Source organism: Epinephelus fuscoguttatus, linkage group LG7, assembly GCF_011397635.1.
Source record: "Epinephelus fuscoguttatus linkage group LG7, E.fuscoguttatus.final_Chr_v1".
Classification (NCBI taxonomy): domain Eukaryota; kingdom Metazoa; phylum Chordata; class Actinopteri; order Perciformes; family Serranidae; genus Epinephelus; species Epinephelus fuscoguttatus.
The window spans coordinates 29,112,953-29,234,829 of NC_064758.1; the positions used below are offsets into that span (position 1 = coordinate 29,112,953).

The 121,877-nt window shown below is 41.0% G+C and overlaps 5 protein-coding genes across 13 annotated transcripts; 2 read left to right on the forward strand and 3 right to left on the reverse strand.

Moving 5' to 3' along the window:
* Positions 1–2,174: 2,174 nt before the first annotated feature.
* LOC125891679 (DDB1- and CUL4-associated factor 1-like) lies at positions 2,175–24,750 on the reverse strand. The gene is made up of 25 exons (XM_049581091.1): positions 24,544–24,750; positions 23,706–23,826; positions 23,524–23,600; positions 23,361–23,434; positions 23,151–23,264; positions 20,928–21,065; positions 20,139–20,735; positions 18,205–18,306; positions 17,952–18,110; positions 17,586–17,765; positions 17,221–17,430; positions 16,834–17,003; positions 14,470–14,594; positions 13,835–14,070; positions 10,891–11,966; positions 10,594–10,792; positions 10,161–10,243; positions 9,620–9,704; positions 9,275–9,508; positions 7,446–7,539; positions 6,888–6,992; positions 5,461–5,534; positions 5,269–5,364; positions 4,892–5,165; positions 2,175–3,620 (listed from the first exon to the last, which is right to left on the reverse strand). Exons 2-25 carry the CDS (start codon positions 23,816–23,818, stop codon positions 3,565–3,567), a joined length of 4,671 nt encoding a protein of 1,556 aa, XP_049437048.1. The 5' UTR covers positions 23,819–23,826; positions 24,544–24,750; the 3' UTR covers positions 2,175–3,564.
* Positions 24,751–24,793: 43 nt separating this feature from the next.
* ssuh2rs1 (ssu-2 homolog, related sequence 1) lies at positions 24,794–30,326 on the reverse strand. Of its 2 annotated transcripts, XM_049580623.1 has the most exons (14): positions 30,090–30,326; positions 29,970–29,998; positions 29,804–29,868; positions 29,153–29,257; positions 27,941–28,016; positions 27,635–27,764; positions 27,430–27,490; positions 27,198–27,319; positions 27,047–27,109; positions 26,863–26,945; positions 26,658–26,750; positions 26,391–26,496; positions 25,648–25,755; positions 24,794–25,518 (listed from the first exon to the last, which is right to left on the reverse strand). In XM_049580623.1, exons 2-14 carry the CDS (start codon positions 29,987–29,989, stop codon positions 25,378–25,380), a joined length of 1,173 nt encoding a protein of 390 aa, XP_049436580.1. In that variant the 5' UTR covers positions 29,990–29,998; positions 30,090–30,326; the 3' UTR covers positions 24,794–25,377. The 2 variants fall into 2 exon arrangements, with proteins under 2 accessions (XP_049436580.1, XP_049436582.1); XM_049580625.1 differs by lacking the exons at positions 29,804–29,868; positions 29,970–29,998; positions 30,090–30,326 and adding an exon at positions 29,494–29,760.
* Positions 30,327–30,475: 149 nt separating this feature from the next.
* On the forward strand, positions 30,476–36,999 carry rpl32 (ribosomal protein L32). The gene is made up of 4 exons (XM_049580626.1): positions 30,476–30,604; positions 31,265–31,365; positions 31,481–31,662; positions 36,836–36,999. The coding sequence occupies exons 2-4, from the start codon at positions 31,270–31,272 to the stop codon at positions 36,963–36,965; spliced, it is 408 nt and encodes a 135-aa protein (XP_049436583.1). The 5' UTR covers positions 30,476–30,604; positions 31,265–31,269; the 3' UTR covers positions 36,966–36,999.
* Positions 37,000–40,298: 3,299 nt separating this feature from the next.
* Positions 40,299–85,981, forward strand: LOC125891936 (glutamate receptor-interacting protein 2-like). Of its 7 annotated transcripts, none has more exons than XM_049581546.1 (24): positions 40,299–40,755; positions 49,514–49,594; positions 50,314–50,452; positions 53,091–53,236; positions 54,351–54,434; positions 54,526–54,601; positions 55,193–55,338; positions 58,564–58,711; positions 58,801–58,970; positions 62,505–62,633; positions 62,871–63,032; positions 65,100–65,286; positions 69,206–69,351; positions 69,449–69,529; positions 69,845–69,908; positions 70,327–70,472; positions 72,184–72,328; positions 72,632–72,771; positions 75,282–75,464; positions 75,569–75,728; positions 78,711–78,825; positions 79,177–79,401; positions 82,780–82,926; positions 84,876–85,981. In XM_049581546.1, the coding sequence occupies exons 1-24, from the start codon at positions 40,578–40,580 to the stop codon at positions 85,071–85,073; spliced, it is 3,396 nt and encodes a 1,131-aa protein (XP_049437503.1). In that variant the 5' UTR covers positions 40,299–40,577; the 3' UTR covers positions 85,074–85,981. The 7 variants fall into 7 exon arrangements, with proteins under 7 accessions (XP_049437503.1, XP_049437506.1, XP_049437505.1 ...); XM_049581549.1 differs by having other exon boundaries at positions 62,907–63,032; XM_049581548.1 differs by having other exon boundaries at positions 50,317–50,452.
* Positions 85,982–94,168: 8,187 nt separating this feature from the next.
* On the reverse strand, positions 94,169–118,034 carry LOC125891109 (sodium- and chloride-dependent taurine transporter-like). Of its 2 annotated transcripts, none has more exons than XM_049580092.1 (14): positions 117,879–118,034; positions 112,989–113,218; positions 112,758–112,892; positions 110,206–110,440; positions 108,525–108,657; positions 107,644–107,778; positions 104,768–104,871; positions 104,498–104,622; positions 102,848–102,960; positions 99,969–100,106; positions 99,447–99,549; positions 97,544–97,644; positions 97,230–97,400; positions 94,169–95,912 (listed from the first exon to the last, which is right to left on the reverse strand). In XM_049580092.1, the coding sequence occupies exons 2-14, from the start codon at positions 113,215–113,217 to the stop codon at positions 95,757–95,759; spliced, it is 1,878 nt and encodes a 625-aa protein (XP_049436049.1). In that variant the 5' UTR covers position 113,218; positions 117,879–118,034; the 3' UTR covers positions 94,169–95,756. The 2 variants fall into 2 exon arrangements, with proteins under 2 accessions (XP_049436049.1, XP_049436048.1); XM_049580091.1 differs by lacking the exon at positions 117,879–118,034 and adding an exon at positions 114,998–115,181.
* Positions 118,035–121,877: the final 3,843 nt, after the last annotated feature.

Genomic DNA, 121,877 nt, shown 5'->3' on the forward strand with positions numbered 1-121,877 from the left:
CAAGTACTGGAAGAACCAGTTCAGTATTTACTCGTGCAGAGGGAGCCAGTCCTGTGATCTGGTCTGATGAACAGTAGCTTTCAATTTGAGAGGAGATGTGATACACTGAGGCAGCTATCGTAGGATACATTTACAAACAATAGATATAGTGTGTAATTCTCTTTTTGTTGTGAGTGAGGTGGAATGAGCAGCATGAGAGTACAGGATATCTCCTTAGCCAAGCAACGACATAATGGTCGACCAAATGAGAAAAACACAAAGCCATTTTTAATCTTGGGGTTCTGTGCCAGCTGTTCCACATGAGGTTTAAAAACAAGGCTGCTATCTAACTGAATTCTCAAATACCTCAATATCGATACAACATTGAGGTTTTGCAGAGAATGCTGAAGGAATTTAGACATGGCTTGATTTGAAGAGGAGCTGTTTACATACAAGACTTTATCATCTGCATAAAAATAGATTTTACAAGTCTGTGTCAGAATGATAATAAATGTACATTGTAAATAACAATGGACCAAGCACAAGACCTAATGGTACCCCTTTGGTTATTAAGGGGGAGGCTGATATGAGACCATCAGTATAGATTTCCTGTTTTCTGTTAAACCTAAAGGCCCAAATGCACTGAAGGCATCTGATGCATACATTTTGAAGTGCACCTACAGTTTTAAAAATCCAGGAAGTAAACAAAACATGAAGAGTACACTTGCAAGATAAATTCTTGGTGACACTTTCTAATGTCACAATGGAGGGACAACTACGCAGGTTGATTTTAGCGCTGGTTATCGTGGACTATATTGCTGTCATTGTTCATTTTAGTCAAACCATACAGTTTGAAAACATTAAAGTGTTGTTTTCCAGTTTTGATGTATTGGATGTGCTGAATGTGCATATTAAGGCAGTACAGGAGGAGGTGCACATTAATAATCCTCCAGGACTGTAACATGCTCATGTTTAACCCAAACAATGGGTAATGTGACTGCAGTTGGTTCGATCAGAACACATTCCAGCCACAAACGGACCGCACAAGAGTTTGTTTGTAGCCTGACAGAGACCACCTCTTCAAGAAGATCTCGATCCGGTTGTTTTGGTGCACACCCAAGTGTGCTCCATAGACAATGACGCTAGGGCCACACCTCCCGCGGAAGCGCCGCGAATAGCCTCGAAGCGCCGAGAAGAGAAGGCAGTTTCCTTTCGGCGCCCATGTTAACCGACTGTGTCGTCCACACTGGCCGTGCCGCGCCGGGAAGCTCCGCGGCAGGCTCACGATTTGCAGCGATCAGTTCGGCATCTGGTCTATTTTCTGCGCGAGCCGCGAGCGAATCTGACAAGCCAGGCAGTGAAAAACAAGAGCTGGGAGCAGAATCGCTTTTCGACGGCGTGGAAAATTGGGAAAATTTTAACAAATGAAACTGAGAGCACTCAGGGAAATGTTCTAAGTACATGGGTACATTTCCTGTTTCAGAACTGAGAAGAACTAAGAACTACGACAGAATAAAGTTCATTTGGGTATAAAAAAGAAAACTCTGTGGGTTCCCAAATGGTCCAGCCTTGGGGTCCAGATCTCTCCTCAGTCATTAGTTCAAGGTCCACACAGTTTAATATATTCAGCGTCATTTTTGTGTTTGGCCATATTGTCGAGGTAGCTTGCTGTCTCTGTCCTGTAGCTGTCCATTAGTCACACACTCTTCAGCAGGAAATGGCACTTCAAAATAAAATCTCTGTGCTGGAGATCCACTGTGCTTAAAAATAAAGTGTTTTTTACAAACTTGACACAATTGAAAGTCATTGGCAGTGAATGAACCTACGACCCACCAGTTGGGAACCACTGGTCTTTGGAGCAGCTCCAGACTTCATGACATAACAATTTGGTTTCTGGCTTTGAGAGAAAGCAGCTCATTTATTGAGCTCTTCTAGGCAGTGGAAATAATATACTGGAATCCTTAATTTAAGTGGTTTCCCCTTCCTTCTGGAGTTCCTCGCTTGCAGGTGACTCGATACAACGATCAAGTTTGTGTGTTAATCAGACCTTGATATTGGCCCCGGTTTCGGCATGCACTGTTGCTTTCTCCCTTTTAAAAGAGCCACAAATGTTTAACACACCTCCACTCTAACAGCTTTTAAATGTCTACTGCCCGCGAGCATCATTCACAGTTCATTAAAGGAGCACACAAAGCTAATTTTGCAGCTTTATTTATAGTAAAAATACTTTAGATACATACAAGCTGTACATAAACCGTCTCAAGAAACTTAACATCAAAGTCTTCTTATGGAAAAGAAAACAGGTAAAATGAACAGATACAAGGCAAAGAACATGAGAAAAATCAATGTTTGCACTGCTTTCAAAAAGTGTGCAAGTGAAAGGCATTTGTTTTCACAATGTTGAGACTTTATAGCCTCCTGTCACTCCACCCAGAGGAAACTCAAGTCTGAAATGAAATATTATGAAATATCTTTGCTGAATTGAACCACCATCTGTTATTTCCAATGTTTCTAAGATTTAGCCAGATCGATTTTATTCCAAGGGATGAGGTTTACTATCACTCCCAAACTAAAGTGACTGTGGTAAATCCTCAGTTTTCCAACATAAGATTACATTTAATTTTCACTGTATTATTGGACTCATGCTGTTATCAACAGCACAAATCCCTGTAATCTTTTTAAGAAACATCCACCAAAGCCGAATCTTTGTGTGGCTCAATAAAGCCTCGTAAATAACAGAATGGCAGAGAGCTGTAGAAGCCTCTATATGTTTGTCATGTACTGACAGTGAGCAGGTGTGTCAATTGTTTTGTTACAGTGTCCACTAGTTATGATTTCCTCAGCAATACAAGAGCACCAAGTTGATTTAATATCTCTACTTACATAATGAAATCAGAAGGCTACTGTATGTTCACAAATGGCACTGCTGTGTGTGGCGTTTTGGTCATCGGTTGATGGTGAAAGTAAAAAGCGGAAGGCGGGTTTGATGCTTGATGAACCATCGGCAACATGTTTGTGCATTACATTAGCTGCCTAATTCAATGCTTTATTACTTTTTGGTGATAGTTCCAGGAGGCCTGGCGAAATACAAGTTTGAGAGAGAGAGTTGTATTTTTTGCCACACAAATGCAGACCCACAGCGCTGCGATGTAAGCCTTTCCCCCTACAAACACTAATCTGTGACCAAACAGAGGCTTACAAAGTGAGTGAATCAATATCAAATGAAGAGGCTCACTTAAAAAGCCGTAAATGGGACAAAATATAAAACTGGTCTTCACTGCATCTACACACTTGCGATTTTGCTCAACAACCTCACTTTTTTTTTATAAAACTATATAATATACAATCATTTTTTGCCCACAAGTAAGTCAATTTGTGCAGCCCCCACCCCTCCTCTCTATGAGATTGTTCTTGCTTGGTCTCGTCACTCAGAGTGTAGACACCTACTGTTTCAAACTGGCAGTGCTCCACGTTATCTCCCACCTCATCTGCTGATATTATCCTCCTTTTCTTGCCTCCTGTTCTGCAGCTCAAATGTCCATGAGGCAGAAGTCTTGACATGTTGTCCCAGACAACGCTGGCTCCTCACTCATTCAGGGATAAGATGATGTCATCCTCAAGGTCAGAGTTGTCGGAGCTGTCTGTTTGTGCGATAGACAAATACAGATTTTAGAAACACGGGGATACAGAGACTGAAAACAAAATATAAAAGAGCACTAGATCTGTTTTTTTTCTCACAAATTCATGCTTCTTCTGTCATTCTCTGGAATAAACCAAGACAGCAGTTTTTTAAACTCCACTGGGAAAGACAACATTTCCTCACAGTGACCAGACAAGCATGAAAACACAGAACTGGACAGAACATGAGGCTTGTTGCATGACTTAGCTGAGACTGAAGATCAGAACTTATCCGGGCTAACATGCTCTTATCAGTCTTAAGGATCCTGTTAATTCTCATCAATTCAATTCTTGGTTCTCAGCAGGCTTTAGTGAATGCAGATAGAGAATTGATTTGTTAATCTTCAATAACCGTGCACTCTTATTTTGAAATAAATGCAACATGAACAGAGAGTTGAAACCGAGATCAATATTCACATAACTGGCTGAGAGAGGTAGCAAGACGTAAGACTGCTTTAGTGTGAGCATGTGAGTTTAAATTTCACATCATGGAATTCATGAAAGATACTAATAATTATCATTGCTGCCCCTGTTAGCACATGGTGCCCTACGTACAGCCTGTGATGCGTGTGTATGTCATGTAGCTCAATGTTGCTCTATAATTCTTCTGAGGTTTATCAGTAAAGTGTATGAACTATGTACACCACAGACTGAAGTTTACAGTGACAAACAGAGTGACAACAGGTCCGATCAGGGTTGAATGTGCAACGGCAAGTCCTTTGTGTGTTGCATGAAATGTCTGTATCATCACTGGGCTGTATTTTTATACAATGATGGATGATAAACTTGTCACATCTCCTGTCTCACTCCATTATTTTGGTGCGTATATCCTCATTGTGAAATTAAATAGTGATAGTAACACCAACAATATGTAAGGGTTTCTCAAGAACCTACAGGTTTTCATTTAAAATCATCATCCCTTTAAGGGAAGGAGTCATTTTGTGTCTGAAAAAGACTGTCTGGGATTTAAGTCTGCACTTCTGCAGATTTGGGCTTAAGGACTTGTTGCTCTGACAACATCTGCAGATAAATCTTAAGCCAGCTTATAGAAGAGCTGAAAAATCCTGACTTGTGTCTACAGTGAAATCAAGCTAACTGGGTTATCCGCATACAAAGAACACGAGCCAGACAATTGGAAATTAAATTAAGTACACACTTCAGAAAAGTAGGTAAAAACACATATTTAGGACATTTAAAAGGCTTCAACTGAACAGCACTGCAAGACCTGACTCACCATTGTCACCATCCAGATCAACGTCGTCATTGTCAGAGTCATCCTCATCATTGTCATCCTCATCATCGTCGTCCCCGACGTCGGCATCATCTTCGAGGAGGCGTGCCACCTCCTCATCAGAGGGAGAGAATTCATCGTTCCCGTCATCCTCCTCTTCGTCGTCCTCATCCTCTCCGCCGTTCTCATTCTCTAGCTCCGCAATGAGGGGATCCGTATCAACATCGTCATCTGAATCTTCGTCATCGTCATCGTCTTCCTCCTGATCGTCATCCTCCTGGTGCACAGGTGACAAAAAAAAAGAAGGTGAATTACAACTCACTTTGTATCTCTGCCTGAAGGAATCAAACACTGCAGTATTAGAGGAATAAAGTTAGAACCTGATCCTCCTCATCCTCCTCCTCTTCCTCTGCAAGTCTCTGCCGGCCAACTTCATACAGCCTGCACACTGTGTCAGTGTTCACAGAGTCTTGGTTCTACGGGACAGGCAGGAGGTAAAGGAGATTAAATTCTTTCATATATTTAAAAATAATAAATTATCACAACCTTTAGCAAACACTTGTTACATTTACCTCAATCACAGCAAGGTAGCAGTCTTTGGTATCAGTGCAAAGGTCAAATATATTCCTCTTGACATCAATAGTGGCTGAAAGGAAAGCAAAGAGCATGTGTCATAGGTCAATTACTGAAAATATTACAATAAATAACCTAAGATTTTATAGTGTATTATAGTAACTGAACATTATTATCAAGCACTACAGTATAGGGCTGCATGATTATGGCCAAAATGACAATTATGATCATTTTAATCAATGTTAAGATCACAATTATGTATTGATTCTAGGGACAAAATATGAATTTTTCAGTTCTTGCACGTTCTCCCTGTGTCAGTGTGGGTTTTTTTCCTGGTACTCCTTCCTCCCACAGTCCCAAGACATGCAGGTTAATTGGTGACTCTAAATTGCCCATAGGTGTGAATGTGAGTGTGAACGGTTGTTTGTCTCTATGTGTCAGCCCTGTGATAGTCTGGTGACCTGTCCAGGGTGTACTCTGCCTCTCACTCAATGTCAGCTGGGACAGGCTCCAGCCCCCCTGTGACCCCTAACAGATTAAGTGCTTACGAAAAATAAATGAATGAATACATATTTTTTATAGCACTTATACATTTAAATAAACACAACACTACTTCCACTTTCATGTTGAGCTGAATTCCTGCTAATGTACAAATCTTTGCACCAGAATAAGACCAGTCCTTCTTCACAGTGCATCTCCTCGAAGCAAAATATAAATAATATGTACTCAAAATATAGGCTAACTAAAAATACATATGCCATCACTGAATGCAACCAAATGAAAACAGTGTTTGACACATATCTTTGGCCAAAAAGCGAGCTGGATGGATATACTGACACGCTGTACAGCATCACTATTATGGATGTCTGAATTGATGCGGATTCAGTAAGCCAACACTGAAGACATCTTGGCCTTTGTGCATTCATCGTACTCCAGACTGTGTGTTTTCAGGTGGTTTAACAAGTTAGTTGTGGTGCTTTGCAAGTCTCTTTGCAAGTCTCATGCACTCTTCACATGATTTGTTCTGTACTAAATCCAAACTACTTCCAAACAATGGATGATTATAACTGATGAATGAATGATTTTCTTTTTGCCCCTCTGAAGTCGTAACATTCAGGAGAGTTATTCGCAGGCTGTAGCTGCAGGGTGCGTGTGTCGTGGCATGGCAGCTCTTCAAAAGTGGAGGCTGGCTGCTAGTCAAGGAAATGCTTGATTTGATATGCAGCAAAGCTTTCTGTTAACAAAGCATGCAGTTGATAACGTTAATTTAATTGTGGGAGGCCAAAATCGAGATTGTGATTAATAATTGATAATTGTGCAGCCCTGCTACAGTCCATAAGAGTCTTTAAGTAAAAATCACTTGATCAATATGAATGACTTGGGGGAAAAAAATCAATTTAAGTGAGGTGAGGTCAGGACACCTTACCGATTGGTTTGTAGTCTGTGGCATTAAAGGTCCTGAACGATGACCCAAAGGGACTTTTCATCTGCATTTCCATCATGTCATCTTCATCGTCAGCCTGCAACATTGCTGCAAAACCAAAAGGCCACGGCATGAGCGAGAGAGTAAATAAATCTGTGCACAGTGAACTGTTTAGCTGTGGTTTGGCCTCCTGAGACGTCCAAGTGTTCGTTGTACGGGCTGAGCCATTACGGCACGCCCATAGCTCTTCCTGTGAGGTGGCGTGAACCAGCTGGTTCTCTCTGTTGCCAGTCCAACGCTGAGCCTTCTGCCCATATGGCTCTGAGTGACGGTGGTATCAAACACACACACACACACACACACACACACACACACACACACACACCTCTACAGGCTCTGTTCACACCTCTCTACAAATACACACATGCTCACTTTGCTTCATAATTACCAGCCTTTCACTCAGACACACCTTTCACACACTTGTACTACATGTGGAGCGAGTTGAAGGCTTAATGCCAGAGCCTCTACATTACCCATCATGCAGTGGGCTTCTGTATTTACCTCCATAGATGACGGTGCCGTTGTTGTTGAAGACTATTCTGCACTGGTCCAGAGCGGGAACTGTGTGGAGGAGGTGGAACGTCCGGAGATCCCACTGAAACTCCAACTAAGGACCATGACACCATTTTTCATTTGCTCCAACTAAATCTGCTACAAATTTAATTACAAAGCGATTAAAACTATCCCCAGGGTAATGAAATCAATTTTCAGTGCAATAAATATTTAATGTTTAGCAATGAAATAAAAGCCCAACAGTCATCCTATCATTGAAGCGGCTACAAATTTAAACACTGATGTAATCTTTTTTTTTTTTTTTTTTGTCTCGGTCAGATTTATGAAATGTTCCACTGTATACTCATTACTTAAGTCCAATGTTAAACAAGCACTCTTGAACCACAGTAATGAAATCACTTAATTTTAATTAAAGCAATTAATTAAGAAGACGATATGTGGGTCTCTTTAATACTGCAACATTTCTTTCCACCATATGGTGATGTACATTTACATTTTTGTTTTTAATAGACATATTTTAACCACCTGTTGTGTCTTTATACTCATTGTTCTGCCTCACACTTTGGAAAAGATCCATAAATTACATTTTTACTCATGCTATCAATATCTAAACAGCAGTAATGGCTGTCAGTCCACCACTTTGGTCCAGAGTGAAATATCTCAACAGCTACTGGATGGATTGCCATTAAATTTTGTTCAGATATTCAGTGGATGAACCCAACTGACTTTGGTGATCCCCTGACTGTTCCCTCAGCTTCACCATGTGGTTCACGTTTGTGTATTTTCATTTTGAAAACTGTATGAATGGCCATAAAAATTTGTTACAGACCTTAATGTTTGCTTTTGGATATTTTTTTTATAACTTCAGTTATCCCTTAATTTATATTCTAGCAACATAAAGTCAAAATTTAAATTTTATTAACGACCAAATACCTGCAAAGCTAAAGACATCTGCATAAGCCTCAGCTCTGCTTCATGTTTAATGGTAGTTAGCAAGTGTTAGCTTGCTGACACGCTAACATCAGCATGTTAGCATTGTTATTAGTTGGGTTTCCATCCAAATGTGGTGCAAATATACACCAAATTTTCAGAACAATTAGCAAAAAAAAATGCTAATTTATGCAGTTTTCCAACCACTACTGTTACACAAATATTGGGAGTTGGTTCACTGAGATAAGCAGTAACTTAAATGATGCTAATTCTCCAGTCAAGTGCCATTAAATCACTGCAGATGAGAGCGCAAAGAAGAAAAATAATGAATGTATGATCACACTGAGCATACTGGTCAAGGGAATTGAGAGATTTTAACAATCAAAATTACAGCTCTGTGCTCATGGAAGAGGTCCAGCAATAACCCTGTGTGCTTACACACCTGTCTGTTATTGATACACCAACTTTTCTACCTCCCCTAAGCGTGAAAGTTGGGTGAGAAAGGGCGGACGACATGCGGCAAAGGGCAACAGGTCAGAGTCTAACCTGGGCCGCTGCAAAGGACTCAGCTCACATGGGGCACACACTCTCCCAGGTGAGCTAGAAGTCTCCCCCACTCAGGTATTTTATGCCCAAATTAAAATTGTGCTTAAAAACAGGTGGCTGGAAACAGGGTTATTATAAGGATGTTAGCATGCTGACGTTAGCATTTAGCTCAAATTCCACCGTGCCCTCTTTTATGATGAGATTGAGGATGAGTTAACTATCACGTTCCTTTTACCAGTCAATAGACATCTTGCTATCAACAATAAACATTCACTCCAAAATCAGTTAGGCTATCTCCTACTATACTCTTATCAACCCAAGTATTGACGTCTCAAGGATACAATCTCCGTGTTTACGATGACCTCCAGGCCGTTGGGATGGAACACTCCGCTGATGTTCATGTTGAACTTGTCGAACTTGTGGATGGCCTGAGCTGTGCGCACATCCCATAGCACGCCGTCATTCAGCACCAGGTCATCTGTTGGGTTGAAAGTGGCACAGTTCCTCTTGTAGTTGTTAGCCAGGTCGGGGTTGTTTAGAGTCAGAGTTACCTGGCCTGTCTGGATGTCGTAAATCTGGAGAAGACACAAGCTAAATGTAAGCATTCACCATTGATGTGTGGTGTTTTTTCTGTATTGATCATTACATAAACTCATATCATCCTGTTAAAATGCTGACAGACATACCCGTGCTACATGTTCCTTGGTCCCAATGACACGATCTTGTGAAAGCTTACTGAACTCCACATAATGATCGCCCAGAAAAGAATGCCTGAAGACAACCAGAGCAACATTTCAACATTTAATCAAAGACACAGAGCCAGCCTGGGTTTAAAAGCTGAGTAGTTTAAAACTTATAATTGCTTAAAGACGCAGAAGAAATCCAAATCCATCGGCAGAGTCCCAGTGTTGCCTTGGTTAAACTGTACGGATGAATGATGCAAAGTGCTTGTGTTCCATGAACTGAAGACTGCAGCCCTCAGGCTGTTAGTGTACATAATTAAACAGCATGTCATCTCCTTTCGGCAGCTCGCTCTTTTGACAACATAAAGCTGCTGTAATACTGGGCAGGGAAGACCACATACTGTACACGGAGGCAGCAGGATCACACACAGTAGTCACGTCATATTCGTGTCACAATTCTGCACTGCAAATATTTGTTTATCTGAGATTTTCTTTGTAGCTGGTAAAAAATATGAGATTGGTTTCTTAGGCAAACATCACTTACTTCATGATGAAGACTGATTTCATGCCCCACAGTGCAGACAGAGGGTAACTCCAAGAGGCTGACGTCAAGAGCAGAGAGCCATCCTAAAAACACAAAATGTTATGGTTGAAAATCTCCTCTGAGAGACATATAAACTCTGCTTGAAATAATAATGTGTGTCTCATTTGGTTTTTCCACACAAAACATTCAATAACATGGTTAAAAATCCCTATTATCCCTATTTTTTTTTGGGAAAATCCTGCATAGTGTATCTCTAACTGCTTTATGTAAGATGTTACACGACTTCAACTCGGACCTTCAAGTAAGGCAACAATGTGCAAAACACATTTTCAGCTTTAAATATCTCACACATAAGGAGAGTGAAGCTGCATTCAGCAACGGCAGCAACACATAACATAAAACTGTTGGTATTCAAGTAGCTTTGTGTACGGACCCGTGAGGGCTCCAGGTGAGTGATGGCTGAACTGTGACAGCTGTAGCTGGCTTCCTCCTGGCCTGTAAACACATTGTAGAGTTTGAGCTGCCCTGTGCACGTCCCGAGCATCAGGAACCGCTCGCGAGCTGAGAAGGCACAACACATGAATCCACTCTCGTCTTCGTCTGCCTCCCTGAACACGGAGATGGGACGGAACCTGGAAAACACAAAGCAGAGAATGTAGAGAAAAGGTTGTGGAGGACGGTGAAGTAATCCAACATTGTGTTCATTGAAGGAAACATAAATCTAACAAACCTGCTGAAGATGAGATGTCTGTCAAAGCAGCCTCCATCCACTCCTCCATATTTAGGATATATAACCCGCCGTGTGTGTCGGGATGTAAAGTTGATGGGTGCTTGGCGTCTCTGTTTGGGCTCGGGGCATTGGTGGGGGGTGAAGAGAGAGAAAGGCGGGCATGTTGCCACAGGGTTTTTACAGCGTGCATGCTGCTCCCTCAGGTACTCTGTGATGATGCTGTCTAACGCAGGGGGGGAGGGCAGGTGCCTGTCAAACTGTTTCTTCATGGCTGGACTCTGGCTGAAGGCGCCGTGGTCAGATTTCTGCCTAAGCACCCGAGGTTTCTTGCAGCTCACCGTGCCACACCCGGTTTGCCGTTCACGAGAGAAAATGATTCGTCCAATCAGTGGAGAGCCATTGCTACAGGGTGGGACAGACGTTGAGGGGAAAGCAGTAGAAGGACAGACAGCAGGTTGTGATGTAGAAGGACGTGTTTGTGGATTAGTGGATCCAGGGGTGGATGGATGAGAGGGGTGGCTTCCGAGTCTTGACCCAACACCATTGGCGAGCCGTGGGGTGCGGGGTAGAGTAGCAACAGGGGAGGCAGGTGGGGGAGGGGCGACAGGAGCGAAAGCAGAAGTTGAATGTGCAGAATGAGACAGACATGCCATTGGGAGATCTGCCTCCTTGGTGAGTGTGGTGGCGGTGTCATGAAGGCCTTTGGCCACAAGGTGGTTCCTGATAAGCAGCAGCAGCTCTTTCTCAGGAAAGGAGATCCTGGATTGAGCGACCACACTGGCCCTCTGCAGCCATGCCAAAGAAACGTCCGTACCGATGAGCAGCGGTTTCCCAGAGATCCTTTCTATCAGCTCAGCAGCAAACTTACAGAACTTGACATGTTCGCTGCGTTTGTCCTGGAGCACAGGCTCCTTCATGAGCTGCTGGATGTGTCCGCTGCTGAACAAAGGCAGCTTGCTGATGATCTGTCTGACGGAGCTGGAGCGAGACAGACCCACCAGAGCCTTGCAGGCCAGAGCTCGGATCTGATCTGCATCTGTAATGGGCATCTTCACTGTCAGCAGGGACAGCAGCACCTACAGAACAGACGCAGGATGTAAGTTAAAAACAAAGGCTGACAGAACAGAAGGCTTATTTAAAAGCGTATTTTTTTTTTTTAGGAAAGTTCCCAGCTGAGTAAACTGACCCGGTCGTGTCTCAGAAAAATCCTCTAAATTCTAATGAAAGGCTCTTCAGTACTTTGCTATCTTATTTATCCCAGGAAACACAGAACTCTTTTTTAAAGAGTAAAGGAGAAACTGCTCTGCAATTGTTTGCTCAGGCAGCACAAAACTCAACAATTATCACATTTCTGACCAAGTGGTTTTAATCAGTCAAATCAACTTGTTTAGAGATTTAGCTTTGATGATTAAACATGTGCCTGAGCAAAAATCATTCACAGAGCAAACGTTTAAACAGATGTTCTGATCTGATGTTTGTCTCATGTTTTATCTTTACATCAGCTAATCCAAGTGTAGTTGGAGCCTCTTGGCACAATAGTTGTTTTCCAAATCCCAATTTTACAGCCTGACATGTAAATCCTAATCCAAGATGAAGACATCTGTGTGTTATGCAGGGTAAGTTGATGTCTATTAATGCCAAATCAACATTTTTTTTCTTGCTGCCTGTGAATTAGCATGTTATAAAGAATGGTCAGTTTTCTTTCTGCATAGTCCCATCAAAGTGTCCTTAATTGATATAATGAACTTTAAATCTGTGCCTTGCATGGCAGCTCCACTGCAATGAGTGTACGGATGTATGTGTGTGTGACTTAATAAAGTGTGCACTGTTCACAAGATAAGGGCACCATATAAATCCAGTCCATTTACCACTGCAGCTCTTAGCAGCACCTGTCTTGATGAACGAATATGTCTCAAAACTCTGACTGCTGCAACAACTTTAAACCCAGTCTTACAGAATGACTACAAAGACTTTAAGGTCACCCTTTGGTACAATCACAATACAGTCCTTGCCCCTACTACTTAGCCCTGACCCCTCCGTTTTGCACGTTCATGTCTAGGAGTAGGGTGTCCCGATTCTTGTTAGGATAGAGGGGTAATGTAAAGTGTTAGGGCTACATTGCCCTCCTAGCAGAGTTTTTCAGAGGCACACTTCAAACAATTATGAAAAATCATCGACAAGATAGCTGCACAAGCAACAAAAGAAACCCACAATTGGATTTTCATATAAAGATTTTAAAATTATGATAACCACTGTGTAATGGTAGTTTAATATCCTCTTAATATATTATGGTCCTTCTCTTTATAACAAGCATAACAAAAAATGAAACGCTTGTAGTATGCTGATGTCTCACTAGCTAACTACCTATCCAGTTAACGTAAATTGTTTTTGCTGATTTGTTCATGACAGTCCCACATTTTGACATATTTTTAAGTCACATCCCTTCCATTCAACTCAAGTCCAGCAGCGAAGTTGCTGCACTTGTTACTGCTCCTCTAATATCAGTGCAGGCTGGCACGGTAGGAGCACGGGTTTCCGCCTTGTAATGAAAAGGTGATTTTTTATTTGATGACTTGTTAAATCAATAACTTGAAACTTAAGTTGTGAGCAAACCATGAGCATTCTGACAACCACAAAAGGCTGCCTTCTGTCAACGCAAGAGAAATCCCCTCAGCAGAAGACAGCATATTCACAATACTCAGCAACGCTCGTCGCATCTGTTCACATAAACATCAGCATCAATGACTAACAATGACGAATCAGGGTCGCGAAGGGTTGTACTTTTTCATAAGGGGAGATTTTATCAACTACCCCTCGAAACGTTGTTGCAAAGGGCAAGGTGTAGGGGTAAAAATATGTGATTGGGCCATTGTTAGTGTGTTAAAAAATGTAAAATACAGCCTTAAAAACCACAGTCTTGACGACTGGTGTAACTTAACTCTACCTTGATGCCATTGTTGGACTGCACCACATTCCACATCTTGGTGAGCACACTCTCGCTGGCTTTGGTCTGCTGAGGCAGGCGGCGACGGGGGGTGCCTGCGATGAACTTGCCAATGCTGGACATGCGCTTGTCTGGAGCACATACGCAGTTGATGACGACCTGCAGAGCTGACTTCTGAATCTCGGCATCATTTACAAACACCTCTCCCTCTGCCACTGCCAGGACTATACTCATTCCTGAGGGGGAAGAAAAACAAATAATTAAATGAGAAACCTTGCACAAAAATAATACTTGGAGTCACGCCATCTCTCAGAGGAGCTGGGCACAGGTATTATGAAATAAACCAAAATGAAAATACAAAGCTGCTGCATGTTATTACATTCTGTGCGGAGTGATAATCCTTTTAATTTTATTGCACTACATTTCTAAAAAGCAAATGTCCATGCTCCATTATGATGGGACACTAGACCAGGGCAGTGTGGACAAATTTACAGTTACAGCTGCTACAACAACATACTTTATGCCATCCTGCTTGAATGTATTAGCAATTATTTGCTGTATACATTTATTTTAACATTGCTGATTCATATTCAATACAAAACACTTAAGCGGCATCGCACTCTGATAACACCTACCAACAGTGGAAACAGTAGATCCTCCCTCATCGAGCACAGCAACAGCCTCAGACAACAACAGCTGGGTCTTTGGAACAACTGTGAGGATGCTCAGGATGTCCAGGGCATAACGCACTGTATCACTCCTACAGGGAGAGAAAGATTCATCATTATATTACATTATCAAATCATTATATCACCACATAACGTCATCAAATAACTGTAAGTGACAAAGCTCTCTGGAAAAAATGTAAAAAGATGATAAAGCAAGAAGCAGGGAGGCAAACACATGTAATGGTCAGAAAACAAAGAGCTACAAGAATCAAGAAAAAGGCGACACCGCATTAATATGACCATGTGACGACATGCCTTGGGCCCTCTGCATAATTCTGCTGAACCTGACTCCTACCTGACCCATGTGCCATGTAAACCATTTGCCACTGCCACACAGTCACACTTGACAGCCCAACGCTCACTACGAACCTCCCTACTTTAACAATCTGCTCCATCTGTTAGTCAGAGAATAAGTAGACCTATACAGAACAGAAAGAGGTATTAATAAACAATATTTACTGCACAAAATATTTTCCCCAAGATTTCCCTTTATACATTTTCAAAAATTAACACTATTAATGGCTGAATACTTGATGGTTATGATTTACTGAGAGATTTCGCATCCATTTCGCAGAGTATGCCCAGCTCTTCTACAGTTTAAAATTAATATTTTATTAGAAGTCAATGTCAATCCATTGTTTTCCATCCTGTGTTCGTCCAGAGTTCTAACTTAACTTTGACTGAGAAACTAGATAATCATCTTGATTTAAAATGATGTGCTCCTATGAGAAGTGCCTTCACGCCCATATATTGCCTACACTGGTCCCCACAGAGGTTGCTGCTGCTGGAAAGCACAAGTTTCATTTCATGCACATGCATATAAATGCACGTTCATGCCTAGCTTGCAACAATAGAAGATTTTCACGGGACAATAACCATCTTACACAATATCATGGTCTCACGGTATCACACAATTACTATTATCATTACTACTATCAGTTACAGTGACACTTAAAGGAATGAAAACAGAAGGATTTCATTGGCTTAACAAAAGCCTTATATAACTGAAACCTGAAACCATTTTTTCAATGAGGTGCGTGTAAAAAGTCTGACAGGCAGTTGAGGAAGAAAGAAGATGTGCATGCGCAGGTGAGAGTCTTCATCCTGTTGCTTTTTTAATGCTGGGTATCACCACTGAATTCCTAAATCGAATCATTCGATTAGACTAGATTTACGATTCGATATCGATTCAATTGGGGATATTTCAGTAACATTACCAATTTTTGCTAGAATGTGAAAGAGATTCTCAGAGAACTAATACTCAGAACATGATTAAAACTGAATATTTTATAAATTAACGTTGTTCCTAAAGCAGCAACAGTAACATTAAAACAGCAAAGTCCCAATATAAACTCAATATCTCACTAAACAAATCTAAAACGTCAATAAAATAAATTATATTCCTGACATCACAATACTGAGTCAAGTTTAGAAAGAATAAAGAACACAGACATCAGTCAGTATCTGTCAGTCCTCCTGTCCTGCTCCTCCCTCTGCTGCTGAGGAGATTCACTTGCAGGTAACATTAACGTTGGTAAGTGTTAAGGTACATGGCAAACTAACAAACAGTTTGCATGAGAAGAATCGATTATTTTAACCCAGCCCTAGGTGTGACAGCCGTCAAATTTTCATTCCACAGTATAGGGTTTTAAAGTATACCAATTCATCCGCAATGCAGTTTTCTTTTCCAAGTTGCACTTTAGAAACATCGTTGTCCACTGGCTTTAATCAGATGTAATAAATAGATGTATTTCACTCTGTCAGGCACAAATTCACAGAACAGCCCTGGAAGTGTCTGACAGGCAAGCAAGACATACCAAAACATGCACTGCAACATTACTATTATTTGCTAACATCAGACTTGGAGAGGAGAAAACACAAGTTGACCTGATTACTGTTCCCGCAATTCACTCTCACTCTCTGGGTTTTTTTGCTCCTTTTTGTGACCTGAAGGATAATTACGCTCCATCCTCTCATCAAAGTTATGAACACTGACACCTGCTTTGGCATGAGAGGGAGGCGTGGCCGGTGTAACTTGCTATATTCTTAAATAAAGACGATATTCTATTTACTCATAGGGGCGTGACAGAAATAAGCTGTAGGAAACGTTAAGGAGATTCGTCCATCACACATATGCCCCTTCAAAAACCTTTTTGAATCTGGATCATCCACACAAGTCAACCAACTTGACGTTAAAAAAAAGCCTCATCACCTAAAAGTGAGTTGTTTGCATCCCTGAAGAGGAAATGAGAACTACTGTTTGATCCATACCTGCCATAGTAGGTCCTCCAGTCACAGGCAATGGAAATGAGCTGCAGAAGGAGCTGGACACATGACAGCTTGTGAAAGACCTCCGCTGGTTCCCAGTACAGTCTGAGTGGACCATACTCTATCAGAAACTCCATCATTTCCACCACCTGCTCACGACTGTAGCTGACCGCCTGGGGAAGGAGACGAGAACGCAAATGATCACGACAAGAACACAGACTTCTGCTATTTGTTTACAACAACTAAAACAATAAATAGAGTGACTAAACCACACATTTATTTATTTCTAAGGACTAAACGTACTTTCTGAGTAAAACATTTAAAAATGTTTACATAATAAATAAATTGTCCAGTAACGTCAATATCGCTTATCCTTTGTCCTCTGTGTACCTTGTAGTACGGCTGGGAGTGAATGGGGGCACCTCCCTCTGTGCGCTGTAAGGATTGCTTCACCTGCTCCACCTTTATCGCCAGATGGGCCTCAAAGTACCTGCGCAGGGCCATGCAGGTGTGCTTGGCCGTCTGCCTGCTGGAGAAAATCTCATCATCACTCAGTAGCGCTCCTTGGTCCTCAGGGTTCAGGATCTCCAATGTGCTAATCTGGAAACAGTCAGTTCATATCACCGTAAGCATCTGTTATGTTATGATACAGATTTGACTCAGTTCTCGAAACGTATCGTATTTTCTGTGAATGATACGGATGGTTACGTTTACATGGTTACAGCGAGGCAAACACGACTGTCGGTTTGTCCTACCAGATTGACGAGACGTCGGAGCCCGTCCTGCCTGTCGAAGAGCTCCAGGACGGCACGGAAGGAGAAGGAGATGGAGAAGAACATGGTGGCGTGGCAGCAGCCGGACGCATGTGAGCATTCCAGCAGCCACAGCGTGTAACCAACCACATCTGACAGGATGGAGTGGGGCAACATGCACACCTTGAGAGGAAAGGACACACTTATGAATACAAATGTGCACTGCTACTAGAGCTGCCAAAAAAATACCAAAGTTGCCCTTTAAACGGAACAAACGGGCAAGTTAATAATTGTATCACTAAATTGTAACACAGCCGGCAACACTCCAGATTTCATTGTGTATTTGCATGATGTGTGTCTGTTCTGTACCCTTTCCATGGCGTCCTGGTTATAGGCAAGGTAGTAGAGGCACAGAGACACTCCAGTAGCAGCCATGGACGGCCTGGGGATTTCCAGCAACTTCTGAACTCCTCCATGAGCCACAAACTCCGCAGCAAACTTCTTGTGCAGCAGCAGCGAGGCGAGGTACTGCGAGGAGAGAGAAAAGTAGAGAAATAAGTCAGAGCAGCTTGACCTTGCATTTTGGCAGAATGGAGGATCAACTGGAGGAGATGCTGTTTACCTTGAGAGCCTCAAAGGTGAGCTGCACGTCATTGGTCTGCTTTAGATCCATGTAATGCATGAGGAGCTCACGAGCTCCCATCTGCATGAACACAGCCAGTAGCTGCAGGAAGGAGGAGAAAGAACGGGCACTGAGAACACATAAATGACAACTTAAATGAAAACTTATAGATGACAAGTTACTGGAAACAATGTTAAATATTAAAAAAATGTCCCCACACATTTTTACCGAGAATTTTCAAAGCTTTTCCATAATATTTTTTTATGTTTTCAGTAGTTTAAATGGGTAGGCCTCTGTAGCAACACAGCCATATATTATAACAAATGCACTTCCCAGGCATTTGCAGGAAAGCAAACTGGTAACACTTTGTAACTTTACTCGCTCGTCAAGACATTTCCGCCACCAACTAGCTGCATAATTATAATTAACTGCTGCCAGACCGGACCTGCACATAGGGGTACTATGGAAAACATCAAGGGCACGCCCCTTATGGGAGGACAGAAAACAAAAGATCATATAGATATTAATGCAATTTGACGTGTTTGGATCATAATTCTGGCAAGTTTGAAAGCATTTGTTTCTTGCTGAACAAACGTTTGTTTCATGGATATCTAATAGCTGTTTTGCAACCTTGCTAAACCAGAACACAGGTGATACCTTAATAAATTAAAGTCCATTGCTGCCATGTCCCTTCGGTTTTGCTTTGTCCAGGTGGATCAATGACCCAGCCCAATGGCCTGATATTGCTTGTCCGAACATCTTTACATGTATAAGTGTCAGGATCAGGATACCAGGGGTCTCATTGCGTACGCACAAAACGAGGCCTGATAGATGTGTACACCATTTCCCACGCAAAAGATGTGTTCTAAAAAAACAGACTTGATGGGAGAAACTTTGACCCATGCTTATAAACATTTTGGAGACAGGAAATTGGTGACACACATGATGAGGTGGAAGCCTGATTGTAGAAGTTGTTGAATATTTTTTGGCGCATGACATTTTTGGCTTTTGTCTGTATGTACATTTTTAGTATCCTATGCACGGTTTTCTAAAAGAGACCCCTGGTGATTCAATTAAATATATATATAAGACTGACTCACCAGCTATTGTTAGTTTAAGTGTTGTCTGTTAGTGGCCAACTGTTTGAACTACAGGCTGAGATTTAGTTGGAGACGTCAGTCTGATGCTGCCATACTGTATCACTGTAACATTACTGTAGCACCCAAACACTCAAGCTAACGTTAGTCATCCATCAGCAGTAACTGTCACCAGCATCATTTAGTGGTTCACCACACTGACAGTCAATATTTACGTATCTTTCGTGGCTCAAATCTCTGACAGCCTGGTTAACAAGCTACACAACAGCTTTCTGGCATCTTCCCATTCCTCTCATGTTGTGACAGCGCATTCTATAACTCCAAAAGGGGGCGCAGCCTTGGCAATGACAATGTGCCATTGGATGTGATCTAGTGACACTGACAGTGACAATAGCGACGCAATGCAGCACTAGATTTTGAATTAGTAATAAGCAGACCATATTGTGCATAATGTTGGACACCTTTTGAGATTTTTATGAACATATTTTAAACAACAGCAAAAACAATGTCCAAAAACAATGTACTTTTCCAAACTATGTCCAGGCCTGAAAAACACCTTCTCTAATTTCATTACTATTTCATGACCATGGGAACCCTGATAAAAAAAAAGCCTGTTAGTGTTTAACAACTTCCTATAAACTTAAAATAGATGAGACGACCCTTTAAAGTCACTCTTTCATAGTATCAGAACTAAACACAGTAATTTCTTTAATCATAATTAACGAAGACTGACATCTGCTGGCAGGTCTGTGACAAGACAAGGGAAATGCATAACTTGAATACAGTGATAAATAAACTACTGCTATTGACTGTGTAGGCTGATGTAAATGGACAAACCTCCTGATACTCTCCCAGAGGCGTGAGATATTGCAGGATGAGTCTCTGCTCGATCTCCGGGGTCAGAGGGTACAGATGATAGTTGTTGCCAATCACCCAGGGGCTCATCTCAGACCAGCTGCTGTTGGAAAGCTCGCTGAAGGTCCTTTCTGGCTCTGGCAAAGAGAAATTTAGCTTCTGTTTTGTGATCCTGCCGCTCTCCCTCTCCACCCTTCTTTTCAGGTAACTGTTGCCATCAGACATGCCTTGATGTGCCAGTGAACCTGGGGCAGACATGGGCTTCATCATGGTTTTAACAGCCGAGTTGGTGCGGCTGCTCGTCTTATGAGGGGAGTTCAGTCGGAAGGAGAGCTCGTTTTCAGGCTCGATGGTTGAGAAGGGAATTTCGCCATCCTCCTCCGGCCCCGCCCCCTCCCTCTCAGCCCCGTTCCTCCCCGGTGTAAAGGGCTTCTCTTCAAAGCCTCCGTCAACAGTCTCCTCATCCAAAGGTAGCAAGGGCTCACTCAAAGTCTTCCTGGGACTGGGCCGTTTGATTTCCCTTTTATTCTCCGCATCCTTATCCTGAAGCTCACGCAACCGATGCAGCATCAAAGGCACCTGTCAGAGTGAGACATGAAAAACAAGTTGATGGAAAGTTGCTGTTTCACATTGCCTACTGATGATGAGCAAATTTCTCTGCGGGATAACACAGATCTATCAGTTGCTGTAATGCCTTGTCCATCACTATGTACTTTTACATTATTCATTAAAATAAAACCGACATTTGAGACGGCAGAACCCTCTACTGACCAAAACTGAGTTTTCCTCCCTGTAGTTGGCTGCAATGTCCTGGTTCTCCATAGCGCCGGCCAACAAGCCAGTGGCGTAGATCCTGAGGGGCTGCTCGGCCTCCTGAGCCCACTTAAACAGCCTTTCAACTATGCCCTCCTGAGAAGAAGAAACACAGAAGAAATTTGTCAAGAAACAAGAATATGAACAGACTTTTAATGAGAGTAGTGTGTTTTGCCCAACTTGTTCCCATATTGTCACAGGTGCTGTTCTAAATTAAAAGTATCTATTAGTATTAGTCTACATTATTATTTTCAAATTAACCTTTAACAGACTTTGTACATTTTAAAAAACAGTCAGGTGACAGTTTATCTATGTCTGTAAGTCAACTGTCATAGAAAGGTGGTTAAAGTGTAACTAATTTGCAAACTGGACTCTGACTCCACAAACAAAAACTGATGTTGTCTCTGGCTATCCACATTTGATGAAGTTTTTGTTCAGTACAATCGACTCTGTGGTAACTCTACCTCAGCATCCTGCCTTTACCTTCTACCTGTGTGTTTCTGCCAACTGCTTTAGTACCAAATAAACCAGAGTGCCTGAGCAATATGCAAAGATCTTCCTCTCAAATCAAAATGTGAGCTCCTCCTTGTATATGCAGTGTTCTCTCTGTTGTTGTGATGATGGTTAACTGTAGGGCTGAAACAGTTACCTGCTTTACAAAAAAACCACAATAAAATTCCATTCCCGACAGTCAGTTATTACCGTATCAAATCTGAAGTATCATTAAAACTGCGTTTGATTACAGGGCTTTGAAAACTCATGGTAAACACTGTCCAGCATCAACATTCCCTTGTTTACAGAGTGGGCTTGCAGCATGCAAAACTAGTGATACTACTAGTTGCTCTTCTTTATTTACAGTGCAAGCATGTAGTGCACATTTGATATGGTTTTTGTGTTTATATTAGGTATTGACTATGTTGTTATTTTTATTTATAGAAAAAATGTATTTCCTCACAGCTTTAGTTTTATCTCAATGTATTATTGTTCTTTCGATTCTCTGATTACGTTCCTGTAGACATTTGCTTTTTGCTGAGACACACTATCTTACACTGATTAACACATCCACATGTGCCACTGTTTGAACTACTAATTCAGGAAGACAGTCTTTGAGAAGCTTTCTTAAACTTCCATATGGAAAAAAATTAACCAGCAGCCCCCACTGCGGACAGAGATATTACAGTAGCAGAGGTGTTGAAGGGATTAGGGCAGAATGAATCAGACTGTTTAGTTAATTAGCCTGTCAAGGATTCCCTGAGTCACTCAGATCTCTTGATTAGCCAATGATTATATAAACAAGAGGCTTATAAATTTAGTTTAAGAACTGGTACGAATGCTACAGATAAGCTAGTACAAGGAATAGGATTCTGAACTCTTCAAGTAAAGGGCAGAGACGCTCTTAAGACAGAGTGGTGATACTAATGATCTAAGCAAGTATATTGTTACTGATGTATTTTAGACTGTAATCTCTGACGAGCTGTCTTTGTGTTGTGTTTTATACAGCATTGTGTTGCATTTGCATCTGGTCTTTGCAGTGTCATTAGAATTAAAAAATAAACAAATAAATAAAATAAATAGGATGTCTTGATTAGGCCAGCCCACTGTTTTAGGCCTGTCTTGAAGTAATCGTATGAAACTTTGTTCTGACTGTTGATCTTCAGAGAGAAATCTACACTCTTCTGAATCTGCCAAAGAATCTGACCTTAAAGAATTTTTTTTCTTTCACATGTCTAGGCAAACAAAAGGTGCACAGTGCTTCTAATTTTATCTGTGGGTTCAATATAAAACTTGGGAAAATTATTTCAGTGTGTGTTTCAATACTTTTTGGACTTTTTCAGCACATTTTTACAACACTGCAATAATGCTGATAACCATGATAATCTTGGTCACTATAACCGTGATACAAAATGTTAATACCATTTAATCTCTGGTCAGCTGCATTATTTATATCAGCATGCTCAACACTAATGTATAATTTCGTAAGTAGAAGGGATGTAAACATAAATAACTTTAAGTGCCTTCAGCCACAAAAACAGCGTGTTGGATATGCATCTGGAAAATCACAAGAGCATTACAGATTAACCTAAGAGCTGAAATTAATAGACACACACATTGTCTAAACAAGAGAAAAAAAGAGACAACTAACTGCTGTTATCTTAAAATTAACTCAGGTAATAAACCCACCTTTTCCTGAAAGACAACAGCCGTCTCCAATCCAGGCATGATGTTCTGAAGCAGGCGACAAGCTGCTGCATTGAGGGAAAATTCTCGGCTGGTCATTACGTAGCTATTCACCAGCTACAGAAGGGAAGAAAGAAAGAAATCACCTTTTGGCTCAGATGCTGAAAATAGCCCCTTATTCTGTATGAAAACCGCCTATAAAGCGATTCTTACTGTGTTCATAAAGTCATCATTCTTGAACAGGATCTTGAGCAGGTGCCCTAACACACACTCTGGATCAGCTCTCCCTAGTGGCCAAGAGAGAAATGTCAAAAACATACACCATACTCAAATCTCCAGTCATCCTCCCAGTATGTGATCTTTTACTTATTCATACCAGGGTGTCGATCATCAAAGGGGTCTGGATCCGCTTTGTGGTACTCTTCTGTCTCTTTCTCAACACGCTCTGAGATTCTGGAAATTACAGCACATCAACACATTTACCATCTTTGAGTCACACCAACCGAAACACAGCTTGTCGGACTACTTTATCATAAAGACTTCAACTAGACTACTTACTTAGTGAGGATGTTCACCAGCTCCTGTGTGCTGCCTTGTTGCTCCCTCTCCCACTGTTCCAGTAGAGCAGTCAGCTCTGCCTTGGAGTCCACACTGGCAGATGCCGACGCCATAGCGCAGCCTGTCAGGGTGGGATACACTTTATATGTGTTCATTTTTATTATTTATACAATCGTTTCTGCTACCCCAGGGGGGCGTGACAAAGTCTGCTGCTGGGTGTTGTGGTGTATAATGTTATAAAGTCAGCAAAAACACACATAGGAAAGCATGGTGGCATGTTAGTGTGATGATATATCCCGCTATAATCAGGAAAATATAGAGAGGAAGCAGATTTGCTCCATCGCTTTACTAACGTCTAACTACTGTGTGTGCAGGTGCAGCTGCCCTCCTGGGACTGCAACTGTCAAACAGCACTTCAAAATAACCACTGCTATTCAAGTTAGCATGTTCATTAATATATTTTAGCATTATTCCTGCTTTGAATGGGAAACACAATCTCAGCTCCCACACTTGGGAGTGTTTTCCTACATGCACTTAATATACCAAGCAGCAACAAACTCAGACTCTGCCTGTTGCGGTGTTTGGCTAGCTAAACTGTGGCTAAACAAGGAAGCTAATATACTTAGCTCGCTAGCGACACTCATAAAGTGGCCAGTTTTGAATTCCAGTCCTACAGTTGACATTAAGTCTGAGCTGTCCAGACATGCACAGCTTAGTGTGTCACATTCAAATCACAGTCGAGCCTACGAAACCTGCCTGTACATGTAGTGTAGCTCTGTGGCGTTAGCTAGCAGCATCACAGGTAAACCTGGCTACGTAGCTAGCATGCTAACTTTACCTCGTTGTTCGGCTCAGTTCTTCTTCGGTTTTCCCAAATTTACCAAGGCTCGTATCCACCGATATCAGCCCAAATTTGATTGCTCACGGGTGAATATCCACGTATCGATCACCGTTTCACAGCTACGTCTTAATTTGCTTTATTGTAGCTTTGTGTTCACGGTTTATTATCATTATGGCGAACACGTTCCTCACGTCATCACGCGAGCGACGGTCCACCTTTAATGACGACCAGATTCAACAACAAAACATTGCGAAACACCATTTATTCAAACTGATGAATTATAGCAAAGCAGGTATTGCAAGTTTTTGTCTGACAAGATCATACACATTTACCAAGTTACAGTCACATAAAAACAAATCTTATTTTTCCACGTAGCAAACAGATTATGTTCAAATACATGTTACTAATATAAAAAATAGCATTTAACAGCATTATATTATATAGAATTACAACAATTACATACAATAGTTCGTTGTACTGATCATTAGAAAAACCGCTGCTGTCACATTGGAGCAAAAAGGTTAGGATTCAGTGAATTTAGAGTGATTAAGGTTTAAGGATCAAGTTTTCTGTGGTGCATGCATACAAATGTTATGTACAGTATAAATCACTTCCCAAACATTAGTCATCTTGTAGTGGTGAGTCAAAGGTAACTTCCCTTTCTGTGTAGCCTTGTATTTCATTGACTCAAAGGCCTTCATTTGTTCTACTGATGTGTGTGGAGTTCAAAGGTTAAATGCGTCTTTAACTCTTTGTAATTCTGTGTAAAACTGACTAATTGAGGTACCCAATGATCTGGAAAGAGAGAACCTTCATTCAAAATCATTGTATTTACAGTATTGTACAGCAACAGGTGGCAGGATAGTTGTCAGCATTAACTTTGAACTCATTTCCATAAACAAAGTAAATGTGTGAGTTCCCTTTCCACGAGTAGGTCACCTTGGTGACGGGGATCAGCTCTATGGTTTGACGCTGCAGACAAAGAGAGCAAATGTGAGCATGTCACACTAATGCACACACTAATGTCCAGTCCATTAACACTGAGAAAATATTATTTCATATGAGTATAGTAGGCTTTAAATGAAGTAGGGGCACTGTTACCTGTTGTAGAATGCGTGACGTCTGGGAGAATTTGCCCTGATGTTCACTGACAAGGCGCTGTGCAGCATTCACCACTGAAGGGTCTGGGAAGCCCATCACAGGGTATACCTGCGCAGAGTTAATCAGAAAAAAAATATTAAGCAGTGCTGAATCACCATCACTGTTGATGATGTTCATTTCTGGGTTGACAAATTGAGCAGGATAACCAAACTTGTGCTGGGGCAATTATAACCTCTGAATTTAGGGTCAGAATGAGGCCAAACACCACCTCAACACAGTTCATGCACTGCATAGTGAAAGGAACGTGCAAGCAGCAACACCTTCAGTCCTCCATCAGTGTCACACAGGATGTATTTAGCCACAGCGCTTAAGTGTGGTCACCCACGTTTTGGCAGTTTAGAGAGCCTGAAACACAGTAACTGAATCTACACGCATATAAGTGAAGAAAACAGACTAAAAGGTCTCAGTTAACCTCATACAACCTTAGTGCAACACAAAGGTTATGTGAGCTATGTAGCCCACTGAAATGGTTTGAAATGTGGATGGCCTGTTTGTGTAGATATGGGTGAAAGTACAACAGCTGTACCACTGATAAGCATGCCTGGTTATCATTCTAATAAGTCAGGCAAAGCATTTCTACCCAAATATCTAAGCAATTTGCACCTTCTATGTATTAAAATAATATATAATCCTCTCATACCCACATCTTGTGTCCCCTGAGAAAGGGAAAAATGGTATTTTACCAGGTACTGAGAGTCCCTGAAAAGCTCCTTGCCAGACACCTTGCTGAGGTTGTCTATCTGCAGTCCACTCGACTGTTCCACAACATAGTCGTCAGAGTTGGTGGTCCTGAAAGCATGCGCAAAAAAAGGAACAATCTAGTTTAATTTTACAACTGCTATATGCTAATTAGCCATATAAAGTAACCATACATGTTGATGACCTTCAGATTGTTAAGAAAGACTATTCATTGCTTAAGTTAAGTCAGACAATCTTGAGGGAAACAGTACCATTTCACGGTGAGCTTGATGTAGACCAGAAGCTGCTGTTTTCCATGACATGTCTCACATTGCTTCGATCCTTGCCCATGACAGTGACTGCAACTGTAAACAGAATACTCTTTAGTAAATATATAAATACTCATCAGTAAATATTATTATTCAAATGCATTTTTACTTCATTAGAAATCGATGAAATGCAATGGGTACTGCTTACTTTTCTCTCCCTCTGCCATTGCAGTGGTGGCATCGGTCATCTCCATGGCGGTAACCAGATCCATTGCACACCCAACAAACTTTCTAACAGGAGCAAGAAAAGAAATCATAACATTACCATATGATGTTCATAACATCATAAAAGTAACCCTTTCAGTGGAAAAGGAAATGAGGAAATTACTTACATTACCAGCACCGGCGCAGTCTTTGCAAGGTTTTCGCCCCATTCCCACACACCCGTGGCAGGGCTGTGTATGAAATGTTTCTTGTCAGTGAAAATCTCTTAAAGCAATTACAGGACATTTTTCCTCTCCAAACACGTCTTACATAATTTACCTTTGTGGACGATGTGTAGGGAACCTTTATGATCTGTTTGTCATCCGCAAAAAAAGTGGGGGTTTTAGCAGGAATGTCCCAAGGACCTGGAGGTGGTTGGACATAGGCATCCACTGGCTGACCTGATTCAAATAATACAACATATCAGATTATCTGTGAGCAGTCGCCCTAAATAGCAGCAGAAAACTGAGAATTCAACCCCCACAACTAATATATGGTAATAGTACTGCACCTTTGTATGGCTCGTGACTCCACTCTGTAGATCTTGATTCAGTAAAGGTTTCCAGGCGGTACTAAGAAAAAGCAGCAGTGGAGAATATGAGAATTTTTTACTTTGGCATTAATGCGCTAGACATCCCAAGCTATGAGACAAACTATTACTTGTATTGATTTTCCAGCCTTTCTATCAGGTCTTCCAAACACAGACTCTGTCTTACCCTGTAGGTATTGAATGCATCCATGCCGGTGATCACACCATCCTTTGCTGGTGCTTTGCTGTAGCAGCACTTGCTGGAGGCATACAGGAGAAGCGCCTCCCGGGCAGTGTCTTCAGTTATAGATGGGATACTGTGAGCAGTGAGGGAATGAGATACAGTAAGTCATGCAGATAATCCTTTAAGAAGAAGTGATGTTTTTAATAGCGCCTGAAGTGCTTAGACTGCTTTAATCTTACAACACATCCTGGAAATCGTTTGGCAATATTACGAGCTATGCTAGAAAAAGAGGAAATAGTTTTAGCTTACTTCCAATTTGGTTGTTCAGGACTAGGTGCAGGCTGAGGAGCTGGGAAAGCAGGCATCGGAGGGGGCAGATATCCACCTACAGCACAAAATGAAAGTTTTCTCTTTTTTTACTGTGTTATTGCTTTACGTTAAGAGCAATCATTTCTAGTGCTTTTTCATATAAAGCATTCGCTTAGTGGACATTTTATTAGGTACTTTTGTAAAATCCAATACAACAGCTCAGCCATATATTCTAATTTTAAACAGATAATAATGTTCAGTTCCATATTTATTATGTAGGTTGTAGTTATACGTTGAGAGGTGTTTCTAATGTTTTGCACATTATTAGAAACACATTTAAATATAATAGCGTCCAGTTCAACATGACTAACGCCAACCTTAGTGATAAACATGATTTACATCATGTGATATTTATACAGAATTTAAACAAGAGCTTAAACTGGAAACGTATCTGTTGAATGAATACCAAAAGTACAGACAGGCTGTTTTGTAATTTTAGAGGGAACAACAACAGAATTCCCAAAGTCACTGGAAGATATGAAGGGCCAGATCTGCAACCTCTGTGTAACAATCGTATGGGAGATCAGTATCATATTTTGTTTAAATGTAAGAATGTTGGAGCGCACAGTAGCTCACCTGGTAGAGCAGGCAACCCATGCACTAAGGCTTTATCCTTGCTGCAGCAGCCGGGGTCAGACCCACAGCCCTTTGCCGCATGTCGTCCCCTCTCTCTCTGTCCCCCTCTCGATTAAAAGGCATACAGCCCCCAAAAATATCTTAACAAGAAAGAATGTAGCTAAATAAAGTACAGAGAAACATATTTGCCGGTCTATGTTGTTACACTCAGATAAACCAAAAGTTACTTGCAAACTATATGCCTTTTTAAAGAAATTCCTCTCTTTGTTTAACAGTTGGTTTACTTTAGCTACGCCTTGGGCCACTGTTTTGATATGATTGTATGTTATGTTTGTGCTCCATAACGTGTGATCACGTTAAATAAATGAGATGAAAATGAATTGACAAAAACTGTCAGAAGAACTGACAAGAACTGACAGAAAAATTAATATTATTTGGGAGAGCTGCCACACTGGATTGCAAAGGATAAGTAGACGTGTACCTGATAAAGTGGCCAGGAAGCGATCATGACAGAACTGTGAAAGAGGTCTAGTCATAATGTCTGTCAGCGGGGAGAATCAAGACTACAGACTTTACCTCCTCCTGCCACTGTTCCCTCATAGCCAGGCATGCTGTCAAACATGCTGGCCGGAGGAGCGCTGGGGCCCTGCTGGGAGTCTGCTGCGGGTGGGGCGATCATTGCTTAAACAAACCAGAGCCAGAAGAACCAGTTCAGTCACATGAGTGCACGAAGACTTTCACATCATAAATCTTATAAAAGTTTTCAAGCATCGCACAAACGACTCGCCCACAAAAACTATGTTATAGACTCTAAGAATCAAGATCAATGAATCTTTCCAGAAAAACAAACTCTTGAAGTTTCCAAGTTGTAAACATGTTTCTACATGACACCTCAAGTCTCTAAGAGAGCGACTTACCGTGCCCCTCCGTGTTATTATCCATTCTGAGATGTCTTACAGCAACAACAAACACTCACGGACAGGATTGGGACCACTATTAAACACTATAACTTAGGTATAAGTAGTAGCGCACGCACACACCACTCCCCCTGCTCGTACGTGCGGCGACTGCTACCCGAAATAACCCGCACGTAAAGTGACGTCACTGATGTGTGTGAGCCACAAAAGCGGACACTCACGACAATATTGTAATTGTCTTTACATCCACACTGTAACTAAAGCCTTCAAGTTCACTGCAAAAGCGTCATTATAAAGTCATGCTGCTTACCGCGTGGTCCCGTTGCTGCTGGTATATAACCCGGATTGGCTATACCGTATGATCTGTTGGGCTCGCTGTAAAGCAACAGAAACAGAAAGTTAGGCCACTGGTGTGTTAAAAAGACACGCACTTACATTTACTCTGGAGAAAATACGCAACATGAAGAGACGCTTACTTTATAGGCTGGTACTCCATTTCAAAGCGCTGAAACACAAATACAAGGCGTCATATGTGCTCTAATCACAGTCAGGCAGTCTGTCACCAATCATCATGTGACCAAAAGCTGATCATTTACCTTTTATCTCACTGAGGTTCCAAAATCTTGTCAGTAGCCTGACGCCTCTTCTTTGCGCTATTAAAACGCAATAAAACTTCTCTTTTTAGTGTTTTTTTGGTTTAACCTGAGAGCTCGCGCTGATATAAATGACGTTTTGATGATAACGCACTCACTCAGTTTGGAGAAGTACAGAGTTCCCCCACAAATATGCAAAACTCTCATCTGATCAGGAAGTGCGCAAATCCGTTTTATAGGCAGTATACAGATAGCCTATAAAAAGTGGGCGTGCAGATGTGCAACAAGCTTAAAATGTTAAAATATAACACTTACAAACACAGCAACAAGAACTACGCGATTTAAGATACTAAACTGAATAGTTTTTGGAGAAATAAATGTTATTTTCAGTTGATCACAAGCGCATTAAAGCACTGTGGCTGAAAAAATACAGTACCCATAATCCTTTGCAACACTCACGGAAGTCCTTTTCTTTCCTTCCGCCGTCGCTGAGGTCCCTTTTGGATTTACATCGGCGGGTGAGTCTATACAATCTATGTTCATCAGCCATATTTCGTAACTTTTTTGACCATCCTGCTATGGATTATCAATCATAGAAGCCCACTCTATATATGTTGAGTAAAATTGACCGTTTTATCATCTTATATCGGCTATAATGTCGCTGTAAAGTGAGGTGCTGCTCCTGAAGCGGCTGACCGGGTGCTAACGCTCTCCCTGTGAAATGGGGTTGTAGCAAAGGCCTGCAGTGCAGCGTGGTTTACATATTAGCAATGTGAAATACCAATTTGGTTTTGCCAACAATAGAAATGAGTGAAATGTTTCTGTGTTTCTGTTAAGGTCACACTGTTAAAGCGGCATGCACGAACTAGAATAGCATGGTAAGCTAGTTAGCTAAACATTGAACTCAGCGTAGAAGCTAGCTTACTTAGCTAACGTTACTCAACACGTTTACCTGGAGACTCACTCAACAGAAACGTTGGTGTATACTTGCTATTAGTCGCAGGCTCTGCGATCGTTTAGCCAGTGAGATCCAGTGTGGTCTGTATGTGTGACAGTAACCTCAACACTTGTTAACAATATCCCATGAGCATGTATCACGTTGCTTCATAATGCTACATCACTGATATAGTCATGCTAAATTTGTTGTACCTAACTTGTGTTTGTGTTTTTGCCCTCAGTCACCATGGCAGCCCTCAGGCCCCTCACAAAGCCCAAGATTGTCAAAAAGAGAACCAAGAAGTTCATTCGCCATCAGTCTGACCGATATGTCAAGATTGCGGTAAGAGTCTGGTAGATGCTGGAGAAGTCCAGCTGGGTTGAGCCACCTGCTTTTACATGCTGGGGTGGACCTGCATGTGATTAATCCTGCAATATCACTGTCATATCTTTAACAGAAAAACTGGCGTAAGCCCAGAGGTATTGACAACAGGGTCCGCAGGCGGTTCAAGGGCCAGATGCTGATGCCCAACATCGGTTATGGTAGCAACAAGAAGACCAAGTACATGCTGCCCACTGGCTTCAAGAAGTTCCTGGTGCACAATGTCAAGGAGCTCGAGGTCCTGATGATGAGTAACAAGTAAGTTGTGTGTGTACTGTGAAACAATGCAGATTACTTTTTTCTAGGTAACATATGTGTTTGGTAGTGTTTGCAAGCTTTATTCTATTTGTAGCGATAGAGATAACATCTGCTGTAACTCCAGTATACTAGAGGTTAGGGGAGTAGTTGGTGCAAGAAATAATTGATCTTAATATTGATCAAAATAATCGTGATTATCATTTTGGCCATAATTGTGCAGCCCTACCTTGAACACAATAAAAAGAAATTCCATTAATCTCCAGTATACATATGTAGCATCAGAAGTCTAAGTGTCAGAGATTTCAAAAACCTTAGCAAAAAGGCTAATTACATGTCTATTAGGGCCGTAATGGTACATATATTTGCGTCGAACCGTTCGGTACGTGACTTCCGGTTCGGCACGACCCTGTACCGAATTATTGGGCGCAGGATATTATTTTATTTTGTTTTATTTTAATTCCGTTTTTGCGAGCCGAACCATTTAAAATATCTAGTTCCCCGACAGACATAATTGAATGACGGACTGAGTCCAACCGTAAATCTCTGCTTTCACTTTGTGCAGCGCATTCTTGCATTTTGACAACATGGCAAGTGAGCCTGATGAACCTTTAGACCCACCCACAAACCTTAAGCCCTCCGTTTGGGAACACTTTGGTTTCAGTGTAAAATACGAAGATGGAATAAACAAGTTGACAAGACAAAAGCAGTGTGCCGACACTGCAGAACAGCGGTTGGGTATGCACTTGGCAACACGTCTAACATGCTAACGCATCTAAAGGCACGACTAGAAAGCGCAATCTGGTGCAAACTACGATATCGTCATCGTTTAAAAAAAGAGCGTTTCCCTGACCATCGCGCTAAAGAAATAATCAGCGCCATTGGAGTTGAGTAAAATTGTTTAAGCTGCACTTTAGATATAAGCATGTTTTGTTTACTGCACTTTAACAAAGTGGAAAAGCTAAGTAAGTTCCTAGTAAAACTGAATCTGAGCAGGCTTTAAAGCTGACCAGCTGCACTATACTTTCTATTTTAATTGAGTAAAACTGTTTAAGCAGAAATGTATATTTATATTTTTCATTCAAAAAATGTGTTTAAAAAAAAGCAGGATTTTATTTTTCACTTTATATTTCTATTTTCATTCAAACTGTGAAAAAGCAGGATTTTATATATTTTTCATTCAAAAATTATGTAAAAAGTTAACTGCTGTGGTGGTATATTTTAATAAGGTTACCAATAAGTAAAAGATATTTAATAGTTGTCTATTTTTTTCATTACTGTACCGAAAAAAAACGAACCGTGACTTGTGTACCGAGGTACGTACCGAACCGTGATTTTTGTGTACCGTTACACCCCTATTGTCTATACACCTCAAGGAAAAAGTGGGTGAACTGGACCTTAAATGGCAGCAAGACTTGAACTGGTATATTCTGTCAGGAGTTTTCTCTGCATAGAGAATTGCGAGGCAGCCGCCGCTGTCAAATTTTTGTCCCACCTCTAGGTCACAACAAAACTGTGATGGATGTCATAAGTATTCTGTCATTTGTAACTGTGGTTGCGGCACTTGCCACTAACATGGCAATGCCTGACTGCCAATTTGTACTGAGACTTCAATATATTATACCAGTGAAATGTAGGGAAATAGTGTTTTTTAAAAAAAAAAAAAAAAATCTGTTTTTGTCCCTATTTATCAGTACAAAAGTTCAGACATCTGTAAAATGTGATGTTCGCTTATTACAATGCATAAGAACATGACTGCCATATAGACTGATAAAAGCATAAAATCTAAATTAGAGAAGTGTCTTTTAAAGGTGTGTGAGGGAATTATTTAAAATACAATGATTTTTTTTAAATTATTTTATAAATGATTCAAAAGCAGGAGCTCTATATTTGTATCAAGAAAATCAGCACACATTAAAACATACTGGCCTTTACCCAGTATGCATGAAAAGAAAAAAACACCAGTAACACCCCAGAATGTGTTATTTTGATCCAGTTTTAAACCAAACCAGCCACCTGTGTACGGGTCTTCTGCATCAGAAAACAACCCAAAACTGACATGACCTGGTATTTTTTAGGGTGTTTATTAGTTTTGTGGTCATGTTCTGTATTTCATGTTTTTTTTTGTTTTTTTTTTTATAAATAAATAGGGCAATATTTCATATATCATGGGGATGATATTCACAATTGCAGAAGCTTGTTGAGCCTCATGAGGAAAACAATCTTATGAGAAGCAGGTCCATGTATGAGGAAGTTCAGTATAGTGTAAATTGCATCACAACAACTTGATGCTGAAAACCCTGAATAACCGTTTATCAACTCACCTTGTGTAACCAGAAGGTACAGCTCTGCCGGGAGGGAGAGGAACTTTAATACAAAGGTTAGGTCCTTGTTTTTGGCACAATGGGTTTATTTTTTCATGTAGTTTTACTTTGAAGTTGTGAAGCGATATAAGATCAATGTAATAATAATCTGCCTTTTGACTAAGGGATGATGCAATGACACAGATGCAGTCTGTTAAACATTTAGGAAATTTATGTCCAGGAAGATCCCTCTGACGGCTGCTCTTGTTTTCTTTCCTGTGCGCCATAAACTGCATAAAGCCATGGCTCTGGTGTTGATCACGACGTTCGTACGTTTCTAATGTGGTGGGAGCTTAGTGCGAGGATGTGTTTTCATCTTGTCAATTTATTTTAAACCTGAAAATTTGAATAACGCAGTGAAGTTGAGGTAGGGCGAGCAGATGGCAGTCACCACAACTTAATTTTGAAGCTTGAAGCCTGTCAAGTAGTCACAGCTGAAAGCATACACTTCTTTTCACTTCTTTAATTTCAGTGATGAAGGGGAGAGATTCTTCTGCTTCCTGGCATTAATTGATCACTGATACTACCTAACTGTCAGAGTTTAGTCTGGCTGAAATTAGACCCACAAAATAGTAACTTACCAGTGTTGCATCAATTTCAGAGTAGGGGTGTGCGATATGGACAAAAAATCTCTATTTTGGGGGATTTTGAAAATAACGATAATTAGACGATATTCTTTTAAATATGTGTTTTTAACAGCCTGAGTTATAGCTCATTAATTGTTTCTGATGGATGATATTAATGGAAAAATGTTCTTAACATTTCTTGCTGCTTTTTTACCTGCTCTCTCTGTTTCACTCTGGTGACGGCCTTTTGTAGCGTCAATTCCGGGTCCATTTGCAACTGTTCTGATAGGCGTTTGTCCCGTAGACTCACCACAAGCCTGTCCTCACCATCTCATCATGTAGAGCCCCGTCACCACAGTGCTCCGCCAGGCAGTGCAGCGCCGTAATGAAACTGTCGGCCGTCTCGCCCGTTTCTTGAAGCCGCTGATTAAACTTCACTTTCTCAAAGATCACATTCCTGCGATTCTCTTCTGCTTGCGTCTCCAATCCAGCAGCAATGCGGAATCTGTCGAAGTGTTTAATCCATTTAGGCCAGACTTCAGCCTTGAAGGTGAACTTTTCCGGCGGGGAGACTTGAAACTGTGCCATGTTGCCACTTCGTTTAGCTAACTGTGGCTAGGCTAGGTAGCTCCGTAGACGGTCTTTAGCCTGACAGGCTGGGACCTATCACTACAGTTGACCCACGTCTTCGGAAGCTGCTGGAGCATCCGTGGGTGGTGTTGCTATGTTGTCTCGCTAATGTTTGTTTAGCAGCAGGCTGACCTTCCGGGAAGGTGCCCGTGAGAGATCATGTGACCACCTAGGCGTACTGTGGCATGCTGCTGCATGCAAGTTACGTAACTCTTGTTGAGTGAATGTGTGGGGTTTTAACCTTTCAACGTGTGTTTTCGGTTGTTTTTGTGAAGTAATTTGCATACTCGATAACGTAAATTTGCACATTGTTAAAACAACAATGACGATATTATCGTTAACGATATATATCGCCCACCCCTATTTCAGAGAGGGTTGAATTGATCTGTTTAGAGATTGTGGCACTGTATTCTGAATGCAATAGATTAGGCCAGATAATGGATGCCAGATTAAGTGTGAGGGCAGGGATAGATCATTTGAATTAAAGGTGTTGAACTTTAAACGTGTGTGACGTGAGCTAGCTAGCTAACCAAGCTCAGGCAACACATCATGCTTAAAACCTTGCTCACGGCATTTACTCCACATGATCAAGTAGACTATGGATCGTCACCCATGTCAAACGGTGTTCCTATGTTATGGAAACAGTCTGTGTTTCAATGCATGTATTGCTTTTCTCATCCACTGTCCGTAGGAGCCAGCATCTAGCCAGCCAATACCAATTTGAGCAGTCAGTTTCTCTTATTGAGCACATACATGGAAATGGCTGTTTGGTTTTACATTTTTAGTTTTATATTATATAGAACTTCTTAATGAAGTGATCATGTGTCAGGAGAAAGGTATTTGTGCTTTGTCTACTGTGACTGAACAGCTGAAATGACAGTGACAAGCAAGGTCGAACATTTTTCAACTGTCGCTCAGAAAAAGAAACACCCAACGAGCTTTGCTGAGCGCAGAATTAACGCCAGGTTCCTCGTTGCACTGCCAGCATTTGTAGTGCAGTATAAATACACTGCACTCCCATTGCAAAGCATTACAAAAATACACTGGCCTCTGGGGAAAAAAAAGCTTTGGTTGATACCGCCCCTTTGTAGTTTCAGATATGTTCAACCAAAACATTGGTGCTGCTGGACACAATGTTTACTATTCTCTCGACACACACAAAAAAACCAACTCGAGATCAACTTAATGTGATTGTTGTCTGTTGCGAGTTCCGATAAAATCGGGTGCTCAAATAAGAGCCTTTGTGTAGTGTGTTGTCTTTTTGTGAGTCTGTCATAACTACCCTATGTTTGCACGTTTTAGAAAAACAAAATTTTAATGTGGCTGTGCTTACCCTATGCACAAAATTTGCAATTTCAGCATGATTGTTTATGTACTTAAAATTATAAAAATGTACAGCTTGATCTTTCTGTCTTTCTGTATCTTTATGCTTGTCAAATCATTCTGCCAGGAAGCACAATCATTAAACCTGGCTTTACTCGGGGTTCATATGTCCTCCACTGAACTGACTTTGGGTCGAACCCTCAGCACAATTTCAGCCCAAACTGTCACACTTTCCACACATTTCAGTGAAAACATCCTGTCATTAACCTAACACCCTTCCCTCTCTTTCTGTAGGACTCACTGTGCTGAGATCGCCCACAACGTCTCCTCCAAGAACAGGAAGTTGATCGTGGAGAGGGCAGCTCAGTTGGCCATCAAGATCACCAACCCCAACGCCAGGCTCAGGAGCGAGGAGAACGAATAAACTGGTTATTCACAATAAATGTTTAAAAATGGAAGCTGGCTTGTGGATCATTTTTTGCAGCTCAATGCTTGTAAGCTGTGTTTTTGCATATCCTACATGAGTGAAATCATTTTATGGAGGAGAAGCTCTTGTCAGTTTTAAATTTAGTGCATCATTTATTGTCTGAGAAAGTTGGAAGGACAAACTTAAATGTACTCTGACAGTTGTGAAATTGGTTTGAGCAGCAAAATTTGTTCTAATGCAGTGATTGGATTTGCCTTAGTCAATCAAAATGGCCTGTATGTGTGAAGTTAATGTCGAGGAGAAACGGGGCACTGTTTTTAATGTTGTACAGCATCAAAATTAATTTGCTTCTGACCCTCATTTAAACTAGTGTCAGTGGTGGAGAGCGTTCTAATATCAAAAAGGAAAATTTGTGTTAACCGGTGTTGCAGTGACCAGGGAGTTATAAATGGGTATCTCATTTGTGGCATGATACTTAAGAGATTGGAGCTATTTCAGTGCAGTGCACAGGCGTCAAAATAGTAAGAAAATGCTCACACATGCATGAGTTGGCGTCCACAGCAATGGCCGCGAAGCTGGTTGTATTCTCCCTTGGGTAAAGGGGGTTATTCCTCACTTCCTTCCAGATGACTGGACGCTGAAACAGAACAAAAGGGGCAAAGGCGCCTGAAGAAAAGCGTTGACCCATATTATAAATAGAGGAGGCCACAGTACTTGGTATAAACGCTGTTATCGTTCCAAGATGTGATCTGGGTTCACTTTTGAAAGAGTAACATGCTTTTACAGTTTGTAAGGCTTCTTGCTGTCAAAGAAAATTCTGGATGGGTTTTTTTAATGAAATTTTTACCAAAGTAACTCCAGGTTACTTGGAGTGATAATAGATGTAGATAAGAGAACTTGGAACTGTATTCATCCTGAGGGAAATTCTCGTGCAGCAGTGACTGTACAAAGTAAGAGAGTGCAAATAAAATCTAAGCAATGATAACGAGGTGAAAAAAAAATATGTACTCAGTGCCAGAAATGTGAACAGATTAACAATGTGGTGCAAATGATAAATAAAATATACACATGCTAAGAAGAAAACAGGTCCAGATCATGGATAAACAGGTTAATGATTTCAGGTGCAAATCCAAAATGGCAGAGCTGAAAAGGTTGCTGGAGTCACTTCACGTCTCTGCTGTACATCTTTGCGAAGTGTGATGTAAAGCTTGATCATAACAGGAAGAGGGGATTTCCTGTGGTACAGGTGGTGCATCATGGTCTGGTTGTGCTGAAGTTGCACATGTGCATGTAGATGGAATAATATTAAAGCAACTATAAGGACCTTTGTTAACTGCAGATTAAGATTTTTTAACTACAAAACATAAACTTGTGAAATACGATGCAGATAGGGTACTTACAATGGGTCCCAGTGCATGCTATTGTGCACATATCTCGTCACATGATCAGAGACTTGACACTGAATAACCATTGCACATCTATATAACAAATAATATTAAATAAAATACAAAATTAAGAAATCATTAATTTAACAATGTTAATAGTTGATTTATAGTAATAGAACAAGCATATAATCTTGCTGTAGATGCTACTGACTGTTCTACAAAAAAAGAAAAAACGTGACGGAGATGGGTTTGCCTTTGTCAGGGGCATAAAAAGTGAATGGCCCTGTTTTTAATTTCATAAGAATTCCCCTTTGGACACAGGCATATTTTCAAGATGGCCAATTCTCCACCCAACACATGATGGCGGGCCCACACTCTCTATGCGCCCCCCACCTTATGGGCCCCCGTGAGACCAAACTGCCTGCACCCTCCATATTTACACCCCTGTGTTAAATGTTCCAACAGCACACAAAGTATTAAAAAATAGCTCCACCTTGATGAGAATTTTTGACCCTACTGTCCTCCTTGTGGTGACCAGGCATAACGTTCCGAACCTCTCGATCCAGTCTGTAATCTTGGTGGGATTTTTGCCCAATGCAGAGCTCTGGCACTCACATTAGGACACTGATTTGATCATGTTTCTTTCACCTAAGAAACATTGCCAAACAAGAAATGAAATGGAGATCCTAATACATGCTTTGATTTCATCATGTTTGGACTACTGTATTTCTCTTTTTACCTGCTTTAATAAATCTTCCTACACCCTTTACAAAATGCTGCACGGCTCCTAACATGTTCCAACAGGCTGTCACATATTACACCTATGTTAACATGTCTGCACCGGCTTCCTGATCATTTTAGAATTCATTTTATATTTTGGTGCTCACATGTAGAGCCCTACGTGACGAAGCTCAACAGTATATCATCGACCTTTTGCACTCCAGGGCTTTCTAAGTGCACCTTGGACACGTTTTAAGACTCTGGGAGATGGTGTTTTCCAGTCAGCAGCCCCCACGCGAATAGTTTCCCAAAAAGCATGTTTTTTTGACTCTATGGACTCTTTAAAAAGCAGCTAAAAACCATAGACTGTATCTGTTCAGAACGGCATTTGGTTTTCAACTTGTCTCTTGTGTCTCTTCTCCTCGTATATTTCATCTGGTGTTTCAAATTTATTTCTTTGACTGTGAAGCACTTTGTGACTGGTGTCTGTGAAAGGCGCGATATAAATAAACTTTAATTGCTTGCTAGAATTAAACCACTGCCAGTGTGTCAAGGGATCAGTAATAATAACAATCCAATAGGTTTTTCATGACATAATACTCTGAAAGGGACAAATCTGCTCACTGAACACATATTTTTAATACTTAAGTTACAGATAATACTTTCGTACTTTTACCGAAGTAACACCTTGAATGTAGGATTGGTATTGCACTTTTACTTAAATAAAAAATAGAAGTACTTCTTCCTTCATCTGTGATTTGTGAAATGGACCCCAGGCTTTCTGTTAAACACGACTGGTAAACTGATCTCTGTGTAAAACTTGTTGACTGCTCCTTTAAATAACACACTTTACAAGGTTAGGTTAGAGCAAGCCAAGAGATTCACAGACTTGTACTAAAAAACTGAGCACAAAGCCAACACACAGTCCCCTTGCTGGTTTTAGACTAATAACAAAAAGGCAGGTTGGGATTATGTATCAACATGTTGAGACAAATCCACAGCTGACACTCTGGTGTAATATCAGTAGATTAAAAAGACTGTTATTACAAGTCTTGAAATGGCCAGCTCAGATTGTATATTGTTTTGCGATGTTGCAGAGCCGACTCCCTGCAGAGAAAGTTTCCATTGCATTCTGGCAGGCAAGCTGTGCCCCACAGCCCTGAGCCCTCTGCCATCTGTTCCTGCAAAACTGACATTGCCAGAGATGCAAAAACATAACATTTATTTAGCCAGTCAGCTTGTGGCTGTTTGGAACTGAAGGAAGTGAGTTACCAATGCTGGTTGAGGGGAAAAACAGACACAGTGTTGGATCTGAATCTTTCCTTTATTTAAAGAACCTGCACCTGTTTGTGGCGCGGGTTTTGCACCTGAGAGGACTGGAAGTTCTCCAAAGAAGGAGGAGAACACGAGAACAGCAGGACGGGCAGAGACTGCGATGTCTAAGAGATGGTGAGAGTGTCAGGAAGAGGACAGGATCCGTTTTTTCCTTGTCACTGGTCAGAAAATGAACATGTCAGCAAGGGTAGCGTTTGGAAAGGGGCGCCTCACTCCCAAGCAGCTCTCCTTCGCTTTCCCTCAGACAGACTCCCTGAGGAAAGGCAGCCGGTCTGCCGGAGGAAAGAGGAGGATGTTCTCGTTTTCTCTCAGATGTCGGCTGGGCATCATCAGAGGGAGAACCAAAGGTAAAAGCCAACGGGAGGGCTGCGTAATCTCTGGGGAAATGGTAATGTATGCAGTTGATGCCTTTGATATTTTAGAACAAGACATGTGAGACTTGAAAGTTCTGCCAATTCATGCAGGAAAAAGAGGAGTTTTGGTGCCTCCACTTCTTTAAGTTTATCTGTCATTCCCCCGACATACATCACCTGAATGAATTTAGAAACAGACGTGAGTTGTTTGTGTGCAGCAGGCCTGTTAACTGAGCATTCGCTTGACTGAGATCTGGGCTTTTGGCCGACCTTAAAGGTGAACCCTGCTGCAAACTGGAAGCATGAGTGTGTGTGACACATCCTTATCCTCCGGCTCTTTTTTTGTCACACACTGATCTGTGCTGGCTGACAAGTGAATTAGTCATTTTGCTTTTTAGACTTTCACTTGCAACTGGATCTCATCACCATAAGATGGCAGTGTGGTCAGTTTGATTGAGCAGCGGGTTAAGAGATTCAGGGCCTCCTGCCTAGAATACCCACTTTGTCTGTGTTTAATGGAATGTAGGCTGTTTGCAGAGGGGTAATTATTACAGTACTGTAGATGAAAGAGTGGAAACATTTACACAGCTGCTCTAAATAGTGAACAAAGTTGCAGGTGTTAAATATTCAGCACCTGTTTAGTGTTTTTAAATTCTGCTCTGCTTTGTTTCTTTTTAGCTTTAGTGTTCCCAACCTCTATTTATATGCCAATGTCACTGCAAAAAAATCTGCTCTCTTAATCAAATAATTGCATCATCACTCACTCTACATCAGCAATGTCTACAGGAGGTGCAAAAGAGTCAATTTTTTATTATAACCCGACGTTTGCCGCCCTGTTCCCTGGGGATTTTATCAGTCCAACACACTGCTCTGTCTCGCGATTCTCTTTATTGTGCTGGAAATTAATTAGTCTCGCTCTGAAAGACTGTGCTTGCTCACATTGTAAATGGGGTATTAAGGACAAAAGTCTCGGAGGAAATTATCTACACCGAAGAGTATTGTGTCCACTGGAACAGCTGACTAATTAGGCTCCGCGCAACAGCGGGTAGAAACATGGAAATGTTTGTTTGTAATCACTTTACGCATCTGTAAAATAAGCAGTTGTAGAAACAGAGGGTGTAATTTTACATCGTGCGTGTATTCTGGTGTTGTATGTTGTGTATTTGATTTACTTACCCGCCTACAAAGTCTCAACGATGACAACAATTTGTTCGCAGTGACCAGAACAAATGAGGCAGACGAGGCCCGGAGGAGCTGCCAGGGAGGTTGGAGGAGGGCGTTTGTTGTTGTGGTTGGTGATGGTGGCTGCAGTGGGGGTCAGGAAGTGGCAGGCGTCGAGGCTTGTGTGCATGGCAAATGGTCTGACAGGTGTGGCGACGGGTCAGTCAGCAGACCAGTTAGTCCCTCTGTGTTTGGGTGGAGGGACTTCAGTGGGGCCTGGATTAGTAGAGGGTCCTCTCAAAATCCTGAGGGGAAAACATGAGATGCATTTAACTCTCACACTAAAGCTGCAGCAAACAATGGATTGGTTATAATCCATATAAAATTACAACTAATTTGATAAACAATTAATCGCTTTAAGTGATTTTTTTAAGAGAAGGAAAGTCAGAATCCTTTCATTTCCACTTCTTCAATATGAATATTTGTGTTTTCTTTACTTCTCTATGACAGTAAACTGAACATCTTTGGGTTGTGGACAAAACAAGACATTTGCAGACATTGTTTTGGGCTTTGGGAAACACTTATTTACCTTTCCACCACTCTCTGACATTTTATAGACCAAAAAACAAATTGATTAATGGGGAATGTGAAGTACAAGGTGCAATCAGAGTGCTTAAAGGATAACAGGGAGTTTTCTAGGGAGAAAATGACCTACAGTTTAATTGACATGATAATAATCTTTAGTTGCAGCCCAATTTCACACAGTCACTCAGATTTGAAGTGTTCCTTCTTTGCTTCTGTTTTAACAACACTCATTTACTTTCACTTGACCACAGTATGACAGTTAGAATCTGTCATCACAGCTTTGTGCACGACAACTGCACTTTTATGAATAACATTTCAACAGCTAGACATCTCAAACACACAGCTGTTCTGCACAGGAATTATGCATATGCACATGCTAATATGGATGTGCGTATGTGTGTGAGTGTGTGAGGGAGAGATACTAGTGCTGTGCAAAAAATGGGTGCAGTCTTTATGTGAGAAAAAACATGACACAGTGCGGGGCTCAGTCTGACAATGAATGTGCAGGTGGTGTTAATTGTGCAGAGAGTTGAGTGTGTAGAGTGTCGTGTCTTATCTCAGTGTGTGTGAACGTGTGTGGGTGGGTTTGAGGATGTGCATATAAGGGGTGTTTGACTTGGTGGGAAATGTGGATAAAGTGTGTGTGTGTGTATGTGTGTGTGTGTCTGTGTGCGTGTGTGTGTGTGTGTGTGTGTGTGTGTGAGTGCTGGGGGAGGGAGTGACGATCGTGTGTGCCTGCCTCACTGAACCCCTCTGGCAGGGGGAGAGAGGGAGGGAGACAGAGAGCAAACACACTCTCTGCCGCTCTGTACGAGAGAGGAGGGTTATGTGTGAGCTCATGTGAGTGTATGAACAAGGGATGATAAACCCTCTGGAAAAGGACGGCTGATTAGTGAGGATAGCTCAAAAATGGAACCACGGCAAGATGGCAAGAAAAGGACATGAACCATTGCTTTGGATTTTATAGGAAAACAGAGCTTGGTAGGTTTTTGAGGACTGAGAAAAACATCTTTTTGTCACTAAGTTTAAATAGAGAGGAGAACTAGAGACCATCTGAGGATCAGATTCGCCCTCCAGAGCTTAATTCCTCGCTTGGTTTTAAAAACGGGGACAAAGGTTAAAGGAAATGTTGGCAGAGGAGTGAAGAAATGAAGATGGTGTTTTATCTGAGCGGCTGAGCCCCTTTTACCTCAGGTGGAACCTCAGCTCTCTGCCCACTACTACAGATCAGCAAGGTTACTTCCCGAGGGGTGGCTGCGCTGACTAAACTACAGCCATGCTGTGTGGTCTGAGGAGGGACACCAAAAACAGCATTGGTAAGAGAGCGCCACACTTTGATCTTTGCAGAGTGTTGTAGTGGAGGATTTGTGTCACCTGGATCACCTGTAAAGAGCGGCTTATGTCTTAAATGTGTAGTTCACCTGAGGGACAGCCACTGCAGCTGGAAAACATCCCCTCTAATTTGTAATCCATGCAGAATAATTTCATGTAGAGTCATTGCAATGCATGTATTAGTGGTTCTGATTGGAGATAAATGTCAGAGGACTTGACCACCAGCTCTGCATACCATCCTGCCATGTGTAATTGGGGCAGATATAGCAACGTAAACTGGGTCTGGCAGGGCCCCCGTTTATAAATAAAGTTTTACATCTGAAAATAGCGTTATGATTTCATTGTCAATGTGAGTGCCGCCCTCATATTTAACCTACATTCTGATTGGTAACAAGAGGGATGGCATACAGTGCCCTGAATTAAACCAGGAGTTAATTAACTCACATATTTACGCAGCAGCACAGAATTTTATTTTAGTCCGTGCAGTGCTCCGAGGTCCTTTAGGCACAGCTCTTCTGGCAAACCATCAGCCATTCACTAACCTCCTCTTCAAAGACAACAGATTTTTTTTTTAACAATAGTTGAGGCTGTTTATTAATCATCTCCATCCTGATTTTAATTCCTGCCGTTAGGGTTAGATGATGGTTATTTTAAGCTGGAGGAGAATGGCTGGGGGATGGCTTGATGGTACAGTGGCGTTCAGTCACGTGCAGAGCGTTGGGGTCTGCATTACCCAGAGCTAATGTTGCCTTTTGACTGCAATGACAGCTGCTGGACTGTCAGGGCCCTCAGGAGCCCGCGTGGTTACGAGGCTTTTGCCCGGCCTGATGTGTTTGTGATGTGTCACTCACTCTGTTTGTGCCTCACAGCTACTGGACAGAATATTTGTGCAAGGATGTGTGTAAATTAGTGTGAAATACCATAGTATGCATATGTATGTTCTATACATTGCCACAATATGCCAAGACCAGTTAAGACATTTCTGTTGTTAAGGTCCGACTGAAGAGAGCTGGATTTTCTTGCCCAGAGGTTTCTGGTCAGAGAAGGTTTGACAAAGGATCTATGCCTCTCAGCTGTCTAAAGGCCTCATCTTCAGCTGGGCAGATGTGGAAACTCGATGCAGACAGAGACAATGCAGTCTGTTTGATGCCCTCAGAGTACTTTTTTTCCCCCAGCTCAGTCTTTACAAATCAGCACACAAGACTTAACTGGGAGAATGGGGAATGGTATTGTTCATGTCAAACTGATATACTGTCAGGACTGGGATGTTACGTCTTAACTGGCAGGTCTAATTTCAGACCTCTAGAGCACATGGAAGTAGATCCTGCTTTAGCTGACTTTGATTGGGGACAGTGTGGACACACCTCAGACGAAATTGAGACAATGGGCCTCATGCAGCAACATTCTCTTAAAATACTCACTTTCTGTTAAGAGAAAATACAAGAGAAGTCAACTCCAGATGCACGAAACATTCTTACCATCCAAATCTGCTCTTTTGACAGATGACTCTCACCTATCAGCAAAGGTAACACCCCCTAAACACTATATAATGACAGGTGTTGTGATGTGTGCAAAGTTTCTGGCACATCCCCAAGAACTGGAGAGTTGCCACTGGAAAAAAAGGCTGTAAGAAGTTCTGTAAGTGGTGAAACTGACTTCCTGGTAAATAACCTTCGACAAAGTAAACGTGATTTTGGGAGGGAAAAATTGGCAAAACATTTGTAATGTTGTAAATACCATGTGAGCAGTAGTGGTGGAGGAAGTATTCAGATCCTTTACAAAAGAAGAAGTACTGATACCACTCTGTAAAAATACTTTGTTAGGTCCTGCATTGACTAGTTACTTAAGTAAAAGTAAGTAAGTACAATCAGGATCATGTATTTAAGTATTGAAGTAAAAATACTCAGTGCAGAAAATTCTAATCAATGAAATATAAAAAATAAACTAATTAAATGGAAAAACAGCTGTAACTATTAAATGTTTTGCATTAAAATGACTTAAATTATTATAAAAATAGCTGAAAATAAATTTTCTAATCAATCGACTAATCGCTTCAGATGCACTGGTATATTTTTATGTTGTTTGTGCCCAAAGATTTTTATTTGTAAAGTCACTAAAGTTATTAAATAATTGTAATGGAGTAAGAAGTTTCATATTTTCTCTGAAGTGGAGTGGAATAGTTGCAGGAGATTATGATAATCTGGTAAAGTAAAAGTACTTCAACTTTGCACTTCGATACTTGAGTAAATGTACTTAGCTACATTCTACCACTGTTTAGCAGACGGACTTACGGTAATTGAAATTACAGAAATTGGGATCAGTGGACCAATAACATATCTTTAGCCCACATATGTAATAATCCAATTATTATAACTCATCTAAAACATATAATTTTAATTTGATTATAATATATTCATCGATTTTTATGGTCCTCACATTTAAAACTCATGTATCCATGCTATCACAATTAATGTACAGACTGTGAAAATGAGATGTTTTTCTCTTATCTTAATAAGAATGCTCTTGATCACTTATAAAATTATCTCTTTCCTAACATTAGAGAGAATATAAGAAAACATTGGTGAATCCCAGAAATCAATGTGTACTAACAAAATTAAAACAAATTGTGGATATGAACAACAGTAAGAGAAAATTTGTTCATATATCACTTCTTGCATGAGGCCCAATATCCTATCCATACAGCAGCTTACAACATGGAAGTGAAAGCAGCGCTCTGTTTATTAAGATGTGAAACTGCAACAAAAAACAACCTTGTGCCTAAAATTAATGAAAAATCGTGATAAATAATCGCGATATCAAATATAAAAATTATCGTGCAGCCCAAACACGTTGTCTATTTATCTACATATGTCTATGTCAATTTGACTAAAATAGATTTTCTCACTCCAGTTATTATTCTTTGTCTTGTTCCTGTTTGATAGATAATCGCAGCCTAAATTTTAGGTGATGTAAACCAAGGAATCTGTAAAGACTCCTTGATGTAAACAAGGAAGTAAACAGGAAGTACAATGTGGATTGGTGAGTTAGCTGCGGGCTACAACTTGTGCTAATTAATTTAGCCTATATTTGTATTTACTTTTAGACAAATTGACGCCATTACAAGTATGCCGAATTATCTATTAGCAGTCCCTGTTTGCAGTGTACTCATGGATGTGCAGACAACTACCACTGGATTACTGTGACACTGAAGAAAACATAAAAATATGATGATTATCAAGGGAGTTCGGAGCTAGCTACAAGGAGTGGGCTAACGATGCTAATTCATGGGCGTTTATTTCGCGGTTCATCGGAGTCAATGACATCTTCGGACAGTGTAAGTCACATTTTGTCTAAAAATTAGTGTATCGTGTCACGTAAACTCATATTGGATATTGTAATTCTGAGAAGAAGTAGGCTAACATTAATATTTTTGACGCAAATTGCAGCAATGTTAGTCTGGTGTTGAAGATAACAAAGTACCAAGTTAACTTACCGCCATAAACAGCGTGCACCTGTCCGTTTCACCTCACCTAATATCTGTGTCTCTCCCGCCGAACAAATTTAAAACATCTGGTTTCTAAAAACAGTTTCTGAATATATGGGTTGTTAGAAAAAAAAAGTTTTTAAAATCTGTTTTTTGCACAATCAGAGAAGATACTGTTGGCTTGTGGTGACTTAAAGGGACAGTTCGGATGTTTGGAAGTTGGGTTGTATGGGGTATCTTTCCATAGTGTATTAAATCTTCAATTAGTAGCCCAGGCAGACAGCGCATCAGAGAAAGACAGAGTTACGGCACCCGGCATACACACATCACCACTTTATCCTGTTAAACAATCCTCACAACTATTTTTTTATGAAAAACCCTTTCGATTCTTTTGATCTGAGGACCCTTATGGACTAAAGGAATATGAATAACTTACAGGGTAATCAAGGAATGGACACATCATTTGAGGTAGCCATCAACCTGTGTTTATACATGCAAAGAACGTCTGTAAAGAAAAATGAACTGCTTGGCAACCAGACTAGGCATCTATTTGAGACAGGCGTTTATTTGTCAAAATGTGTAGCCACACTGGGCTAATAAAAGGAACTGGGCTTTTAATTGAAGTTTTACAGTACACTACAGTCACATGATTTAAAATCCATACCACAATGACGTTGTAAAGCTGTGGTCAGTGTGATGATGTTGTGCAGTCTCATTGAGCCACTTGTTAGCAACCCCCCTTTTATAAGACACATGAAGGCTTCACAATTCATCGTGGGGTATATACTGGCTTATGTGGTAGAACAAAACGCGAAAGTCTCTTAAACTTGTGTTAACCACGGACCACTTTATTTTGCCACAGACTTTCCAACCAGGAACTGAAGCTCTTATGTCACTCTCTTCAAAGCCATGCTCCATTGAGAAAAACAGTAATTTAGCATAGATGAACCCAGGAACTGCTGGTCTACTGCTGCCTCTATCACATGGTTTGTTTGTGTTATTGTGCGACTTTGGCATTAAAAAGGGTAAGCTCTGATTCACCAAAGTCCCACAATAACTCAGACAAACTATCTGATGGAGGCTGCAGCAGAGCAGCAACTCCCGTGTTCAGTGAGATAAAATTAATGTTTTTCCTCAATGGAGTCTGGTGGCTCTGATAGTTGCACAGATTGGGAACCGAAGCCGTTGATTAAATAAAGGGTCCACAGCAGTATATTGCTTAATTTTCGTGACGGTTCTCCCATATGATTCTCCAAACGTGGGGCATGCAGACTGCTGCCGTCTGTATGTAACACACTGACTCTGGATAAGAACCTCATACAACCCCACTTCAAGAAATCCAGACTATTCCATAAGTTTGATGCCTGTAGTGCGAGGCACCAACATGGCCCCTCCACTCTTAAAAAGAGGCCTTGGCACAGCTTATCTTTAAGTTAGTAATATGATGTTCAATCACTGTGCCGGACAGCTGAAAAGGTAATCCGCAGTGGACAGGATTAGAGAAGTGCCAAGTCCGTTTCCTCATCACTGTGACTGCTGACGTGCTTGTGTGGCTCCATTCAGGTTCAGATGGCCGAGCCGTGGCTCTGCTAATCTGAGGCCAGCCCTGTGCTCTGTCAGCAGTGGGTCCCACTGTGGGTAGAAAATAAAAAATCAGTTTCCCTGCAGAGCAGATTGAACATTTCCCAGCGTTCTGTAGCAGCTGCTGTAAATGACATGAAAATGATGATTTTCTCTCCATGCCCGAACAGTCCATTAACTGCGTGCTGTTCCTTCAGGAAAATTCCCATGCTTTAGTAGCTGCATACATCAAGCTCGCCGCAAATGTATTCTTGTGTTAAATTAATGGTTTTCGAGGGTCTCTGCTGCACACAGAGAGGAGCTATTTAAAGCCCTTGAACCTTTTGTAGGATTGTGGAAACAATTTGGAGTGACCTTCCAGGGTCCTGATTTCAGGCTGATCACTGTTTTAAAGTTGAGAGTCATGCCTGATGGATGAATGTTGGCTAAGTTCTGTCCTCCACAGCCCCCACATTACCCAGAGTGCAGTTCAAAGCATTAACATGTGTGCAGCTGTCATGATGTGCAATGGATGTTCACTTAGCTTTCTGCTGCAGAGTTTCCCTACATGTCACCACAGCTTCAGCTGCTTCATAACAGCACTTCCATACCTCCCTGCTGTCTCTTCAGATGAAGGACCATACTCAAAGGGGAGCAAGGAGTCCGGGGCAGCTGACCAATCCCATTCGTCCTGCAGGCGCAGCTTCTCAGGTACAATCCAGTCAAAAGTGACATTTTATTTTCTATCTGTTATCTGATTCATGCTCCCGCGTCCTCAAAAACAAGAAGAGTCATTTTTGTCCGTGTGCGTGCAGAGCCATGTGTCTGCTGTGTTTTGCTTGATGTTGCACTGTTTTGAATGCTTAGATAAGGTGAAAAAAATGCTTGTGTGGCATACCTGTCATTTGCACTAAACCACTCTTGGTAGACTTCACGTAGAACGATTTAACAGTGCAGCACAATGTGGACCACAAGACAGAATGAGTCCTCTGATGACACTATAACGCCGCTTATCCATCAAGAAACCCATTTTCAATCAATTAAGGATACACTTAGATTTGACTGTATGACCTGATGAGTTCACTGTAATTTTCAATGAGTGCCCCTTTTGTGATAATACACTGCATTTCTTTTCATTATCAGTATTTAGTGTGCTATTAATAAAATGGACTCTGTCCTCGTCCTCGTCCTCCTCCTCCTCCTGAGCCCGTCACAAAGATTCACTCAGACTGAGAGATTTGAAAGAACAAGGAAAGGACAGGAAAGTGAGAAAATAAAGTATGTGGTCGTGTGTCAGAGGGCATTTCTGTGAGAGATTCAGGAGAGAAAGATGAAGAAAAAAAGTCTTAAGTTGCCTCTCAGACAGGGCGATTCTGTCAAGCGGATACTAATGCTGACTGTGGATCTGTGCCTGTGTCTGTATCTGTCAGCAGAGGAGTACAGAGGAGTGACCACGGTGGACCTGATGAAAAGGGAAGGCAGCAGCCTTGGCCTCACCATCTCCGGAGGCTCCGATAAGGACGGCAAGCCCAGAGTGTCAAACCTACGGCCAGGTGGGCTAGCTGCCAGGTGAGATCACTGCTCTGTGATGCGGTTAAAAGCTGGCAACCACACCGAGCTGTCCGGACTTGTTATTCTGCTCCCAAAAAACGTGCACGTGTTGCAAAGTTACACCAGCTCGCTTTAACTGCAGGACTGTAGGCGTTGGGTTAGATCAAGTTGATGCTGTCACACTTAAGAGCCAAGAAACCATATAAGACGTGTTTATGAATTGATTTAGATCACTGCAAGGGGGTAATTATTCAACATAAGTCTTTTGTGAACCTTTTTTTTTTGCTTAATTAAGATTTGATTAAACAAATTTTCCCAGATGTCAACACCATTAAACTAATTTTCCCCAACATCAACCACATGAGGGGAAAATGTAGCAGAGGACTCACGTTTCATGATGATTAAGCAGCGTGTGACTGAAGTGTAACACACACACACACACACACACACAGTTTTGTAGGAATGACACAGCCCCTCTGAAAATGTCTTGGCCAAATATGCCATCGCTTGTCAAGTCCAAAGAGGTTTAAAGACAGACACTGTGCTAATTCTTCCAAGCAGCTTGTCTTCCCACAGCTGAGTGCATGCTTGTGTGGAAGTGCTAGTTAATTTACTGGGTGGAGAGACACGCAGACAGACAGACAGACAGACAGGAGAGAGACTGGCAGTGAGGCTGTGTGATGGGACCGGACCGGATGACAGGCCAGCGGTCGGCTCTGCTGGTCAAGTCGTCTTGCTCTGTCTGTTGTCACGGCTGATTGGCAGTAGCCCAAAGGTGAGATGGGGTGGGCAGGGCAGAACATCTATTTAATTAATTAGCCCTCCAACGAGCAGTGTGTTGACTCATAATGTCATATGTGAGACGGCATGTACAATCATTTGAGTTTGAGGAGGAGAGAATTCACTCAGTCATCTGCACAGCTCTGTGTGTTAATCTACATATTGCTAAGAGATTAATAGTAAAGTTATCATTGGATACAAATTAATACAAGCAACCACTTGTTCTATTTCTGCCTCTTACACACAGTTACAACAGCCAGAATATTAATTTTACATCAGACAGTTGTATCTCATTTTGATCATTACCGGATCAACTTGTTGGAGGATCCCGGTTCCAAAATGTGCTCATGGGCCCATGGGTGCATTATAAGACAATGGGCCTCTAGGCACAGACATGTCAACTCTCAGACACCTGCCACCTCTCCTACATAGGAGCAAGACACACAGACTTTACAGTTCTTTAGCCTCTTTGTTGTTGTTTGCATCTCTCTGTAGTCATCACACATCACGTTATTTCTGTGTCTGTTTGTGGTCATTTTGAGTCTCTTTATGGTTGCTTTGGGTTGTTTTGTGGTCTCTTTGTGTCTCTGTGGTTGTTCTGCCCCTTTTTATAGTCACTGTGAGTCTCTCTGTCTCTTTACAGCTGTTTTGCATCTTTTTATCTCTTTAAATCTCTTTGAAGTCACATCATGTTTCTTTGAGGTCGTTTTCAGTCTCTTCCTGGTCGGTACAACTCTTTCTGGGTTCTGTTCTGGTTCCTGCACCTAATTTTGAACCATTTGACATTTGACCAAAAATAAATTGGTTCAGAATCTGAAAAGTTGGCTCCCAGCTGTAACCAAAAATTAGCAGTTTTTTCTTAACCTGAAGTGCGAGCTGTGACGACATCACTAGGCTTGCCACACTATAGGTGGGAAAAAGAGGATGGAGAAGTTGACTACAGAGACGTTAAGAGAGTAATCATTGGTTAAAAAAATATCATGCAGTGATCTTATTTACCGTTTTTCCATACTTGCTTTTGGATTTAAACAGATATCTGTAGTAACAGAACAAAAGTTTGCAGGTAGGCTAATCAATGCGATCCGCCATCTTGCTATTGCTGGTAACTTATGTAGTGCACTGTATAATGCTCTGTGTTTATGGCGCATCCTTGATTACGATGATTCTGATCAAAACTGGTGGAAACGCGGGCTGGTTCGCTGGATGGCACCAAGGTTGCGGCAGTCCTGAAAGGACCCAGTTCAAGAACCAGACCTAATGTCGTCAAAAAGGTGTAATCCATCCATGGTTGGGCCTAACTGTAACAAACAGGTGGCTTACAGTGAGTTTAGAGAGATGAAAATGAAAGGTGTGCACTGTCAAACCAATAGATGAGCTAAACATGGCTAAAAAGCTCTTTAGAGTTGTTGAAAACACTCTGTGGGGTTTGATGCCATAAGCCACATCTCTCACATTATAGATGTTTTGAATTTAAGGCAAGGCAAGTTTATTTAGAAAGCAAATTTCAGCAACGGGGCAACTCAAAGCGCTTTACATACAGAGTGCCAGAAGAAACACATTACAAAAGGACATTTAAATACAATTAAAAACAGTCATTAAAGAGCTAAGAGAATACAAAATTAAAACAAGTTATAAATAGAATAAATCAGGTATAAAACACAAGGATAAAAGTTACAGTGCAGAACGGGAAATAGTCTTGAATTAAAAGAACAGCGACCTGCAGCAGATTTTATAAGTAAACCCCTCAAACTTGCAGTTCCAAAAACCAAGTGACATGCAGTGAATCTGCAGCTTTTTAGGGCCCCGGGACAGTTTCCAGTTATGCCTGACTTGTAATGCAACTTTAATCTTGATGATATGTCCATACTTTCCACAGAAGTGACCAGCTGAATGTAGGCGACTACATCAAGTCAGTGAATGGCATCAACCTGTCAAAGCTTCGCCACGATGAGATCATCAGCCTGCTGAAGAACATCGGGGAGCGAGTTGTGCTGGAGGTGGAGTACGAGCTGCCTCCATTCGGTAGGTGAAGTTCAGCTTGAATATTGAGCCTGTTAGTGCAACACATGGTCAGACGTTTAGAGAAAGTGCTCAAATGCACAAAGGTAGGAAATGGATTAATAAAAAGGCTGATTAGTGAAGGCTGTAGACCAAAAGAAAGGCCCGTCTTATGATTTCTAGGGCTAAAGTTTGGTGAAAAGGTAAAATCTTCCAAAACACTGTACTTTTGTAGCATTAACATATCAAGTTCAAGTTCAACTTTATTGTCTTGTGTATTAAAAATACAGTGAAATGCTTGTGCTCAGTGGGACTCTGCCGTACACAAAGGGCACACATCCCCAGACAACAAGAAAGGAACACTACACACAATATACAGTACATGCAATATACAGCAACAATGTGCAATGCGCTTGGATGCGTCAACTGTTCAGCAACCTGACTGCCTGAGGGAAGAAGCTGTTACTGAGACAGATGGTGTGTGATCTGATGCTCCGGTAATGTTTTTTAGATGGAAGGAGCAAGAAGAGAGCATGAGTGGAGCAGCAGGTGTCCTTAAAGGGAAAGTTCACCTCAAAATCAAAAATAAATATTTTTCCTCTTACCTACAGAGCTATTTTTGGGATGACCTGTCTCTTTAATGATGCTCTGGGCTGTCCTTTTTGCAGCAAATGTTACTAAGTTTTGGTCATTCTGTGCCAATTAGTTTTTTCCTGCTACCACGTATTTGTGGTGCAGATCAAAATAACCTAGACATCTATAAATGCTCAGCCAAAATTAGCCCCGATTTAACTTCAACATCTAGACATCTTTCGACCTGCAAATCACCAGATCAATACTTACTGGGTTTCTTCGATCGAGGCACTGGCCTCAGAAACACAGTTGGTCCCCGGGCGCTGCGCTGTGGCTGCTCACTGCTCTGAAATCATTAGCACGGGTCAAATACAGAGAATTAATTTCCCCACTGAGATTAATTAAACATATTTCCACAATGCTTTGTTCATTCTCAAGATTCAGCACTTACACACTCAGATGACATTATAATCAAACTTTGGTGAACGCCTTCCACATTGCTAACACTGCTCTAGTAAATCATAGCATTAATTTCCTGAGTCTGTCCTTTGCTGTCTGCTCTTAGTCCAGAACCCCACAGGAGTCTTAACCAAAACCATAGAGGTGTGTTTACACAAGGAGGGAAACAGCTTCGGGTTCGTCATGAGAGGTAGGTGGACTGGATGTTTTTGTGCTAATCCATCAGTAGAAATAATAAGCTGTTTGCACTGATTTATGCTGTGTGTTTTGTTTGTTTTTAGGAGGCTTCCACGAGGACTGGCGCAGGTCTCGTCCTCTGGTGGTTACATACGTCAGGCCTGGAGGTCCTGCTGACAGGTGAGGACGTGGCTAGATGAGTTAGTGTTTGTGTGTATACATGCGGAGCTATATATGAGTCTCGATCATGCATGAATGAGCCTATTCAAATGATTGTATGTGTGCGTGCATGCATATTTCTATATGTTTATATTTAGATGTATGGACTAATGGAAGTGTTTTACTAAAACAGCAATGAAACTATTTATGCGCAGCCATATGGGATTAGATGATTGAAAATTGTGCTTTAGATGCACTGCATCTCTATGCACATTATGTCTTTACGCTCAGGCCGGCACTTGAAATTGTGGCTGTGACACATATAAAACATCTTCAAAACAGAAAGGGCAGCGCTCATCCTGAGGCTAATGCAACATTTTACTTTTCCCTACGAAAACCAAGTGCACCAGAACACTGGAGCAAACATAATTCACCATCAAAGACTTTACAGCAGCTTATCTCTTTTATCCTTCATCTCACCTGGGAGGGAACACTCATGTGGAACTGTTTAATGATTTACTGTGACTGGTGCTTAAACGCTTGTATGAGCATCTCGAGCCGGTCGCCTGTGTTTTATTATTTTGCCTCCTTTCTCCTCCCGCGTTTCTCCAGAGAGGGCACTTTGAAGGCCGGAGACCGAGTATTGAGCGTCGACGGGATGCCTTTAAACAGAGAGAAGCACGCCGACGCTTTGACCATGCTGATGCAGAGCGGCCAGGAAGCTCTGTTCCTGATTGAGTATGACGTCTCTGTCATGGGTGAGCACACACACACAGGGAATATGTGGAGGCATGGTAGGGCAGCGTTGCTCTGAGGGTAAATAATGTGGCCGTTCGGCAGCGTGGATGTGAGTGAGTGTCGGTGCTGGAGACGCCACCAGGGGAGTCACACTGGCCCAAGAGCACACATTGAACAGGGAAAGGGTAGATGGGTAATAGTCAGTGTTTTATTATAGTGTGTGGATCTCTCTTCACTCCTGAATCATGGCAGGTTCAATCTTAATCTATTTAAAAAATGAATATTACTCATCTGTATCAGAGGAGCTTTTACTGCAGGTGAATTATTGATGAAATATAACACAGTGAATGGTCCAAACGGTGTTGTGAAAAGGAATAAGCACAGATCAGTCTGACTGTAAGTGTACAGAGCAAATCAAATCTTTTTTATGTAAAAAAAAAAATATATATATATATATATATATATATATATATATATATATATCCTCACCATTGGGTCAAAGAGTAGTAAAATATGCCACTGAAGACAGGAATTCACTACAGATTATAACCCCCGTTTGGTCATGGTGACTAATTCTCTCACAAGATCACAAACTGCTCTGTGCAAAATAGGGCAGGTCACCAAGGACATTTGACACACATTATCTTTCTGTATGTGGGAGTTTAGGATCCAAACCTCCTGCCTCCAGACTAAACCAGTCAGAGGGTTCACAAATTATAAGGAACGTTTTAGAAGATGGGAGAAATTAAAACACGATTTCAGAGCGCAAACTACACCACGGCCTTCAAGGTAGCTCACTTTATTTTCAGAAACATTCATAGCTGAGAGCATGTTGGCCTGCTTGCTCTCTGTCAACACATCTGATCTCTAATACTCAGTTAATGACCACATCAAACCTCCACACGGGCATATAGCGTGCATGCCGGTATCTTTATTAAAGTGAATTAGTGATGAATCACTCTCATGCATGAAGCATACATCAATAATAGCCTGATTTCACATATGACCCATGATAATGAGGATACAGAGGAATAAAGATGCACAGCAAAAGTAGCATGTTCTTAGTATGTTAGAGACCCTCCAAAATTTTACAAATCATGTCTTCAGGTGGCGGCAAGGTGGGGCAGTCAGCACTGTCGCTTCACAGCAGGAGGGTTCTGGGTTTGAACCTGCCGGCTTCTATGTGGAGTTTGCATGCAAGTGCATCATACTGGAGGTTTAAGTGGGACTGATTACAAAGGGCCCCATTGGGAGGGGAGTCCTTGAAAAGCCTCGAATGAATAGTTTGGTTTAATCTGCAAATTTTGTACTTATTAGTGCCTTAACTGAGTGAAAATTGGCTGTATAAATTGGTTAAAAGACTAAACTTTGTATGAAAATTATGGAAGCTCTCTGAGGCTCCTCTCACCCCTCAAAGACGCAGAATGGTTTAGTCCACCTCTGCACCAGGATTCATCTGTAAACTCAACCAGAGCAGAGTGAGTGACTGCTTATGCTGCTGGAGCACTAACGTACACTGTTTTGTCTTTCTCTGGGAAAGGGAAATCCAAATTCCCAAAAAAGAGAAGATTGAAAGAAAGAAAGGAAAACTGACCTTCAAAAAAAATTCAAAAGGTGAATATGAGAGACAGATCAAGAGAGGATGGGCGGGAGGGGCCCACAGAGAACACATATTCATTGGGTCCAAACTTTGGTGCTACACCCCAGTGTCAGCATGTTTTTTCTCTGGGTGCTCTAGCTTCCTCCTAAAGTCAAAAGGCATGCAAGTTAGGTTAGTCGTTGACTCCAAATTGCCCGTATGTGAGTTTGAATGGTTGTCTGTCTCTGTGTGTCAGACCTGTGATAGCCTGGCGACCTGTCCAGGGTGTACTATGCTTCTCTTCCAATGTCAGCTGTGACCCTGGACCCTGAATAGGATAAGCAGTTACAGATAAAGAATGGATGTTTTCATGGGTGTTCATGTCTTATTAAGAGGAGCCAAGCCCCCCTAGCTCACTTGTAGTTCGCACCCTGCATTCATTCTTCAGTTTAAGTCAGTTAAAGTTTTTCTCCATTGCTGTGAACACTGTTACTGCTCCTAAAATATTCACTGAAATCATTTTAGAAAATTGTACCTGTTAATGTATTATTATGTACTGCATTTTAACTAGACGATGTGCTTGCTCATTTGTGGTGTGTGACAGTTGTATTTGTCTGTTTGTGTTTATTGTTGCAACAATGTTTATGCTGCTGTGTTGGCCAGGAACCTCTTTTAATCTCATTAAGACTTTTATCTGGTTAAATAAAGTACAAGCTTAATTTGTCCCGCTAAAGACCTTCCCTGCTGCACTCAAAATGAAATGTCCGTTTGTCATTAAGTCAGGACAATTAAATGTTTAAGGAACTGTGCCAAAGGGCAATAAGTTGTATTTCTTTTTGTCATTTCTCATTGAGATTTGCATACAATAACCCAGTATCCTCTACAGCCAACTGAATAAACTCATGTTATACAAACACCAGTTACACCAGTGTGATGTTCACAGCTTTGCACCCCTCTGGTGTTCCCCCACTCACAGTGAGGATCATTTTTGTAAAAAATAATATTAAACAGAAATGATTAAAATAAAAACACAGTATAAGCAAATGTCCCAGTAGAATAAAAAATCCTATGAATTAGGGACCATTTTGTTAAATGTTATTTCTGGCATGTTGCAGCCCTCCCCAACATGTCTCTGCTGTGATGTCCTCAAAGGCAGCATGTCGTCTGTCTGCTCCTCTGTGTCCACCTCCTCCTCTGACAACACGTGTAGTATTTTTTACATCCCATTGTCCCTCTCTGGTGTGTGTTGAGACCATATTCAGTAACTGTGATACCTACATGAAAACATTTTGTCCACCTGTGGTGTTAATGAACTAAATCCAATCCTGTTATCAGTTTTTGTGGCGTTATGAAAAGATTAATGCCAAATTAATTGGAAAATGTGCAGTATTTTGCGTGTGAGAATTTACACAGTGAACAGAGTAATACAAACCTTTAGAAAAACAGTGTATTCCACTTTGGTCTTCAAGGCAAAGTCATTGCATCAGCAGGTCATTAAATCCGTGTAATGTAAATCTGATGACAGTGTGCTCATATTTTGGGGGGTATGTTCATCATCGGTTAAGACTGTAAAAGAGACACATATTAATATGTTGTGTTTGTGGCTGTAGCTGCATCCAGTAATCTTACAGGCCTCTCTCATATCTGTGTGTATGATCTGTTTCAGAGGCAGTGCAGCAAGCCTCGGGCCCTCTGCTGGTGGAGATAGTGAAAGGTCCCTCCACCAGCCTCGGGATCAGCCTCACCACAACAATATACAGGAGCAAACAAGTTATTATTATTGACAAGATAAAGCCAGCCAGCGTGGTGGAAAGGTGGGACTCACATCTTGCAGTATACTGCTTTACACACAATTTGTTGTAAAACGAAAGGTTTCCTGACACAGTTGTTCTCACTGTCTCAGGTGTGGAGCGCTGCACGCAGGTGACATCCTTCTGTCTATAGATGGGACCAGCGCGGAGCACTGCTCTCTGATGGAGGCCACGCAGCTACTTGCCAGCACTTCTGATGTTGTTAAACTGGAGATTCTCCCGGCCAGTCAGAGCAGACTCCCCGTCAGGCCGCAAGATGCAGGTATGTCCAGGAAGTGACACAGAAAACACAGCAAAGCTGTTGCAACAGAAAAAGGCATCCGAGAGATATGACAATCAGCAGTGAAAGAGGGAGTGATACGTGTGATTATTTTGTATTAATAAATATATTGTTTAGCCTGTCAAATGTCTGAAATGGTGGAAAATGCCCAATACAAGTCTCCAGAGCCCACAAACAAATGTACAAGGCAATGCAAAATATTCACTGAGGACAACGCTGACTAATGGACTAATCATTTCAGCACCACACCATTTAAATATTTTGTGTACATTGTGGAGAATATATAGGCTGGAGTCACCATACGTATTGTGACTTCTCTCGACTCCACCTACAGCTGTAAAGAGCCTGGCTGCCTCTCAGCTGCCTTCTCCCATGCACTGTGAATCAGCATGTGTGTGTGTGTGTTTGTGTACGCTGCCAGCCACAACCCCTCTGCCTTTAGGCACACACTCTTGTGCATACCAACAAGCCACTCATTCTCTCTCTCTCTCTCTCTCTCTCTCTCACACACACACACACACACACACATACTCTCAAACACTGTAAACACTTTCTCTGTCAGAGATCATGTTCGTGCCATGTTCTGCAGACTTATTTCTGGGTCAGCAGCTGCAGGGACTCCTTAACATGTGAGCATGGAAAGAATCATACACCATGACAAAGGAAATAAGATGTAGTTTAGTCTTCTCTGCAGGTCACTGGGTGCTTTCTTCTACAGTTTCTTCTTTTTCCCCTGATCCAGTCTTCACTTTTATTTATCAAACTTCTATCTGACTTTTATCCTTGTGTACTTATTTTGTTTTGATCAGTGTCTTATATTTACACAGGCTTAAAGAGACAGTCCACCCCAAAATCAAAATGCATATTTTTCCTCTTAACTGTAGTGCTGTTAATCAGTCTAGATTGTTTTGGTGTGAGTTGCTGTGTGTCAGAGATATCGGCCGCAGAGATGTCTGCCTTCCTTTGAATATAATAGAACTAGATGGCACTCAGCTTGTGGTGCTCATACCTCAAAATAGTGCATTTGAAAAATTCAACAGCAATGTCTCTTTACTGAAATCAAGATCTGGTTACTCTGATAATTCATGGGTCTTGTTGTGAGCAGTTTCATGGAAGAACTAGTGTTTTCAAATATGTTGATTTATCAGTACATGTCAGTTCTATTTTAAATGGTTTCAATACTCATTTTTGTTGGTATCAATTCTGTCAATAGTAGTTTCTCGCTCTCTATCCTCTCCCTAACAGTGGGTTGACACACACACCGCTGCAGTTCCCCCACAGCCCCGCCTCCTCTCTCGCACTCGTCATTCATCTCATTCACTTTGGTTGCATATAGGATTTTGCGGCACAGTTTTGTTTTGCTTTTTTCTAGCACTTATTGTCTTTTGAATGTGTGCACTACCACAAGACGAATATTGTTTTCAATAATGTAAAAACGTTTTAATTATTGTTATTGTTTACCAGTAGTGAGTACAGTCCTAACCAGTAAAGGAAAGGTTATCGTTATCATGTTTCATTTATCATTAAATATAAATCTTAGATCGTGTGCCTTAATGTCAAACATATGGTGTTGAGAATGGCATTGAATATTGATGTTTTTCAAGATATTGTATTGAGGTTAGATTCCAGTATTAGTAGTACAACACTAGAAGGAACTATTTTCTGTCTACTGTCCTACACCAACTGTATCTATTGACAGAAGGAAGCATGCATCTACTCATGGATGAGAGGTTTGTGCTCGTGAGATGTAACATTAGCTAGCTCATTAGTGCTAGATGAGCTAGCAGTAGACGCATGCTTCCTTCTACACGGTTATACAGGTGTAGTTTGGGAGAAAGAAAATAGTTCCTATATGAAACTGCTCACAACAAGGTCTGTGAATTATCTTGAGTAACCTGGTCATAATTTCTGGAAAGAGACATTGCCGTAGAGTCTTTCAAATATATTATTTGGTGCCCAATGTATTGGAGAGAAGGCAGACATCTCTACAACCGATATCTCCAACACTCAGCAATTCACACCAAAACAATCTAGACTGAGAATAATAGCACTACAGGTAAGAGAAAAAAATGTCTGTTTTTGATTTTTGGGGTGAACTCTCCCTTTAAATCCTCTGATGAGCGCTTACAAATGAATACTTGAACTTCATGGCTCCTGCTGACCACTGAACAGTCTCAATACAACATGCAGCACAGTCATCACTTCTCTATCAAATGACAGGCATGTATCTTCTGAAATTTCAATTCAATAATGATTCACTTCCTGAATAAGGCATCATGGCGTGATGGTAAAATGATATTTTCACAGCTTCTTTCCCCCCAGGATAAGCCATGATTATAAGATGCAATTTGTCTAATCTCCTCTGGGGATTTAATAAGACTGATATGGCCACTGAGAGATTAGAAGTTAATGTTTCTTTCCAGCAGCGTTGATCGAAAACACCATTTCTTGGAGAGCTTCCCCTAGGTGAGCTTAACATAAGCCGTCAGAGCCGAAGCTTCACAGGTTTGATTGAGTCCGATAGACACTGGTTCTCCGGAAAGGGCTGGGGGTTCTCCCGCTTGTATTCTGATTACATATGAGTTGGATTTAACCAGGTTCCCTGAACATGGCAAACGTCCCAGGCTCTACTGCAGTCATCCATGTTTCCAGCAAATCCTCCATCCGTGTGAGCAAGTTGTTAGAGATTAGACCCCTGCAAATGAAGCAGTGCGGATTACTGTCACATGTAACGCTCTGTGACAATTTTAGCTGCATGAATATGTAAAGGACAGTTAATTATTGAGGTGTGTGTCATACAGGAGGTCAGTTGTTTCCCTTTGAATGCTTCACAGATACGCTTTGACTGAGTGTACTGTTTATACAGGCTTAAAGTGCCTTTCAGAATTAACAACGATCCGTGCCCTCTTTTTCATTCAAAGTGGGGAAGTCAACAGAATTGCTAAATAAAAACCACATGAATACAAATCACACAGGATTAAATTGAACATGTTAAGATCAAGCTGTCTGCCAATGAGGTGCAGACTCCCTGCGTCATCAGCAATCAAGCTTTCAGCTGGGCCCAATCAAGTTCAAGCCACATGTCTGCTAACAGCCAGTATCACAACATCACCATGCCCAGCGGTCAACTGACTCAGAGTCTTTCTGCACCACGTTCTTTTGAAAATGAAATTATAAAAATGATCTCCAGTTTGCACTTAGCGTTTTGGAACCTTGCTAGTAAAAGTAAGATTTTTTTTTTTTAGCCCATTCAGCCAGTTCAGCTCTGTGTGTCTAACTGATTCTCAGATGCTCATCAAAATACATTAAACCACAGGGTTTAATCTAGTGTACCATGACGAAAACATCAAATATCAATTACCCTGCTCTGAATTATCCTCCAGGCACTGCGTCGCGTGGTGCAAATTTAGACATGGGAATGAAAGCGTGATTTCATGGGTAAAATTTAGAAACGTGCACAACAGAGGAGTGGATCTGGTTTACTTAATGGATCTGTTTGCCTCTGTGTTGCTGCAGTAAAAGTGCAGAAGAGCAACCATCATCACTGGGACCAAAGCAGCAACTACTGCCATCCCCCACATGCCAGCCACAGCAAGACATGGAGCAGCCCAAGCCACCCACACAACCAGCAGGACCACTGCAAATGTAAGTTATCACTTGTGACAGCACTGCTGCTGGCGAGACACCATAGCAGGAGCCTTTTCTTCACCGCGTTTGTTAAATCTTTTCCAAGAGGTTTACTCCAACACTGTTACCACAGTTCTTTCTTTTGTTGCATGTTCACATGAGCGTGTGCTGCTGCTGCTGTGGATGTGAATGAAATATGGTTTTAATCTGACTGTGCCATCCCTTTGATACGTTTAGTGCTATGTCTCCTTTCAGCTCTGGTGAGTGGTGGCTTCTCCCCTTCCTCCACAGCCACCTCAGGCTTCAGCAGCCAGGGGAGCAACACGCTGCCCTGCCCCATCCCACCGATCGCACCCACCAGCCCCCGCAGCTCCACGGGCAAGAGGAGGAACAGGAAGAAGGACCACAAAAGCTCATGTATGACCAACTGTCTACTCTTTCCTTTTCTTTAAACCACATTAAAGGGTCAGTTCAACTAAATTAAACATATTATTTTATCCACAGCATTTTTATCAATGAGGGTCGGCTAAATAACAGCACCACCTCTCTGTATTTACTGCAGGACTGTAGTGTCAGTATCTGCTTTACTTTTAGCTCAGTGCACCTAATAATAAACTGGCAAATGGGTGTATGTTGATAAGATTTTTGTCTCCAGCTTAATACAGTGGAGGTGAAAGGGATTTGTTTGTGATGTTCACAGAATTGAACATCTCCGCCATCGAAACACCTTTTTATTACTTTTTTGGCAGTTTGATATGAAGGGTTTGTTTGCAAAAGCAGATATCTACGTTTTCATTTATCACTGCAGGGAATATCATTCATCACTGCAGGGAATATCATTCAAACTTGGGTTGGTTTACTCATTTTAGGAATGGCCTTTATTTGATTTTGCAAACATACAGACTTGTGGGTGTATATATCTAATATCTATATATATATATATGGACAGAAGTGACCATTCCCGTCAGGATAGAAATGTTTCATCATAGCATAAAGGCGATCAGTCAGAACAACTTTGTATTGATTTGCAGCGAACCTTCCCTTTAAGGCAGGGGTCTGCAGCCTTTACTGTCAAACAAGCTAATTTTGGCCAAAAGAAAAATAAAAATAAAATTCCTGGAGCCCCCAAAAACATATTCAACATATTCAAGCTTCATAATAAAGGTAACACAGCCTATTAAGTCTAAATTAGCCAACAGATCTGAATGAGCATTCACTAATATGTTGAACTGGACTTTTTTATGATTATTTGGTTCTTTTATTTTGCAATTTTGGTTGTGAAAGCAGATGAACCTCTCCACCCACTATTGAATTCTCAATTCTTTTAACCTTTTTTTGGATTTAGAATTCATAGCTAGCTTAACTAGGGAGACTCAAGAACAACCATTGGTATTGAGGTTTGGCAAAATATAGAGGAAAGGGCACCAGGTCATCGACTGACGAAGCACATTTTAGTTGATGAAATGTTAAAATGTTTTTTATTCAGTGTATAGGCTACACACTTTTACAGTTGGAGAATTTAAGAAACACTTTCGGCCTACAACAATGATGAATAAAAATTAATACCTCCCATATAATTTCAAAGGTAGCCATAAAGAGCCACATATGGCTCCAGAGCTATGCCAGCAAAATGCCCCCTACAGCATAACAGAGCTGCAATAAATGTAGTGATTGTTAAATGAAGATAATCCACAGACTTCACCATCCCTGTCTTCACTGTCTGCAGTTTTTATAGAGAATATTTGTTCAGTACAAAGAAGTTTCTTTAAAAAATAACAATCATAACCACTCAACTCTAAATAACCTGCAAAACGAATCACATTCACGTCACATTAGACCTTTAAATCGGCACCGTTTGATGCTAAACTTCCAGTTTCTTTTACCAATAACCGGTGACTTCCTCTTTTCTTATTGAACTGTAGCTCAGAAGGATCTTTGTGTCTTTCTTCCCTTTCAAATGTCAGTCTGGTTGAACCATTGTAAAGCTTTGTTCATGTACAAAACAATCCCTTCATACAAAGTAACATTATTGGTACAAAGGACTTTCTACAACATGAAAGACCATTCAGAAGTATAGAGAAGCGCTCCCATACATCTGACTGCACCCAGTCAAGCTTTTGTAGCAGGCAGTTCCAAACTTTTGAATGGCAGTGTATGTTTGTTTTTTTGTGGTTGAGTTGTTGTTGTTTTTTTAGGTGAACTGACCCTTTAAACATGTTTCGCAGCGCTGTTAAAACACCTTTAGCTCCTGTTTCACCCCCACAGTGTGTGAACAGACTTGACTGATCACTGACGTAAACATGACTGACGTAATCTCTGACTCATTCCCTTTCCATCCCCATGTCATCTCTGTGGGTGCACGTCTCTTCCCTTTATCCTTCTCCATTTTTTTGTCTCCCACAATCCCTCTCTTGCTCCATTCATCTGCCACTTCTCCACTAATATCTCTCTCTGATGTGTCCCCTCCCTCCCCCCGTCCCTCAGTATCTCTGGCGTCCAGCTCTGTTGGCCCAGGGGGGCAGGTTTTTCATGTGGAAACAAGCGAGGTCGTCCTGAGGGGGGATCCGCTCACAGGTTTTGGGATCCAGCTGCAGGGGGGTGTCTTTGCCACAGAAACCCTGTCCGCTCCCCCAGTCATCCGCTTTATTGAGCCCGACAGCCCAGCTGAGAGGTAACTCACTGAGACACCTAACAAGTAAACAAGTATCATATAGGGGGTCACCTTGAAGCAGACGGCCACAGTGCTAATCATTCAGCCACATGTGAAAAAAGGATAATTTTAGCCTCGTGTCTCAATGAGTATTTCAGCTGAAGGCAGGCGCATTAGAGCTGCGTTTGTCTCACACTGTGGTTCCCAAATATGAGGTCAGGACCTACAGAGGGGGCCATAAGATAATTAAAGGGACAGTTCACCCCAAAATAAAAAATACATATTTTTCCTCTTACCTGTGCCTATTCATCAGTCTAGATTTTTTTGGTGTGAGTTGTTGAGTGTTGGAGATAACGGACGTAGAGATGTCTGCCTTCTCTCCAGTATAATGGAACTAGACGGCACGCGACTTGTGGTGCTTAAAGTGCTAAAAAATATATTTGAAAAAATGTCTCTTTCCAGAAATCATGACCCGGTTACTCAAGATAATCCACAGACTTTGTTGTGAGCAACTTCATGTAGGAACTATTTTTCTTTCTACCAAACTACACCCGCGTATCACTGTATCACTGCACAGAAGGAAGTGTGCACCTACTACTAGCTAGCACCACTAATGTTAGAGCTCAGCAGAGGAGAAGCCATTAATGTTTACATCTTGTGCTGTCACAAGAACGAGCCTCTCATCCATGAGTGGAGTTGCAGGAAAAAAGTCATCCTGTAGAGCATACATCCTATTTTGCATCTAAATGAGGCTCAGAAGTCAAAATATTCAAATAAAGCATGAAGAAAAACAGTCTGTGGTTGAACTGGTCACAACTGGTAAATATAAGTAGGCTATATAACTTATAACAGTGTGTCTTAAGTAGATATTGCTTTGTTTTAAGGAGATGTGAATTGATAAGATTTTATTGACATCAAAGCCATTATTGATTCTGCTCATCAGTTTAATTCTTTATTGATTCCTGAGGTAGGACTACACCCTGTGCAGAATGAATAGTGTTAATTGCGGCACCTAATTTACTTTTAAATTCAGTGATTTCTTCTCACCTATCAGCACCGTCCGTCACTACATTATCACTTAGTTTTTATATGTTCATCACAAATTATATACGTTTTGTCATAATTCTCATTTTACAAAAGCTACTTTTAATTTTAGATTAAGTCCTGTTTGGGTGATGAAAAGCAGGTTATCAACGAATATTTTTTATTTTCGCTGACAAAAATTGAGCATAGTGTTAGTTCAGGCAGGACGTGATGTTAAGCTTAGCTCACATCCAAGCTACATCAGCTGATGTCAAACAGCCCGATCAACTGATGGAGCAGCTGATTGATGGAAGGGAGTCAGTTGATAGATCACATGAATCCTTTCTATGCAACCAAATCTCATTCAAGGCCCTATTTAAACTGCTCTGGCCTTCCTACTGTTGCTGCTTCCTCTGCAAGCTGCTTTGCAACCCACCTCCACCCCAGCCCCTCCTTTTCATGTTGTGTTGACTTATCAGTGTCATTTCTGTTTGTCATTGATGGTGCTCTGTTCTGTTCCCAGGGGATCTTTGCTGCTGCTCTCCCTGCCTCAGGCTTTCCATGTAGGTGCATGGAAATGTGGAGAGGTGTGCTTTGGGGTTTTTGGGGCTTTCTGCGTAGGCCTAGGAAAGGTAGAGGCCCCAGAACAGAGCCATACCACCAAATATAACACTGCAAATGGAAATAAAAGTTTTCTTTGACTAAAGTGTTCCTTGCTGAATTAACACTGTGCAGCAAGCATGAAAGGGGGAGCTGATGGGCGAGTCAAGCTAGCTGTAGCAACAGTCTGTCATCATCTAAAATGGATTAAATGAAAAGATATTTGAACAGCATTCGTTTTCATTTATCTGCTGAGCCTGCCTGCTTATATTTTGATATTTAGGCCCAGTAACAGACGTGATGCTCAGTTGGAAAGCAGTAACTCGTGCATGGAGTGTCACATACATGGCATTCCTGGAATTTAAGCCTATGTTGTGTAGAGAGATGTTCCAGCATACTGCTGGTGGTTCCACCATTACTCAGAATGATCATTTAGCAGACATTACAAGCTGCACTGTTGTTATCCCTCTTTATGAAATGAAGCCACGCATTGGACCGTTTCTTTATCCCCGCCATGACTCCTTCTTGTCAGAAGTTTCCAGCAGCGTAAATGAATGAGTTTGACGTCATAGTTATGCAATATGAAAATGTTTGAAAAACATGCCGGCATCAAGAAAGAAATTTATAAGCTCAGAGGCGATGGATTGGACAATTTGGAACCAGTGTTTAACTGGAAAGTTCTCAGTTCCTGTCACGAGACGTAAGTGCTCGACAACACTTGGCATGATTACAGTTTATTTCTTTAGAGAGGGAGGTCACTGCCCAAAATGTAATGAGGTCAACAGATGTTCTCAGTTATTTATAACAACAGTTACTTTAAGTCTGACGAACTTCATGGAGCGGTCGTCTCCAGAAGTTAATTTATCACACATTAGACATGAGGCATTGATCCAGCCAGTGTGGTATGAAGTACTGAATTGATCAGCACTGCATGTTGCAGTGTCATTAACACACAGCTCTGATCAGGCCAGTATGTTGTATCTGTCCTTGTCTTGCAAGATTAATGATGGTGTCTGTGCAGGGCCGTGTCCCCTGGCTCTTGTAACACGATTAGTCCAGCAGCAGTTGGACAGGAGTGACTCAAGTACAGCATCCGACTGTGATGTTGGTGTCTCAGCCTCCACACAAGGTTAATGAGCAGCGGTGGTTAGTGAATTAATATCAGTTGACAGTGCTTCGGTGTTTGCCCTTGCAATTAGGGGTCTGATTAAATGTGTGATATATGGGATTTTTTTTTTTTTTTAATCCGTACGAGCACACGCTTTGCTGAGGTGATTTTCCAAGTTCGAGTAAGGTCAGTGCTCAGTGTGTTTACATCAAGTCCAGAGGCCATATCATTTTATAGATGGCATTTTAAATGTTCAGCCTATGTGACATGTGGTGTCACATCGGCTCAGTGTGTCACTCATCAGACCCTTTTCACTGAAAGCAGAAATCACAAGCCTTGCTGATACTAGTGTGGGCATGTCGAAGCCATTAGTAGATCAATCGATTAGTTTATCAACAGACATTTGTATAATTTAAGTAGATTTGCATCCAGCCTCAAAGGAATACTTCACCCCCCAAAATGATTATTTGTGTATCATTTTTTTCACCCCATGTTACACTGAGTTAATGACGACAATGTTGTTTCTCTCACGTCTCCTCAGTGAATGAAGAATACAAAAAATCTTGATGAATTGAAGTCATAGCAGTCTGCGTTTAACAACAGCAAAACTCTATCAAAAAATCTGTTTACAGACTCTCACACAGCTCACACTTCCATTTTTCCAGTTGTATGCTCAGTACTGATACACAAGTGATCATTTCAGGGGTGAAGTATTCCTTTATTTGTGAGAAGTTGATATGTATTTGGTTTTATATCATTTCTAATTCAATAGATTTGCGTTTATAACTGTTGGTTGGACTAAACAATGAAGCTGGGGAAGACTTGTTTCTGCAAAAAAAAAGAAGTAATTATTTTATATACCAGTATGCAGTTTGTTCTCAGGTCTCTTGTGAAAAAGATATTTATCCTAGTGACACTCTCTGAATGAATAATTAACCTAAAGACGTTACCTTGGGCTCTGGGAAACTGTGATGGCAATTTTTCACTTCAATACTTTGAATAATTGTTAGTTGAAGCCCAATTTTAATTATTAACAAGATTTTTTTATATTATTTTGTAATGTTTACATACAATTACATTTTTATTTTTATATTATTTTATTTTATTTTATCTTATTTTGTTTTACTTCATTTCGTTTTATTTAATTTCATACAAACTGTTGTATTTATTTCCACTCTAAGGCTCTTTGTGTGCGTTTTCTATGTGGAGGTGTGGGCTGCTGCAGGTCGGAGACAGACTGTTGTCCATTAATGGGATCCCAACTGAAGATGGCACTTTGGAGGAAGCCCATCAGCTACTCAGAGATTCCGCTCTGGCCAATAAAGTCACAGTGGAGATTGAGTTTGATGTCGCAGGTATCAAATTGTGAAGATAAATTCTTATTGTGTGAAATCTCGCAGCGTATTTGTGTCTTTCCTCTGATATTTATCTTCACTTCAAATCCCAATTTAGAGTCAGTGGTTCCCAGCAGCGGCACCTTCCACGTTAAATTACCAAAGAGGAGAGGAGTGGAGCTGGGCATCACCATCAGTGGTGAGTTTGTTATGAAGGCGACACACAGCAGGGGGCAGTGTTGCTCAATAATACTCAACAGACCCGCAAACTGTAAATCTTCTTTTGAATCAATGTCCTGTGATCCATAAAACTCCACGAGGGCACATACCTCATTACCTCTGAATAATACAGGCCTGTACCAGCGTTCATCATTACTCTTTGTGCTCTGGGCAAACACAAACAGGAAGCTGAGTATGATTAGTGCACCAAAAACAAAAGGGAGTTCAAATGGTTTTATCCTCGTATCAAATGTCCTAGAATAAAAACACACTTTATTTTCTTGTCTTTCACCAGCAAGTAAGAAACCTGGCAAGCCTCTCATCATCTCTGACATCAGAAAAGGAAGCATAGCACACAGGTATGTCCCAACGTCACACAGAAATAATCATATTACTAGGTACATGTTTAGTTTTTTTATAAATACAACAACACTTTTTAGGTCACATTAAGGAGACACTGTTACTCAACACTTAACAGTCAGGGTGAACTAGGTTTTCTAGGCTTATGTGGGATTATTTCATGAGCAAAATAAAATTGTTTTGTGAATCCACTGTGTAATACAAGCCTAATTGGATTGAGCTATCAAAACTGGATCAGTAGGGCAGAGCAGCTACATTTCAGAAGGGCTCAGTGTTGATTAGGTTGAGGGTGAGGTTACGGTGACCCCCGAGGATCCCACTGAGACACTAACGCTAATAGGATTCTCAGTGAGTCAGGAGGAGCAGCTCCTGGGGCCCAGTTGATACTTGTGATCCTCTCGTTTTTGTATCCGCTAGAACAGGCACTCTGGAGCCAGGAGACCGGCTGCTGGCCATCGACAGTGTGCGTCTGGAGAACTGCACCATGGAGGACGCCATGCACGTTCTGCAGCAGGCTGAGGACATGGTCAAACTACGCATCCAGAAAGATGAGGACAACATTGGTACATTAGTCCCTTAAAACGTCAAACATACAACCTGTGGAAAGTAACCAAGCACATTTACTCAAGTATTTAAGTACAGTTTTGAGGTACATAAACGAATACTTCACCCACAAAATGATCATTTGTATATGTAGCCCTTTTGACACAGAGATCGCACTGGAGAGCCGCTACAACGTCCCTCCTTCATGCCTACTTTGCATTTTTACCCAGAACCAAACGACGGCGGCATCATTAGGCTCGAGTGTGTGATTACATATTGCACAGCAGCTTTGCGGAATCAAAAGAGGTGTGACGGTTGTGACATGTAAGACAGCAATGTCAGGCTCTAATGTAAAATATAACGTACACTTCGGCAGAGCTTTCTAAATAACAGCAATGGCATTAACAAGGCAACAACAATCATTTATTGTCCCTGTCAAATGGCAGCTGATCTGGTCCTCTACTTGGATGCTAAGTCTTTGAGTTAGCCGCTAATTGCTAACAGCCCATTTTTAAATCTCCCATAGTGGGTTGCACGTATAACACGTCATCAAAATGTCACACCTGTTCCACCCATGTCCTGTTTCTACAGACACCATTTCAGCACTGTTACTACCTGCTGTTGCAGATTTAAAGTACGACCAGTATGTCCCCCCATTCTGTGATCATACCTTATATGCAAAATGGCGGGGCAGCACAACGGCATAATATTCCCACCTTAAACAGGCGGTGTAACAGACACAAGCATTTAGCATTAAGCACTTCTGCTTAATGACTACACGAGCAGAGTCCAAAATGCATGCACTTGCCCAGGCGCTCTTCTCACATGCATACATGTTTTAGATAGTGAGTTTATAGCAAAAATACATGTGTTTTGATCAAATGGTTATTTTGTGAGTGGAGTATTCCTTTAATTTTTTTTTCCATTTGTTGCAATACTTAATACTTAACTCCACTACATCTCAGAGGCAATATTATACTCTTTACTCAATTACAATTATTTAAAAGTTTACTAGTTAGTCTTCTTGTCAATATTTTATATAAAAACGTATGATAAGCTAATAAAATACACAACAGTATCAAAGATTAAACCTGCAGTTCCTTTTTGAAAAAGAAAAAGAACTCAAATTTGTGTTGCTGAACTTTTTAAACTTGTTTTTCCTCTTTGCAACCCCGTTTATAACCTCACAACCCCTCAGATTTTCCTGGTGACCTTTGATGGTGGTCCGACCCCGAGGTCGGGAACCACTGGACTAGGGTTGCAAGTAACAATGATTTGATTTAACCTTTTTTTTTCGCACCAATAATCGATTCGTTTTTCATAAACATGTTAAGAAAGATGTCTATCATAAATTGCCTATTTTTACCAGGTTTTCCCGTGTTTAAAAAACCCTTGTACATGTACTGATTTTGGTGAAAAGGGGGTGTTAATGTGTACCACATTTTTAAACTTGTCTTTTTTGCAGCTGTAGAGCCTACAAGCAGCAGCCTATGTTGAGTAGTAAAGGCTGAATTTTCAAATAGAAAACAGAGAGCTGAAACTGGGTTATAGCTCAGTCTAGTTAAAAATGATAAAGAGCCATGAACACATTTCCAAAAACAAAAAGTACAGGAAGTAACTAGACACTTTTTTAACATCTGTAAGATGTAGTATAGGTCTTCATGGATAACCTATGTCTATATATTCCTGAGTCTTATGTGCGGTATCTACGGTTTCCTCCATGTGTTGTAGATGAGTTGGAGATGTCGGGCTCTATAATCTACACAGTTGAGCTGAAGAGATATAACGGACCACTGGGTATCACGATCTCTGGCACAGAGGAGCCCTTTGACCCCATCGTCATTTCTGGCCTCACCAAGAAGGGCCTGGCAGAGAGGTGAGAGAAGAACAGGGGGAGAGGTGAGGAATGAAAGGTCAGGGGTAAAGACAGTTATTTGAGAAGATGGTGATACTAACATTAGGCTAAGGCTGCACAAATCAGTAGTGGTCCCCTTTGGATTTTTTCTGAGTAAACAAGACAGTAAACAATGTCTGTCTCGTCCTTTTCTACAACAAGAAGCCTCTTTGTTTCTGTCCCAGTCGGCGCACTGGCAGCCTGACAGGTTTCCACCGGCCTGCCTGTCGGTACTGTCTGGTATAGTCTGGTATCTCTGTCTCCTCTGCTCTCCTAACCCTGCAGGACCGGGGCCATCCATATAGGGGACCGAGTCCTGGCCATCAACGGGGTCAGTCTGAAGGGAAAGCCACTGAGTGAGGCCATCCACCTCCTGCAGATGGCCGGGGAGTCCGTCACCCTCAAGATCAAAAAACAAGCCGACCGTATGTGTTTTAGTTATTTCCTTTTGATGACTTATTGTGGTTTGCAAAAACTTATTTCACAGAAATAGTTGCAGATTGAGACCAAAACAATTTAAAAATAAAATGGAACAAAAGTATAGGCAAAAGAAGAAAAGCCAAGAAAAATGGAGGAAAATAAATATTGAAATAAATAGAGATGCATTGTGTGCAAAACATTCACTGTTTCACATTCCATTTGTTTGTTTGATAGGTCTAAAACATGTCCTATGAATCAAGGGTTTCCAGCTTGGTCATTCACTTGTGCAAAGGGCATCCCAGTCAAAGGTCCAGTGTTAGGGGGATATATATTGGCAGAAATGGAATATAAGTATATTTTCTTTAGTGTATAATCACCTAAAAATAAGAATCATGGTGTTTTCGCTACCTTAAACTGAGTCGTTTATATCCACATAGGGAGCAGGTCCTTGCCTGTGGAGATCACTATATTACACCATCATGTTTTTACAGTTTTTACAGTGGCTCTAAAGCCCCGTCTCCTCCAAACACTTTCGGTATGGTACCTGTGGATCCAACCCTTCAGACATGGTACCGAGACCCCAGCGTTTCCACTGCAATCAATACTCTTTCATGTGGACGGGGTTGTTGTCACTCACTGCTCCATCCAGCACTTACTGTATTTCCTCCTTTATCTGTGCCTCGTTTATCGTCCGCAGAACGAGGCTAAACGCTGACATTTTCAGAACAAAATAAAACAGGCTGCAGTGAGAGTCTCTCTCCATGGGATATTTAAAAATAGCAGGTTTTTCCATTTAGTCCTTCTCAGGCAAGCTCACATGAACAACACTCTGCAACACTTTTTTTTTTTCTCAGAGTGAGGTTTGGGATATACGCAGTACACACAACCCGGTCACAATTGATACATAATTCTAAATGCTTGAAGATCCACTCATTACTAAAAGTGTATGTCATATAGAAACTAAAGTAATGGTCAAAGTTGGCAGTGAATTTTAAGGTTGTGCTGATGGATTCACGTCTTCATCTGAATAACATTACAAGTCAATGTTCCACTAAAAGTTGCCAGCAGTCAGTCCAGTGAATAAAGTTATTTTTTCTGCTGTTCTGCTGCAAGAGGCAGCAAAACATCCTTTCATTTTATAGTTACAGTTTACTAATAAAACTCTCCACGGTATGAACAGTGGTTACATGAGCCTCAAAACCAGCCACAACTCAGCCCTGAGCAGAGTGACCGTCCGCTATTGACCAATCAGCGGACTGCAGGGTTCACAGCTCCACCTTTTAGTACCAGATCTGTGTGCTAGGTACCCCAACAGAGGGGGGACCAAAAATGGGGACGATACGGAAAGGTTGCGTCGGTCCCATCCACAACTTTTCACAGTGGAAATGGGAAAAAAAAGCGCACTGAACTGAATGTCTATTGAATGTTGAAGGAATTCAGTTGGTTGCAGTCCACAAACTTCACTGCTAGAAGCCACTAAATCCCCCTAAATTTTACAAACTGGACCTTTAAGCCAACAGTCAGATATATATATTTTCCCTTTGTCGTTCGGCAATTGTTCATCATTCTCTTGATCCTACTGCAAGACAGCGAACTTTATTTACATAACACTTTTCAAAAAGTTAGAGAGATCCTTATCTCTTTAATGATTTTAAACTTAAAATAATGAACATGGTCACTGCTGGCTGCAGTTGCCTCTATTAACTAACAAACACGAGTAACTAGACGCCATCTTGGCATCACTCCAGCCACAATGGAGGAATCTGCACGTAAAACGAATGTGGAATAATGTAGGGAGCGGGGGACAATGGCGCCTTCCCTACTTCCTATCCCCCTACTTCTCGACCCCCCTGCTCAGACCACACCCACACTCAAACTCAGACTTCATTGTAATCTCAAGTACACAGCCTTGAAGTTTCATTACTGTGTCACGTATGGGTGCTACACTATTGTAGTGTCAACATCAGCCCACAGACAGACAGGCATAGAAACACCTGGCAAAATACTCGGAATGTCTACAGTGGTAGTTCAAACTACAATAGGTGTCTCGCGGAGCACATTTTTCTATGATGACACACACAAACACACACAAAAACTCACAAGGTCACAAACAATACCCCGCTGCTGCAGCTTGTGATTATTGCTGCTTTGTTACTGCACTGTGTTACATAATGTATTTTTAGTCATACCTATTGTGCCTGATTTGATGATGTTGTCCTGTTATGTGTTGGATGCTGCAATTTGACCCTGTTTTGGCTCAATCTCGCTTGTAAAACAGGTTTTAATCTCAATGTGACATCCTGGTTAAATACAGGTTATGCTTTATATGGACGGCGCTTTACAAGAGAAGGAAAAGAGAAAAGGGGAAAAAGAGACAGAGAACATAGACATATTAAAAACAGGGAGACATAGTGTACAAACCAGAAAAAATAAAATTGTAAAATGACGAAAATAAGTTAGTTCAACAACTAACAATGTTAGTTTAACAATGATTTGACTCACTGTTTGTTCCCAGAGTCTGATGGCCGGCGGCCTCCTGACAGAGTAGCTGGGTTTTTAAGTGACACAGAGGATGACCTGACAGACTCCCAGAAGACCAGTAAACACTCAGAGGTCTACTCTGCCACTCTGCCCAGTATAGACTCTGCTATGAGCTCCTGGGATAGCTCAGGGTTCGACGCGGGCTACAGTAGCCAAGGTGAGGTCCACTGGATGCTTGTTGTCTATTAATTACCAATTTCCAGTCTTATCTGATAAGTTCAGTTAATTTTCTTGTTTTTTATTTGTTTTTTTATTTTTCAGCAACATATCTTCACAAAGCATCCGATATACTGCTCAATCCGAATGAGTGGAGACGCACAAAACACAGGAGCCAAACCAGCTCCAGCTCTGCAGGTCTGGTCCACCACGCAACACTGTATGACGGGAGATTCACTGAGGATGAGTGGGACAAGATACCAGGGTGAGTACACAGGCCTGCACTTCCCTTCCTGTTTACATCTTACATCTTGTTTCAGTATAGCTTTAAGTGTTTGTGATTTCTCAGTAAACAGCATATTTAATTTAAATCATGTTCTGTGTACTAACAGTGGTGGGAAGTAACTGAGTGTATTTATTCAAGAACTGGACTTGTGTTGTTTTAGGAAATTTCATGCTGTAGTCTTCTGTGCTAGATTTCTGAGGGACATATTGTAATTTTGCATCGCATGTTTTTGACAGATATAGATACTAGTCTCGCTACAGATAAAACACACGATAATCCTCTAGGTAATATAACACATATTCAGACACACATTCTTTTGTATGTCAGTTACTTACCCCGTGTTACATTGAATTCTTGGAGAAAACTTTTTCTCACATGCCATGAGAAAATTTTGATGAATGGTGCCGCATTTATTGGCAAAACTCTATCAAAATTTCCATTTATAAACTCTGGTACGACTCATACAGCAAAATCCGAGCCTCATTCATCCAGCCGTGTGCTAGGTACTTCCCAAACACATTCATTTCCGCTAAAATGTGAACAGTCTCACACATGGATGGGTAGCAGGTGCATTTGAATTCACATTCCATTGAAATCTAACCTTGAGCTTTTTCACCGCTGAGGAACATGGGTGGGTGGATGACAGAAGAACTCCTGGTCAATGAACAAGCTTGAAGGCTGGAAGGTATTCCCACTGAATGCACAAGCAGAGTTTAAATAGAGCAGCAAATAAAGTCAAAGCAAAAAGCTGCAGTTTCTCTAATGGCCACTTGAGGCTGGCTCCAAGAGTGCATCAATCCCCATAGACCCCTCATGTTAAAATGTCCAGCAGAACAGCAGAAATAAACATTTCACAGACCGGAACACAAAATGGTTTTGGTCTCTACTGTTGATTTCAACATTAATAATAATAATGAAATGCATTTTATTTATAGGCGCCTTACAAACCACTCAAGGACACCTTACAAGACACAGTTACCGTAAAAACCCAATCAGCAATGTATCTAACAAAATCAAACAATTCTGGAATGTACAGTAAAAGTTAATAAAATGACTAAACAAAAATTGTAGTCATAAATTTTAGAATATTAAAATCATCAGCATAAAGTCATCATCAGTGCAGGTCACCATTTGTGTGTCACAATTAAATCAGACTGAATATGCAATCCTATAAAGATGTGTTTTCAGATGGGAAAGTGGAGAGGGAGTCAATATTGCGAAAATCGTGGAGGAGAGAGTTCCAGAGGCGGAGGGCAGAACGGCTGAAGGCTCTAGAAGCCACGGTAGTCAAGCGGCAGATGGTGATGTGTGTTGGAGTGCAGAAGATGGTCTAAGAGTATGGGAGGGTGTGTAGATATGAAAGAGTTCAGACAGGTAAGAAGGGGCTTGATTACAAGGGGTCTTAAAGGTGATAAGCAGAATCTTGAAATTGATGTGACGTTCAACAGGAAGCCAGTGAAGTTGGAGTGATGTGATCTGTGGAGGGGGTTCTGGTAATGATACGGCTGGCTGAATTCTGGACCAACTGGAGTTTATGAAGACACTTGAGAGAGAGGCCAAAGATAGTAGAGGTGTAAGTGATGGGCGAAGACAATTAATATTTCGTAGCAGCCTGAGTAACATTGTTGATGATGTTGACATTGATATTTTTTTATTAATTTAAGAATGTAACAACTGCAACAAAATAAGTTGTTTTTTTTTTTGTATCCTATAAAAAATTATACCGGCATTATCGTGAATGAGATGATATGGCTAACCCCTATTGTGCACCTGGGCAAGCATGAGCTGTTTAGGAAGTACTGAGCATACCACTGCATAAATGAGACTTGGATTATACTGCAGTTGTGTGATCGCCTGCATGATGTATGATGTTTCCATATAGTTTTGCTGTTGTTAAACGCGGCCCCCTGTTCATTCAATTCATCAAGAATTTTCGCTGTTATTGGATTCTTCATTCACTGTGGAGGCAAGAAAAACAGTTTTCTTTACAAATTCAATGACTTAAATTCAACATATGGTGAGTAATTAATATTCAAATGATAATTTTGGGGGATGAAGTATTCTTTTAAAGATTAAACCAGGGATTTCCAACCTTTTTGGGCTTGCGACCTCTGACAAAAAAAGCAATCATCCTCTTGTCATGTTACAGATGTCTTTAAGTTGTTCGTAAAGAGACTTTTCACCTCTAAACTTCTGATGTTGCGTCATATAAATAAGTTTGAGGCTTAAAGAGGTATGATTCAATATTCCACAAAACAACAAAGAGCAGACGAAATTTAAAAACCGTTGTATTGATACTTTATTGAAGTAAAGGATCTGAGTTCATTCCACCACTGTGAATATATTAAAGCTTCTGTGATTTTTCTTTTCCCTTCTTTGGGTTCGTTGACAAAGTCAAACTGCACTGTCTGAATTATCTTCTCTTCATTTTGTGTTGTATGCTTTCGTGTTTTGTGCTTCTCCAAAACTGTCCTTTTCTCTTCTTTCTCAGGTATTCTCTCTCTCATCTGCTTTACTAACTGCCCACGAGCTCTTTGGTGTTTCACATAGATGCATCTTTTTCTGTCACCCCTTGTCCACAACAAAAACGTTTCCACAGAAAGCACCTAAAGCGCCCAAGGATACATCAGCCTTATCTGTCTCTTCACAGTTCTTTTTTTTTCTGAACTTTTGTGTCACATGCTTTCAATTTTCTGCTTTTTTGGGGGGGCGGAGGGGGCGACGTTACTTTTGTAGAAGTGAACTCTTTTAAAGGCTTTATCTAATGTGGCGGACTCCTCAGCGTTCGCCACAAGTGAGAGAATTTACAGTAAAACCCTCAATGTGGTCCTGAGAGGTTTTCAAAGGGATTCCTCCAGCACGCAGCACAAAAACTGCATTTCCCATGCTGCCTTTTGTAAGCGGCACCAACCTCAAGACCTGCAGGGCTGCTCTCATGTTCTGGTTCCTGCGTTGTCATAGATTCGTCAGCCCCCCTCGTTGCCATGGCACCCTGAACCAGGAGGACAGCTTCTGGTCCCAGGCTTTGCAGGACCTCGAGACCTGCGGCCAGTCAGAGATTCTCAGGGAGCTGGAGGTAAGCTGGCCTGTCATCTCCACCCCGCCTTCCTGCTCCTGTTTCCTCTCCTCCATCTGCTTTGTCCTACTCACGTATTCATAGACCGGTGTCGGCCTAGATGACAATACCAGATGAAGCATTATGATAATCGCCAGAGTGCGTAATCTGTTATTAAATCTGACAAGCAGCGTCGGGCACCTGCTGCCATACTGACCCAGAAAGGCTTTTCTGCAACGCCCTGGCCTCTAATCTGTCTCTGTGAACACCTCATGAGAGATTATGTATTTGGATATTTTCACTTGTCCAAATGGTCTTTTTTTCTCTTTAACACGTGATGCTTTAATAATCCCTGATTTTGTGCTCTTTCAGGCATCCATGACAGGTAGCGCTCTCAGTCTGTACCTAGAGGAGACCAAGACCAACGACGACTCAATGTTCCAGTCTGAAATTAGTCCCATTAAGAGGGAGGGACTGCACAGCGACGCTAACAACAAGAGCAACCTGAACATGTCGACTGGAGCCAGAGACGTACCGTCACGGGGCAGAGGGGACCCCTCTGATATTTTGTCCCCTACCCCTCTGGCACTGCACAAGGTAGTTGAAGGGTGCTCTGATCAATCAGCCACTGAATGTTATCAGCTCATATTCATTCTAAATACACCGAATCACAGTGTATGTTTACAGTAACTTCCAGGTACAAAAACCCCCACATCATGAACACAAAATAAAACTGTGCCCTGATAATGCCGCCTAATTGGTCAGTCTTCAGCCACCTAAAAAAGGCCCGCTTAAATAAATCTACATCAGTTAAAGTTTGCACTATATTTAAAATACTTTCACTGTTTTACCTTGCCGTCCTCTACCTGAAGCCGTTCTCTCAATCCCACCAGACTCCATTGACAAGAACAGTAGTTTTACCTAGCAGAACATGAAAGTTGCTTGTCTACTGCTGCCTTGATCACTTAGTGGTGAGGTGGGCACCATGTACCATTGACATACCGTAAAACTTCATGTAATAGCCCGGGCTATTATTTGCTTAAATCACTGAAATAAACGGGCCTATATTTGGGACAGACTAAAGGAATATGAATAACTTACAGGGTAATCTAGGAATGGACACATAATTTGATTTAGTCAACAACCTGGTTTTATACATCCAAAGAACTTCTGTTACATAAAATGAAATGCTTGGCAACCAGATCAGGCGTCCAATTGAGACAGGCATTTATTTGTCAAAATGTGAAGCCACAACAGGCTAGTAAAAGGGACTGGGTGTTTAACTGAAGTGCTACAGTACGTACTTGGTACACACAGGTGGGGTGTCATGAAAGCAGCCAAACAACATGTGGCAAAAACTATATACATTTGTTCTGTCATATCTGATGACATGATGGGACCAAAAAAGCTTCTTCTTTAACATCAGTATTGATCATCAGATTGATCCTACCTAGGATCCATCTAGTAGGTGTGGATGTGGCTCAAGGAGGTAGAGCAGGTCGTCCACTTGAGAAAGGTGCTTAGAAAGGTGCTGTACAAGTTGATTTACAATCTAGCAGTGAGGATTTCACATTGCAACCAGCTGAAACTTCTCAGTGTTAGAATTCAATCAGTGTTCAGGTTTTTACAGGGAGCCAGTTTATCTACAGAGGTCTCTTCCTCTCCAAAACAAATGAACCTATTGATTTAAAGGCGCTGTATGTAAGAATGTGGCCAAAACAGTTACTGCACTCAAATTCAAAATACAGCCGCGAGTCGTGTCTGCCCCCCCTCCCCTACAGATTCGAGGTTGCTGGACAGTGGCACGCTGGAGACTGATTTGTTTGCCCATGGGCGGCTGCCGTGGCAGGGCCGTGTTGCCGCGTCCTTGATCTTCGGTTTTCCAGCGGACCACTCGAGCAAGTCTGGCTTCTCTGCTGCTAACGCTACTGCTGGGATACAGCCGAGGAGGAGCTGGCTGCTAATGCTATGTACTGGGACACTGCTAATGCTGCTTGCCGTGCTGCTGTAGCTCAGTCGTAACTTTAACTGATGCTGCGACTCTACTGACTGCGTGACTGGTAGACGGCGGGGGGTGGCGCAACAGGCCAAAACACAAATTCAAAACATAAACATGATTTGCAGACTGTAAAAAATTTTTTTAAATGCGAATATTCTGGCTGACTATTGTTGTCGGTGAGATCAGTATGTTATATGAACATTATTCCTTAGTCTCTGTGACATATTAGGAGGATTTTATGACTATTTGCTTTAAATTTCTTACATATAGCTCCTTTAAACAATAAAACACTGAATAAAGCAGCTTCACGTTCAAAAAAAAAAAAGTCAGCGTTTTTCCAAGGCTGCTCATCATGGTGGGGCTGCTAACTATGATGCAGAAACACAAATGGCCCTATCTAGAGCATAACAAAAACACATGTATACAATTTAGCCGATTTCCCCTCCCTTTTACCTGATAACAATATGACTTCATGGTGTAATGTAAAGAAAGATGCTCAGTAAATAAAAAGATACTGACCTTTTAAGCGCAAAGTTAATCCCTTATTATTTACTTCATCCCTTGCACAAGTACCTCATTATGTACTGTTTAATTCTACTGTGAAGCTTTACTGAAACATTGAGGTGAAAATGTGATAACTGAGTGATCAGTCAGCAGCACTCACAGCTTGATGATCACGGTATAAACAACAGTGTCCTGAGGGAATCTGCCCATTAAGAAGTTTATACCTGCGTGCCTCTGTCACTTGACTCGCTGTGCCTGTTGGTACAGTGTAACTGGACCCAGTGGATACCTGGCCAGTCAGGACATGCAGTGTGTATGACAAAAACACACAACACTCATTATACAGCATTACCTCAGCAGCTGCACACGCTGTGACCCAGTCTGTGCCCATGTGCTCCTTGAGACGTCGTGTTTGGTGTCAGCCACGCATCTCGCTGTGCGTCGTTGGACTGACAGGGCTGGAACTGGGGCAGTAACAACAGAGTGCATCACAGTCCTGCAGTGTGGAAATTTAAAGTGTTTTGGGTTGACACATCTTGCGTGATATCATGGAAAGACATCCGAAGTCCCGCCTTTAAAGCCGTTTCTCATTAAACCCGTTGACCTTGTTGTAATTTGGCTCTAAATCCAAAGAGAAACAAACGACATGTGCCTGTGGAAACGTCAACTGTTTAGTGTATACAGAGCAGGGACAGTGGACGCAATATGAGAGACAAAACAAGACACCTGTATAATGCTGTGACTATAACTGTGCAACAATTTGTATTTTGCAAGATGGTATAAAATACCTGGCGTCTTATATTTTATACATTATGAAAGTTATGTCCATCCTGTTTTTTCATCTGGCCACTGGATTAAAGAAACCGTCTGACATTTTGGGGAATGTTTATTTACTTTCTTGGATGTGAAGATTAATACTGCTCTAAAATCAGTGTGTTCAATATGAAACTGTGACAAGCAGCTGGTTAGCTTAGCTTAGTATCCACTCCAGAAAGCCTGGCTAGCTGTTTCTCCCTATTTCCAGTGTTAATGCTAAGCTAAGCTAACTGTGTCCTGGCTCCAACTTCGTAATGAATAGACAGATATGAGAATGGTGTCCATCTTCTCATTAAATTTCATTGTAAATGCCTGAATTCACAATGTACTCATCCTGTGAAAGTAGTTTAAAAATGTCCTCTGAGGCTGTCAAGGGAGCTTTTTTCATTCTGACTAAATAACAAGTTTTCTCCACTTGGTCCTGGAGACTTAAAATTTTTAACATAAAGCTTGTCAGAAACTGGTGATGTGCAGTTTAAAAGCTGCAGGCACTGAGGAGGCAGCATCCAGCAGGATATCTCACCCTCGTCTATACTGCAAGCACTTTATGGAAGTGTAATACTAAATTGCTGGAGTGTATTTTTACATAGTGTAAAAGCTTGTGCGTGATTATGATTGTGTGCTGTGTGTGACTTTAAACTCCACTGTGTTTGCAGGTGTCTATGAGGAAAGACCTCGAGAGCCGTGACTTTGGTTTCAGTGTATCCGACGGGCTCCTGGAGAAAGGGGTGTATGTCAACATGATCCGCCCCGATGGCCCCGCTGACCAGGCAGGGTTAAAACCTTTCGACCGCATTCTTCAGGTACTGCTTTAAAGAAATAAGACATTTTGGTAAAATTGTTTGCTTCCTGCCAAAGTAAAATGAGTAGATTAATACCACTCTCATGTCTTTACGCCAAGTATGACGCTATAGCCTGCAGCTGTTTAGCTTAGCATTAAGACTAGAAACAAGGGGAAACGGTCTTTATGCTGGGCTAAGCTAACTATCGTTTAACTTTACTGGAACATAGATGTATTCACTTTCTTGTAGAGAGTTAGATGAGAATATTGATACCACTGTCTATTAAATATGAAGCTATATCCAGGAGAAGGTCAGCTTATCTTAGCATAACAACTGGCAACAGCTAACACAAGGGGAAACCAATGTGGTTATGTGAGATTTCCAGGCAACCACCAATGACTCCAGAAAGTCAAGATGCCTGGCACATAAACATCCTGTAAACCCCAACTTAACCTGAAAGGAGTTGTATACGACATTCAGAGCATTAATGTAGCAGAAAACGATTTGGTATGTAAATATACGGCTGAGTATCGGAGCCCTGAGCAGAGAATGAGGTCACACTCCGTCTGTGTGTGTTGTAATCTGATTGTGTTTGTTGTTGTAGATGGTTTGGCTGCACGTTCATATCAGGCCACATTTCCATAGTGGCCAAACTCCTGAGTACATCATGTGATGACATTAGGCCCAAAAAGACTTTCTCCCATTAGACTTAAATAGGGAAAAGATGTCTGTAAATCAGTGGATACATTTTTTTAATGTCTCAATCCCCATGAAATGACTCATTTTACTATCAGGATTCTTGCCTCCACTGCTATATCCAGGTCTTTTAATATATCCATGGCTGATGTAGTGCATGTGAGTATTTGTGTGTATCCCATGGGCTGGTTAATCACCGTCACTCTGCACTGCGCTCATATGACGGTTACCACTCACCCTCCATCTCTTGCCCACATGTAAACCATTAGCTCTGTCAGCAGTGTTGCCGTTGTTAGTGCTGTTTATGGAGTTAGCACTGTTAGCTCCTAGCTGCCTGTTCAGCCACCTCCATGTTGAGAGCCATGTGTAGGCAATCCCAGCTCAGACTCTAAATCATAGATATGCTCTGAATGATGTTAACAGCTACTTTAAGAGGTTTTATTTATTTTTTCTTTTAAATGTTTTTTTTTTTAACGTAGCACAAAGCAAAGCTGGCCATTTCCACTGTTTTCAGTCTTCATACTATGCTAAGCTTTTGCTGGTTGTAGCTTCATATTCAACAGAAACATGAGAGTGGTATCAATCTTTCCATAACTATACAGCACTCTAAGTATTATTCTGTGCCATCAGTTTCATAATTCCTTCACACTTCACTTTGTATTATTCTGCCAAGGCAAATTAAATGAGTCCCATACCCTGCTTTTAATAATAGTCATGATTTAAGATCTTTTATCTGCACATATGCCGACATTTGGAATTAAATCCTATATCTCATTAGAAGAACTTCCTCTGTTTTAACAATTAAAGCATCATACAAATATTTCCTTCTTCTGAATTAGAACTGTCATCGCTAACCTTTCAGACTATCAAATTCAGCGTCTGTGTACACATTTAAAATGTGGGTTTGTTTTGTTGCTGTTTTAATTCTTTTTTATGAAATATTCACTCAAAAATAGGTTTTTCACTCAGCCATTTTTATATGTCAGAGGGGTTTTGTTGTTATTTTATTGTTTCCCTGGTTGTCTCATCTTTATGCACTTGTTTGGCTGTTGTCCTCACTGTGTGGGACAGTTGTAAAACTGTTTCTGAACTAAATCAGGCTAAGGGCTGGTGATCATTACTCTGTGTTTCCTGCTAAAAACTAAAATTAAAAGACTAAATAAATAAAAGAATAGGCAAAAATCCCAAATTGACAAACTATGCCTTGTCAAAGAAATGTGAATGTAACAGCACGAATGAATGAATGAATGGTTTCTTTGATTCTAAACTTCCAGGTGAACCGTGTCAGGACCAGGGATTTGGACTGTTGTCTAACTGTGCCCCTAATTATAGAGGCAGGAGACAGCCTGGACTTGGTCATTAGCAGGAATCCACTGGCAGCCGCAGACACCGGGCTGCCCGACGATTGTGACGACCCCTCAAACTCACTGTTCTGCTTTCCCGAGCACAGGACCAACAGCATCGCCCTGTGACCACAAAGACAGACGCTGGCTTTTTAAAACAGTGGGACCACACAAACACACACACACACACACACACACACACACACACACACACACACAATGTCGCACACGTTTTTTCACGTGGTACTTCTCAGACAGACCTTCACACTCAAATCTCTCTCTCTCACCGCCTGAAATCATCACTCACTCACTCCAGTTAGAAACGCATGTGTTCATTGCTGACGGTTTTAGTCACAGCGTTCACATGATGCAGTTTTCAGAGGAGGCTCTGGCTTCAGGGCAGCCCCCCCCTCCCCTCCCCCCCAACACCACACACACACACCACCCCCCACCCCTTTCCTCTCCAGAGGCAAAGCCACATGCAGGGTTATATAACAGGGGGAGTCATAGCTTCTGACGGAGCCAGGATGTCAACACACACGCCTCAGCTCTGGACAGGGTCAAATGCTGCAAACACACGCACACATGCACTACATAAATCCACTATCTTTGCTTTAATGAGCTTCACGTTTCCATTCAAAGAACATTTTACCCAATCCTTTTTTTTTGTTGCACACAAAAGACACGCAATTCTTTTACATAAAACACACTGACATGCGGGATGTTAGTGGACTCAAGGTCCAAGGCACATTGTGCTTATTGAGTTATTTTAGCCACGACTTGGCTCACTGCCCTCGTTTCCAGTCTCTCCTCCACACTGCCCGCCCTAGAGAAGGGACAGTGCCTCCAAATAGACCAAATGCTCTTTCCAAGTATCATTAGCTGCATTTTAAAGCCCCTTACATCTAAATACCAGGAATGCTTGTGAAGACACTCTACCCTTTCTGTTTTAAAGTGGGCGTCCTGTGATGGATAAAATAGTTTCTGAATAGTTCCAGAGAGTGTTCAGAGATATAATGTTTTTGTTTTTTTTTGTTCCCTACTTGATGAGTCAGCCACACGTGTACAAAGATATTTTCTGTTCCACATTCTGCACACCATTCTTTCTAACACTGCATGTGCACGTAACGCACGCTTTATGAGTTATCAGTTCAGATTTCCCCCGTCACTTGTTTCACTGTGTAAATCAGCGTGTCTCTCTGTGGCATTGCACCAGAATGACTTATGGGTTGGTTTGTGGTCCGTTACTGATGCTTCCTCAAGTGAATTACATCCTTTCCCCAAACAGGAGGATGAAATGCCTTTCAATTTTCAGTGATGAATGATTTTTTTGTCTTCACTCCACGTCTGACTGGACTGATGATCCTCTCTGCAGTAGCTGTTTATCCTGCCGATATCTAATAAGCATGTTAAGCATGCATAGGGTTTGTCCTCAGAAAGTAGCTCTTCCTTATAATAAAACAAAACTGGAGTGACGTCTGTTCGCTCCAACAGGATCTTTATGAGTGCCCCCATTTTTTTTATCATGACTTGTTTTTATAAAGCTTTTATGTGACAGATCAGACCTGCTGATCCAGCTGCCTCTCTGAAAATAAGAAACATGTTTTGTTTCATGTGTTGGCTGATGTGAAGATGTTGTGAGATAGCTACGCTGTCCCGTTTAGAGCAGACTGATTGATCCTTGGGGCGGTAACTTTTTCAATCTGATTTCAGACACACGTCTTATATTAAATGTCATGTTATATACAGAGGCCTATTTTTAAGGTTTTATATTAATTTATTGTATCTTTATTTTGCTGTATAATGTATCATGGTATGCAGTGCTTTATTTTTATTTACAGTACATGCACATACAGTATAGTGTCTTCATGTGAGCTGTGATACTGAATGTGGCTGCACATTGTTTGGTTTATTTCTCCTCCCTGAGTACGTCGGGAATCGTCTCAAAGGAACTTGAAAGATTTATTGGATATGATTTTATTTTTGTTATTTAATTTATTATAAACTAAGAAATGTATTTCTTTTTATGAGAATAAAGTTCATGAATCCATAGTTGACATGGCTCGGGTTTCTCAACAGTGTGTTGTTTAATTTGGCTCTCCCCAACTAGATTACACACACTGACCCAATGTGTGTCAACACTTAGGTGTAATGCAGTGTGTAAATAGTGTGTCGGACCACCACTTTGATCCCGATGTCTCAACCAGCCTACTGGATAGATTGCTGTGAAACTTTTCAGAGAGTCCAACTTTTCATTTGTCAGCCTATCAGAACAACATTTTGGTTTATGACCACATAACCTGCAAAAATAACGACATACCATCAGTCTCAGCTCTTTCTGTTCAGTGCTAATTAGCTAGTGTTAGCATGCTAACAGGCTAAACTACATTGGTGAACATGGTCATCATTATACCTGCTTGTTATAATAACAATAATACATTTTATTTCTTAGGCACCTTTCTGTCACTCAAGGACACCTTACAATGGATAAAAGACAATGCACAGTACACAATAAAATCAATTAACATAATTTAAAATAAAATGACAAGAAAATCACAAGGTACACACGAGTAAAAACAGTTAGATGTGGACAGGAAATGGGGTTAGTGAAGGGAAAAGGCGATCTTAAACAGGTGTGTTTTGAGTCTGGACTTGAATTGTGTACTGATAGTGTACTGATGTTCCTTATTTCAGGTGGAAGAGAGTTCCAGAGCCGGGGAGCAGAGCGGGTGAAAGCTCTGCTCCCCATGGTGGTGAGATGGGCAGAGGGGACAGTCAACAGAATGGAGGAGGATGCTCGGAGGGTGCAAGAGGAAGTGGCGATGTGGAGAAGACTGGAAAGATATGGGGGGGGGGGCAAGATTATGGATGGCCTTGAATGCAAGCAGAAAGATTTTGAAGTCAATGCGGGACTTGACCGGGAGCCAGTGGAGCTGCTGTAGGACGGGAGTGATGTGGTGGATGGCGGGGGTTCTGGTGATGACATGGGCAGCTGAATTCTGGACCAGTTGAAGTTTGTGCAGGGATTTGTGGGTGAGACCGGAGAGGAGGGAGTTGCAGTAATCCAGGCGGGAAGTGATGAGACTATGGACAAGGATAGCAGTGGCATGGGGAGTAAGGGAGGGGCAGAGGCGGTTGATGTTGCGTAGGTGGAAGTAAGCAGACCGGGTGATGTTGTTGATGTGAGATCGGAAGGAAAGAGTGCTGTCGAGGATGACACCCAGACTCCTAACCTGTGGGGAGGGGGAGACGGAGCAGTTGTCAATGGTGAGGAGGAAACTGTCAGTTTTGGAAAGTGTTGACTGTGTGCCAATGAGAAGAATCTCGGTTTTATCAGAGTTGAGTTTCAGAAGATTTGAGGTGAACCAGGATTTTATTTCAGTTAAGCAGTCAGTAAGGGAGGAGGGTGGGAGGTTGGCAGTGGGTTTGCTAGTGAGGTAGAGCTGGGTGTCATCCGCGTAACAGTGAAAAGTGATGTTATGTTTGCGGAAGATGCTGCCAAGGGGAAGAAGATAAATGATGAGGAGGAGGGGCCCCGGGACAGAGCCCTGGGGCACACCTGAAGTAACAGGGGAAGGTTGGGATGTGAAGTGTTTGAGCTGGATGAACTGAGTGCGGTGAGAGAGATAAGATTTAAACCAGTCTAGAGGACTATGAGTGATGCCAATGGCGGATAGTCTATTGAGGAGGGTGGTGTGACAGATGGTGTCGAAGGCTTATTGTAATAAGAGAGCTGTTAGTATACAAAGAAAAACATACTTTAATCATTACTTTATGTATATACAGAAATTGATATATTGCAGTTATTATATCTGAAAGACCTGCTTAGAGTCAGACTGATGAATGGGCCCAAAGTCTTAATATCTACCTTTAGGGGTTGTTATGCAGAACATCTGCAAGGACTCAAGGACTGCAAGGAGTGAAATTAAAGGCTCTTTAAAGGACTTTCGATCCTTTTGTGTCTGCAATACTAGTAGACATTAATTAAGGGAATTAATACACACAATGTATAACTTTAAAATATTGTCTTTCTTTGTATTTCACTGCACTATTCATGTGTTTGAATCCAAAATCATTCAAAGAGAAGAACAAATTTGGCATATTACTCATTCTATGAAAGCATGATTACTTGTTTCACCAGATTTAATTTGAAAATCTGAATTTATTCATGTTAAAACATAAGCTTCAGACACTGGGCTACATTTGGTTCATCTACATGTTAAGTATATATCACCTGACTACCAGGTAACATGATTTCACAAAGTGCTGTCCCTTTCCACGAAGCATTTGGAGCCCTGCTTCCTCCTGCATTCAGGCGCTCATGTTGATTATCCAGGTGACATAAATAAAGAATCTTTGGGGATTCAGCGGCTCAGGGGCTCAGGTCGGACAGTAAGAAACCAGAGACATGCCCAAATAAGCCCGTGCCATCTATGTGGGTGAGATGTCAATGCAGTTCCCAGCTGCTGGGGGGCATTAGATTGATGGTGGGACGAACACCCTGAAAAATTTAGGCCAAGTGTCAATGAACCGTCACAGGGAGTGGTGAGAGGTGGGTGTCAGGGTGCCATCGGTGCTGTCTGCTCAAAGGAGGACACTTAAAAATAAATATTGAGGACTATTTGGGGTTGGAATCAAAATGCATTGTGATTTGTATAAGTAGCACTTACTCATAATAGAGAGAATTGCTGAAGATGCACATGATTGTTGCTTAGCAGTGTTTGATACGCAGATAAAAACATGTGCAATAGCCATCTGTAAACCAGTGACAGAAGGCTGTGAAGACGCATACTGAGTACTTGTAGTTAAGTCATCTTGAAAGTTAAGAACGGCAATGATATCCAGCTTAGCGTCATTCCTGCAGGGCCTGTACGTCTATGAAGACAGATAAGATGATATTGTGTTGAAATGCAGTCTCTAAATCATCCATGCAATGCTTTGAGCAAGCAACTCGTCTAATCTGCAGCCATGATTTTAAAGTGAGAATAAAACATATGACAGTTTACAGTGCAATTTTGTTTTATGGATCAGGTACTAATACATCCCTTATTACATAAAAGTTATAGGACGCTGTGCAAAATGTAAATAAAAACAGATTGTACTGATTTGCAAATCCTTTTAGACCCATATTCAATTGAATACGGTACAAAGACAAGATATTTAATGTCCGAACTGATAAACTTTATTGTTTTTTGTAAATATACACACATCCTAATTTTGATGCCTGCAGCACTTAAAAAAGTTGGGACAGGAGCATGTTTACCACTGAGTTACATCACGTTTTCTTTTAACAACACTGAGTAGGAGTTTGGGACCTGGGGACACTAATTTTTTCCCATTCATGCTTGATATACAACTTCAGTTGCTCAATGGTCTGGGGTCTCCATTGTTTTATTTTGTGCTTCATAATGCCTGTCTCAGCCTTAGAGATAGGGTAAGGAACCCGGACATCTGGAGGTGCTGCTCCTTTGTGCTGAAAGGGGTCAGTTGAGGTGCTTCAGGCGTCTGATCAGGATGCCTCCTGCGCGCCTCCAGAGAGAGATGTTCCAGGCACGTCCCACTGGTAGGAGGCCCCGGGGCAGACCCAGAACACGCTGTAGGGATTACATATCTTGTCTGGCCTGGAAACACCTTGGGGTCCCCCAGGAGGAGCTGGAACTTGTTGCTGGGGAGATGGATGTCTGGGTGCTTTACTCAGCCTGCTGCCCCCACGACCCAGCTTCGGTTAAGCGGCTGAAAGTGGATGGATGGATAATGTGCCACACATTTTCAATGGGAGACAGGACTGCAGGCAGGCCAGTCAAGTACCTGCACTCTTTTATCACAAAGCCACGCTGTTGTAACACATGCAGAATGTGTCTTGGCATTGTCTTGCTGGAATAAGCAGGGACATCCCTGAAAAAGACATCTGGATGGCAGCATGTGTCGTTCCAAAAACTGTAAATACCTTTGCATGGCACTTTCTCAGGTGTGAGGTTACCCATGGAGCCATGGGCACTAACACTCCATCACAGATACTGGCTTTTCAACTTTGAGCTGGTAACAATCTAGATGGCCCTTTTCCTCTTTAGCCTGGAGGACACGATGTCCAAAAACAATTTGAATGTGGACTCTTAGGTGATCTCAGGCCAAGAGAAGTCAACAGCATTTCTGGATGTTGTTGATATATGGCTCTCACTTTGCATGGTAGAGTCTTAACTTACGTTGTTGATGCAGTGACGAATTATGTTAAACGTTAGTGGTTTTCCAAAGTGTCCCTGAGTCCATGTTTTGATGCTCTGTTTCTTTGTGCTCATCCATTCCCACTTCTCTCCCTCCCACTCCCACTGCTTCTTCTAATCAGCTGACTATGGGTGTTCACTCTTCTAGTTATCCAATCAAACTTTGCCACAATCTCTCTCAGCCAATCAGGATGCTACTGCAAAATTTTAAATCTGCTCTCTTCTGCTGCCGTCAGCTGTCATTTTAGGCAGAATTGCCTCCTCCACCTCGTTCACCTCCAGCCATCGTATCCAGAGTCCAGGACGAGCTCAACAAAGGCTCAATCCTCTACTCATCGAATCATCAGCACTACTTCATCCTTTCATACAATCATGTTGGTTTTCAATGCAGTGCAGCCTGAAGGGACCTTTTTACTTACATGCAGAGATTCTCTGAATCTTTTGATATTATGGATTGTAGATGGGGAAATCTCTAAATTCTTTGCAACTGTGAATTAAGAAATATTCTTAAAAGTTGGACTATTTGCCCTCACAGTTTTTCACTAAATGGTGAACCTCACACCATCGTTACTTGTGAACAATTGAGCCTTTCGAGGATTTACCTTTCATACCCAATAATGATACTTCGTGTGTTACCAATGAACCTGTTTACCTGTGGAATGCTCCAGGTCTTTAAGTATTCTACAACTTTCTCAGTGTTTTGTTGCCCCTGTCCCAACTTTTTTAGAATGTGTTGCAGGCATCAAATTCAGAATGAGTGTACATGTACAAAAACAATAAAAAAATATTAGTTTGAACATTAAATATCGTGTCTTTGATGATACTCAGTGTACTGTTATGGTAATATATGTTTGCCCATTGGTGACTGATGAGGTTAAAAAAGATTTGCAAATCATTGCATTCTGTTTTTATACACATTTTACAGCGTCCCAACTTTTTTCGGAATAGGGTTGTAAAATACTAAATGGTTCCTTTTGGTACTAAAATGTAGGTTCAGTGGATGAATACCAGACTCAAGGGAACAAAGGGAGTAACTGAACATTTTAGAAGAGAGAAGAATACTAAGTATCTCTGTAAAAACTGAACATAGAAGGGGTAATTATGGTATATCATATTACATAATTACACAATGCTATCAACACTGCAGGGGTACAGTAAGGTCACAGAGGGTGTGGGCGGCATGAACAAAGGTGAGCCCTCATTAGTTTTATGCCCCTTTGACAAATCTACATCACTTGCGTCTAGTGTGGTTCCTTTTCAATGTGTCCTCAGTACATTAAATAACTCTGCAAACACAACATCTTTCAGCCTTAGAAGTCTTTATCTCGACAGCTTTACATACGTGACATTACAGGTTAACACCTACATCGTCAACATATGGCTTCACCTTTACTGGAGGCAACTGGAAAAAATCAGCTATAAAACCTGCTGTTTTTGGCACACAAACTATTAATCCTTTCTCCACACAAAGGTGTGTAAGGTATTGTCATGACCTTGCCCATTCTAATTGTATTATCAATAGCTGAAGCGCGTAAATTGTGTACAGCAATGCCAGTGAGAGTCGTTAACAGAGTGTAAATAACTTTGTTGCCTCATACTGTAGCGCCCTGATTAAATGGCTCTTTTCTGTCCCTGAATGACTTGTCATAAAAACATGAAACGGGTCTGGATTTTGTGTCGTTCAGCACTGGGCTGACATGGAATCATCTTCAATTCTTGATTTAATTGTCTCTTTGTTTGGTAAACCATCACACAAAACCTCTGAGCTACAGACGAAATTAATATGATACAATATGTTTGCCGTGAGTTTATGACTTTCCACATTTCGCAGTGCAATAGCTTGCTTCAATAGCATGGTTTTTAGCAGTGGCAAAGACTTTGAGAGTGTGTGCTTGCTTCTCACATCTTGGACACAACACATCTGATGGGTTGTCCTTTACGTTTTCCTGTATATGGACACAAAATGGCTTCCTCCTTACACAAAACCACATTCTTCTGTCCACAAGGGCTGGGATACCTGAGCCATGAGCTAGCCGGCCTGCTATCGTCTACCAAGCCCATTTTGGCAAGTTGGGCATTTTAACATGGGGGTCTATGGGGATTTTCTCAGTTTTGGAACCAGCCTCAAGTGGCCATTTGATGAACTGCAGTTTTTAAATCGGCATTGGCTTCATTTTTTAGCCTTGGAAGTTTCCACTTGTTTATCCACGCTAATAAATTAACCCTACAGAGAAATTAAAATGTTTTTCTTTATCTTTTGCTTGATGTATTCTGTTGGTTATTGTGTCAAACCACGTCTTGCTCAAAGGGAAGTCTCTTCTAAAGTCTCGTGAGTTGGGTTGTTGCAGGAAGACAATAACAATCCAGATCAAGTGGAAGTTGAAAACACTGCAGGGTCCTTTCTATAATGTTGTCAGGCACTCATAATAATAATCTAAGCCTATCACTTACAAAAACAAACACTGCTAGAGGACAAAGACTGACTGTGCACTTTTGCCCTGAAGAATTACATCTCACTGTGGCGCTCTTGTTGAATATACTGGACCAGTTCCAAATATTGTCATTCCCATTGGACACAAAAACATGGGAAGAAGGGTCCAGGTTGAAAAATACCTATGTTTCCTCAAGAGGTTAAACTGTAGCCTGTTGCATAAGAAAGTTAGCAACCAGCTTATGTTGTTTGGATTCACTACTACGATGTTGGTGCTTCCTCTTAGTTGCCCAATTGTTACTCCCTTGTTCCCCATCGTCTTGTTTTCTTCCACTGTACCTACAGTTCAGCACCAGTGGTAACTGGTTTATTTATTGATTCAAACAACAAAATTAACAAAATCACACTGTAAATCCTGCTACTTAATAATTATTTCAGCCTCAAATTTAAAAACTCAACACATATTAATGGTGATAAATGCTGTATATTGGTGCCAGATGGACATTTGATGAAGTATAAATGCTTCAGAGACATTTATGTTTAAAGAATAAAAGAGTCATTCAGACACAAAATCCAAAGAAAAAGATGTTTATTTGTAATCTATATAGAAATGATGCAATGTGCATCTCAAAGGGGACAACTGTGAGACAAAAATACTTTGGTACAATTGAATCTCCGAGATTTTTACGGACAAAGCAGCACGGTACTGTGGTGGCTCCTGCACATGCTTCAGATTTTGTATCTAACTGTGCAGGTTGTGACATCATTCTAAATTTGACGGAGCATTTCGAGCGAGCAGAGGATGACATTCCTTCAATGAGGACTGCACACTGAAAAATGTGATCCTGGCTTGCTGTGTAATTGATATTAGCAAACAAATTGCTGTGTTTTCAGTAAAATGAATTAATAAGTGATGGTGTTCATATGATGTACAGTATAAAATTGTTACAAAAAGGCATATGTGATTTACAAACAATTCAAATCCTACAATACAAATGCCTAAAACCGAACATTAGAAACTAGAATCCAGTGGTAGTTCTGCAGAGCGCCTCTGCTACTGTAATGAGCACAATGGAGAGAGCTGTCAGGATGTTTAGAAAAAAAGTAATGATTTTACTTTTTAAGTGATGTTCTCACAGATCATACTAAGAATATTTGATGTCAGATTTCTACTCTATCTTGTCATTGTCTTAGCAAGGAGACAACTAGATACTGTATATCAAAGTTTACAATATCAAAAAGTTAGAAGCTAAAAATATTCCTCCTGAAATGTGTTGCGAATGTAACTCCAAATACACTGCAACAATAAAAACAAGTACTAGAATAAAGGTGAAACGACGTATAAAGTGCAAAGAGAGGTTTCAATAAATGCACTGGGACTGACTGTAGTAGTCACACAGGCTGTGTACAAATACTCTAAAAATGCCACTTCCCTTTTCTCCTTACTTCCTCTTCCTTAGCTGTTTTTGTTATATGTTTCTGTTTTTGAGGATCAACCTTCTTATGAATGCATTTCTCACAGTATTTGGCCAAGGCCTTGTTCAACTTGTAACTTAAAGGATGCAAACCAAAATTAAGTCCATACACTGCATATTGCCACTTAACATGTTATGGATTTCTACTCTGAGAGACGTGGGTGGCTCACTTCCGCTGCTAGCAGAGGTACATTCATTTTCACTGCAGGGACGAACAACAACAACGAGATAAGAAGTTAGCTTGGGCAATCACGTGAGGGTGTTTAGATGTTTTTCTACCTTTTACACGGTTAATCACTCGTTTAGTTTACTAAATTTATGTGAAATGAGAATTTTATCTTTTCCTCTATTACACAAAAAAAAAAGCAAATTCCTCATCTCATCTCCGGAATCAACAGAAAGGTAGTAAACATTGAACATTTTCTATTTCAAAATACTGCCTAAACTGAGATCAGTGCCAACTACAGCAACAACAATTGTAACATCAACAATATTGATATAGTAAAAAATAAAAAAAAAATTACAAGAGAAAAAAATTACAACAATAATATATAACTCTCCTCATAGAAATCAAACCACCTCTAATGTGAATATACTGGACGATGTAAACCTACCATTATCAAAGTTAGCAAATATGATAATAACACAGAAAGCACATCAATCTTATTCCTCTCACAGAGAGCGCTCACATCATTGTTTCTACAATGGTGTGGGTGGGCTTCATCAAGCCATTGTTCCCGTTTGGGTCCAGGGGCTGTGTCAGCTCACTGCCCTTCAAGTTGTATTCTTTCGGGCGAGAGCTCACGCCTGACTTCGCCGGGGCTGCCACTGCTTTGATCCTCTGAGGGAGGAGATGAGAGATTAGACTAATGACCATCACAAACCCGCGCAGTTTAAGACTCAACGTGACAGCTATCAAATTTAAAATGGCAAACATCATAATTCAACTAGTATCACATCTGTATTTGTGCATGTAGTAAAATTCAAGCCATAGTCATTTAAAATTGAGTGACATTTTTGGGAATACACTTATTCGCTTTCTTGCTACGAGTTACGTAAATCAATCTTTCCAAATGGGGTTATGATTACCCCTAGGGGTACTTTGGAGTACTGCAGGGGGTACTTGAGATTATTTTCAAACTTTGATTTAAAACATATAAGGCATGCATTATTCTTAAAATAAATACTTAATAATAAGTTCACTAAAAATGTAAATGTAAGTTTGATAAACCACACTTTAAATTCAACATTTGTATTTTCTCCCCATTAGAATTTATAGCCAGCAGAGTTGAATAGCTAACACTACTGCTAATCTGTTAGCATAGTAAAAATGGTACAATAGACACATTTAAGTGGGAATTAATGATTAAAAATGATTTGTTATCTAAAAATTACAAAGGAATTCTTAATTATTTAATGTTTCTCAAGACACTGTATGGTAACTTATGTTAGCTAACATTAATGTTGGCACTGATGTTAGCTAACAATAATGTGAGCACTAATGTTAGCTAACATTAATGTTGGCACTGATGTTAGCTAACATTAATGTGAGCATTAATGTTGGCTAACATTAATGTTGAGCACTACTCTTAGCTACCATTAATGTTAGTGTTAATGTTAGTTAACATTAGCTGACTAACAATTGTGTGTCTGACAAAGGACTAACTTAGCTAGCTAGCTTAAGTTTGTTTCTCTCATGATCATACCGTATGCATATTACTTCATTATTAAAATCAGTACTTAAATTAAGTTGAAACATTAAAGATGAACAGCAGGTTTATTAGTGAGATTTTCAAAGACAGTTGTATTATGTGCTTTTTCACAGTTTACCTTCATGTACAGTACATATGGACAAGCTAGCAATGCTATTGAAAACTAGCCAGCTGACGCCTTTAGCTGTCTAACACACCTTGATTTTGTATTGATTAAAATAACAGGATATTGCGTGTCAATAAGTAAGCTTTAGAGGTTATGGTAGGTGGATTTTATTATCTTTGGACAAAGCTAGGCTAGGTGTTTCCCCCTGTTTCCTGTCTTTATGCTAAGCTAACCATCTCCTTCCTCAAGATTCATATTTAGGATACTGGTATACTCTCAGCAAGAAATCAAATAAGCATATTTACTACATGAAAAGCACTAAAGGGTCGAGTCAGCTCACCTCGATCAGGGGTCCCTCAGACTGTAAGATCTTGATGACCATCACCATGGGGATGCAGATCATGGAGGACAGGGCCAAACACCAGCCCAGACCGATGGCCCAGTCAGGGTACTCATACACCTTGTTATAGGTCAAGGGCTTGTACTTCACCAGGGAGAAGACAAAGCAGCCCTGGGAAATGGACACATGCTTCTTTTAGTACAAGTTGAGCACCTCTCTGTGACCTTGAAAGATCAACATTTGTCACATGTCGTTAACAGTATGTCGTCCAGCACAATAAAGTGGCGTGCCAAAAGCTGCCACACATATCTCACCATGCAGAGGACAGGAGTGATTATGGTCCAGCTCCATTTCATCCATGGGTTTGGTCTGTAGCCAATCATATCCTCAACGCCATCGTAGAAATTATCAACGCCTATCCAACACAAAGCAAATAAAGAATACTATGAATGTTGACACATAGATTGATAGATAGATAGACAGATATAGATATACATGTTTCACCATTTTAAAGACACCATCAGTCTGTACTGTCACATGTTACTGTTCATTACCGCAGAATGACCTTCATATCTGCCTTCAAAATTAAGCACATTTATGGCCCCTTATCTCTGTTGTCTACCCTAAACTGCAGACTTCCACTGGGCCATGTACCTTATTCTGTTTATGGTATAAACAGTCTCGGCTTTGTCAGTTAGAACTGGCTTACTGTGTCATCATTTATTCCGCAGAGTTTATTGTGGTGAACAACATGTTTTATTGCATTGTTAAGTGGTGTGTGTGCCTGTTTTTATGTTCCTTTGTGCATGTTCAAAATGTTCTTTTCTGTGTTTTGTTCCTTTATAACATCTGGCAAGAGACTACAGATGGACCCAAAGCACCACAGCCAGTAAGGTCCTTTGTGGGGCTGCTACAATAGCGGCTATTGTATCAAAAAAAAAAAAAAACATGTACAACTTGCATTTGTCTAGGGGCAATGAGCACTACAACAAAAGAGTGATGTTCCCTTCTCATATTGTTTGTTTAAATCATTTCAAGAGTGCTGAGGATGTAAAACTCTTCAGTATTTCACAAGAAACAAGCAAATATATTTGAGAAAATACTGGAACTAAGAGTATAACTAATAGTTGCTGATAGAAAGTATATTTTCTCGTCATTAAAAACGACGAGATATTGATATTAAGGTAATATTTAATGTCTTTTGAGGGAAGAACATGTTATGTCTAACACAAGAGCATTTCTTGATAAAACTAAAGGGACAAATGACTGACTTTGTTTTGTGTTGAACAATTATAACTGCCTGAATTGGCACGTTGAAGGATTGTTCAGATATGGGGGGGTTATTCCAACCATGGTGTCATTGCCTCTGAATGTTGAAGCAGTCATACCGAGATAGGGGGTGAAGACCAGCTTGAAGAGGTAAGAAATAGAGCTGCACAATAAAATGATAAAAACATTGTACAAGACTGCGATGTTGCACTCAGGGATTTTTTGAAATAGTTGAAAAAGAGTATTAGTAGTAAACTGCACTTTAAAATGTAACTATGACTCTTTTGGTGCATTTTGTGTTCAGTTCACTGTTCAATATGTTCAATAAAATAATGCTGGAAATAATTTATCGCAACATTCAACAATGTTATCACAAATTCTCCTCATATCATGCAGCTCTAGTAGAAAAGAGAGCTGAGATACCGGGGTTACTGAGCCTCTTAACTCGAGTCTTAGGGGACTTATTTGGGGAAACATACTTAGTGTAACAGTCACAAATGTATACATATAGTGGTTTCATGTTTGGTAGATGCATCATTTATAGCAATTAACAGAATCAGATGGCTTCACAGTAACAGCGACACCATTTATTATTAAAAGATGCAGCCATGCTTTCATTCCAATATGATGTTTTTTTTCCTCATTAGTTTAAATGTTCTTCCTTCATTAATAATTATAGGATGTAATCTGGTAGGAGGCAACCCTGGCGAGCCAATCACGGTCTAGCGGGGGACCAAAACCACCATCCCCACCCCCCTCGCCATGCCTCCTACGTGCAGTTAAAGTTATTTACTACTGACGTGGGAAGAACCACAAGGACACCTTTGTATACCACCAAAGAGATCACTTGTGCTTTGTTTGTCTACTCTTCAGGATCATTACGTTGAAAAATGACACACGATACAGAAACACGTTACGACTCTATCGCGTAGAGTCGTTTCCACTTACCATAAACCCAGGCTACAGCAATGCATTCAAAGAATGCAACCCACAAAAGGCACACACCACTGGCTGCATAGTAGTCAAAGAGTTGAAACACATACATGCCACCCTGGAAAGAGAAAAGAAAAGCTGCATTAATTACCTCTCTGATGCGCATGGAACAAAAGAAAGTCACAGAAGGGGGTATTAAAGCAGAGCGGGTGAGGGGTGTTGAAAGCAGCGTGCAAGAATGCTGGCACACTACCAACAGAGGCAGAGTTCAACAGGTGCTACGCTGCCATTGAAGCACGGTTAACTGCTAAACGGAAAACGGCATTCCAAATTGTTCCATTCAGACACACAGGATGTGAGTGGTAGGACGCCATATTTGGTCGTGACAATGAAGCAGCCGACAGGCAAGTGGAAAGTCTGTGGCGTTATCTCTGCCGTTGATCCAAATACACAGAATTGCTTTTCCTTTTCTAAACAGGATAAGCAGTAGCAGTGAGAGTGCAGGGGCTCCAGTGAAGTGACTGTTGGTGAACTTACTTTCGTTACCATGGCAAGTCCCAGGAGATAGCTCATGAAACACATCACTGCTATAAAGATCTCCCGTCTGTAACCCTTCCTGAGGAGGGACGGATATAGATCCACGATGGAGGTGATCTGTCCTTCCACTTCAACAAACTGTGGGGACAAAAGCAACCATTAAGTTCTCAGAGGAGAGAAAAAGAGTGCTTCTTTCAGTGTGCATGCAGCTCTTGTTTTGCCTTTACAAACCAGTGATTAGAGAATGAGAGCTGTCTTTGTTGGGCAGTAATGAGAATTTAAACAGGGCTGCTCTCTGCAACACTGGTTTGTTGCTACCAAGACACAACAGAAACAAAACAACAGTGAATCACTGTCTCTGACTCCCTGTCCATGTCTCCCTCTTTCTCCCTTGTGTCTCCTCATTGCCTCATAAGCTACATACTGTCATAACAAAATTATGAAATTGTTCCTCTTTACCAAGAACATGCTTCTTTGTTGCATGAAGACCAAACAAAAACCCCTTACATAACAGTGGCATGTATGTGTGAGCGATGTTAACAATATATAGCATTCAGGACTACAAATCTGCATGAAATTTATGGACAAGAAATACACCCACACACGCACACACACACACTGTCATTGGCAAAATTTCTCTCATGGAAACAGCCGCATCAGTATTTACATGTGCTCAAATTTAGAGCATCGGCCTGATCTCGCAGTTGGCTGAGACGAGTAGCTGGCTATGTGCAGGACTGAGTTAGCACTGGAGTAGAATTACACTTGGAGGCAGGAAATGCGATATGGCCGGTGAATCCCTCGGGTGCACACTTGTGTTTTGTCTACTTAGATTATCTTGTCTTAATCAAAGCTCTGCCTGCGACCAGAGCTACATGGTTTGCATGCAAACTATTATAATGACTCCTACTAACTAAATGTTTGGTATGTCAACGTCTATCAACTTCTAAAAAATTAATTTGGGGTATTACGGGGCATTAAATGGACTATAATCCTTGCACAGAGCGGTTGAGTGTGACAGTATAATGCCTTTGTGGGACCAGGCTGTTTTTCTTGTCTGTCAGTTATCTGATACCTTGGAGACGTTAGATGTGGATCAGAGAGACACTAAATGTGTTTTACACATTGGGGCTGGCAGGAGCCAACTAACCCATGGGATCTGGGAGGTGTCTGTGTGAATTAACGGAAAGTTGCCCACTAACTATTCTGTTCATAGCTTGATGCCAGCTGCAGTTACATGGACTATATTTCTTCAGTCCGACTGAAATAAGTCTAATTCAAGATTCCAACTGAATGTTTACATGGACACTAGATAAATAAATCTGATAATATGTGTGTTTACATGCTCCAGAACATTTTAACAGAGTATAACTTTTTGACTTTCGCAAGGTGGTTAAACCCTCTGTGAAGCCTCGTATCTGCCGGAAATATAGCAGAAGAAGGAGTGGGGTTTTTTCCCCAACTTTTTTGAGAAAGTTCAATTCATTCAAGTATAAAAGGAGAAGTGGTTCCACGTGTTGATTCAATTTAATAAAACTTAACATAAGTGTAACCCAGGATATTTTCTTAAGCTACAAATTACAGATGTCCCTTAAACACCTCACATGCAGACCATCGGAAGATGCTACAATTTACCAGTGTCCCCTAAACATCTTATATGCAGGCTACTTCTACTAGTAACAATAGCTGTTATGTCCAGTGACTCCACAATTTAGCCTGCTAACAACAATGTTTTTTAAATATTTTTTTGGGCATTTTGCCTTTAATGGACAGGACAGGTAAATGTGAAAGGGGGAGAGAGAGAGAGAAGGGGGGATGACATGCAGCAAAGGGCCACAGGCTGGATTTGAACCCGGGCCGCTGCGGCAACAGCCTTGTACATGGGGCGCCTGCTCTACCACTAAGCCACCGATGCCCCAACAACAATGTTTTTATAAGGCTGCTGTTTCAAAATCAAATTATGTATTTATTCATCAGAACTCTCAGATAAGAATGAAGCACTGACACAGTGCTGAATGTTCTTTGAATTTATGAACGATTTTTGGTTCAGCAGAGGAAGTTGTGGCATGTTGTGTGCGGCGCACGCACCAGCAACATCACTTACAGTGCACACAGAGGCCCAGACACACCAAACCAACATCAAAGAATGAGTGCTGACAGAGGCCAACCGTTGCGTCGCCTAATGTGACCGGTGTCTCAGCCAAAAAGTTGCACTTGAACACACCGCAAAGACTATAGCCAATGCCCAACTAGCATGTACATTTTGCAACTGTGTGGGAGAGAGTAACTTTCCATACCAGCAGTCTGTATTTGTTATTAAAAAAGAGAAGCTGGAGGATCAACAACAGATTTTAAACACTAGTTAGCCAGTTAGCGCATTGACAACAAATATGTACCTTGTGCTAACAAACCATAGTACAAACAATTTGGAGCCGTTTCTGCTAAAGAGCTCAACTGAGTTTGATTTTAGTCGTTTGTTTACTTTCCTGTTAGATTTCTCATCTCATGCACTGAGCTGAACTGCCAATCAGAGTGATTTTAATTTACTGATGGTCTCCGCCATTTCCGCCATTTGCCGCTGAGCAAAAGCCAACTTATAAACAAATGTCTGTTAAAATCAGCAGAGGAAGTTGTGTAGAAACAGCTGTTGTGACATATTGGAGCACACACCTCCAGTGTTACCTATGTTACCGGTTTATCAAAGGTTTACACCTTCCCTCTCAACTGGATTAAAAAATTCCTTCCGATCAGGCCAGTCTTTTCCAACTAACGTGCTTACATGAGGCATTTTTATCCTGATTGCACAATTTTTATGATTATTAGTGGAATATTATGGTCCATGTGATTAACCACCTAGTGACTGTAAATAAAATACTGACCTGGCTGTCGAGTCCCAGGAGCAGCAGCATGATAAAGAAGAGGATGGCCCAGAGGGTTGGCAGTGGCATCATGGACACAGCTTTAGGGTAGGCAATGAAGGCCAAGCCAGGACCTGAAGGGAGAACATAGAGGGGGTGGGGAGAAGGGGCAAAGGACAAGATTAATACTGCTATCTGATTTCAGCTTGGACGGCAAAAGGGAATTGGAAAAATAATGCAAAGACTGAGCTAGAGGGGCTGAGCGGGGTCTGGCAGTGCCAAAATCTACAGGAAATGTGATCTCAAATGTCCAACAGTTTAAAGATGTGGGCTGACGTTAACTGGACTTAGTGTTCTGTGTTCTTTGTTGGTTCTATGTGCTGAGTGGCTATGGGGAAATAAAATTCCTCTTCAGGTGTTTTTCTAATGTCCTCTGGGTGTATAATTACATCCAGCTGTACATATTGTGTCTTTTATGCTGTACATATTACATAACTGCCAACTGTTTGTTCTGTACATATCACACCCAGAACATCATACAGCACATGTGATTCATTCGGCTCAGTGCATACTGTACATGTCAGAACTGCTTGAAAGTTGCATTGTTTGGTATGTATCACATATACTCTATATGCACTATTTGGTAAGATGATAATCTGCATTTCTGGTACTGACTGTGTGCAAAAACAATAAAGTGGAATCTAATCTAATCTAAACAAAGCAGATGAGGATTGTAGCCAAGCCGTAAACCATATCAACAGGATATAATGAGAGCATGAGACACAAAATCAACAATCACATAACCTAGTGCCTCAATTAAACAGCTGAGCAAAAGTCATTTCTATATGAAAATTAGACTTTAATCTATGAATTTTGGCTCTGTGTGTTCATTTATAAACAAATATATTCTATGCATGTACACACTAACATGCCATCACAGAAATTACTGCCATTGTTATACACTTAAAATTTGATTTCACATAATTATATTCAAGTTGCAGTCTTAAAAGAAAGCAAGAGTTTAATTTGAAACTGAACAGAGCGAGCATGCTGAAAGAAGACGCATCTCCTTCAAAGTCCACATAGAGTATAAAGGAAGGCAGAAACAGAACCGGTGGCGTCCACCTCGGGAGATCCACAGCTCGTTAACAGAACTGGGCTTTCAGTGCAGTGCCGCTGGTCAGAAATATCACCTCAGGGTGCCAGTGCACATACAGTAGAGTACATACAGTACAGTGCCAATCTTCTTAGCAATGTCCCCTGGTCAAAAAGAAGTAAAGCTACTAAATGACATGAGCAGGTTGAATGTGGGACAAGAGGACACCTGGTGCCATTGAACACCTGTAGTAATGATGAAGAGCTCTTTAACACCGCAGTTCGTTGTGGAGCTAAAACACACGGCACCAATGCCGTGTGAAGGTGGAACAGATTTCACACTGAAGTAGTAATTCTGTTTCTTTGAGGCTTTTATTCAAGAAGTGTGCAATTGCCGATACCTCTACATTTCAGCATCATCGTTTCGGAGACTTGAATAAAGTACCTGAATTACTTTTTTCTCCTCATTTAAAATTTGGTGTTGCTTCACTCTTTTGATGAGTTTCCAATTGTCTTTTTTTTTTCTTTGGCAACAGCGCCCACCATCACTGCTGCCATCACCTTGGACCCTCGTACCTGACTCTGCCACATCGGCAATGTCCACCCCTTGTTCTTGTGCCATGAAGCCCAGGACGGAAAATATTGCGAAGCCAGACACAAAACTGGTACCGCTGTTGAGGCCTCCCAGCAGCAAACAGTCCCTATGTCACACATATGTCATGGAGGTTGTTAATGAACACAGGTGGAACCGAAGTTCCCATTTTCTTTTCACGCAACCGTCTCTGACACGAGTTGCTGTCACTACTACAGTCCTACTCCCCCCCGCCCGGCGACAACACAACTCACCTGTAGCAGTTGTATTTGTATTTATTGTAGCTCCCCAGGGACGTCATGGCTCCCAGGCAAATGGCGTAGGAGAAGAAGATCTGTGTTCCTGCATCAATCCACACCTAAAAAGACAAGAGGAGGAGCTGATTTTCAGTGTTTTCCAGGATAGATTAGGTCAATCTGTTATGAAACGTGTTTTGGATTTTTTTTTCTTTTCTTTTTCTTTTTCTTTTTTTTCTTGTCAGCTGATAAAAAGTACAAATAATTGCTCACAGAGACAACAAAAATTCACAGTATATCTGGTAGTGGCCCCACCACGCCTCATTGCCCTCCCACTCATTATGGCCCTTCCCCAGGCCCCCAGGAACGCTGCTCAGCCTTGAAGTCAATTTTTCCTAGTGGCCACTCACAGTATTGCAGTGAAAAAAAATCCCCTCATCTCCCTGATGTCTGTAAAACTGTTGACAGGACACCTCCAACTGCAAACAAGGTCAGTTATTTTTGATCCATGGAGGGGTTTTTTTTCTTAAAGTTTTCTTGAGCTATAAAAAGCGATTTGAAAAAATAAATAAATAAATAAAAGAAATCCGGTACTGAGGTATTATTATAAATGTACGCCCTTCCCCAACTTGTCTCAGCATTTCAGCTAATAATAGTACTGTGCATTTCAGTTAGCTTAGCTACACACACTTAGCTAACGTTAGCTAGTCACTGTGGGTTTCAGTTTAACACACCCCATCTCCGCTAGCATCTCAACTAACATTAGTTAGCCAGTTGGAGTGGTTAGGCTTAGACAAGAGGACGAGATTGGTTTGGGTAATACCGCGTTCAGACTACATGTCATTTTTGTCTGTTCTGACAATCACTAAGTCAGATTAGGCGATTTTTATACAGATACAGGAAGTTTACAATTAAAAGGCCCCTATAATCTTGGTTGAGAGAATCCCTTCAAATTCTAAACAGGCATTTATTGTGAAACATTTGCAGGAACTTGTTGTGAAGGACTTTTTGACTTGCATAGTTTGCGTGTGGTGCTTCAAATGTAGCTCCTACCATCTGGTGGTGCTTTTTACGTTATTACAATAACATTTCGGCTGGCACATGAACAGCCACAGTGACTGAAATAATAGTAAAAGTAATAAAAAATAGCAGTAGTGGATAGGAAACAATTCATTGCATTGATTTGGAGTGGAGTTTCTGGCAACCTGATGAATAAAAGTTGAATATTTACTCTACTTTTAGCTCTGTTTTTGGTCTCCACCAACTTCCGAGGGAAATATCTGTCCCTTCAGTAGCTAAATGCTCCACTGGGTTCATCAGCTAGTGGCTAACTGTATATGTCTTTTAACGTGCTGAGCAGGTAATGTACGATCAGTAGATTTTTAGCGATTTTTATCTGGAAATGGACACTGACGAGAGCAGCGATATTGAAGTTGCAGGCACAAAACTAAAAGCTTAAGGATGCTATAGAGGTCAGTAGAGTTGAGCTGAAGTTGAATCGTAAGTGATCCCTTTTACACATAAGAAGTCATGTGATCCATTGCTAATATAAACATATTGATACCATTAATTAAATAGAGCTACAATACAAAAACAGTCACTACAACCACCACATCAACAAAGCCTCAACAAAGACTCAAAAACAGCAAATTAAATATACACCCAGCCCTCGAGCAGTGGTGTAATGGCGAACTGTCAGTAATAATTTTATCAGAAACCTCATTAACATCGTGAAGTCTGTGAGGCAGAGTTAAATCTTACTTAGTTCAACTCAGTGTTTACACAGGACACATGGGGGCCAGATGATCAATCATTATGTCTGCTTGATTTTGATGTTAATCCAATCACTCATGAGAAATGACGTAATCGAGTTACATAACAAAAAGGGGGAAAAAATCTTTTCCATATAAAACTACAAAGTAATTTAGATACCAACATTTAGATGAGGAGATTGATACAGCTTCATTATCTGTATGTTAAATATGAAGGTACAGTCAGCAGCCTGTTAGCTTAGCTTAGCATAATGACTGGAAGCAGGTGGAAACTACTAGCCTTGTTTTGGCCAATGGTAAAAAAAAAATCTGCCTACCAGCGTCTCTGAAACCTAAATTAACAAAGTATATCTTGTTTGTTTAATCTGCACAAAAAACAAAGAATAAAAATGACGTTTTGTGGTTTTATATGGGGTTATTGTCAAACTATTTCTCTGCTGGGTGCAGTCATTATGGCTGTGTCATTAAATCTGGATACCGGACTCCAAGATGGTGCCTATGCAGCCAACTGAATATTTGTAGTAGTGTTTCTCTCACTGACCCTGCCCACAAGTTCTCGTTCGACAGATACACTTCACATTGTGATGTCGTCAGGGACTTTGAAATCAGTTTTCTTGGCTTGGGCGAAGTTTAAAAAATATAAAACCTCCACTGATCAAAAATTTATAATAGACAGAGTCATAGTTGACCTTTTTTGCAGTTCGAAGTTTCCAGTTTTCCATACGTCTCATTTGTAACTGTGGTCTTTTTTTGCTGCAATACCTCGAGTGGCCACTGGGCTGATTTTTTTTAAGCAAGACGGAGCAGCAATCACACATGGGAGAAGTTTTCCTTGTAGACTTTCTCCCACAAAGTCCTGTCTGACTAAATTCTATTAATTTTAACCCAAACCACTATGTTTTATCAAACCTTAACCAAGAAAACCCTTTCTAGCAGAAAGCTCTCGAGGAAAACTTCTCCTAAAAACTGTGTGGCATTCCTCAGGGCCTGGCAGTCACTTCCTAAAGTCTGGTTAACTGACAGCCTCACAGTGACAACAAGACATTTTTACACTTCAATTGTAATGTTTAAACAAATGAGACACAATAATGTGATAATTTGTGGGTCATTTTAAAATCCTACCTCTGGGTCTTGTAGGCGGGTCAGGTTGGGGTAAAGGTAGAATTTGATCCCTTCAGATGCCCCAGGCAGGGTCACTCCACGCACAAGCAGCACAATCAGCATCACAAATGGGAAAGTTGCTGTTATGTAGACCACCTAGACAGGACAAAGGAATTGTTAGCCAAGATACTGAGCACGATTATGATTCATCATCCTTGACATACAATGGGACAAACACCACTTCCTTTTTGAAGTTCTCCTTTTTAAGTCGTGTTTTTCCGACTGCGGGACAAAAGAAACATTGTTCTTGTTATCAAGCAATAATTTCCCATTAATTTCCGAGTATTTTTAACAGAGAAAAGGTAAGGTAAGGTCTGGGAACAGTGATGCACAGATGCACACTGGCTTTAGGAGTCATGAAGAGGGTGTTAGATGTGTGCCCAATAGAGCATAAAGCAGTACACTACACTGCATAAAGGCCTTTTACTTTCTGAACTATCTGGTTAAAGATTAAGGGTGATTATTTTAACACACTCTAACCACAGCAAGGAACCTTGTGTTAAATATGGAAATAAACCCACAAATAGGACTTAATAGAGTTAATAATTTTCCTCACAGAGCTCCTCCTGTTGGCTCTGGCCCAGTTTAAGAGAAACAGAGAGAGGGCTAAGGAGCGGCAGTCAACTGTTAACAGCCGACAGTGAGTCTGGCCAACAAGAAAACTTCCAGGACAGCGCAGAGACTTGTGTCTCTAAATCAACCAAATTAACTGCCTTCCAAGCATGTGGCTTTTCTCTGAGCAACAGTGTTTTGTCATTGACTTGTAAAACAGAAAAAGTAAAGGCCAAACAGCATCCAGGCAACACAATAAGTACAGGATGTGTTGACGCCTCTGAACTCACTTTCCCAGTGGACTTGACTCCCTTCCAGATGCAGAAGAAGCAGATAACCCACACAGCCAGAAGACACAGGGCCAGGTCCCACTTCAGAGGCCCTATGTCCTCAATCCCAGTGGAGATGCTCAGGACGTTGCGTCTGCAGAGGAAACAGAGGCACAGGACAGGTTAATGGCAGTTTTGGGGACTTAAAACAGACCCAAAGAAGTCGATTATGTGACAAGGATAATAAACTTGGAGATAAAACAGACACATGACTTGGCCTTTCTGTGCTGCTCTGCTGCTCTGACCTCTCTAGAGTTTGACTATACTAAAATGGTGCAATCTGGTGCAGCTGCAGAGCTCCAGGCTCAGGCCTACATCATCTCCATCACAGGACCCATTGTGGAAAATCACTTATCAGGTGTGTTAAAGTGGAAAATCGTGTTTTTATCGTGCTTCCTTATTTGTAAGTAATGTTTACATGCCACTTTATCATGCTGCCAAGTATACTGTATATCGCGCTCATTGTTAAGAAATACAGCAGCCTACTGAGCATATATATTTAAAGGTCCCATATAACATCTTGTTTTATAAAGCAAGTATAGGTGCTATAGCAAAATGCTCAATCCACAAAGAAATGCACACAGTCTGTATTCATAAACTATGCTGTCAGAAGCCCAGTGAAGTTTCATGTCACAACTATATTGTATAAAAGGTAGAAACTGCCACCAAGTGCCATTACAGTCACTCCCCAGCTGCAAAGACTGTGCAGAGATGCCGAGAGTGCAGATGTAGAAGACCCAGAAACATTGACCAATCAGAGCTGACTGGGCTTTGTTCATGTTTAGGCTACGTTTATATTGTTTGTTGTGCTTATTGTTAAAAAATAGGTGTTCTACATGTTTAGATGCCACTGTATATTATATCATATATATTATATACTACTGCTGTTATATACTAACCTCATGAGTTTGCTACTGTTAGCTAACTATGCTAATGTCTTTAGCAATACAACGTTATTTCAGCTAACATTAACTTAAGTTTGCTAACAACATTAGCATAGCTAGCTAGCGGTAACAAACTTATAAGGTTAGTACAAGGTATTTGCTGCCTAATATTACGTTCCCTAACTTTATAAGTTACAGTTGAATCAAAATCAAAATATAAAGCTGTACTGTTTACCTTGGTGTTATTCGTGAAGTGCGTGTGGCTTGTTCAGACTAATGACCACATGCTATTGTGAATATTGTCTCTGTTGGGCATACACAATTTAAGACTCCCTACCCTGTCCAAGCTCAGGACTGGAAAAGGTCTGACAGTGGAGGTGGGCCTGAGCCTGGAGCGCTGCAACTTTTTGGAAAAGCTTTGAGGCTTTTAACGTTTAAGTGTCTAATGTTGCATAAACACTTCTAGTTTAGAGCCATTCGTTGTAATAAATTGCCACCAAATTCAAACATGTAACAAAGCAAATGGACATGAAACAGACAACTAAAGTCAAACTTAAAGAAGCTGTATTTAATGTGTGAAAGGTGCTGTACAAAGAAAGTTTAGAATAAACTGGTGGAGAACTAAAAGTAAACTGTGCCTTTTGTATGATTTGTGCCTGTTCAAATACATTTACGCAAGCAAGATAAAGAGTCAGTGTTACTTCAGAATATTCACATGCGTGTGTATGTGTGTGTGCATGCTGTTGGTGTATACTCACTCCCAGAACTCAGTGACAGGGGAGGTAAAGTTGGTAATGTTGGCTGCTAGCCACATGGTCTTGTTCTTGCGGACTGTGTCCTCTATGCAATATTCTGTGTTCCAGGGCTGCTTGCATTTCGCCCAGGGGAGCTCTGGCTGAAAGCACTGAAACAGGTAATAGAGTCCCCAGGCCAAGATCACGATGTAGTAGATGTTCAGCAGAGATACAATCACAATAGAGGCATAGCCAATACCTGGAGAGAGGAAGGAGAGAAGGCAGATGTAAAACTCAAGACATCATCCGAGACATTTATGATTATTAAGCATTTTCTTATATTTCTGGCCACCTGATGAATTTAAGTCCAATTTTCACCCCCTTTTAGCTCTGTTTTTGGTCTCCACTAACTCCTGAGGTACAAATCTGCCTCTTTCGCTGCTCAATGCTCGACTTTGTTCACCAGCTAGTTTGTCTGTCAGCTGTTTGGTGTTGAGCAGGTTGTTTCCAGTGGGTTTTAAGGGCTTTTCCTGCTGCTTGTTGTAACTGAAAATGACACAGATGTAAAGCTCCTTACAGCTGAGGGGAACCACAGAGTCAGGTGATAATCTCCATGGGTTCATCACTATGAACAACATCTTTCACATACAAATAGTCATGAGATCCATTGTTACAGAGACACTGATTATAGATGCTCTAACAGCCGCTGAAAATCTTGATTTTTGTCTGACCTTCAGTGGTCACGGTTTGCATTTTTCTCTTCCTGTTATGCATGACAATTCAACTTGAACTGCATTGCTCCAGTGATGCAGAAGAACACATCTGACCATAGGTGGGGGTTTTGGACAGGGGGATGCAAGTGACACATTCCCCTCAAAATTTAGAACATGTCTCAGAGGACTTTTATTTTGACAAATTTAAATTTATCGACATTTACACCAAACTGGTGTATAAAAATTTCCCAGAATGCAGGAAATTAAATGTTTAATGCTCAAAATTTTCTGGCGGAGGACACCAAACCCCCCTCTCTTATGTGTTCCCTCCAAATGTTGAAACATCGCATTTGCCCACACACAACCACACCCATCAGAGCTACTGGGTGTGGTCAGAGTTGCAATGCTCAGCCAGAGAGGGCAGCAATAACAGTTTCCTCAATTTATAAATGAAGATTTTATCTGAGCTGGAGATTGCAGCCAACTAAACATAAATATCAACTATCTCTTTATGAGCTTAAAGAGCGTAAAACTTCCTGAGCTCACCTCTGCTATCTACTGTTATAATGTCCTTAGTGTTGTAACGCTATTTTAAGATGACTTTGCCTCGAACCTGTACGCAGAAATCCCCGGTACTCTTCCACTGCTCCAGAGTATTTTTAAACCCATCATCTATGCCACCCCCCCCCCACCCCCCACCCCCCACCCCCACTCCGTTCCCACATACCAAATGCACACTGATAGACAAGTCAATGCTGTGACAGGTGTGTATGAATGTGTGTGTGTATGCGCACTCGACCATGTGCTGGCGTGCAGAGAGTAAAGTCATGAATTTCGCCGTGTGATTAAACCACGTGAGGGCAGGGGGGACAATGGGGAGGTTTGTGATTGGCCAGCTTTGCGGCCACTTGTGGACTTTCTCTGCCGTGCCAGACGCCACGCCAGATGGACAGACAGCAGCCTCAGCGTTCCTTGAATAGTGGAGACTATAAGCAGCTGCTAGAGATCCGGTGAAGCGCAGCTTCCTCTCTTTTCATGTCATGTCCAGTGTGTTACATGAGTAAGAGCGTCATGGCAGCTGCTGAAGTACCTTTGTGCTTGTGTACAGCTGTCACTCAAAGGTACCGGGACACACCAAAGAGCAATGACAGGCTCTTGAGTGTCTTAAGCAGTAGCTAATGGTTGATCTCAGGTCAAGAGGCCGGTGAGTGAACCCGACCCTGACAACATCATCACAGACAACATGCAGTATTTATGACAGCCTGTAAGCTATGACAAAACAAGTGGATCAACACTGTCAACAAAAATTATTATGTTTTCATGCAGATCTGCTGCATCAGATTGTACCTATTGCTAGGCAACTTGATGTTTCTTTTGCTGCTGTGTTTCCATGACAACCAAGACCTCAACAATCTGTTAAATCTGCAATCCAAGTAAGTTTTGGAGCGCCTTTAAGCATGTGGTGTTTGTGTTTATGTACTTGTGTGTAGGTATGTTTACCTGGAGTAAATGCATACTAATATCATCCATCCTCCATATATGATGATTTAGTACTCTCAATATTCCTGCTTTACTGGACTTTGTAATGTCGTTTACGAAACACACAGCAGCCTAATGAAGTAAGACTGGTCCAATTACAATGGGGAGGAGGGGGGGCGCTCTGTAGAACATAATGTTGAATAATGAATACTGGACTGAAAAAAGAAGAAATTCAGGGCAGAATTCTTGTTTGGACAAATGAGGCTTTTACTCAGCGTTAAATATTAAATGATCTTGTCAGGGATGATTTGTGCTGTGATGTGTGCAGAGCCTCTATTTCTGTGTGTGCGCAATTATCTGCAGTGTTGATGTGCTTGGACTGACCAGTGAAGATGGGGCAGAGCTTGGCCCAGCAGGTGATCCCTCCTTCAGAGGTGTACTGGCCAAGCGCGACCTCCAGGAAGAACACAGGCAGGCCACCCCCAAACAGGAAGATGAAGTAAGGGATGAGAAACGCACCTGGGAACACAGAAGGTGAGACATCTTTTAGCAACGATCACCAGCTACGATTTTGTTAAATAACACTCTGACATCTGTTGTGCATCTTCTGCCTACCTCCACCATTCTTATAACAAAGGTAAGGGAAGCGCCAGACGTTTCCTAATCCGACGAAGCCTCCGGCCACGGACAGGACAAAGTCGAGCTTGCTCGCCCACTTCTCCCGCTGAGGAGCCTTGCCTTCAGCCTCGTCTTCGGGCCGTGTGCCTGGGCTCTTCCCTGGGGAAGGTTTCAGGGTGTCCTTGTGAAAGTCCTTCAAGCATTGGAGCTTCTCTTTTTGTGCCATGCTGTGGTGAATGAACACAAAACAAAACGTAAAGGACACATAAGATGGAGTGAGACAAAGAGAGACAAAGCTGAGCGGGATAAGACACAGATCGGGAAGAGCATTAGGGAGATAATGCTGTCTCCTGATTCTGTTACAACGTGCTGTGTAACCACTGAGTACATGATATACAGTACTACATTGCTAATCTTGCTAATCTGAGCAACTGACGTATGGAGGTCATTCAGACTGGAGAAGTTAAAGCATTTAACAAGAAGTGTTTCTTTATCTGCATCAATCAATCAATCAACAAAAATTGTGTCGCTAAAAAATCACCCAACGGCAAAGCAACCACCTTGGCAACAGCGTGCGCCCATTCACATTCTGATTCGCTGTTCTGTTTCCCAGCTTTGCTCTGAGCCTTCGGGTGTATTTTTCTGCTCAGAGGGGGGCACATTGTCACTGAGGGAAAAGGAAGCGAAATGTTTGGACACAATACACGCCTTCAGGACCTTGCCTGACCCCGTAGGAAAGTTTTCCTCCGAGTTTTCTCTGATGCTACCATATCAGCAACAAGTCGGCCCAAATCCAAATTTAGACACCAAGATATCCCCCCTGCATTCCCAAAGCCCTGGCCGCTCTCAAGACGATACAACAGCTTAAGTTCACTTGAGTGTTTACACTGTAAACCGCCTTTCCAAGAAAGACAGGATTTGTTATTAGCGACGGAGGTATCCTATTTCCCGGCATGAGCCAAAGAGGAGAAAAGAAACCCTAATAGGACAGGAATAACTGTGTAAGACGTGCCAAGACCGAATGTGATTTAAGCTCCCGGCTGGCTCTACAATAAAGAACAAGAAGAGGCACAATGAGAAGGCTGTTATTAATTGTAAGATATGAGATTAATTGTAATACAAGCGAGAAAGATTTCCTCTTCTTTTGAGAACAGAACAAAGCAACGGCAGATACTTCCCCTTAACTCTTGCGGGTGAAATAAATTTCGACTGCGGTGTTGGTCGAAGCAAGAACAAATTGTACAAAGAAGTGTCAAGCTTCCAAATTACTGACCTGACTTTTGTTCTGGTTGGAAGCAAAGTGTTTAACTGTGGCACTTTTTTTCTTTTTTTTTAAAAAAAAGGACAGCACGTTCTCTCAGAAATAGAATATTCCCCATAACCTTGCACATTCCTGCTGAGAACTATGTGTCTCTCCACTTAATCAAAGCTCCAACAATTCCTCCATCCCCCCATATGCACAGTGTCCCATCATTTTCTAGGATTTCTCTCTTCCTGTTATGCATGACAAGTCAACTTGAACCGCTTTCCATTCTCAGACCTCCTTACATAACTGGATCAGTTCTTGCCCACTCTGTTTCTCATCCTGTTTCTCTCTCCCTGTTTCTCTCTCCCTCTTTATCTCTTTCCCCCCCTTTTTCCTCTCGTCTGCTTAGCGTTTGCTTTCACCTGCCTGCATGGTGTTTGGAGGCTGTTCGCACAACAGATAAGACTTATGACAAACTGTCCTTGGGATTTAAATCAGACACACTTGACAACAAATTCCTTAACTTTTAAAGAAAAATAACACAATATTAAAACTGATTAAATCTTAAAAAGACAGCAAAAAATCTATTTGCATTTCATTCTCTATTTATTTAACCTTTTTACACACAGAGAGAATCCACCAAAGCATTACCCCGTTTTTCATTTGACTAAAGCCCATTCATGCAGAGAAACTTGACTTAACACATGCAAACCCGAAAAAATCAAGTCTCTTTTCCAGCAAAGCAGTTAAGAAAACTTACATTTCCTTCATGGCTGCGACTATGTATAGAGTTCCTCTCTCTCAGCTGTCACCATTCCTCTGTACTGAATGCCTTTATGCCGACACGGGTCACAAGAAGTGGAGCTGACAGGAGGGCCCGCCCCTTGGCTAAAGACAATTAAATCCAAAGTGGAGGATTGGACGCAGCCTCGCCGTGACAGACAACTCAGGTACCAACGTGGGAGACTGTAAATTTCCACTTCCCACTACTCCCTGCCCACAAACATACACATAGCCAAGCAGTGGGGGATGAGTGTGTGTCACATGCACACACACACACACACACACACACACACACACACACACACACACATCTTATTCATGTTGGGGACACAGAGGCTGGTCCAGCACTGGGGGTTGGCATTGAATTATGATCTTGTACAAATGGATGAACTAAAGGCAGCATTCAGAGTTTTAGTGCCCTTTTTTCTCACTGTTGCACACTCAAACAGGACTAAAATATGAAGCACAGTTTCATAACAAGCCCCTCATAACATCACCACGCCACTCCCAAGCATCTTTGTGTGAAAACTATTTTTATTCACACGTGTGCTGTGATAATTCCTGGTATGCGGGTTATTTCGAATCTCTGGCCCTCCATTCTTTCATGACCTGTGCTGTGTTATCTGTGAAATGTAAACGACTTCAGTATCAGCTTATAACAACTCCTAATAAGGTAATGTGTCTCCCTCTGCTCGTCCATGAGGCTGTTTAGATACCATTCACTGCTCCGAGGGCTCACCATGGCTTGACAAAAGCTGGCATGCGAGTCAATTAAAAACTGATAAATTCCTTAGCAGGATTTGCACAGTCAAATGGGGGACAAGCTTTGGCTGATGTCAAGCCGCATTTTGAACACTGCACACACACACACACACACACACACACACACACACACACACACACACCTTGACACCTCTCAGCTTTGCATGACGCCATAATCCAACATATTTTGGCTGGTGTCATGCTCTGCATACTATTTTTGGTTACGTGACCTTTGACAGCCACCATCTAATCTATTGTGCGAGAGAACACGGGATTTGTCTTTTGAAGGGAGATACTTACAGCAGAGAGAAAGGTTCGTTCATGTGGGTCATCTCATGAAATCAAACAGAGTTCCCCTTAGTAAAGGGGAAACCTGTGGTGTTGGTTCATTACTCATAGCTCACAGAAAGCCTATGAAAAAGAAATTACTGTTGAACAACATCATGCTGCAAACTGGATCTGGATTTTTGCAAACTGTACATACACTATTCAATCTTCCACCTTCAAACTGAAGTTTTGCTTTGGTTTTATTGTGTATTGTATTCTACAATTTGATCTGAGTTTTGGCTTTTACATTTTGGTGGTATCCTGCAAGTAGGACTGCAACTCATGATTATTTTCATTGTCAAATAACTGAATCATTTTCTTGATTAATCGATTAGTTGTTTGGTGTGTAAAATGCCAAAAAATGGTGAAACATATCAGTTTTTTTTGTCCACAACCCAAATATATTTAGTTTACTTTTACAGAGGAGAAAGAAACAAGAAAATATTAACATTTAAGAAGCTGAAAGCAGACAAGTTTGACGCCTTATTTCTTTAATCAAAATGATTAACAAATTATTAAATTCATTGGCGATTCATTAATAGTCGATTAATCATTGCAGCTCTACTTGCAAGAAACAAGCAGATTTGTGCGCATGCGAATGATTTTATGTGGTGTTTAAGTAAATACTATATAATTCTAGGAAATCAGAGAGCTAGAAAGACAAACATTATCATCTCTTCATTTAGCAGAAAAGCAATGTTTGTCCAAAGGTAAATTAATATTTTGAAACAAGCCTACAGTTTGAGTACAATGGATAAGCTACAACAAATGTTTTTTATGGTACAAGCTCATTTCACACTAAAATATTAAACCACATTTTTATAATCAATAATAAGTAAAATTACCATTAATATTTATATACAACTCCTTATTTTGCAGGAAAAACCTTACAGATGTATTTAAGACCCCAGGACCCCATTTTAGAAACTTTGTTTTCAGCACCTGCAGCTAAAAAAGGTGCGGCGACCCCTCTGGTTTCATCCCGCTGACCGCTGGATTGGGGTTACAAAAGGACACACGTCAATCAATCAGTCATACACTGGTCAAGGCGGGGACAGAAGTAGGTTAAGTATGTGCCACTAAGCACAAGATATAAGCTAGCAAAATGTCTTAGTTGATCAGACCTACTTCAGCAGCCTCTCCTCTAAAGGGTGCATACATACATGCATTCACTCATCCATTCATTCATTCAGTGGATGGGTGTGGAGGGTGAAGGTGCACCTGGAGTCTGCAGGAGACAATAAACACTGTTTTTTTCTTCTGCCTCCAAACACACACATCACATGTCACTGTGAAGTCGGGGCTGCGCCTGAACGCATCACAGCCGACCTCCAAAAAAAACCCATCAAAGAGAAACGAGGCACAGGGTCTTATCAGCTATAAACACAGGAAACGGGGTTCAAAGGCCAGAGCTGCGTTTTTTTTATAACGAAACATTATTTACTTTAGCTGTTTTTACAGCACAGTGAAAACACAGGATTTCTCTTTTTTAGCGGAGGGATTATGGGAATAGTTGGGACACCGCATCAAAGAAAGAGCAAATGTGGTCTTGTTTATATCAGGAAATAAAATGCCTGCTGCCTAACATCAAAATACAGTGATAAATTACAATTCAAAACACAATGACAAATCAATAATCTTACACAGAAACATCATAGAAGCGGATAGCTGTCAAAGCTGTTCTGCTCATTTTACTGTTTCTTCTTTTAATAAAAAACACCATTAATCATTATTTACTGACTTGATACGTAAAGAAGATGCCGAGTTACCTGTCCTCGTTTTATTTAGCAGTCTGTTGTTCCTTTGTTTGTTTATTTGCAGCCTATGTTTTAACGCTGAGTGAAACAATTTCATCTATTTTTCTGTGAGACCATTGTTTCTACGAGCTGGTGCGCGTTTAATATCAGTTTGAGTGGAAAATCACCAGCTTCTCCATGCAACAACTTCTTAAAGCGACAGCCTCCCTCCGTCCGCCCCCCACCTGCTCCTCTGACCGTCTCTCATCTCTGCAATAACTCGACTAATCATTCACCAATTACACTGTGTTCTCATTTACATATTGATTCACATTCACTTTTTAACATTTGCAAATGACGTGCAAAAGCTGCAGGCAGTGGACATTAAGCAGATAATGTTTAGTCTGATGTGTAAAAACAACATAATAGTTCCTGAAATGACTCTGTGAAATACTACTTTCTTATAAACTAATGGCTTTATCAATAGTTATGGATGCTTTTTAGATCAGTTAAAAGCAAGAATAAGGTCAAACACTGGTTTGCCAGGTTGTGAAAATCCAATTTTAGGGTATTTATCCTCTCTATTTGGTATTTGTGCATTTTTAAATGTTGATAATTCATGAATAAATGCTCCTGGGGTTTTCACTTTCTCATAAAATATTAAATTCACACTTATAAATCTTAATAAACCAATGATAAATGGCTGAAGAGTTTGATTTAGCTCCAGATCAGCTTCAGCCCTGAGCAATGCGAACAACATGTCTTTAGTTATTTATATATTTAGTTATTTTTCTTTCTTAGGGACTGTTAGTTATTTATGATGAAGGAGGGGGCGGAGCAAAAAGGGGGAGGCAAATAATTTTTTTTTTTAAAGAAAACATGCCTTCAAAACCTGGGGTTTCTTTAAAAATCCCCAGAAGTACACCGTTTATTATAGCCAGAAACTGTAAAAACAGAAATTATCATTGGATTTTCACACTTCCGATAGCCCTTGGACACATCATGTGCAACAAATGCTTAGGTCAGAAAAAATTAAAAATTTAAAAAGCCATAACCAAATATGAGCTTAAATATTTCAGCAACATCACATTATTCTATGTCTCATTTAAAATTTGGCCAAAAATAAACCATTTGCACCAACTAACCAGCATAACAAAAATACAACTTTTAACTTTCAAAAGTGGTACGTTTTAAAATTCTAATAACTAACTTATGGTGGAAAGAGGGTCATGTATTTATCGACACTCACTCATGGAGACTCAAAAAATATTTATAGCTTTGGGGAGGGTAAAAAAAAAAACAAAAAAAGAAGTCATGCCCCAACCACTTGTGTCCTATTCCATTCTTAAGAAACATAATCAGAAAAATACTGTATAACTATGTCATCAAAATTTAAAGCTAAGTTCTTAGCAAATGAGAGCATGCTAATATGCTACATTAGCATATGATACACTTTGTTAAACAGGCTATGAGCATGTAAGCGTAGTCAGTGTGTCATTGTGAGCTCGTTAGCATGCTGACGTTAGCATTAGCTAAAAGCACCACTGTGCCTAATGAGGCCACGGCCTCTCAGCGCTGTGAGCGTGGCTGTGACCCTTAATCTGGTTTAGAAATTGGCTGAGTGGTCTAACCAGTCAAAGTGAGTTTTAACAATCTGACAAACCAAAAGTTACTTTTAATAGGCTTTTAATAGATCGGATCTATAAAGCATCATTAAATAATTAGCCTAATAAACCAGTGATAAAGCCATTAGTCATGAATTGATTAAGTGATGATGATGTCATGATTTTATGCTAAATTTATATCATAATCTGCATGTTTTAATCAAATGATTTATTTCAAAATACATGTGTAAAGTGTCAACATTAAATTTTCCTAATCTCATCCAGTGCAGCCAAACAATTTCATGGAAATAATTTCTTATTGTCTGCAAGACTTGTGCATAGAATTTACTGTGGTGTAGCCTAGTATTAATAATAATAATTATATTACAATTCACCCATATCGAACCTTTTATACAAGAAAAGCAGCACAAAGTGCTTTACAGTAAGGGCAGTGTATGCACAAAGTGCTTCACATGAAAATAGAAACAGACCAACAAGGCAATTCAATATGAAAGGACATTTAAAAATATTTTAAAACAAAAAATACCCATAAGAGCAAACCCATACATCTTATACCATAAAATAATTAAATCATAAAAATATAAATCATTAAATCAAAACAGAATATTTTAAAAGAATTGCAGCAGTGTAAAAAAAGAGTTTCAGACCTGTATCAGGAAAGTGACAGCAGGTTAAAGGCTAGAGTGAACAGTGTTGAGCTTCCTTTTAAAAATATTCAGCAAGCTGGCTTCCCTGACATCTTTAGGCAGTATAGTTTTGGGCGTAATCGACAAAGGCTGCATCCCCAATTTTCTTTTGGCTGTTTCTGGAAGCCTCCAATAAACCAGCGGCAGATAATCGCAGTGTTCTTGAGGGCAGATATTTTACAAGTTAGTTAGCAGTGTAGCTTGGTCCTTGGCCATTTAGAGCTTTGTTTATAAGGCCCTAAATGGGCTGGGACCAAGTATTGTCTTAATCTGCAGCATCAGCCATGCCAGGCAAACAGATGGCACAGCCACGTGTGTGTATGTCATGTATTGCAGGTAAAGTATCAAGATGATGCTCAATGACACAAACCAGTGTGTTTATTAGAAGGTCTATTGTATCCTAAATAAATCATCTTACTGTTAACATTTGTATTGACCATACAAATAGACCTTAAAGATCAACTTTAACTAGACCGTTGTCTCAGAAACAGGAAGTGAAGACATGCTCCCTGATGTCGAAATTTACCAGTCTCTGTCAGTTTTTATTTTTTCAGTATATTGGCCCAGAAAAGCATGTCATTGTGCAATTTTATGGAAAAACACCCCACTCTCAAATCAGACTACAGGAAAGAACAGACTGTTATTGTTCCCTGTTTCTATGCTGTGTATGCTTTTACTTGCATGTTTCCTCATTAGCCTTAGAAGCAACATTTCATGTCAGAGTTGTAAAGCAAAGTGCGTTTCAAAGCCACCCAGTCCCCTTGAGTTTCACTGATGGTTTCTCCCTGCAGAGAACAAAAGCTCTGTCAGCAGGACAACTGCTTTCTGATGCCTGAGGGCAAAATGGCCAGGAAACAGGAAAGTGACTGAGAAAAAAAAATGCAAGTTTGGACGCTCGCTGTTGTAACTGTGACAAAGCCAACCTTGAATATAAAGTAGCTGAACACACAGGGGAGAGCAGGCTTTATCTAACTAGTATTAAGTTACAATAGCAGACATGCCCACAGAGTAAACAGCCTTAGCATTATAATAAAGTAACGTATAACACAGTGGTTTTTACAACTGTTTGAAGACCGTTTAATGTTCTTTGAAGAGATATCAACACTTTGTGTGGGTTTATTTTTGCTTTGGTGCATTTGTGGCTCTACAATTAGAAAACAGAAGACATTTTTATCTGTAAAGTCAGTTCTATAAGGTTGCAAAGCACCAATCAGAACCCTGAAAGTATAGGATGACCAATTGGGTTCTGGCTCTTAAATATCACCTCGCTGCTCCGTGACTCAACTAACATGAGCTGAAAAAAATCATGACATGTTGCTCAATCTTAAGTTTTGAAACAACAAAGTTTTATTTTTTTGGAAGACATTATGGATGACACAATCTCAAGTGGACAGCATTGTTTTTAAGTCTTGTTTAAACCTGTTTTAACCCTTCACAAGCATGCTAGATAGCTAGATATGTTAATTTAACAGGTTAATGCTTGTTAGCATAAATTAATTTTATTATTAGTGAATAAAAGTTGCTGTGACTTTTCCAGACATGACATCACTATAAGCCCAACATTTAAATATGTGGCAATCTGATATGAATTCACATTTCTGGTTGATCTAATGCTATCAGACTCCTCACTGGGTTTGTCTCTGCTCATAACTTGCAGCAGACACACAATGATAGTGTCTCAGATACTGACACTGAAGACCTAACAGCTTGTTCAGGCGAAA

What these genes read in the sequence shown, in the direction of transcription:
- LOC125891679 (XM_049581091.1), bottom strand. Translation starts at nt 23,818, where the DNA reads ATGGCGTCGGCATCTGCCAGTGTGGACTCCAAGGCAGAGCTGACTGCT. An exon ending in CTTTGATGATCGACACCCTG is followed by an intron (nt 23,435 to 23,523) that starts GTATGAATAAGT and finishes CTTGGCCACTAG; the next exon opens with GGAGAGCTGATCCAGAGTGT. An exon ending in TGGAGGACCTACTATGGCAG is followed by an intron (nt 14,595 to 16,833) that starts GTATGGATCAAA and finishes CTCTCCCTGTAG; the next exon opens with GAGTGATACAGTGCGTTATG.
- ssuh2rs1 (XM_049580623.1), bottom strand. Translation starts at nt 29,989, where the DNA reads ATGGAGTACCAGCCTATAAA. An exon ending in ATGCATTCAATACCTACAGG is followed by an intron (nt 27,491 to 27,634) that starts GTAAGACAGAGT and finishes GCTTTTTCTTAG; the next exon opens with TACCGCCTGGAAACCTTTAC. An exon ending in ACTGCGCCGGTGCTGGTAAT is followed by an intron (nt 26,946 to 27,046) that starts GTAAGTAATTTC and finishes TGCTCCTGTTAG; the next exon opens with AAAGTTTGTTGGGTGTGCAA.
- rpl32 (XM_049580626.1), top strand. Translation starts at nt 31,270, where the DNA reads ATGGCAGCCCTCAGGCCCCTCACAAAGCCCAAGATTGTCAAAAAGAGA. An exon ending in ACCGATATGTCAAGATTGCG is followed by an intron (nt 31,366 to 31,480) that starts GTAAGAGTCTGG and finishes TATCTTTAACAG; the next exon opens with AAAAACTGGCGTAAGCCCAG. An exon ending in GTCCTGATGATGAGTAACAA is followed by an intron (nt 31,663 to 36,835) that starts GTAAGTTGTGTG and finishes CTCTTTCTGTAG; the next exon opens with GACTCACTGTGCTGAGATCG.
- LOC125891936 (XM_049581546.1), top strand. Translation starts at nt 40,578, where the DNA reads ATGAACATGTCAGCAAGGGTAGCGTTTGGAAAGGGGCGCCTCACTCCC. An exon ending in CTGCAGGCGCAGCTTCTCAG is followed by an intron (nt 49,595 to 50,313) that starts GTACAATCCAGT and finishes TGTATCTGTCAG; the next exon opens with CAGAGGAGTACAGAGGAGTG. An exon ending in CGCGGGCTACAGTAGCCAAG is followed by an intron (nt 75,465 to 75,568) that starts GTGAGGTCCACT and finishes TTTATTTTTCAG; the next exon opens with CAACATATCTTCACAAAGCA.
- LOC125891109 (XM_049580091.1), bottom strand. An exon ending in TTGTTATAAGAATGGTGGAG is followed by an intron (nt 112,893 to 112,988) that starts GTAGGCAGAAGA and finishes CTGTGTTCCCAG; the next exon opens with GTGCGTTTCTCATCCCTTAC. An exon ending in CCTGTCACTGAGTTCTGGGA is followed by an intron (nt 108,658 to 110,205) that starts GTGAGTATACAC and finishes TTTCCTCTGCAG; the next exon opens with ACGCAACGTCCTGAGCATCT.